The sequence below is a fragment of the Pseudopodoces humilis genome, chromosome 3 (assembly GCF_049639895.1).
Source record: "Pseudopodoces humilis isolate 2021_Gansu_Grassland_sample_001 chromosome 3, ASM4963989v1, whole genome shotgun sequence".
Taxonomy (NCBI): Eukaryota; Metazoa; Chordata; class Aves; order Passeriformes; family Paridae; genus Pseudopodoces; species Pseudopodoces humilis.
The window spans coordinates 52,201,783-52,345,961 of NC_142202.1; the positions used below are offsets into that span (position 1 = coordinate 52,201,783).

Genomic DNA, 144,179 nt, shown 5'->3' on the forward strand with positions numbered 1-144,179 from the left:
CATTTCATTTTATTTTATTTTATTTCATTTTATTTTATTTTATTTTATTTTATTTCTAATGGTTCCCAGATGAACTAATTTCCATCTTAAAACATTTTCCTCATGAGGGAAGGTGGAGGGGCAGGTACTGACTTCTTGTCTCTGGTGACAGTGACAGGACACAAGGGAATGGAATGGAGCTGTGTCAGGTTTAGGGTAGTTATAAGCGAAAGATTTGTCACCCAGAAGGCAGTTTGTCACTGGAACAAGATTCCTAGGGAAGTGGTCACAGAGCCAAGCTCGACAGAGCCCAAGAAGCAATTGAACAATGCTCTCAGGCACATGGTAATTCTTGGGTGACTCTCAGGGCTACCCTGTGCAGGGCCAGGAGTTGGACTTTAGTGATCCTTGCAAGTCCTTTCCAGCTCAGGAGATTCTACAGTTCTGTGATTTCGATGTGGTTGTTGCAGCTGTGCAGCACCCACTCCACAATGACAGAAGTGTATCCATCAAGCTGCAAGCTTGCTGACATCACACAACCAACCCAGTGCAGTTAGGAGAGGAGCACAGAAGACATGGACACATGGGCGTGAATCTAGGAAACCGTAAATCTGCATTGGTCTTGCACTGTGCCTTGAAAACTTCTGATACTGAAGAGGAGGAGCTCACACATTTTAGCTTTCTGCTATGTCTGAACAACTTAGAATTTTGGGTTGATATGGTCGTGAAGCTGGTGTCTGGGGTTCTGCATCTCAATGCACTGAGCAGTAGAGTAACAGCTTCAGTAATTCTGGCAATTCACTATGCAGTATTAATATTTCAGTGCGCACATTTTGTAATAGTACGTGTGGACTGTCTGTTTCTGCTAGAATTTTGTGAATAGCATTTGATTTCACCACCTCACTGAAAAACTGTCGTTAAATGGCTATACTATAAAATACAGCAGAGAAATCCAGCTGTAGTATTTTATGCATATTCCAAAGGGCACAGTTTAACTTTTCATATATCTTTATTTACACTTATGTTCCTTGCCTGTCTTGTGAACCACAGTGAAGGGAAAAATGTGAACTAGAAAATTTGGAAATACAGGGGGTTTTTTGGACATTCAGAGAGCAAAAGATTAGTATCACACAAATTGGTCTTTTAAAATTTTATTAACCAGCTCAAATAGCAAAGGATATTTATTTAGCCTTAGTTTTCATCATAAAAATCCTCTTTACTAAAATTATGTACTTGAGAGCTCTTACCTCAAAGCTTTTTGGTTTTTCTATATATACATGAACCACTCCCAAATGGTCTGATTCTTTTATGAAAGTAAAATAGATATTTTTATTTCAGTGTAGTTTAATTTTTTTCCTTTTGTTATTGAAATATTTTCATTGAATTATATTTTAAATGTGCAAAGATATATTTTCTGTACTACTTAATTGAAATTAACAATTTTTAAAGCTGAATTGGTATACAACATGAACAAAACTTTAGCAATTTCAGGTTCATAATATTTAAATTATTTAGCTATTCATTAATCAGCAATGTTGTTACTCAAGAAAAAAAATAAGGAACTTATTGTAATAAATGTACATAGAATGTACTGAAAGCTAATGGTGTCCTCACCAATGTCTAGTGGCATATTATTTATAATGTCATGTTTATAATGTCCTAGGTTTATTGGAGCAGTATTTTATGCAACCATTGCAATCTGAAAAGACTCCAAATATTGAATTTCTGCAATGAAATATCACCTTCCATTTTCTGCCCATGGTTTAGATAGATGTGTATTTATACCTGTGAAGCTCAGAGCTTGAAAGCTAATGTGGAAAAGTGCTGCAAGGTTTGCCTTACTGTGCCTTTTAAAGTTCCAAAGACATCATCTTGACATCAAAAATTCTGGTTGTGTTTGTTTTAGTCAAAACCTAAGCAGATGTTTCTTGCTGTACCAGGGCCAAGGATTATTCTTTCAGTATATTCCCAGGCAGACACTCATCAGAGACAGTTAACAGTTGTTAAGCAGAAGTGGAACTTCTTAATCAGATGTTGGCCAAATAAAAAAATCTGCTGGGAATGAGATGTTGGACGATGCGTTTATTTGCAGTTCATTTTTTAAGTAAATTGTTATATGAATGTAAAACTTGCTTAAAATTTATTTAAAATAAACTGAGATAGCTAGATGCAGAAATATCCAATCGGTTTAAAACTATAAAAGTTGGCTGTTGCATTAAATTTTCTGGGTCACTCTGGAAATCCTGAGCCTCACTTGCAATAAAATTAAAATAAATGCACCATCAGCAATTGTATTTGTGTTAATTAAAATATTCAAGAAAGACTGTGTAATTGTGATGACATTTGCAATGATAACATTCTATCCGCTTAAAATCTAGACAAGTCCTTTTTATGGAAGTAAATCAAAATAAAAATGAAAGGAGTTTAATTCTCATGGATTATTATGATGTGATTCTTTTAGAGAGCTAAATAAATGATGAAGAAAAACAACAAACAAATTGGCTCTGCTTGAAAACACGCACAACAGGTTTGACTTTTCATACACCCAGTAAATGGGGACGCTGGTGTAGATATCCACTTCAGTAACACCTAACCTATCCATGGTCAGAACACAGCATAAATACATTTGTGCAGTACACATTTTTTATACATTAGTAGTAGTAGTAGTAGTAGTAGTAGTAGTAGTAGTAGTAGTAGTAATAATAGTAATAATAATGATATTAATATTAATAATTATATTATTTATACATTATCACATTATACTGTGATTAGGAATCTGCAAGTACACAGCATATAGCCTAAAGCATATAAATTTGCATGTTCCATGCTACACAAGAAGAGAGAAGCAAACTTCTCTCCTGATCTGATTTCTACCTAACAGACATATATCTTCACCATGATGCCTTTCAATGCCACAGCCATGCTCATAACAACTGTTCTCTCTTCCAGAAAGACCTTTTTGCTTTTCCAGAAACCTGAGCTGGTCTTTGCAGCCCTGTGCTTTTACACATCTCATTTCTTTCTCCAGCATGAGGTATAGAACTGCTTTATGACCTGAGGATGCACCATGTGCTAGAAGAAGATTGTACAGGAAGCAAGAGAGGTGCAGGAGGTACACAGCCATTTAAAAATGAAGTTAGTCTCAGCCGTGAACCCAGAACCAAGAGTTCTCATTCTTAGAGTTACGTGGATCTAAATAATGGAATCATATGTTTGGAGAGACTGGATGGCTGCATTTCTACTGTTGTGGAACAACTTCAGCTCTCTCTAAAGTCACATTCCAAGGAATGTTTTCAAATTAACTTTTGCTAGAATTAGCACAGAAATTTAATCTTACCAAACAATATCTTGCAAAACTTCAAGATGAACTATACAATCTTAATTTTTTCCTTGTGTGTATTAGGGCACAATTTTCAATTATATCTTCCCACTTCATTTCTTTCCTTGGGTGTCTTGGCTCATTCAGTAAAAACTTTGGAATGAGTAAAAGCTTTTTTAGTATTATAAAATCTGGAAAGGAACTATGACAGAAGAAAATATGTTGGGTATGACCTTTTCCATCTACAGTAATAATTCTGAAAATTGTATGCACTCAGAACAGGGTCCTGTACTATAGGCATTATTGCCATTATCAGTTTATTTTATGTTGGATTTGGATTCTTTACAAAAGCAAGGCCAGACCAAGAATAAATATCTTATTACCTTAAACTTAATATTCATGAAAATAAATAAATCTTACTTTTATCTACTTTTAATGCATCTTACTTCCATTTAAAATGCAAGCATCATACATCCATATATGTAAAGGAGATCTTAGTAAAGCTCACAGGTCTGCTGCTCATTATACTAGGATCATTTTTCTAAATGGCATTTCTACCTGCAAAGACAGACTATATATTGTTGCAAGGTATGGAACTAACGCGGGCATACTGAATAGCCAAAGAACTTTTGAAAGATTAAAAAATAATGCCTCTGTCTCTAGAAAGGTGTCAGGATACAAACGGAACTGCCATCATAAGCAGCCATCTTTTAAAAGAAAATTAATCCTCAGTGGACTCCATTGTGGAAAAGAGGGACTGATATATTATTCTATATACTGAAAGGTAAAGAATGAGTTTTACAGTGGTGTCTCAGCTGCTTTTAAATTCTAAAGGGTGAGAAGGAGTAAACATTTTATTTTTGTCTGAATAGCAGGCAAAACATATGACATCAAAGGCCTCTGGAGCTGAAAATGGTCCCTCAGAGAAAAAAGCTCATAGGGGAGATTTGGTAATGTAATGATAAAAGACACTGGGGGAAAATATAGGCTTTTTTGTTGTTTCATAAAACCAGAATGCATCTCCTTCTCTCCCACAGTGCAAGTGAGCCTTTAACTCTGGAGAGGTGTGACAAATAATCTGCCACACCTTGGCACAGCTGGGATGCTCTGGCTCTACCCCTGGTTCTTTGACAGTGTCACAAAGCTGTCCTTCTTTCATCCAGAGAAGTCTGCAGCAGCCACCTGAATGTGCCAGTCTGGATCTGTGCAGAGAGAGAAAGCCAGAGCACAGTCTCTGCAGTCTCAGCGTGGTTCTCTGTTTGGAGATGGTAGGTGGTGCAACACTCCAGTGGTCAGCTACTTGGTACACCTCTGCAACAACTGGACCAAAATCCCAGCTCTGTGCCATTTATAACTGAACCATGAGGCACTGCATTTTCCTCCATGCATTTCGTGGCCAGTACCAAAACAGATCTGTCCAAACGAATTGGTTGATGTCACCAGTTAATAATCATTTTGCAAAAGGTTGCCATGGTTGGTTTGGTACAGGAGATGACCACTTGATTACAGAGATGAACTGCTGCAGATGTTAAATCTCTATTTTTTGACAAAGCAATTATGCTAAAAAATTGTGCAAGTGTAACCCAGAAGAAGAAATTCAGTCTTTGCTGTTTGTAATAGCAGTTAAGGTACCAGTAAAAATAAGTTAGTAGAAGCTGTCAGGCAGGAGTGCCATATGTGGCAGGAAAGCTAAGACACTTGGAATAGCTCCACTTTTCCCTAGGAGCTATTTGAACTAAAATGTGCTCTTTTAATCCATTTTGCCAATCTAAGTAAGCTTACACAAAGCACCAATGAATGTTTAAACATTCAAAAATGATTGTTTTAGTTTGGTTTGGGTTTTTTTGTCAAAATTATCAAGTGTTTGCCTCTTGGAGAGAAGTGGGAGAAAAAAGCTACAAATAGTACTATAATGAAAGCTGCTAGTGACTGAGATCCAAAATCATCTGTATCCGTGAGGATCAGAGAAGCAACACAATGAACACATCAGAACTTTGCTTTTCACTCAGGAGATGAAGCAGCTAGAGCTCCTTAAAATAATACAGAAGATAAATGGGCAGATCTCTGCAGTAAGTCTGCAAGCTATGTCAGGGGTTTGCCACGTGGGTTTATGCATCTGCCAAGCCACAAAAGTGGAAGGATAGGTAGAGTGAACAGGGAGGCAAATGTATGAATTAGAGACAGAAAGTCTGGAACAGCAGCTTCAAGTCAGAAAAACTCTAGAGGAAATGAGTCTCTCTAGAGCTGTCAGGTCACAATCTCCTTCCTCAAGTCTTGTGTTTCATGCTGATGACCTGTCTGTAGGTCAGGATTAAAATGTTCACACTGTGTTCATGAGGAGGTAGATGCCAAATAAACAGCTATTATACCTCCTCAGCTGTGGCAAGCCAAGCCAGGAAAAAATCTCTACTGAAGTTTGTTCCAGTCATATGTGCTAATGTGTGAATGACTGGAGAGTTTAGACTTGAGACCAAGATGAAATATGCGTTAAGTGATAAACCTGGAATTTCCTGGTGAAAAAGTGAAAAATCTGAAGGTTTCCAACTGCTAGCTTTAATGACTGTGGATTTGTTGTACATTTGTGGGAAACAACAAAAATAGAGCAAGTCCCACATCGTTCCTGGAAGCAGCTGTGGCAATAATCTTTCTGGTGAATGGACTGAGTTCCATCTAAAAACATTTGAAGATTTTACCTCTCTATCCAAAATGAAGGTGGACCTCTTTGGAAACTAAACACATCCTGGTGTTTTGCAATGTAAACTCATTGACTAATACACACAAATATTCTGTTGTATTCAGTGGCATGAAGATTGCTGGGTTTTCAAGTCTCACAATATTCAGTTACCATATTTTGCAGCATTATTTTGGATAACTAGAATTTGGTGTCTTGTTTTGTAAAGTAACTTTAGAAGCATTGCAGCTGTATTTTATTGATTAGTGTCCATTTTATAATCCCTATGGAAAAAGTCTTGTCATTATCTTTTTGTCATTTTCTATTATTCTCATGAAGATTTGCACTTTTTCTGGTGTGTTTTCCTGCTGTTTGTTAGTCTTTCATACATTTAAGTTTCTTGTATAACTGACTGTCCTTTTCTCAGACATCAGCACAACTTCCCAACCTCTTTCTTTAATAGAACTCCTCTATAATCATGTCAGATCTAAAAATCTATTCTTCCAATACTCACACAGTCTCCATTTCCCTGGGGTAGTTACTACTGTGAACAGATTTCACTTACAAAGACCAAAATCTCCTCATATTCCTGTAACTTAAACCATCTGACCATTCTTTAGCACTTTCACTGTTTAGTAACAAAAGAATATCACTGAATCTCACCTAAATCTCTGAGAACAGTTAGCCAGTATTTAATCAAATTGTAACCTTTATTGTAAGAATGTCAGGGGGAAAAAAAGTGATAGTAAGGTAAAAAAGAAAATACTAGTTAGCCCCCTGGCCTGCACACCACTCAAAAAAAAATAAAAAATAAAAAAGTCAGTGAAGCAGAGACCAGTTTTCAAGGATATCATTTGGCAAGTAGGAAATAAAAGAAAACATCTTGAAAAATGCATACAAGAGGAAGAACATAAAGAGCAGGACTGAAGGTTAATACCAGCGTCAGAATCAGGCAATTTATGTGAGGAACCATGGGCCTTTTACTGGAGGAAGGACAGGAAGGAAGTATTTCTGCCAGGGACAAGAACACCTGTTTCTGAAAAGCAATGAAGAATTCACTCTTTGTAATAAATTTCAAGACTCATTCTCTTCCAAGGATCCTATTTAATTAGAACAAGCCTGACAATTCCCAGACAGAACTCAGAGGATCTTCAGTGATACCATCAGATTAACCCTTCAAGGAAGTGCTGAGAGAAGTACAAATCAGGATTTTCATGCCTTCCTGACAATGATAACTGGATGTCACTTGCTATTCTCAAACTACTCTGTGCAGGAGACATCTAAACCATCATTCCCTTGTGTGTGATCTTTATACATTAGAATGTTGATGAAAATGAATCCAGCTTCTACTGGGTGCAAATTTGCACTGTGAAGTTTTAGCAGTTTTATTTTCTTCCTTTCCATCAATCTCCTAAACATAACGGAATATCCCCCTCTTCATCAGATAGCAGTCTCTCCAGAAAACATATTACATTCATTTTTTGCTAATTACATTTTAAAGTTTGACACCCTAATATGACCATTATGAGTGCTATTTTATTGGCTCTTAACTCTGTCAAAAGCAACAAGTATCAGTTCCTGCAAAGTGTGACAGGAGCTGTTAATCAGATTCAGAGGTTCAGCTTTAGTTTCCCATTTTGAAGCTATTAGGAACATGATAATTGTAACACAGCAGGTAAATAATAATCTGAAACTTTATTTCATATCAATTACAAAGGAGCCAAGATAAATGTGCAAGTTACAAACCGATTTAAAAAGCATAGTGTGCTTAATGACTGCTTACAAATATTACAAAACTTGACTGCTCCTAATAGTCAAACATTTACACAAGTTGTACAGCAGAAGAGTGCATTTTGATGAGAAGACAGGGACATCTGCAGTGTTACTGCATCTTCCAGCTCCATACATACAAGACAGGATAAGCAAGTGTCATCCTTGATACAGAAGCTGGAAGAATTTTGCTCCTGATAGTCGCTGTTCTCTGGTGCCATGAGAGCACAAGGGTGTCAAGAACTGACAGGGGTCAATCACACCCACAGGTCTGACCAATCTGATGACATGATAGTTCTAGAAATGTATTAGGAAATACAAGATTACTCAATATTTCCATCTATTGGAGTTCTGACAGCTTTGTGGCAAAGTGCTGTATTGAGTGTGACTTTGATGTAGAGTAGCACTGTTTGTCACTGGCTCCAGTAAACTCAGTAAGCAGAGCATTCAGAAATAGCTCTGTCCTTCTTAAGATTGAGCATTAAAGTTGTTTTTTTTTTAATTAGTTGTAAACTGAAACTTCAGGTTTTGGTTTTATTTGTTTGTTTGTTTTTCACCTTGCCACAACACTTCTACCCAAGCTCAGAGATTTTTTCCCAGGTGACTGTTTGAAGGGAAAGAGATGCAGCTGGGTCACCACAATAACTTAAACAATCTCTTATTACACAGCAGCCTTGAACATGAACTTACTCTTACAAGATATCACTGATGTGATACCACTGACATCACTACAGATGAGAATATTTGTATCTCACCATAACAGAACACTATGTCCTGCAGCAAAACAAAGGGCAGATGTGTAGCATGCAGACAGTATTCCCTCAGGAATTTTCATTTTTAAAAACAAAATAAATAAATAAATAAAGTAGAAATGTTAAAAAAAACACACACACAAGCTAAGAAATTTTCCATAAGAGGCATTACATGAACCAAATACCAGCTTTTTCTGAAGGACTACATTTTGGTTAGCTACCTTATGATTGCTTACAATACATTTACTGACTCTTTCCTGTATCTACCAAATTTTCATAATTCCCACTACATTTTATGATGCCTTTGGTGAATATAAATTTCAGAGATTCCAGGCATGATAAGAAAAAGACTGGAACTTCTTTCAATATAGGGAGGTCTGTCTGAGGCCTTGCAGGACCAAGAGGGAAATGTTCAGAAAGATGTGAACAAGGAGTATAAAGCTCTTTGGGAGGGGTCACCTCCATATACCCAAATTATGAGCAATACCTCTGACATCCCCCATGCCTATTACTCAATGCCACTAAGAAAACTTAGAGAAATTAAATTTCTTTTGTGATTTCTGAACTTTAAAAGTGGAATTGGAGCTGATTTTGAAGGGGTTTCCTCGAGTTTGTGAGTGTAACTTTTGATAATGTTACTCATTTGTTCCCTCTTTTCTATACAAAGTCAGTGTTAACATACTTTACCTAATTATCTATATTTACATGTGCTACTGAATTCCTCTGAAACAGATTCTCAGTTTTCCTTGGGACATGGATCTTCTATGGATGGCTCTTTTGAGCCCATATCCCTAAAATGCCTCCTGCCTTGCAATACCCAGCAAAGCAAAACTTCCCATGTGTACTCATTATTTTTTTCTCTGCTAACAGATACAAAGTGAAAGGTAATTTCATTCTGCTTCTTGAAAAGGTTTTGTGGTAAATAAAAAGTTATAATTCACATAACTGCAACATAAATCAATGTGACTCACAGTCACATAGGACTGTCAGCATTATCAAAGGCTATTAACATGATTGAACTGAAAACAGACAAGCTGACCTCATCTTCAACGGCTTGACACATTTCCCCATGTGTAGTCATTTAAAGTCCAACCAGAACCCTGGTAAAAGACCTTTCCATGTCTGCTCAGTGTCACCCAGTGCTCTGCACATTGGTGCACTTCATTTAGGATTCCTGACTAAATTTATCTCCCATTCCCATCACTTTTCTGAAAATCAGCTCCTCGGCACCTCTATAGCAGAAACTGGGAATGTGTAAGTGGAAATATATCTTGATAGATAGATAGATAGATAGATAGATAGATAGATAGATAGATAGATAGATAATTTTATTATCCCTCCCTTTTGCCTTTCGTTTGCAATAGTATTGGTAGTAAGATGCAAGTGTAAGTCAATGTTACAGTTTTTCCCCAGAGGGTGTAGGCTTCAGTCTAATCCTTTCATTACAAAATACGTTTGGTGATCAGATCCTATTGGTTAAATCTGTTTCTTCACTAGTGAAATTAGAAAAATGTAATAAAGCGATGTCAAGAAAAAAATATTTAAAATACTCTTAAAATTTGTATCAATGGAATTCAGAGAGAAAATAGCATGAGAAAGGTAAGACAGTATTTGAACAAATATAGCAGTGAAGGGAAAATGGAAGAGAAGTATAAAATAAAAATGGGCAGCTTTTTTCCTCTCTCCCCTGCAAATGGTAGAGCAGCTAAGAGGAAGCAACAGAGCCTGAAAATCACAGAGCAAGCATATGAAAAATGGAAGCAGACAGAGGAAATTAATAATTTCCTGTACAATAGAGCAATGTTTTCAAGATAAACATAGGCTTACATATGTTTACAAGATAATAGGCTTACAAATGAAAACAACAAAAGGAGAAAAAAGTTTCTAGAGAACACTCTTTCTTTTTGAAATGCTAAACAGCCCAGATTCTATGTATGTTCTGAAAGAAACCGTTTCAAGAAAAAGATTTGTGATTGGGCTAAATTTAGCTAATATATTTTTTTGGGTTTTTTTTTTATTCAGTCAAGTCAGTCTGAAATGCATAAAAATATTTAGCCCAGAAGATATATCAAAGTAACAGCTTTTCATGTGGATACCAGGAATAGACAGCTTGAATGCTCTTTGCATAAAATTATGTGTGCTTCTTTATGATAGTTGTGTTATTTGCATTAAATAGCAAGTTAAGGATACATTATATTAAATTATCTAGGGCATTATTAACACATGAATAAAACATGCTTTTGGTAATGTAAAGTAATACTTTTGGCCAGTGAGAGTCCCTAACATTTAACGGAGATAAAAGTACACTTCAAGGAGCAAAACACAGCATGGGCCAGCATACAGTGCTACGGCTCTGCCCACATGGGTGATACTGATTTGCATCAAGTGAGGGTTTGGAATGAAACACTCCCATTTCCCATTGACAGTCCCCAAATACAGCTGATGCAGACATGATTTAGGGACACCAAGAGATGGGGTGTAAGACAACTGGTCTGTGGCCCTTAAATCTGCTGCAGTTTTTGAGCAACTCCAGAACAGTCCCCACTCCCCAGCAAAGTCACACAAATAGCAATGTGGTTTTGATGTCTAAAGATTGCCAAGCAGTTCAAATTCCCAGCTTTGCAAGCAGCTGAGACAAGCAAGGCTAATGAGTCTGGTATCAGTGACTGTTGTGATGTCCAAGGGAATCTCCAAGCATACACTGCAGACATCATGAGAAATACATGTATTGCACATATGCATTTGATTTTAGGGTCACAGTAAACAGCCAGCACTGTGTAATGGACAGAGACTCAAGTCAGTGAGACAAGACTCAAGGCAGAAAATTTGTTCAGGCTTCAGATTTTAATTCTCTTGCATCACTAGAAAACTGAAAAAAGTAGCTTCAAGCTTGGTATTCAAGAACTAAGCACTCAATCAGTATCAGCTAAAATCTCTATTTTTCCTTCTACCTAGAACTGTATCAGAGATAAGACTGCAAATAGTGCATTAAAAGATAAGTGTAGGGTTTCTTTTTCTATGTTGTTGTACTTCAGTACTTCTGAATGTTAACTTATTTTGATGATCACTATAAGTTTTAAAAACAGTTGTAAATTAATTTCCTGGCCAGAGGAAAATGGCAGATAATTTATACAGCCTGTAGAGCCTCCCACTTGTCATGCTTGACAAGGAAGACATGATGAGGTTTTTTTGCTTCATCTCCCCAACTATTTTGACATGAAAATGAGGGGAGGATGTGATGTGATTGCAATGCACATGTGAGAAAAGGATAGGAGGCACTGAAATTTTCCTACTTAATTACAAATCGTAGGCTTATATAATACTGAATTTTTGTTTATTGTGGGTTTTATTTATTTTTAAAAAATGGAAATAATTTCTGTTTAAAAGGAATAAAAACCACAGACATAAAATATATATATGGGAAATTTTCTGTTTGCTTAAGATTGTAAGGGATGTGATCTATTGCTTACACTAATTACATTGAATTACACTGAGCTCTCATCTTCAAAGGATGTGCTGGTCCTAAACTCATCCTGTCAGGAGTCCTTTATTCTTAACAAAATGTAATATTAGAAGTTGATAGATAATAAGACCAAACAATCTGTCCCAAAGTATTTTGTGGATTTTTAGCAAAACCACCAGTCAGTCCCAGCAGCTGAGTTTATTTCATAAAGAAAGGAGTTTGAGCCTGTAGAATACTTTAGACACTAAAGGTTTTTACTGATGCAACTGCAAAAAAATCTAGATTTTTGCATTATTTATTTAATATTCAGCTCTGTGGGTGTTTGGATAGTGGTGCAAGTCATTGGAAGTCAGTGAGATACTTTGGGGATTCATTAAGGCAACAATTATGTAGTGGAAAGATGACACAAATACTTTGCACAAACAGAACAATGTGCAGGGATTACAATTATTTGTCTTACTAATTAAACCTCCCATTTGGCCTCTTTGGTAGAAGCTTGATTTTATAAACCCACCATGCATGTCATTCCATGAGTCATGGAGTAGTTAAACTGGTAGACTACATATAAATTTCATATTAGAGAATTTACTGGGATTCTCCTGTGTGTTTGGGTGTTTGTTTTCGTTTGGTGAAAATTCTCTAAAATGGTGGAAATCAATCAAAATTAAAAGCAAGTAAAACACTAGGGGTTTGATTCAAAGGTCAATAAAATCAGTGGAACATTTTAATGGGTGTCACAATTTAAGACATTCCAACAGTTCTGCAGGTGACACCAAGTTGTGTGGGAGTGTTGATCTGCTGGAGGGCAGGAAGGCTCTGCAGAGGGATCTGGACAGGCTGGATCAATATGGCAAGGCCAACTGTATGAGGTTCGACAAGACAGAGTGTTGGTCATTAGCCTTGAGTCACAACAACTCCATGCAGCACTTGAGGCAGAGAGGCTGAAAAGTTTCCTGGCAGAAAAGGATCCAAGGGTGGTAGTCAGCAGCTAAACACAATCCAGTGTGTGCCCAGGGGGCCAAGAAAGCCAGTGGCACCCTGACCTGTAACAAAAACACTGTAGCCAGCAGGGCCAGGGCAGGGATTTTCCCCCTGTACTCAGCCACAGCTAGAATCAGGCATCCAGTTCTGGGCCCTTCACCAAAAGAAAGACGTTGAGGTGATGGAGCAACTCCAGAGGAGAAGAACAGAACTGGTGACGGGTCTAGAGAGTCAGTCCTGTGAGAAGTGGCTGAGGGAGCTGGCATTGCTAAGCCTGAAGAAAAGGAGGCTCAGAGGAGGCCTCATCTCTCTCTCTACAGCTGCCTGAAAGGAGGCTGTAGCCAGGTGGGGGTTGGCCTCTTCTCCCAGGGAACCAGTGGCAGGACAAGAGAACATAGCCTCAAGCTGCACCAGGGGAGGTTCAGGTTGGGCATCAGGAAGGACTTTTTCACTGAAAGGGTGGTTAAGAATTGGAACAAGCTGCCCAGGAAGGATGTGGATTCACCATCCCCTGAAATGTCCAAGAAACAACTAGACATGGCACTCTGCTGTTTTCAGTTGGCATGTGGTGGGGTTTGTTCAAAGGCTGGACACAATGATCTTGGAGATCTTTTCCAGCCTTAGTGAGTAATTTCCTCTATGAATCTGTCATAAATATAGAAAGGTTTTATAACTTCATTTTAATTGCAAAAAAAAGTTTAATAGAAATGCATTTATAGTTCTGAATTATATTCCTGCCTAATATTCCATGAGTATGAAAAAGATTAAAACTCTTTTTTTCTCTTTGAATAACTTTAGTAAGATGAAGACTCTTCAAGAAAAATTAGAGTTTACATTGTCTTGCCTACAAAAAAGTAAATGTATACCACTCTGATAGAAACCTGATAAAAACAGAGGATGCCGTAAGAGGTGCCCATGATTAAGGTCTATATTATATACTTGTTATTACAATTGCCAAGGTGCACACACCAAATACAAAATTATTTTTGTTTTTACTTTCAGTCCTACTGTCTCTATATTTTTCGATTAGGCACTACTGAAAATGAGTGCTGCGAATCCACCAAGAAACCCAGTTCTCTGGAGAGAGGAAGTTTTAAGACATTTTATCTCACACCACAAGGAAAGATGTTAGTCTTCACTAGGGCTTACAGGAAAATGCTTACAGGAAAATTAGCACCATGAAAGTTATCCCTTAATTTACCAAACAAGTTGTGAAAGTAGAAAGAGGAAAAGACTATGGTAAAAAGGATACAACTTTTTTTTCCCAAGCATATTATATTTTTCACCCCTCAATAAACACATTTTTGATACACACAAGAATTTGGAAAGGTCATGTCATGGCTGCAACAATATAACAGATTTTATAAGTTTTGTAGAACAGCATTTTCATAGGTGATTCTGAGAAAAGTTAGGAAAGGAGAGAATTAAGAAGAAAGCAGTCAATAAACAGGCAGCATAAAAATATTCAGGGCCTCATGCTTTGTTCATAATATATTATTATAATATAATAATAGAGTTATATTTATGTATTTATATATATTATATATTATATATTTATATATATATTATATATATGTATTATATATTATGTGTATATTTTATACCTAATAACCTCATATAACATAAAACATGTATGCCTATACACACATATGAATATAATTTGATTTCATTGCTTGATAGATCACATATCAAAAAGAAATAATTTGCTACAATCTAATATACAGAGAGACACTCATATATATATATCTGCATTTATGACATTTGAAATCTTGACCTTTATTTTGCTTTGAGCATCTTTGAATGTTTGAACAAAGAGTCTTCTTCAGAAGGACTTGCCTCCGTAAAAAAACCTTACTTCTGTAGATTTTACAGTTTTGGGGAAATCTTTATAGTTTCACAATATGTGTGCATATTTTCTTTGCCAAATGAGGAACATTTTTGGCCTAGTTTTAGGTAATTTTTATTAACATTATCACTAGTAATTACTAACTTGGCACATAAGCAAGTACTAAACCAATGTGCAGTGAAATTTAAAACAGCCAAGACTGAAGTAAGAGACAGGAGGCAGATTATTGGCATCAAAATATTTCAAAATTAAGAACACCTAAAGTAATTTTAACTGTTTCCAAGAGGCTAAAACTCTAGTAGCGGAATCCAAAATAACAACTTTCCTCTGAACATTAATGATTTGGCTTCAGAGAGCTTTGATTAATTAAAACACACACAAAATAAAGGGGGTGGGGGTGAAGGAACTTTTAAAAATACTTCAGTATTCCAAATCTTTGCTCGGTGTTCAGATAAATGCCTGTATGCTTTTTTGCTCATGAGTATCTGGGCCAAATTTCTACCAGCAGCAGCTTGTTGCCATAAGAAGAACACCACAGACAAGAAGACAGTGAGCCAGGTGACAGAATGAACCATGTACATCTGTTTGTCTCTGGACACTGGGTCGCCTGTGTCAACTGGGGACAAATGAAGCCAAATATAGCTCTCCAATGTTAGTGTCTGTCAAAACCCAACACAATTTGGCTAATTCTTTCCTCCTGATACAATTATCTGTTTAGCTGAAGAGTTACCAAATTCATTATAATTCTGAACATCTCCTCAATCTATATTAATTATATGGATAATATTATTTAAAACACAGAGCTCATGGAGTCACATCACCAGTCAAGGAAGCACATTAGCCTCAGGCTAATTGCTCAAGTAAATTGTTGGGCTTCTGTATGTACAATTTAGATCATAATTCTGATCACAACATAAATAATCACTAACTTTGCCTAAGTTATCCTTTTAGTATAAGTTCCTATTCATGCTTAAAAAGAGGGGATTATCTCTCAAGTGAATTAAAAAAAAAAGAATTATCTTCAGGTTTCTGCAATTGGAAAGTCGTTCCCTGAGCACTGCCTGTGCTTGTTTATCATGAAATGGAGACATGATAAGAATTAAAGTAGAAACCAGTATGCACACAGATTTAATGGGATCTTGTTTTATAAACCATTTGTAAATCTAAGCAACAAATGTATTCTATTGCATATGACAGGACAAATGGCAAGTGATAAGCCAGTTGCAATGCAAAAATCGCAAAGCCAATTATATCAGTTATAATTGATAGAACAATAAGCAGAGAAAATTGCAGATACACTTAGTTGATTTTGTTGACAATCAACCAAAGCCACTAAGTTCATGAATTTTAGCTTTGCAGGGAGGATTAATCTAGATGTGTTTTGTAAAGCAGACTGAGAGCATTTTCCCTTGCACAAGAAAAAAACAGCTGTTATCTCTGGATACACTAGGAAATCATAAAGCACATGGATATAAGTGGACATCATTCTTGGTACAGTAATTAAAAAAAACAAAAAAAAAACCAAACCTGGTTTGGCAATAATTACTGCCATTCCAGACAAGACAATTAGAACCTCAGCTTATTAAAAATTTCATTTTGTTTCAGACATCACAACTAAGTCAAGCTGGCTTATGAAGTGGGCCAAGAGAAATGCATTATGTCTACCTTAAAATCAATCAGTCTCTGTGGGGGGAAGCATGGGACTATGGAATAGAAACATTAACTAGAAGCTTCACTGAGATCAGACAAAATCAGATTTAATTCAGTGCAAAGATGTGTTAGAAACAAGATGTATAGCTATTTCCACAGCAAACTTTTAAATTATATAACCTCATCTTGTCACCAGTCACAAATTAAAATGGTTTCTGCTTTCTTAGACTGCTCCATGCCACCCTAAACACACCTCCCCAAACATGACAGGTAATCTGCACAAATGATCTTCTCTGCTCAGAAGAATTATGCTTTTCTGTGGGAAATGACAGAGCCTGGTGCTGTCTCTGCTTCTACTTCACATTCCCTGGGTTAAATGATCCTCCAGCACAGGAGGCACGTTCTGATCTGTTCCTGAAAACACATTCAGGTTCCTTTGAAGTCTCTAGGAGTGTTTCTGCTGACTTCAAACAGCTTGGATATAGCTCTGTAATGGGTAAACAGGGAAGAAAAATAAGGTAAGCAAGGAAAATTAACTTGAAATAAAATACTGTTGGTACTGATCTAGAAGGAAAACATACGCATGACAAAACATGCAATAACAAGGCATTCTCATGTAAAAGCTGCATCATAAACAATCAGTTTTACATGCACAGGTGTTTAGGAGGGAATTTGCATCAAAATTATCAAGACTGCAAGTGGTACATTGCTGAAGTTAATACTTCAATATAGTTCACTGCTGATGTAATGTTTCCTAGACAAGTTTCATGCCAGAAGACCCCTCAGACTATTGCTACCATTACAGGGCCCACCAAGGCTGACAACCTGGAAGCTGTGTGCACTCAAGATTGCCTCTGACCTAACATGCCCTGCCTCGAGGCAGCACCTCCTGCTGTGGATGTGACCTCCCACACCTGCCAGGCCCTGCTGCTGCTGCACAGTGAGAGCTTGTGTCCAATGATAAATTAGGGACACCCTGCCTTGGTCTCCATTCCTACCACAAGTATGCTTTCAGGTATCCAGAGCATTAATAATCCATGGTATCTGCTGCTTCTGAAGATATTAAATTAATCATGAGGTTTCATCACAATTGCACAAACATCCCAGGTATCCCTGGCTGCTTCCAGATTTGCCCATTGCAAAATGAGTTCCCTTCTATTTGTACAAAGCCTTCAGTAACTAAAAAAAAAAAAAAAAAAGGTAACCTTCTGAATAAAGAAGTATTTGCTTGACTAAGACAGTTTTCTAATCCTAGGCTGTTGTTTTGAAAATCAGAACCTTAGAATGCTGCAACTGTACTTTTAAAAAAAAATTTTAAGACCCCCCCATGCCTCATTTAAAAGCATAAGGGAATGTAGGCTAACTCTGCATTGCAAATATTTTGCTTAGCAAGCTACAGTCACAATTACAATGATATAAGCAAAGTCCTGATGTCAGCTACAGTGCTGCTCTGACTGTCCATCTGCTCAGGTTTTGCATTTTGGAGCAGAAATTAGTGGGGTGTACTCTCCAGATTATATAGCTGGAGGATATTTACATACATATTTATACATGGAAGCAGCTCTTCTTCCCCATCTCCTTCAATATGCTTTATGAATTGATCAGTTGAACCAGCAAGTGCTATTGGTAATTCAGACATAAAACCATTTTGCTAAGTATTATCTCCACCAACCCTCCTTATCTTTCTAAGATAAATCCTGCTCAGTGTAAGCTGACTGTTAGGAAATGACCATGAGAGTTTTGGAAGAAGAGAGGAAAGGAGAGAGAAAAATATCGCAGGAGATATACAGAAACCTATTTCCCCTTTTCACCACTACTAATTTACACACACACACATCCCTTAGGTCTGTTCCATGTATTGCTACTGAATACACAGTATACTGACTTTAAAGGGTAGATTTGGAAATGCTGATGAAAAACCTGAAAGCTAAGAAGAACTAGTAGCCAGTTCTTTGACTTCTAGTGTATCTTGAATTTCTCTCAGTTATTTTCATATTAACCTCAGTAATTTGAATTTGGCCAATGTGTATTCCCAGAAGTAATTCAAACCTCATTTGAAGATCTCAAGAATAAGTGTTATAATAAAAATACTGTTCTTGTTAATATTTACAGCTTATCTTAGTGGTTTGGATAATTGAGTAATTATGGCTTTTGTAAAAATGTACTTAATTTTTCTCATCTAAATTATACATCTTTAAGTCCAGAACATTTACTTTCATTACATTTTTATTTTTTTTAAGTGAGCTGGAAAAATCCTAAAATGCTTACCATTTTTGCTTCCTGAAGATACTTTTACGACTGAATCACACTGCCTCTCTTACTTCCCTTAAATATACTAAAAAAAAGTGAACCCTTCAATTCTTTGGAAGAAAGCCATGTTTTACATGATCATTCATCATTTCTACTCTTAGACCCTCCCTATGTGCAAATTTTCACAATCCTACTAATGATGTGGATAGCCATGGGATTCAGTGTGTTCCTACCGTAGGAAAAAAGGCCATGTATTTGCTAATTCCCTCCCTCTATAAAGAAGGATAACACTAGACTCTTTGTCTAACCAGTGTGTATGCTGGTATTATTATTTTTTTAATCTGGTTCTTTGGTTACTGATGAGTATATTGAGTCATGCTGCTCTGAAAACTACTCTTAAAAATCTTAAATGTAAATTCCCACACTAGGTACTCCATTCACCTCTTATTTCTTATTAATGGCAAGGTTTGGGAGCTTCAGGTCAGCTCTCATCTAATTATCTTGAGCATAAATGCCAGATTTCAATCTGAAGGTCATAGAGTAAAAATCAAACTGCTTACTCAAAGGCTTTGTGTTTTACAGAGCCTTTATCAGCCAAAGTCATTATCTAAATTCAAACTGATGTTATATATTGTAGAACAGATATACTCTGGGGGGCTTTTTTAGCTTCTGGAGTTTTTTTTTTTTCTGTTGTTCTTTTCCCACACAGGAAGCTGCAGTGGCTGCCATTAATAATCTTCTCTCCCATCACTTCTTTATGTATTGAATCCAGTCTGAATTTTTCTGTTATTATTCCCAAGAAGACTATGACTCTCCAAGTAAAAGAATGTCCAGTCTGCAGGAGAAGTTAAACAGCATTTGATGCTGTCATGCTAATCATGACAGGCCATCTACAGAAAAAGATCCGGAGTGTTAATCAGTGTAATATATGCAGTAGCAACCAGCTACAGTTTCTAATTCATTGAACCTCCAGGAACTGGGGAATTTGCCACCAAACACCCTTTACACAGCACGAAGACTTGCATTCCAAAAGGCACTCTTCCTTTAAATAACATAAAATTTGTTATAACAGTAGAAATGCAACCCAGAGGTTTCAAATTTACTTATCTGTGACCTTTATACCTGATTTTGTATGAGCTCTGAATACAAATGCAAAATTTGAATGATGATCACGTTTGCTTGCAAACTTTGAACACTATTGATTTTGCCCTTTAATTTTTGTCTCAGTTGTATCAGTCAATGACAGCTTTTGAATGCATATGCTTGCCTATGTTGCTATGGTTCCCTTTGCTGTGCTGAGGAAAACCCAGTGAAATTAATTTGCATTTTGCTGAGAGAAATCTGTCTTTTGCTTCTTCTCACCAGGAGATCATTCTTTGTGATATTTCAGTCTCTTGCTGAGAACATTGTCTCAAAATTGCACAAAATTAGGCTTTTTATGAGGTGATAATAACAAAAACTATATATGGTTATTATTAAAGCAAATACTATTTTTTATAAAAATGCTGTGTTGAAATGTAACAAAGATTATTTCATCAAGATAAAAGAGAAATAAAACACACAGGACAGTGTACTTAATATTTTGTTATAATGCAATAAAAAGGACACCTTAAACTTTGTTGTCTTCCTTTCTTTTTCTTTGAAGATAGAAACAGGAAGAACTATGGTATTGAAATAGATGCAAGGAAGTAAAGAAAAATTGAAATTGCTATTTTTTTTATAACTCCCTACTAGAAAAAGGTCAGTCATATATCAGAGAAAACCTTATTATATTTCAAGTTTTGACCCCAAAATTGAGCAAAAAATATAAATAGGATATTGCTTCTATATAAATTTTGTAAGCCAACATTTTGTGTTACTATCTGATATACTTAATACTGATATAATCTAACTAAAATGCTGAAATCATGGATTAGGGAATAAAACAAAATATCTACATCTCCTGAACTGATTGAATTTTTGGAAAAATAAAAGATAATGTAACTACAAAATGATGTGGTTGTTTGCCAAGTTATTGAACATGCAGGGGTGTTATTTTGTTACTGCATCAGTCTAGAACGAAGAGGCTGCACTCCAGAAGTGTAAATGATGCTCACTGCCAGGAACCATGGGAGTATGCAAAGCCATCTGTATATCTTGAGGATATAAGTTGCTCCTCCTCTTAGCAGGCAAACTGCTGACAAAATCTGGAACTGGAGCCCTTAGGAAACTCTAGGTTTTCTGCTCCTATAGCCACACATACTGGAGTGATGTCACTAGTGTAACTTAGGGCAAATTAAATGGTTTTCAAAGCAGAAAGGAAGAGTTTAAATTTCCTGCCTTAATGAAACATGGACTTTGGAGTCACAGGAGCCCACATTCACGACACTCCTTTTCCCTCATCCTTCCTCTGGGGCTAGGGAAGCAAGAACTGGGTATTCACAAGGTAAAGTGGTAGCACTCTTTCTGGTGTTAGCAGGTGCTAATGCTAGCATGTGGAGCTGCAATTTTTGTCAGAAGGGGAGACAAAAGTTATTTGTTGCAGGCCTTCATGCAGAAGAAAGTAGACAGCATGCTACAAGGATCTCTGGAAAACAATAGGCTGTATTAATAAGTGACACTTTTTAGAGATAAGGAGAAATGAACCCAATCCAAACATAATTTGAGATGTAATATTACATTCCAAAATATTCAAAATATTTTAAGTTATTCTTTGTCGTATCTGTCTAGTAGCTTGAAGCTGCTTAATATTCCAGGTCTAACCATCAGAAGATGGGGACATCTTCAGCTCAAAATGAGAAAAGCTGATGACTAGAACAGCCATGAGTGGTATCAGATTTTCTAATACTAGGCCTAGACTCATAACACCTGCAAGACCTACAGTATCAGAAAACATTGCTAGTGCTTGTGTCTAACACAAATTTTCTTCTCAGAAAGAAATCTGAGAGCACATGTTCATGAGCTGAACTTCACCCAAGCATAAATAAGAGCAAACACCCTCTTTAGCGTCATGTTAAAGGTCATTTTTCTTCAAAAGCTGTCAGGTGCCTGATCACAGCCAGCAATTTTTCAAGCAGATAAATCAAGATTTTTTCATTAAGGGAGATGATAATAGAACGACACTGATTAATGTAATTAAGAGTAATCCAGAATAAGTTTAAATAGTAGAAGGAAAGCTCAATAATGCCAATGTATCAAACATCTGGTATGTTCAATCAAAGGTATTCACTGCCTGTTCATTCAATGGCAGATTATGGAGCCACAATTACTGAAATTATACATTATTTCAAGCAGGAACTTACATCTCTTTATCTAAGAAAAAAATATCAGTGGTTATATTTGCTGTTGTAGAGAACTGATTTCAAAAACTGAGACAGCTTTTAAAGTTCTTCTCAATTAATGGTATTTCAGGCTTCCCCGCTACATCTCTTTTTTCGCCCCAGTAGACAAAGAGCATTATTTAAGCTTTGGAAAAGTCTTCATTGGAGATTCCTTTACAATAAAAAAAAATTAAACCTTATGGCCCCTTCTACAGACGTGCTGCTGGCTATTTGCACAATTAATACAAGAACATGAAATGGGATTCAGGAGAAAAGAATAGCACAAAAAGTGCTTGGATGTAACAGCAAGAGCTGTACCACTGGGAAGAAAGTGTGACAGGCCAGGAGCTCTATCAATGGCACCTCTGCTGCCCCAGGGAGTCCCACAGAGGCCAAGCCAGCAGCTGCTGCTGCCCCAGCTGCACCTGCTGAGGAGGAGCCCCCTGAGCCTCTGGCTCCTGAGATGGAAAAGGCACCAGATTCTCCTGCCCTCAGTGAGGAGGTGCCATTGGCTGGGACAGAGAGCCCAGTCCCCTGCACCACACAGCCCCCCAGGCTGCAGCCAGGCTCTGCCGGATTATTAACATGGAACATTAACATGAGCAAGGCTGTGATGGAAATCCAGGCACCTGGCCACCAGCCAGCAGAACAGAGGGACCTGGAGCAGAGCACAGCTGCACAACTAGAAGCAGCAGTTCCAGCATGAAGGGAAGAGACACAAGTCTCTATCCTGCACAGCTCCTGATACCCCCACAGCCCCTCCCCAAGCCCCCTGGGAGCACACACCCTCAGTGAGCAGCAGGAGGAGGCAGAAAGGGGTCAGTACTGCCACAGGAAGACAGCGAGAAGGGGGCTTGGCTAGCGAGCTTCAGCTTCCCCAGTAGGATGAGGAGGAAGACTGAAAGCTATCTAAAGGAGTAAGGAACAAATACCAAGTGACACAAGAAGTACCAAGGGGAAGCTTGCACTGAGTCAGAGTTGACCCCAGGAGATACAGTCGTCACTTTCCAAGGGGGAAGCCTACACAGAGCAAAAGCTGACCCCGGGAGAAGCTGGCAGCTACCAGAATGTAGCCCAAGGGGAAACCTTCAGTGCACCTGAGCTGACACTAGGGAATGATGGTAGAACCAGGAAGTGTTTAAGGGGAAGTCTGCAGTGAGCCAGAGCTGAACTTGGAGATGCTGGTAGCTACCAAGAAGTTTCCCAAGGGGAAGACTGTAGTGAGCCAGAGCTGACCCCAGGGAATGACAGCAGGTACCCACAAGGGTCCCAATGGGAAGCCTGAAGTGAACCAGAGGTGACCACAGGAGATGCTGATAGCTACTGGGAAGTATCCTGGGGAAGCCTACACTGAGCAGGAGCTGATGCCTGGAGAAGCTGGTACCTACCAGCAGATATCCGAAGGGGAGGACTGCAGTGAGACAGAGCTGTCCTAAGGAGATGCCGGTAGCTTCCAAGAACAGCCCAACTGGGACAAATACATCGAGCAAGAGCTGTCCCAAGCAGATATCAATAGCTACCAGGAATTTTCTGACTGGGGAGAATCTATTTAGCAATGACACTCCCTAGAAGCTGGTAGCTACCATGAACTCTCTGGCTGGGATGAATGCAACAAGACAGAGGTGTCCCACAGAGGACAGGCAGGGAGCTACCAAGAACTGTCTGATTGGGAAGAATCCATTGGCCAAGAGCTTTTGGAAGAGGAAGGCTCCATTGGCCAGAATGTGCAGAAAGGGAATGGTAATTGACTGTCCGTGCTGTCCAGCTGGGAAGATGTCAGTGACAAAGAGCTCATGCTGGGACAAATGTGAACATGTGAGGCTCCAGAGTATTGGGGTCAAGCCCTTGCTGCGGGAGGAGGATGAGTGGGATGAAGTCAGTGTCCTCAAGCTGTGCAAGGAAGACGGAGAGCAAAGACTGGGAGGTTTTGCAGGAGATGGGCTCCCAAGTTTGCTGTGAGTACCTCAGTCCCTCTGTCAATATCACAAAGATGACAAAGATGTTAAACAGTGCCAGTCCCAACAGTGGCCCCTGAGGATGCCTCTTTATCACTGCTGTCCAATTGGACATCAAAACACTGACCACAAACCTTTCCGTGTGACCATCTAGCCAATTCCTTATCCACCAAGTGGTCCATCCATCAAATCCATCTCTCCAGTTTACAGAAAAGGATGTCATGCAGACACTGTCAAACGCTTTGCACATGTACAGGCAGATGACATCAATTACTCCTCCCTCATCCACTAACACTGTTATCCCTTTGTTCTCTCAGTCCCTGACTTTTCCTTTTGTCACTTGGGTGGTGTAGCTGTAGCACTCGCCAGTGAACAGAGACAAAATAGACATTGAGTATATCAGCCTTCTTCTTAGCCTAGGCAATCAGTTCTCCCATTTCCTTACAGAGCAGTCTGACATTTTCCCTAGTCTCCCTTTTATCTCCAACATACTCCTTCGTGATGCATTTTTACTTAGAGCCCGTTAAAAGGCAGAAGGTGGGAAACTGATCTAGAGGCACTAAACATATCAGAAGACCCAGCTCTCACACTGGGTCATCTTACCAAGCATACGATGATGCTCAGAGACTGCCACACCAGTACCATTACACCTCTAGAAGTTCTTCCAGGAATATCTAATTAAACCAGAGTTTTCTGGGGCAAGCCTGTGCATGTGGCACAGACCTTGCACTATCTCACTACTGCCCCCCAGCCCTCTGACTGCACAAGCCCCTCCTGAAGCAACAGCTATGTACCCAAAGGAGCAGCCACCCACCACAGTAACTTGTCCTGGAGTAAGAAAATCTAATGAGGCACTTGCTACCCACTCTCCTCAAGGAACAGGTAGCAAATGACAGCTTAGAAACTTTTTCAGAGGAAACAGCTTTTAAAAAAAGAGGGTTTAACTGCTTGGAGAAGTATCATAGTATTTCTAAAGAATGTGAAAGAAAAATAAAACTATTCCATGGGGATTTTTCTTCATTATCACCCCACCCAGAGAAGTGAGCACACAATGAGTAAAGGTCTGCACATATTGATTTTACAGCTGGGGATGTGTGCAGCTAACAGCTTTTAAAGAATCTCAATTTTCAGTTACTTCAACAAAATTACCAGCAAACAAAGTGAAAGTTACTGTAGGAAATTGCAGACTAAAAATGATCATTTAGGTTGTGAAACGTTTCCTTTCATTGAAAGTAGAGGGCTTTCAAAAGCAGGAGTTACTGTGGGCGTTTGGCAGCATTGTCTTCACCAGACATTTCCCAAGCCACAGCCTGTCCCTCTTTCAGAACCATGATTTTTACACAGTTTTGTGGAGACTTAGGGCCGAGGAGCGCCTGCTCGGGGCCTCCTGACTTGGATGGCCGGGCTTTGAGGAACCGAGCTGTGCCAAGCCGAAGCAGCCACGGCTCCCAGCCCGGGATGTTGCCGGGCGGGTCAGGGAGAGCAGAGCCCCGGGACGGTGAAGGCCGGGCAGAGCGCCCTGGGGTGCGGCTGCCTGGGAACCAGGGCAGGAAGGGCCGGGCTCTGCTGGCTCCGGTGCCCGGCAGCGGCCCCGCCATGGAGGCGGGCGAGTAGCGGGGGAGGAAGGAGACCGAGTACTACCGAGGGCACCGAGTGTCCGGACGGAGAAAGCGCTGAAGGCCGCGTTCCCCCTGCGCCACGGGGGTCTCTATTGGGAGTTGCCTGCGCGGGCGGCGGAAGCAGCCGGAGGGGCCGGAGCGGCATCTCCTGGCCCCGGCGAGGGCCGGCGGAGGCGCCGTGAGTGTGCCCGCCGTGCCCGAGCCCCCTCCCAGGCCTTGTCCTCGGGTCAAGGGGGTGCAGCGTCCTGTGCGGTGACAATTCAGTGACTCCCATCTGGCCCGGGCAAGGATGCGATTTTTCTGGCAAGTTCGTGTCCGCAGCAGCCGGGCTTCTTGTCTGGACCTGAAAAACCAAAGCGGCCCACAGTGGGCGTCCCTAACAAAAGTGCTCAGCAGTGATGACTCTGGGGCCAGCAGGGACAAGAGACTGCGTGCTGTTCGCACTGCAGCTGCTCATGCAAGGCCGTGGAAGTGCTCATGGACCTCACTGGAAGGGCCGAGAATCAGAACAATTTTATCTCTTCCCACTTGACAAAATATTGTTGACAGTAGTCCTAATGAAACCTCAGTTAGTGTCAGTACTGGAATTGCCAATACTACAATAGTAAGCTGCTTATGACAAAAAATATTTCTAGTGTGTTCTTTGATGGGAGAGTGGCTGTGGAATTGAAGTATTTAATTCCATCTTATACTGTTTCCCATCTCCAAGTGTTTTGCCATCACTAGTGGAAGGGACTAGAGCTGGTAACACCTTTCCTTGCTGGTTGGCATGTTCCTTTTCTTTGTAGCTCTTAGTGTTTCCTATTTTTCCCATTTGGTAAGTCGTGGTTTGGTGACTCTCTGATCCCAGACAAAATAATCACACTAGGAAGGAGGTATGTAGTAAACCTCAGGTAGCAACTTAATCCCTTTTCTAAACCAACATTGGTGTCTATTAACTACAAACACGAGACCCAAAGATCCTGGATTTTGATAGTTCATCAGGCCCATTGCAGACCACACTGAAAGAAGAAAGAGAACTCTGCCTACCCAGAAGGCTTGGTTTCCAACTTTCTCACAGGGCTCAAAGCTTGCTGGAACATATAAATCATAGAATACGCTGAGTTGGAAGGGACCCATAATGGATTTGTTCAGTGGTGAATTTGATTGAAGTGCATTTCATGGAATAAAAACCTCTTTGTCTGGAAATTGACTTTTAATGAAATTCTTTCTCGCTCATTTAAGGCTAACTACTTGTCTAAATGTTCAAAAGCTCCAGTAAATATGCAAATTAGTTGGAAGAAAAGTTCTTGATAGAGCTGGTCAGCCAATATTAGAAGTGGAAATATACTGTACAGTTAAAAAAATATGAGAAGGTATGAGCTGTTTTTTTCTGTTTTATTTATTTTACCAGGAAAATATCAGGGAGAGGTACTGTTCTTCTCTACATCCCAAGAAACGTTTTATTTTCCATGTTCATGATGAGAAATAAATCCCTGTGACTCAACATTTGAGTATTGTAAATTGGACAAAAAAAGGTGTCATGAAAAGTTAGTGGCAGCAACTATGAAAGCTTTATTTTCCATTAATTAGACAATATTTTATGAGTGGGATCTGATATAATACCTTTGTATGTATATTTTTTTTCTCTTTTAATGATCACATAGGTTTTTCTTACACCCCATAATTACACCTCATAATTTATCTTTTTCTTTAATTTTCAGGTCCTTATGTCTCTCTTTGTGTAACACTCTTGCAGGAAAATTCAGTACAGGTGAAAGTACAGGTGAAGGCACTTCTTTTACACTGAGCTGATAGGTTGTTGTGGGTGATACTAAAGTCAAACGTAATCCATGTAGCACCTGCAATGCAAAATTGATGGCTCATCTCTTCCCCAGCCTGAAATATTCAAGTTAGGCCTTTGCAGCTCTAGCTTTGGTGGAGTAATAATTTCTAATTTCCCTAAGTTAAACTCTGGTTCACTTCATTCTTGAATTACATGTAACTTCATAGATATTCACTGGATGTAAAGCTAATACTGTTAATACAGGCAGCTCTGTGAACTTTGTAAATTATGTCTTCCTAAAGGGAATTTTCTTAATATCATTTATTCTTCATCTGTACAGAAAAATAGTTTTAAATTATCTAAGACAAAAGTATCTGATCATGAGAGATGTCCTTAAGCATGAATGCTGATAGATCATGGTACAATGGGCTACCAAAAGCTACAATAAAAGGTGTCCTAATGACTGTATGGTCCTTAAAATAGCTCCATTCTATTCTAACAGCAGAGTATGTATCTATAAAGCAGATCTGTCAGAGAGTTTTTGCCTATATAGTATAATTTAGGTTAAAAAAATTGAATATCTGCAATTACCAAAGTATAAGAGGCTACAAAGAAGGTTCTGAATGAGAAAAGAGGACCAAATAGATGTGGAGATATGTACTTGTAGTGTTGGTAAGAACATAATTCTTAGTCTTTCAAATGACGTTTCCAAGTTAGAAATTAATATTTTAAAACTTTCTACATTGTTTTGCTATTTGCAGGTTTTTTCCAGAGGATTTGTTCTGCTGTAATGGCTACTCATTCTCAGAAAACTGAAAAAGCTTTACCTGAAAAAACTGAAACTGATGAGAAAGAAAGAAATTACTGTGTTCATACTGCTGTGGAATGGGTCAATGAATCAGTGAACACAATGTTAAGAGACTTGCAGCCTACTGACCAGTGTCAAGCTGATGAGATGCTTGGGTAGGTCTTGAATATTATGCAAATTATTACACTTGAAATATACACCAATTATTTATATTTTTAATGGAAAGCATATAGAATATTCAGTGTTTTCTATTATTAGCTTTTATATTTTTAGGATGTAATGTCTGTCTCAGATCCATTCTGCTACGTTGCCTGCTGTTTATAATTATGTTAAAAGCATGCTGTTTTGGGCTGCCACACTGACCACAGACTGTAGAAAACAGATCTAATTGCTTTCCACTTGGACTAGATTTGGGAGAACATTTGATTCCTTAAGTGTTAGCTTTCATATTTTTCAGATTCTGTGCTGCCTAGGTGTGTAGTTTTGAGTTTCATATTAAGTATTAGTGAGCTCTCTTCACACAGTAGGTAGATCAAACAATTCTTTTTCTAGCTTGATACCAAGGACAATCGCTAGAAGTTTCAGACCCAAAAGCATAAACAGAGGTGGACTGAAGAGAGAAAACAAGAAGGATGGGACTTCATAATCAGAAGCTGTAATTGGATAATGAATCCCAATATGCAGATGGACCAAAACTTATAAAAATGTGAGAGCTTGTGACCAGTCATTGATTTTGTGACCATATTTAGGTCCATCTTGGGTGAATCCCTTTCCAGGCCCTTGTACTGCCCAAGGTGTGTCCTTTAAGGCCTATCAATAAATACTACTTTATTCTTAATTCTAGGTCAGCCTTCTCAGGACATCACCTTGATAAAGGGAATAAGGACTCAATTGGAAAGTGAGTCTAAATAAGATTTTAACACGTTGTTTATATATTTTACATACTCAGTTTACCTGAATTGGCTGTCTATGACCCTTGAGTGAAGTTTCCACTTCAGGCATGTAACTGGAATTCAGACACTTCTGAGTCTGCAGTCACACAATAACCAGAACTGACCTACTGGCTTAGCAACCAAAGCCAGGCTGTGGGATGTCGTGGAGTTAAGACAAGATCTGTTACTACCCATGCAAAACAAATACATCCTTCGTGCTCAGATTGTCTGCTCAGAGCTGACTTTCAAACCAGAGTGGTTTGCAAAGCATGAGCTAAGATTTGTGATACTTGCTGGTGGTTCTTTTCGTTTAATCAATGCTGCAGATGACTACCAAAAAATAATTATATAAGCTTATGGACTTCTCCATCTTCACACAGTGAATCTATGTCAGAAGCTCAAATACATGCACTTAATCTACCTCCTAGCATGTTCTTTAGCCTGTATGACGTGTGTCTACTTGTCACACCAAAGATTATTTTGAACCAATAATTTCTATGCCTCTTCCCTCAGTGAATACGTTGCAAAAAAAGTAGAAGAAAAAAAGGAATTTCAAAAGCAAGAAGGAGGAGAAGAAGAAGAAGCAAAAGCCACTCTGGCCCCTACATCAAACACTCAACTCCCAACACCTAAGAAAGAAAGAGGAAAGCCAGGTTTTACTTTATTTGATTTTAATATTTTCTGCAATAAAGATACTTATAAAGGTCCTAAAAGACACCCTGTCTCATGTTCTAAGGGTTGGGTTACTCTCTCCTAACTTTTCTGACTAGAGCAGTTTCTGCAGCAAAATAAGGGAGGAGAAAACACAGTTTCCTCATTATTCACATGCACTGGTTGAACAGTTTCTGCCCTTGTTTTACAGTTGGTTTACACATGAGGTTATTACTCTACAGCAGGAGGAATAAGAATGGAGGATGATGCAAATGAAGAATAAAAATGGAAACAATGAGGAAAGAAAAAGGAAATCACAGAATGAGCAGAAAATGGAAATAGAATTAAGACGTAAGTTTAAAACAGTTGAAAGAGGGATGAAGGAAAGTTTCCTTCTAACACTGAGAAAAAGAGGAAATATAGTGACAAGCAAAAGAGAAAGAAAGAAGGGGATGAGATGGGAACAGTGGGTAGTATAGCGTAAAAGGGTGTATTCAAACATACAGCTAGAGGAAAAAATGGTGTGAGAATAGGAAAAAAGGTAAGAATACAAGGCCCAAAAAAAATCAACCCAAAAGAAAAGAACACAAAAGAACACAATATATTATTTTTATCTATTCATTAAACTCAGACAAAAAAGGGTTGCTATAATTTATTGGAAGGGCAGAAAGTTTTGGTAAATTATTATTATTTATCAGTTTAGTTACAACGGTCATATACTGTCAGTAGAAAATTCCAATTCATATGCTGGATGTGTGCAGAGTAAATTCACCTTTGACCTGAAATGTAACTTCTGCAGTTGTGAAGTTCATCCAGGTATCATCATGGTGTATATTACACTTTCAGTCAAGCTTCTGCTGATATATGTATTACTTCTTTTTCACTGAGACATTACATATAGTACTTGTTTTTATGAATTGTGACTTGACTGTAATATTATTGTTAGACTCAGTGCCTGACTTTTTGAAGACAGTATAAAACAGTTGTCAAATACAGTGGTTCTTGTGAATCAGACCACTTATTGCAGCTTCATCAGGTATTCCCTGTAAGTGTTCCTGTAAGCACTGTGGACAGCAAACGGGATAGTGGGAACTTCTTGCGTTTAAGCTGTTCAAAATGTATCTGAAAGGGAAATAAATTCCTATGAAATTATTATAAGACTGTGGATGTGTAATATTTAAAAGACCTGTTTTCTCATTGAAAGTGCCAACTGAAATAGGCCTAAATTTTTTTCACATTCATTATTATAGGAAATCAAGTATGTGTACTCCCATTCAATATAAATCAACTGACAAAATTAAGTTTTTGAAAAATAAATTGTTATTTTTTAATACATTGAGCACACACTGAAATGGCAATACTGTATTTACTCCCATAACTGTGATACACAAGCATATGTTCAGAACCAAGAAAATAGTCTCTGTCTCTTAGGAAAGATAGTGTCAATGGAAGAGAAGCCCACCTGCAGAACCTGTTGAATCAGTGCTGTGTGGCAGCTTGCCTATTGGGAGAACATCACTTACTATAGCAAAGGCTGGGGTCACCGTTAGCCATATCCCATTGTACATATATATTGCACTGCTGAAACATGAGCAGGGACATGTGACTTATGTAATTTGTTTTTTTTTATCCCAGTTATCATAATTATTGCAGAATTCTGAAGCCAGTTGTGACAGTGTTATTAAATACATCCCTCACCCCATTGCCTTTAGCAGTCTGAACCCTGTGCCATACTTAAAATATGTCAGAAATTATTCTGATTCTTTATTTTCACCTGGCATTCCCAATTACTGGAGTTGCCTAAAGAAACCTCTCCCAGTCGTTACTCTGTTGAGCTGTGAAAAAATGTCACCTGCAAAACTGAAATTAGTGAAAGAAGTTATGCTTATTCCACGAGTTATCACTATAACAGGTACTGTTTAATTTTTGCTTTTTATTAATTTATTCTATAGACATCATCCTAACTGTACATGTACATAAGCATATAGGTCTTTTCAATATAGTTCTTACAAACTATATTTTTCATGTTTTGTTATCTTGTAAAGCCAAACTTTTAACAAATGCTAGTGCAGAATTCTAGCATCCATAACATTAAATTAATTAAAAAGATGATTTAAAAGAAGAACCATGAAGATTTAAGTTAAAACATATGTTAATTTAGAGGAATTGTGTTGAGGATGGTGTTAAGCAATTGTGTTACACAAAAATAGATTTGCATTAGTAGATGATAAATATTAATTGTTGGTTGATATACCATACTAAACAACAAAACATTCAGCAAATTCCCAGGAAATCTTAAAATATTTGGAAATAGGTTGCTTTCAAATGAAATTGTGACACTAGAAGGGAATACAGAGAGCAAGATTGTGTGAGACAGATGGGATCAACCCTCTCTTTTTTTGTTTAGCCATGTGTTGCATTAAAGAATGCATCTGCACAATATGCCTACATTAGGGCTGTGATTTCAAGTTTTTGTGCGGTGACCTGAACAAATAGCTGATCCCAATTCTCTTTCTTTTTGTTTTTCCTTTAACTTTTCCAAATTATCCCCCAGAGCTGTTAATAAAGTCACCTATTAACAATATAAAAATTTTGAAAGTTAACAAAGTTCTTTAAATGTGTTTAAGCAAGACATTTATCCTTGTAATTTAATCATGTGCTTGCATTCCTATAAAATTATAAAAGTCTATTATCTGTGAAGGAGTTATGATGACTAGATAAAACAGATTTTTAAAACTCATTTTCTTTTCACTATGATGATTCTTTTTTTTTTTTTCTCTATAGTATTTCTACTATTCTTCCCCTTCCTTTCTTTTTTTTTTCTGTTCACTCTTGGATACAATAATTGTAATACAGTAGCTCATGCTCTCAAAACCTACATGGTGTCCTTGTAATGAATCAGGAGATTAGGAAAGTGGTTGCAGCAACTTTTTTTGAACCTAAAATAATCTATCTCCTGGAGGACTGTTCAGTCATATGTTGGCAATGCATAGAAATGAATAGAAATATCATTTTATTAATACCTGGAAAATAAATCAGAGACAGGGATTAGACCAGTATTTGCAGTGCCTGTGATTAGGATTGGCTTTTTTCCCAGTCAAAGAAATCAAATGCCTTCAATATTATCAAGAACTAATACTGTGTTGAAAAGGCAATAGATTTTGTTAACTTATCAAAGTGGATCTGCACATTCAGATCTAAATGAAAGATACTTCATTTATAATCATCTCCTCTTTTCTATAACTGCATTTCCATTAGTTTAGCTCTTTCTTATCACATAACTGAAAATGAGTTTGCTCATGTTTTTATCATTATTTGCAAGCAATTCAGTGAGAAAAGAATGCCTAAATTCTCTTTTCAATTTCAGGTTCCTTGGTCCTTGAAAAAGGCTTTTCCATGGTGTGGCAGCTGAAATAGATCAACTAATCCCAGTGATGGAAGAGCATTCGTGTAGCTCTCATATGAGTTAGTGAACTGTGGTAAAGAATGGTAGGAAACATACCCTGAGCTGGTATCCTGGTAAGAACTACTGACGTTTCATCTCTACAGTTCCATGCTATTCAGTGGCCATCATTAACAGAAGGTTTTGTTTTGGGGCACAACTGAGTGTCCACCATGGAAAATAAATAAATTAATAAAGTACTAGGGTGAAAGAGCAAGTGTGTATTTCTGTTACTAAAAGATTAAGTCTGTCTCCCATGAAGCCAGAGAGTTTTCCTTGCAAAATCATTAATATGTTTCTGGAATAAGTCTACACTGCCCTTCTGTGCCAGACCCCTTCCTGCACTGTAACTGGCAGTGACAGGGACATTACCTAGAGCAGCTTTAAACTAGTTTTTCGTTTGAAGAAGCTTCTCTTAGTTTGTACTGCCTCAAAAAATGAGCTGAAATGTAAGAGACCCTGCAACATACTGTCCAAAGATTACTGGCTAGCAATTAGCTAATTGTCTGGCAGACATATTTTTTAGGCAGACATATATAGAAGAACAACCAATTTGTTCTGCAAATAGTAAAAAACTTGTAGTGATAGGGAGCAGCTGCCAATGAACCAGCATCTGGAGCTTTCAGCAAAGGCACACAAGGCTTTTGTCCAATTCATTGTATGAGCCTGCTTCTGCAAAAGATAGTCTCAGAAGTACTTTCTCTGCCTATGTCATGGAAGCTGTTGCAGAAAATACCTGGATGTTCCCTGGAGCATAGATCTTGGAGGATTTGGGCTGACTGGTTTTCATTGACCATGTACTGAGAGATTACAGTATCCACCATGTTCTGCTAGAATCAACATATTTACTAATTTTTAGAAAATTAAGGTATCAGATGGTTTGTGCACAATGTGCAGGTTTCCTCCCTTCCCAGTTTCTTCCAGGGGATGAACACTCCAGAGAGTGCTGCATGTGTCAGGCAGCATCACCTAGAAATAAGCAACCTTCCTCCTTGCTGGGAAGCTAGATCTTTTTCACAGAAAACAATATAAAGTAAATTGAAAACAAATCAAGCTGATACAGCAGCTGCCAGAAGCCCCACAGGTTCTACCCGGTTTTATCACAGCGTCATTATCTCCTAGTGCATCTGTCTTCCTTGAAGCTATGAAAGCTTCTGCATGACCAAAAGGCATATGTGACAGCAGCCTACAGACACACTCACAGGTAGCTTCAGCTTCCCTTAACCCAGCCTCCTGCCTCCAAGATCACTGCTGCCTGTTCCATATCTTCAGGCTGACCAATCCCAAGTCACTGGTTGGTTTCATCTGCCTATCCCAGCCTTTCCTGTGTGTCCTCTCATGTCCCTGTGACTGTATGACAGCTTCTTGGCATCTCCCTATTCTTCACAGCTGGTCTGTCTTTTAACACCTACTTCACTCTAGGTAATGCTGACAAGCAAATTAATCATTCTTTCCTTCCTCTCCCATTCACTTTTGTCATTTACTCAAGCCAAGATAGTCACAAGCAGATTGCTGTCTGATTTTTTAGTGGGTAAGATTTAAGATCTACGATTCAGTACAATGTGTGGAAACTGCTCATGGTTCACACTGTGCTAGGATCATTGGCTTCCCTGACAGGTTTATTGGAACACATGCTTTATAAAAGCTAAACCAAAGGGTGGAAGGTAAGATGGGAGCATAACCTATGCATGTTAATCAGAAATCTAATTCGAGTATTACCAGTCTTAAACTCATTGTGAATCCCCAGAAAAGCTGGTAGATTGGAAGAGTACACTGCTGAAAAACATTTAGGTGTTGAAACTCACTGCACAGGTTTCAACTCCTTATCTACTTTCTACATTGGTGCTCGTTGTGATGCTTTTCTGATTTTTAAAATACCAAAAGGGGCATTCAGGGAATACTTCCACTCAGTGATGACCACTGGACTAAAGCACTGCTACTTTTGGTCCACCACATTGCTGTTGACACACAGAAAGAGCACCCCTTTGCCAAACAGACAATATTATTCTTTTTCCTGGGTTGACTCTTCATTTCTTCCTCCCAAGAAAAATCTTCTCATTGCTTATATTGACTAAAAAACATCAGTATAACAAAAGAGTTGGCTTTAGGCAAACAGCTAGAGGATTAATTACTTGAGAGAAACATATAATTGGACACCTTTTTGGTCAGTTCAGAGTACATGAATGCTTTGGAAATCCTGCAACAAAATAGATTCTTTTTCTGCAGAGCCAGAATATCTGCCAAAAACTAGTAAAAAGCAATGATTCTGCTTAAAAGTACTACATCAAAAACTTCTGGAAAAAAAAAAATTAGGTTTGAGGTTGATTATGAAATACTGTTCTGGGGAAATAAACTGGCAAAAAGTTTGAGAGGCCAGTTTTTAGGGATTAAGTAACTTCAAATCCCATTCAGCTGTGTCAACTAAAAGTTTAATCCTTCATGGATTGCTACCAAAATGTGAAATTCACACTCATGGAGAAAAAGCCTTAATTTGAAAAGCTACCACAGTATGTACTAATCAACCCTCTTCTTGAGAGTCATGACAGATATGCCAACAGCTGAATGAGCATGAAGTCTGGGAACAAGGAGACTGCTGACAGTTTTTGGAAATACAAGGTCCATCTGAGAAAAAATATTTATTATATATTCTAGATAACGAATATTGTATTTAGGGGAGAGGACTAAGGCCAATATATGCAAACTAGGGACTAGGCTTCTGACTTTCCCCCTTCTTTTTTACGTAATAACCACCTTTCTGCATATTATTCTTTTCCTTTTTAACAGCTGAATAGAATATTTTATAGATAGAGAATGACAAATGAAGCAACAAACTTTTTGTCATTTTATCAAGGATACTTTTCAAGTGAAAGCTGAGCTGTAGTTCATAGCAACATTTTTTTGTTCTAAGTAAGATTTCATTTATCATGCCAGTAAAGGGGGAGAAAAGGAAAATATTTTGTAAATTAATGTTTATATGATTTAATGTCACACTTGTCAGCTCAGTGCAGAAGATAGTAAGTCTAAGTTTATGAAATGTTCTTATGAAATAAACAGTAAGATGGGTAAAATTCAGGCTCTCAAAACTCACAGCATTACTTCCTGAATGGGAAATCACTGAGAGTCATAAAGTACACAAAAAGTAACCAATTTATTTATCAGCATTTACAGAAATGAATAACGGTTATGTAGCAGATATTTTTGAGTAGGATGTAATGAAAATATTTGCCTAATGTTACACTCAGACTTCAGAAATAGATAGCATGACATTATTGTTATTAGCACTAGTTTCATTCTGCTAATGCTTAAAACAAGAAGAGTGGGAACCTTCAAAAGTACTACAGGTACACATATTTACCGGACAAATTGATAAGCTGGTGAAAGAAAAGGAAATTAAATGGATGACACTTAAAATACATCATGCCCAGGTAAAGACTGCACCCTTCCAGTGCTGTTCAACATCTTTGTGAACAACATGGACAGTGGGATTGAGTGCACCCTTAGCAAGTTTGGCAATGTCAAGCTATGTGATGTAGTCAACATGCTGGAGGAAAAGGATGCAATCCAGAGGGACCTTGAGAGGATTGTGAGGTGGACCTTTGTAAACCTCATGAAGTTAAACAAGGGCAAGTGCAAGGTCCTGCACGTGGGTCATGGCAACCCCTGAAATCAATACAGACTTGGGGATGAACTGGTCAAGAACAGCCCTGCTGAAAAGGATCTGAGGGTGCTGGTGGACAAGATCCTGGACATGAGCTGGCAGGGTGCACTTGCAGCCCAGAAAGTCACCCAGATCCTGGGCTGCATCAAAAGCAGCATGGCCAGCAGGTCAAGGGAGGGGATCTTGCCCTCTACTCTGCTATTGTGGGATCCCACCAGTACTGTGTCCAGCTCTGAAGGCCCAACTTAAGAAAACTGTAAATCTCCTGTACTGAGTCCAGAGGAGAGCCACAAAGTTGACCAGCAGGCTGGAGCACCTATCCTACAAAGAAAGATTGAGAGTGTTAGAGTTACTCAATCTGGAGAAGATAAGACTGGAGAAAATTTTTAGCAGTTTTCCAGTATTGAGGGAGTTCTACAAGAGAGCAGAGGGCATGTAGTGACAGGACAAGGAGGGAATAGCCTTAAACTGAAGGAAGGTAGGTTTAGATTAGTTAATTAGGAGAAATTCTGCCTGATGAGGGAGGTGAGGCACTGGAACAGCCTGTTCAGAGAGGTTGTGTACTCCCCATACATTGAGGTGTTCAAGACCAGGTTGGACAGAGTTTTGAGCAACCTGGTCTACTGAGAGATTCCCTGCCTTTGGCAGGGGTTGGAACTAGATGTTCTTCAAGGTTCCTCTCAACCCATTCTACAATTCTGTGTAATTATTGTGTCTGTGTTCAACACAGTGGACTAATGTAATGTTTCAGCAGTGACCTTCATTGTAACACATCTAAAAATACCCAAGACTGGATGTGTGGCTAGAAGAGTGAAGGTATACAAGCACTTAATCTGGTTAGATTTACTGCTGATCATCATTTTTACCAGGGCAACCCACTTAGCATTGATTTTTACCAGTACTTCACGTCTTTGTGTGTGTGTGTGTGTGTGTGTGTGTGTGTATTGCTTGCATGTTGAGTGTTTGGATTCATCATGGGCCATAATCCTGTTCTGATGAACTCTGCCCAGAGATGGAGCTTGTGACTGTCAGGTGTACATATAAAGTCTTAAGTGGAGGTGTAGTGCATCCATCAGCAGTTTCCAATCTGTGCATAAGACAAGCTATAGATGATGTTTAGGGAGTGTAAGGTCTACTCAGCCTAACCACACAGCCCCAGGAGGGACCGGAGCACCAGCACATTGATGCCTTCATATCTTGCATGCCTGAGAGCCCTGAGTATAAGTTGTCCTCTTGTCAGACTGCTCAGCTGTATCCGTGATGGGACATGTACTATGGTTACCAATTCTCCCAAGGCTGTATTTTTGCAGCAAGGTCAGGCTGGCTCAGTCTGCACAAAAGGTACATTCATGCACTGGGAGCCTGATGCTTCTCAATCTTTTGCGGGGCCACAATGAGAATTTTTCCAGACATGATCTGCCCTTGAAATTCCCTTTATCAGGTCCCACTAAAGTAATAGTGTCCTATTTCAGTAAGGCTTTTAAAACAAATATAGGAGCTTTTAAATCAATACAGGATGCTGGGTTTTACTTTTGAAATTAAATAATAGTGTTTTAAGGTCCTTTTGCCTACTTTCTCAGATACATTCCTCTCTCCATGTCATACTTCTAACAAAGTACTCATCCAGATCGCAGTAAGGGTCCTACTACAAAGACCTACCATTCTTTTTTTAAAAAATCACTAAAAAGAGAAGTTTCCTTTTTACTAAAACTCCACCTGTGTGGTAAGTTTTTGAGACCAGACTCAACATTATTTTATTTTTTCTTCCTGGAAGGCATACCAGTGCTATAAGAATGTCTTGCATTTTTAGACATTTTCAAACTTTCAGGTCTCAGTGAATTTCCTACCTATATCCCACATTCATATCAGCACAAGACTCTGGTGCTTGCTACATCCTACAGCACATCACAGACAGTAAACTGTAGACAGCTTCAGAAATTTTCCTTCCTAAACACCATAAACATCTTGGAGATAAAGTTTGTTCTGCATAGCCTGTGAAGTCTCATGTATTACCTCTTAAGACTTAAAGGCTGGTCTCAGATTCTTTCCCCATTCATAAAATTATAATCCTAATGAGGACCATTATTTTTTCAAATTAATGTTCTGTCTTGAATTCACACTGTGGTGAAAGTAAGTTTGTCCTGCTATTTGCACCATAGAGTTTCTCCAGAAAGAGCACTAACTTTGCCACTGGAATAGGGAAGGAGAGGAAAAGCCAAGTGTTAGTTATTGTCATAGCCGGGGGGTGGTAAAAAAGGACTGTGAATATCGTATTCCTCCTTTTTTCTTTTAAGGCATTTCTACCATAATATTACTGTTTAAAGATTAATTTCTAGCTTTGGGGGTTTTATTTCTCTTGTGGAGTTGAAAAGCTTATTGAATTTAAATAGGAAGAGAAAAAATAGCTCTCTTAAGTGCTACAGCACAAACTGCAGCATATGAAATTGTCCAGATGTTTCTCATGGTGTGAACGATCAGACTGCCTGACAGAATGGAAAGCCTCTGTGTGTGCATTACATTGCAGTACACAGTTAGAAATGCCTGCTGATGGGAAGCAAAAGAAGCTCCATCTCTGTCCAAAATCCCTGATGATGTATTGCTAGATTCTTCCTCTTTGTTCATGTCACCCTTCCTATAGAAAAGACTCACCTTCCAGGAAGATGTGCATATATATAGCACCAACTTGTTCTAGTTCCCCATAACCTAAGAAAATACAATGAGGTCCCTGAAGTTCCACTTGGACTCTAAGTCCAGAATGAAACCAAGTCAGGTTTTCAGGGTAATGTCTCCTATTTTGAGGAAACTTAGAGGCTTCTCCTCTGGTTTCTTTCTATTGTCTTCTTTCATTATTTCCTCATCCCATGACAGTGGAATTCCTTCTTCTGGGTAAGCACGCCACTGTGGCACCCTTATAAGAGCATGTGTAATGCCCAACTTGTCGGGCATGCTGAGCAGCTAATGAATTGCACAGCAAAGGCTGCAAGACTGACTGATTAAATTCTTATCCAGACATGAAAGGGAGCATTTTTCCAGGTTATCAGTGTATCATGGACTATGGTAGTCCTACAGCATTCTCTGAGATACTCAACCACTTCTGCTTTCAGCACTGGTCTTACAGAGGTTATGCCTTTCTGTCCTGGCAGAACACCATAATTTGCAGATTATGGGATTCTTCTGTTAATGAGTCTCCAAAAGCAAGAAGGATTTTCCACCTTCTTTTCTGCAGGAGTTCTGATGATTGAGTCCTTTCTGATGAGAAAGGACTGTGTAGAGAAAACAAAGTGGGCTCATTTGTGACTGTCCAGCAAACATTTTTCTTTTAAAGGATTGTATGAATATCCAGGCATTCAGGCTGTGCATAACTCTGGATGAGGGCATAGACATATACAGAGCAACACACTCTGAAGAAGGTGAATTACACATCTATGCTAGGTGGAGTGAGTTGCAAATAAAATGAACACCAGTCCTGGAAGACATGTCTAGACTACATTGGTATGAATAATTATAGCCAGATGAAACACACTTAATTTTTACATTAACTTTGTTACATTAACATGATTAATATTTAATATCTTAATTGATTCATCAGAAGACTGATAGTGATCAAGTTTTGTGGGATTTTGTCAAGTTCATTTTCCTGGTGAGTCAAATGCCATTATCCATTTCCACTTCCGACCGATCCCATAAGGCAACACATTCTCTGAAGGGTACAGAAGCCCACAGCAGTCCTATGGGAGTATCAGCACTCAGCACTATCAGGTATGTGATTTATTCTGGTTCTCTGTATTTATGGATTGTGACAATTTTGTATCTTTTCAAATCTATTTGTCACATAGCAAAAAAGTGTGAAACAGATGCATTGCAAAATGAGTATTTTCCCATTGATTACATCCCCTACAGTATTTTCTGCTAATTATTTGCTGCATTTTTGAAAACACAAGAGAATGTTGAAGTCACAGACGATATTTTTTCTTATTCTTTATGAGTACTGCATGCAGCCACTAATCCAACAGGATTACAGGAAAGACAGGTACAAAAAAGAAAAGTTTTAATCTATCTGACATGTCTGAAGGGTGTACTCAAGGACTATACCTCCTGTATATATTCTTAATTCAGTGAGAAGGGAAGCTGCTTTTCCATTGAAATGTTCTCTTGTTTCTGCCATTGTGCAAACTCTGGGAAAACACTGAAATGTTCTGATGTGCCACAGCTTCATTCTTTCAGTATCTGATATTAGATTGTGTCAGAAAATATCTCTATTTTCATCTGACAGACTGATGGAATAAGCACTTTTGTTTTCTGCCTTTCAGTCAAATTACTGTGTTGTGCTTCTTAATATCAATATCTTTGATATTAAATAAAACCCATACATAAAGTTGCTAAATATAAAAGCTATTCTCTAGTAAAAATTCTCAGTATACATGACAGATCCTTTAAAACTTGACTTTTTACATGTAACACTTCTGCATGAGGACTGTCAAACAGTTCCCTAGATCTAAGATTTATTCCAGAGAGTTTGAACTGGGCAGTTTGGTTACACAGAATCATAGAATCACAGAATAGTCTGAATTGGAAGGGACTCACAAAGATTGTAAGTCCAGCTCTTAAGTGAATGGCCCATATAGGGATCAAATCCACAACCACCACATTATTAGCACCATGCTCTGAGCAACTGAGCTAAATGTAAATGTTTTACTCCTCAAAACCAAAAAATCTCTTTAAGATTATCTCATTAAATAAAAAATCTGATTTTTCTCTGCTTTTTTGCTTAGATTCAAGTAGTGTCATTTTTCTTAAAAGGTTTATAATTTGTTTTTCACATAAAATGTGATAATTTCTAGAAAAATTGTTGATTTTTTTTTTCATAATTTCTTTTCTTGGGAGAAATTTCCATTTTTAAGACAATCCTAGTGGAAAATATCACACAGGACACCTTGGCTTTTAGTTGTTCTTTGTTGGTTTTGTGCTTCTGTGGGAATTATAGAAGCTAAATGAGATGAATAAATTGATTTTTAACAGGCTTATTACAATGAACACTTGCCAACATGTTCTCAGCTTGAAATATAAAGCTCTTAAGATTTCATTTTTAGCTGCCTTTCTCAAAAAGTAGAATTTAATTAGAACCCAATTATACTGAAATTGAGGTAACTGCTGAGGTAGTGCAATGGATACTCAGTCCCATATGGTCTGATTTATAGTCCAAAAGCACTCTTAAGAACTACCTTATTGTTTTCTCTATATTTATACACATTTCCTATTAATATAAATTAGAATTTCATGGCTGCTCTGAATGTATTTGAGAAAAAATTAAAAATAAAGTTATATAAGAATGTCTATTTTACTATATATTTACTTTGGCTTTACATTGCTAAGAATAAATATGCATAAATTGATGTTACATCAGTTCAGCAGAAACTGAGAGTTTCTGCTGAAAAGATAAAAAGGAGAGTAAGAAAATCTTTTAGAAACACCAGTATCACCTTAATTCTTTTGTACAATAAAACCTTCCTAGAAAATACAAAATATGGTTTCCTATTTTGTACTCACACCAATGTGAGCCCAAAAAATGTTTCTAAACTCATGATTTCTAGTTATTCTGGACTTAAAATGAGGTTTTAACAAGTATCTTTAAGCTATATGTGAATCCATTAAAAGAAAATTCATTAAAAAGCCCCCAGCAACAACAAAATAACAGAGACACAGACTATTTTCTTACCTCCACCATTTTTCTTTGAGGGAATTCCTGATGCTTTTAAGGGATTTTGTCTGAGATTTCTAATTAATTACATGACTAGAACTTAGAGCAGAAAGCATCTTCATGCTCTCTCTACATAAGGCACAACATAAGGTAGAAGACAATGGAGGATCAGAAGGGTCGAAAACAGTAAAGAAACAGAGGCCTGAACAAATGTCCCTTCTTGACTCATGCTCTAATAATTTTTGGTCAAATTTGGAGTTACAAAATGCTGCCATTCCTTATTTTTTAATGTTTAATAGGAAATGTTAACAATTAAATAGTAAATATTTACCTACCCAATTAGTATTTCCTACAAAGTAATTTGATGTGGACTTATGTTAGTTTGTTAAGCTCAAGCTATTTTCTCCAAAAATAATTTTGTGTTCTGAAAATGTTTTCTGTAGGATAATAATCTATATTTTAAGAACAATTTTCTGGGTGATCAACATTATGACATGATTTGGCAGATTAGCTAAGTGGCAGTAAGGTAACAAGTACTAAGTGTTGTGTTGTGTTATGACCGAAAAAACTTCTTTTTTTTATTTTGCAATGGAAAGCTCCTCTGCCTTCCACTCATTCTTTTACATACAAGAAGCTTAAAAACATATTTATTGTATCTGTTTTCTCCAGTTACACATCTGATTGCAGATCTAATATGTCATGGGAATTGCCAACACCTCTGCTTGTTGGCAGCTGAATGTCACTGAATGATAGTACTGTACCTCACCACATAATTTCTCAAGTCACCCTTGCATCTACAATCCAAGCTACAGGAAGCTGATGAGTATTCCTAAAGAGGAGGAAAGACTCTACAACCCACCATGTAAACAATAATTGATTTGCAGCATTCATACAACCATAGAATTGTTAAGGTGGGAGAAGACCTCTAAGATCATCAAGTCCAACTGCCAACCCAGCAGCACCACCACATTCACCACCAAACCATGTCATGAAGCCATATGTTTTCTGAACACTTCCAGGTATGGTGACTCCACCACTTCCATGGAAAGTCTGTTTCAATTCTTTACAACCCCTTCTGTGACTTTTTCCCCCTAATATCCAATGTAAACCCTCCCTGGCACAACTTGAGGCCATTTCTTCTCATCCTGCCACATGTTAACCAGGGAGAAGCGACCAACACCCACCTGGTTACAACATCCTTTCAGGTAACTTTCAGATACCTCCAGATATTACCTGGAGAGTGATAAGGTCCTCCTTGAGCATCCTTTTCTCCAGGCTAAACAGCCCCAGCTCCCTCAGTGACTTCTCATAAGATTTGTGCTCCAGACCCTTCACTAGCTCTGTTGACCTTCTCTGGCCCTTGTTCCATCATCTTAATGTCTTCAGTTCAGTGCTTGTTTACATACTGTTAAAAACTACAAAAAAATCCATAGCAATGTGCTCCACTTTTTTAGCCCAATTCAGGCTGCTACTGTCATTAAAAAATAATCATAAAACATCTTTACATCTGTGAAGAGCAGTTTGGAAGTTGGTTAAATTCCTAGCATGTGCTTGTCCATTTGGGAGGCTCGCAGGATGTGATCATCAGCATGCTGGTCCTCCCATGCATACTGTGTAAAAGGATCATTTCCTCCTCCCTGCACGTAGTCTCTGTTCTCTATTGCACTTGTGGGCAAAAGAATCAAACTGGGAGTTTGCATCTGCTCAGGTTTTAATAATATTATTCAGAAATATATCTTGATTAGCTGATTTTCTGGTCAGCTGCTGCTAAATCCTTTCCAGGTATAAGCTGATTTGAAGCTTTGATGTTTAATTGAAATGTGTTTTTGAGCCTGTTGTTAGTACTGGTCAGTATGCTGGAAAATGCAGCCTGACTTTTTGTGATATGAGCTGTCAGGGTGATGCAGACACTTTTTTTCAATATAGGCTAAACACAAAAAACTGCTCTTCTTTGTAAACAACACACATAGCATTCAAGGAAACCATAGTAAAAGGTCATTTTTAAAGTGGTAAAGCAAAGATCTCCAAAATAAGTGAATACTGGATTTACACTGAACCTTACTGTGTTTATCTCCTTCCCTGTGCAGTGCAGGAAGAGAAGTCCTGTGGGAGAGGAAGAGCTTGTGGTTCTAGATGTAATGATATAGTATTGTAATGATATCAATAACGTCTCACTCAAAAGTTAAAAGAGACACACCACTGATTTTAGCCTTTTCGTCTTTTTCTGTTCTGTGGTCTGCAGCTGAGCCAGAATGCTAGACCAGCCATATATCATAAAATCATGGAAGGGACCTTAAAGATCATCTAGTTCCAACTACCCTGCCATGGACAGGGACACCTTTCACTAAACCAGGTTGCTCAGAGCTCCATCCAACCTGGTGTTGAACAATTCCAGGGATGGGCCATCCACAATCTCTCTGGGAAACCTTTTCTGGTGTGTCACCACTTTCTTTCAGTTTGATCCCATTCTCCTTTGTCCTGATCTTGCAAAAAGGCTCTCTCCATCTTTCTTGCAGGCTGTCTTTTTCCCTTTTACTCCTGGGACTTTACCCAAGTACCAGGAAACAACTTTTCAAACAAACTTAGGAAAGTGACTTGGTGACTACATCAGTCAATTCCCTCAGGACTCTGGGATGTGTGGGATCTCATTGACTTACCTTCCAGTTCCTCAGGTGGTCATGAACCTGATCTTTACTTAGTGGGAGGGACTTCACTCCCCCAGTCCTCATCCTGTTGTCCATCCCCTTGAGATGTGTGGGAAGACAAGTTGCCATTGAAGACTGAGGCAGAGAAGTTGTTGAATACCTCAGCCTTCTCATCTGTTGCTACCAGTTTTCCATCGTTTATTGGGGGAGGTACTATGGATGCCAAATGCAAAAAGTAAGCAGGGAACAGAGCCTGTGTGAAATTAAGTGACACAGCCTTCTCAGTCTAGCCTGAGAAAGCATAAGAAGGAAACCAAAATAATCCGAACAGTCCTTGGTAAAGGACAACAATCTTAGCAGGTGGTGCTTAAGAAACGGTCAAGGGGTAGTGTTCCACTTAACCAATGATGGTGATGTGTTGCTTTAATGACCAATGAGAGTTTTACCTCTCAGACCTTCTCAAAAATGCATATAAAAGAATATTAGGAGTAATAAACTTTGCTCTCTTGGACAATGCAGCTAAGGGAGTCGGTGTTGTACTGCTTCGCCGTTCCTAATATAGTGTGACAGAGTACACCTTCTTTGACTTCTTTTTTTTTTATTAATATACCTGTAGAAGCTCTACCTGTTATTTTTGTGTCCCTTGCCAGGTTCAGTTACAGCTTCACCTTGGCCTTCCTTGTTGGGTTGCACTGCAACCAAGTCATGTCCAGGAAAGGTGCAGCTACTGGTGACTGACGTGGGAAATCAATGAGGTGGATCTCTGTTTGGTTAAATTCAGGAATCCATTTATTAGGGCATCACTAACATGGGATTTAACGGAGCATAACCCAGAGACAAAGAACCCAGAACAAAGGCAGGGTGGTGGGTTTTATGGGGTAGAGCAAGGGTGGAGTTTATGGTCTTGATCCAACTGGGACACACCAAAGAAGTCTCAGGGGCACAAACCAATAGGGGCACAACAGGAGGGCCAACCAAAATAAATGCAGCATACACCAGCAACACAAGAAGGGTAGAACATTCCCGGCTGACGCTTTACAAGGGACCTGGGGGCGGAGCAATTGCCCCCAGGGCACATCCCTCAAGGGAGAGGGACAGAGTCCACTCCTCCCACATTTAAAGCCATGCCCCTCACCTTAACACTGCCCATCTGAAATCAAATCCCTGCCTCTTTGGCTGGGGATACTCCACACTTCCTCATCCCCTCCCTACACAGCCATGCTTCATCTCTACACTCTTCACAAGTTACCTGTCATTATTTATACTGTGTATATTCTTCTTTCACTGTAGTTTGACAAGCAGTTCCCAACTCAGCCATGCTGATCCCTTGCCTTCCTTGCCCTATTTCTTACTCCTGGGGATTGCTAACTATTGCACTCTTTAAAAATCTGTAAAAATATACCAGCTCTGTTCCACTCAGTCCATTGTCCCTGAGGGCAGTATCCCAGGGATCCCACTGACTATCTCCTTGGAAATCTGAAATTCTGCTTTTCTAAAGTTCAGGGGTCTAACCTTACTCCTTACTTCACCCATATTCCTAAAGACAACAAACTCCACCACTATGGCCCAGACTGCCTCCAATCTTGATATCCCCAGCTAGCTCACTTGCATTGGTTACCAGCAGATTCAGTGACACCTCCTCTCTGGTAGGACTATTACCTGCCTCAAGAGGTTGTAATGATGCCCATATCATTCCTGAGGGCATAAAGATAGTTTAGAACACTGTCATTCCTTCATTGTGTGGAAATCTACTACAGTCCATATGTTTTATTAGATATATCAGTATGAAAGTGATAATAATGAAATGTGTTGGACGCATCAGCTTTTGCCCTCAGAAGAAAAGAAAGCAAACAGTGTGTAGACATAGGAGAAGCATTTAACAGAGGCTAGTGCACAGTGAAAGCTGTAATATTTGCCACTGCTGGTATTCTCTTCTACAGATAGATACCTTCTCTGCTGCTGACAGCTCCATTCTCTGCAGCCACAGAATCTGATTGGAGAGCTGCTGTAGAATCATGAGCCCCCCTAAAGCTATGTTGTGCTTTTCTGAAATGTGTGCACAGTTACAAAGGTTAAGTAAATCTGCTCTCAGACAGGCAAAGCTGATGGGGACTCAGCAACATTTAGTTGCAGACATTGGGATGTTCAAAAATAAGAGTACTTTGTAATTTTAGAATTGCAATGGTTTTCGATCATATTGATTATATTGATTATATTGCACTGTCTTGGGATTATCTACCCTTAGTTTTAACTCCAGACTTTCACATCTCAAAATATATTCAAATTCTAGTTTGGCTTTTCCAATCTTCTCCCTACATGACCTTGCAATATACTTATAGTCCTTGCAAGTTACCTGACCCTCCTTTCAGAGACGATAGATTCTCTTTTTTTCCCTAAATTCCAGCTTAAATTCTCCGTTTAATCAGGCTGGTATATTTTCCTGAAAACTTGTCTTTCTACAGTTGGGGGCAACCTGGTCCTGAATATTTAACAATTCCTTTCTAAAGCACACCCAGCCTTTCTAAACTGCTTTACATTTCAGAACTGACTACCAAGGGACTCTGTCAATCAGTGTCCTAAACAGTCCAAAAATCTGCTCATTGGAAGTCCAAGGTGGAAGTTCAGCTGGTACCCCTCCTTATTTCACCCAGTACTGAAACTCTAACATTTCCTGGCCACAATGCCCAAGATAACCATTGACTACCAAATCATCAGCCAGTCCTGTGTTCACAAACAACAGGTCTAGCAGGACACCTTCTCTGATAGGCTCATTTACCAGTTGTGTTAGGAAGTTGTCTTCCACACTCTCCAGGAACTTCCTAGATTGTTTCCTCTTTGCTGCACTGTATTTCCAGAAGAATCTGGCAAGTTGAAGTCACCCATGAATACAAGGGTCGGCAACCATGAGACTTCAGACAGCTGCTTGTAGAATGCCTCCTCTGTCCGGCTGTCCTGGTTGGGTGGACTATAACAGACTCCCACCACCATGATACCCAGCCTGCTGACCTTCCCCCTGATCTTTGCCCACAGGCAGATGCAGTTCCACCCCTCCGCCTCTCCTGCTTGGCCTGGGTCTTCTAAAGGGCTTATAGGTACCCATATAACCCATATACCCTGTAATAGCACTCCCATCGTGAGAGTCATCCCACTGTCTTTCCATTATAGCAGATACATAACTTTCCTGTTGTACAAGGGCTTCCAACTCCTTGTGCTTGCTGCCCACTCTGTGTGCAGATGTAGATCTAGCTGTAGATCTACTCTTGGTGTAGATGCACTTCATCCAGGCTAAGGGTCCTGCCCTCATCACAAGCCTGCTAACACCTAGGCTGATCTCTGGTAGCCTGGTCTTATCCCTTTCCCCTTTGAGCATGATTTAAGACCTCTCAATCAGCCCTGCTAATTCCTGGGCCATAGTTTCTGTGAATCTGCCTTGACTGAGTTAAGAAAAATATCTATGGGGCAGGTGTGTGGTAAAGATTTGTCCTGTATTGTAAGTGCAGTGGCTTTGTTGAAGATAATTATCACATCAGAGTGTAATGCTAAATGAGGTATCTCAGGTCTGTTGAGAATTTAACCATACAGACATTTCAGGATTCAGCAGTGTGTGTAGTATTTCTAGTACTGACAAGGTGGAGTGAGAAGATGTTATCAGACTTATGTTGTACTAGCTCTAGTCTACAAAAAAACCCAATTGTGTTGCACTGAGTAAACAGTAATTACCTCTATTCTTTCATTTTTCAAAGGTTAAAAAGGGATGGTAGTTTTCTCAATTGTTGCAAAAATATTTTTGAAAGAAACCATCTCAAAACTCAGGAGAGGAAGATAGAAAAGAACTGATGTTTCTGAAATAAGAAAATTTTCATAACAGAGAAAACAACCCATGGCATTTTAAAACTATTTTGGCATAGATCTCAATGTAGCATATGAAAAGCTAACATGATCTTATTTATAGATTTCTTTCGTTTCTTTGACTACAGTTAGAAGAAAATACCTCATAAAATGCATTCTACAATCATTTTAATTGTTAGCAAGCAGAGTTGTCTGAAAATAGCTTTATACATACAGCTTATATACAATGTGTACAGAAGCACAGTAACAGACACTTCCAAAATGTGCACTTTGGGTTTAGCAACACCTAGTAGAGCTCCAGACAGATTAAATAATTCGCTCACACCATGCTACAGAAATTCGAAAGGAGCTATATACAGTTTAGCTTACTTACTTGAAACAGACTTTGAATATTAGGTCTGGGAAATAATGAAGCAACACTGTGCTGATTTCCTGACAAGAAGGAGTTGTAGTCTGCCTTGGAACACCTTCCCTTCACAACAAAAAGGAACAGACTGTAGCTTTCTGTTCTGCCAGAAAGCTGGCTCATTCTGTCTATACCACACACAACAATTTAAGACATTGAGTGGAGAGCATGAATCAAGCAGAAGCATCAAATCTGCTACAAATTAGATTATTATTTTTCCAGTAGGCCACCTGTATCATCTGGTAATGTCCACATCAGAAAAATTCATTTTGGAAATAAAAACCACCATGGATTTAGAAGGTCTGTGAAAGGCTATCCAGTGAAGAAAGATTGTCAAACAAAAATGAGGAGCAGGGAACCACAAAAACCCAGCAGGAATAAACCGAAAACTTGGTCACAGTCAATGATAAGCATCAAGAATTGACAAAGGAATACTTTAAGCTTTAGTGCTTTGCAGGTGTACAATATTTGTGAGTGAAAAGGACTTGAGGCTGATCAGAAGAGCAGAATCCAAAACTTTATCTGGCATCCAGGAAGAATTAGTGATATAAAATTAAAAAGTAGTTCTGAGAACATGTGGGCTCACACAAAACTAGGGCATGAAGAAAGAGAAGAGGCAAAATGAAGAAAAAAGAGGATGAGGCAGTGTTAGGCAGTTGGATGTGTCCTGGTTCCAGCCAGAAAAGGGTTCATTTCTGCAGTAGCTAGGAGGGACATGACCAGGACCCCGAGGTTACTCTATACCACCTCATGCCAAAGCAGGGGGCAGGGGAAGGATGGGTCCGTCCAGTCAGGCTGATGGTGAAGTTTGTGATCCAGGTAGCAAGATCCCTGTGGTGAGTGCTTGCATGTGAACCCTTCACCTGTTATGAATTTTAATAACACTATGTTATTAATATTGTTACTTCTACTGTTTGTTGCTTATTTCATTGCTGTTTCTAGTAAATTGTTATCATCTTAACCCTTGATATGCATCTTTTGTGCCTCCGATTTCTCCTCTCCATCTTGCTGTGGGGGCAGGGAGAGAGGGCAGTGTGGAGTGAGACAGCGGCACATGGAGTGGTTCAGTGGGAACACTAAATTGGGGAATTCCATTCCTAAACTGTGACAAAATGACAATTTGCTAAACCATTCCACATAGATTTACAGGTTCATGTTAATCAGCTCCTTTGTATAAAGACTTCTAAGGAGCCACTGAAGCCACAGGGCAACAGCAACCAGCTAGGTAGGGTAGGCCATATGGAGCCGCTGTAAACTGAACTTACAAAGTTCTCTCATTTGAAAGATGCACACATATTTAACTACATCCTCCTACAGATCTCACCAGCTGGACCATGCTGGTTGACATCAAGAACTTCAATCTACTTTCCCTGTTGAGTGGTCACAACTGGGGATTTTTTTTTTCTTTTTTCAGATAAATAGCTAGACAACTTACAGGTTACATTAATGTAACTTCTCACTGCTTTAAAAATTGGGGTAGGGTTATAACTAGTCTTGAAGAGAGAGGAATTGAGAAAGAAATTTTGAACTTCAGGTGGTTCACAGAGTTACAAACAGAACCAAGTGCATTATTAAGGACAAAGAGAAAAATGAACTGATACACTGCATTAGCACTCCAGCTTTTGAAATTGTAAGACTAGAAACTAATTGCAAAATCCAGTCTAAATTTCTAGTGTACTCTCTAGTATTCACCTTAGAAAAGTCACTGCAGAAGTACAGAATACAGTGTTGTGACAGAGACAGATCTGTGCTGGAGCAGTTCCATCCAACTGTAAAGAAAAACATACCTAAAATTACATTTGGCTCATGAACTGGCCATAAAAAACTACTTCCACTGTGGGAAACAGTAAAAGTAAGAAGACTTTCATAAGCTGTGAAAACAGGCCTCAGAAAAGAAAAAGCAGAGAACTTAGAGCTAGCTGCAGCTGCAAAGCCTGAAAGTAAAGAAGACAAAATAATACAATATGCAAGGACATGAAACAATAGTTGAGTTTTTAAGCTTGGCTAAGATAGACCTTAAGGCTGCAGAAAAATATGCTTACCAAGATAGTAGAAGGTTTTAAGCTTAATAACAGAGTATTGTGTATTCTTATTGTGTATTCTATTGTTAATAGAAAATAAACAAGCAAGCATTGTTTGAAGAAGGTGTACGTGTGCTTTTAGTGATTGGATAGAACAATTGTCTGTAAGCTTTAGCAATATGCTATTGGCTGAAAAACTTTTAAAATGTTCTGTAACAGAGATCTCTGGATGCTCGTGCAGAAGTGAGCTTGTGCCATCTCCTGTGACTGTACCTGAGACTGGTGTCCAAAATAAAAGCTCGTGACACGTCACCCAGGGGTCCTGTCCCCTTTGTGAAAAAACTAACCTCCAATATTGCACAAGGTGCCTTTGTCTGCTATTACTGCTCCTTCTAAGAAAGACACTGTGAGCATCTTCTCTCTGGAGCTCAGACACGAAAGCTAACCTCTCACCTGGCTTGGGAATGATTATTTGTCAGATTCTATGCCATTGTGTAAGGGGGGATAGAGCTCTGACACCCCGCCCTTCAAACTTTTATATGAGCAGCCTTGTATAAGTAGCAGCAATAAGCTTCAGTCAGACTACCTGTGCTGACATGAGAGCTGATTAAAGAAAAAATAAATTAAAAATAAAAGTTAAATTGAATCCAAAATGCCTAACAGTCTTAATCAGCAAAGCTAGCACACACCACAGAGCTAAAATCATGCACAATCTATTAAAGCAAAACATAAGCCTGGATCAATATTCAGTTAAAAATACATATTTTCAGATCAGAAAATCTGTATTTTTTTAAAGCAATGTTTTATCAGATACACTGCTTTCCTTTATGTTAAACATGTATCAGCATCTCCTTTAAAGTACAATATGATGCCAGTCAGTTTTGTTTTCTCAGTAAAACACACTCTTCACTTCTATCTAAGAGTCAGACAGTGTGAAGTAACCTCAGATTGACCAGAATTTAACAGATCCTCTCTTCTGAGGACTGACTAAGAATGAGAGCCAAAAGTGAGTTACAAGCTGCAAAGGAAAAGTTCAGATTTGTTTCACAGTCAAAAATCACACTCATTATATCATAATGACATTTCTTGTTTCAAGTTGTGCCCATTCAGTTGTGTCATGGTAGTTACTGTGTTCCTGGTATTGCTTTTCAGGGAAGTCATTTGAATGGCAGAAGTGTTGCACAAGTAGCTGGCAGATCTCTCTTTCTGAGCTTTCTTCCTGCAGCGAAGCTGGTTGTTGAAATGTCTTCTAAAACTCTCACTGAGAAAATACAGTGCAAATGGGTTGACACAAGAGTTGCAGAAGCTTAGCACTCGGGCCACTAAGGTAACAACCATATGTCCCATCGATGGATCAATCTTATTGTAATGAAAAGATCTGTACATGTATAGCACGTGGTTAGGAAACCAGCAGATAGCAAAGAAGCCAACAAAAACTAAAACAATTTTTGCCAGACGTTTCCGAGTTTCCATCTAAAAAGATGAAGAGAACTCAAATGAGCAACAACAAATAGAACAACCCCACATAACAGATTTAATTAAAATATGTAGCATTTTGCTTTATATTAGCTTCAACAATTGTCATGAGTAAGGCCAGCAAAAATGCTTCCTTTAAGGCCTGAATTACTTTTGCCATCTCATTTACTTTCCTTTTCCTCTTGCATTTTACTTTCAGTGAACTTTCTTAGCTGTTTGCAGTTTACAGAAGGTTGCTCTTTCTATATGATACACACAGCAAGAGTGATTCACGGCCCAAGGAAACACTGGCTTGTAGCCTGTAAGCACGCACCAAAGGATGTCATGAAATGTAACCTTTTCTGACAAGATCTCAGTGCTTGGCTCAAAACTTAAGTTTTAACCCCTTAGTCAAAAAGCTATTTGGAAACTGTTGGCTTCAAAATCTAGAGATATCACGAGATAGACATTACTAGGGTTAGCTATACAGTGGTACTTCTATCCCGTTGTTTTTCACTGAGGGTCTCAGCTTGCACCTTTCTCCTAGGGAAACCACCGAAATTGCATTACACCATCTGAAGCATCTTAATTTCAGGCTAAGGTAAAAGGTTCCATTAATTGCAGTAACATCACAAAATGTGCCTTAATTGCAGTGCTAATGTATAACAGATTACATTGTAGATACTGAGAGTGGCTGAAAAGATGGCAGGATATGAGCCTACACAGTGGTTCCAAACTGGCAGAGGGAGATAAACTGGCCAGGCAGAAGGCACCAAAGAGAGGCAAAAAAAGTGTCCCCATATTCCTACTAAAAGATTTATTATGTGTATCAGGCATGAAAGTTTTGCACAGGAAGGAAAGTTTTCTACTCTGCTCAATTTTCTGGGGAAAAAAAAAAAAATCAAGTGAATTTATTCTAACAGTTTTTCAAAATCTGTGAAATTAATCTTTAAATAGTTTTCTTGGGTCTAGCTAAACAAAAAACAGTGGAGAAATCAAAAAAAGATGGGAAAACTCTAACATTCAAATTTGGTAGCATTTGCACTCAGACAGATTGCAAGAGCAGACTAAAAGGTACAGAAGTATAATGTGAATATTATGCTTGGCCTAAAGAAACATGAGCTGATAGCAATAGTCTGAATTTATTTCCCCTTGCTGGGAGATATGTAAGTACACCAGAATTTTCTATCCTTCTGAGCCTCATAGATTAACAAAGAGGAAAAAAAAACTAAGTAGAATGAAAAAATGTGTTCTTACTTTAAAAATACGTGTGAGTTCAGAAATGTGGTATAAATTAAATATTATTTCCATCCAGAGGGTTCAGCCAAAAGGCCCTCTATATTTCACAGGAAAATAAAATAATACATGAAGTGCTAATAGGTATGCACTTTTGACAAGAAACAGACTAGAGTAGAAATGAAATGCTGCTCAAAAAGGATGTAAAGGAATGTAGTCTTTCTAAAGGAATGTGTACATGGGAAGAGATTTCTGTGAGTAGGAAAGTAGTTTTCTAAATTACTGGCAGAGAAAATCATTCAAAACTGTTTAAATGGGCGTATTTTTCTCTGTCAATACTAATGCTTTTTTGTAAACTAGCTGAGGCACTTTCACTGCAAAAGCTGTTGTTTGTACATATGTGTGTTCATGCTGATGTTACAATCTTATTGCTTCCTCTGACTTAAAAGGAAGATTGGCTTTGTCCAGCATTTTAAAATGTTTTGTCTCAAAGATATACAGAATCTATACCAAGAATTTTATAGCATCTCTTTACAGAAAGGATATTAGAAAAGTGCCTGTTCAGTATTGTAATCTTAGAAAGTAACAAAAAAATCAGTTACTGCTCTGTGTTCACATTTTCAGCACTCCTTCATCTGAGAAGAACCTTAAATCCCCTAAGTAAAGTTTTCCTTGCCTGTGTCAGTTTTCTCATTTCCAAACACAAATAAAAAGGGACAATTCTCAAAGCATTAATGTAAGATTTCTTTCCTGAAATGACTGCCTATAGAGACAGGTGAAGCCACCATCATTAACTACAAAAACATCATTCCTCAATAAGAATATAAGTAATGGGTACAGTAACAGCACATACAAACTTATATACCTATCTCATTTGCTGTTATGAATGTGCATTCATGGCAGTGAATTTATAATTTTCCTTGTTCATATTCATTTTCACACTGGGCTTAATATTGAGAAATTGTGAAAATAAGTAAAATTTTGAGATAATCCTTGGTTTATTTCATGTGGAAACGGAACCTCGACTTTCATTTATAAGTGTATACAGCACACAAATTTTTTACCAGGTTGTAAAAAGCAATTTGCTTACCTGTCTTTTGGAATGCTCACTGTGTTCCCCAGGGATGTTGTGAGCACTTTTTATTAAGCTCTTTGCAATATGATAGTAGTAGATACTGATAATTACAAGAGGGAAAAGGAAATACACGAGGAAAAGCAGCACAGAATGGATCTTTGGGTGCATGTCATCTGTCATGGGGTATGGTATGCAGGCTGTGAAAGTGGCATTATCTGTGTCATTGATGTGAGCCAGTTCGGAGAACACTGCTTCAGGAACTGCTAGGAGCATGGAGATTACCCAGATGGCAGTGGCTTTAAGACAAGTCCACAGCACTGCACTGGAGGTCTGGATGTCCATGGGATTCACAATTGCTTTGTACCTGAAATTGAGCAAAATGCTGATGCAAATTAAAAGGTATTTAAATTCAACATGCAATACACAAGCTTACTTTATATCTTTGATTAAAATAACATCATGGGTTTGGTTTTTTTCTTATTTGAAATGCCAAGGGGATTGTAATCCTTCTTGAACTTGCCTTCTCTAAAACTCTACCTTTTTTTGTATACACTCATCAGAGGAGGCAGAAGGAGCCCTGGATACAACCCGTGACCATAGGTGCCCATTCTGTGCCATTGTGGTGCAAGTGAAGAATCAGCCATGGCCCTACCCTCTGCTTTTCCAAATATCCCCAGAAAATCCCCCAATGTCCATACTCCATATCCAAAATCCATACTCCGTGTGTACCAGAACACGCATGCTTAGTGTTTCCTTCCTTCTTTCCTCAGCTCCTGAAGCCCAGGGCTCTCTCTTGCTGCCACCACAACTTCCCCACTCTAGGAAATCCCAGTCCCCCTCAGAGGAATATATGCATCTTCATGAAGTCAGGCATATATGACTCCCAACGGCCTGTGCAGAAAGTATTAAACTCTTACATAAAGTAAATATTTCCACATCAATAGCTGGAAGCTGCTGCTCTACACTGCATTTTGGAAAACTGTCTCATAATGTATGATTGCATATAAACCTTTGTGGAACTGATAATTTCATAGCCCATGCAATGGAAACAGGAAGATTTGCAGAGAAGGGAAATATCACTCTAGACCAAAGTAAAATAAATGAACTGAAGTAGACTTTGGTCAGGAATTCTTTTATTAAATAAAATCATTGCAGGAGGTGATAAAATTTCCACAAGAAAATTTATATGTTATAAGGACAAATATAATTTGAGAAAAATATTTCGAGGATACCTTAAAGTTCCAGTTAGATTTTTAATTTATTTTAATTTTTTTAAAATGTAAGTAAATTATGCTTTATTGTTTTTATTAAAAACTAAACCTTAAACAAAGGTTAAGCAAAACATTTCGTCTAAGCTGTGGAAGTATGGAAACTCATGGGATTACTTTTAACTACATTAAATTTTTTGTTTCTACTTTCAATTTGATTTGGGATGGCTGTGATTTTTTCTGAAAGAGCAGAAGTTTTGACAATTGGAAAAAAATATTCTTCTTTAATATTTAAAGAAAAGTTTAACAGGATAAGGGGAATCAGGAGAGATTCAGGCTCCAGGTACATAACTTTGTTCATCCTCACATGTTTGTAATCAGTGGAGAAGCACTTTCAAAGAGTGATTCAGATTTTAGGTATATTAAATCACCCTCTAGAGTGCTTGTGTTTTTCTCTTTTAGCTACACAATGAGTTTAGATTAAGGAGAACAGTAAGTTAGATGCCTCTACTTTGTGATAAAATTCCATATCCATGCATGTAGATAGATAAACACACGTAAAGATGTATAAATATGAACAGCTATGAGCAAGTGTCTAAATACTTACCAAGGATTAGTTTATACCCAAATATAATGTGGTTGCTGAAGGGAATGCTGATAAATGGAGCTGTGGTCCCAAATGCCCCTTAGGGCTAATTTGCAGGTCCTGACAGGTAGTTCATAGTCCCTCAACACCTTAAGCAGATCTATGCCATGAAAAAGTCTGGAGCAGGGCACTGTCATGGTACCCAAGGAAACCTTTACTTCAGAGAATATGTGAGTCAAAATGTGCCTTAGGGTCCTCTTTCTCAGGTTTGTGATAAATTGTTTGATCATTAAATAATTAAAAATAATGGCTGTTAATGTTCATGTCCTCTCTAAATTCAGAGAGAGAATTTTTACTGTATTTTCACCCCTACCATGGAGTAGAAAACAAAACTCAGCAAACTGTCTTTGTTATTTTCCATTTTTGCTATCACACAGTGAGAAACTCCCTGGACACCAAGGTGTAAAGAAAGCCTTTATACTGCCATAGGAAGGACAGAGGTTTCTGCACAAAGCATGGATAGTCCCCAGCACAAACTGTGACCTTAATATTCAATAATTGTTTCCTATTGCTGTCTGCATTTATTTCATTACATAAAGACATATTTTTGAGGTGATGTCAAGTCCTTACCTCTTCTCATTTTTAAAAAAGTCTGCATTCTTAGGAAAAAGCTGGTTTGGGGATTTTGGGATAGGGGGAGGGCACTGGATAAAAATAATGTTTTGTAGTACAGATTTTTTCATCTCCTTTTCCATTTCTTTGCTTCAAAATATTTTGACCACAGTCCTATCATCCAAGTAAATGACCATGTCATAAATAATTGTTTTAGAAGCAAATTTGCCTAAGTAATCTCTAAATGGAAGACTTTTTCAGAAGTCTTTACCTTAGCAGAAGATGCCACATATATTTGTCCTTTGACATACCTTGCTGTTTCAGTAAATAGTATGCTTTTCCCTGAGCTATAACTTTCTCCAAGTGGAAAGGCATTGGAGCAGAGTGCACTTTTTCACAAAACAGCTGAGTTTAGTGCAAAAAAAACCCCTCCTTTTATTCTACTCGCTGCTTTACTGACTATAGGGTGGCACACTTCCTGGGACTCAGCCCTTCACAGTACTCAGTGTCAACGGGAAGAAAAATGCAGTGTGTTTTACAAAAACAGTCATCTTGATATATCTTTAAAAAGCTATAAAGTGAAAAGAAACAGGTTACAGATAAAATTAAATGTAGACTGAGTGTAATGAGAAGTGTTCCCAAAGTGGAAACCCAACCTCTTTATTTGTATAAAGCCAGTGTAAGGGCGAAACATACCATCAACCATTCAAATTACAAAAACCATATTTTCCATCAATAAAAACAATGTCAGTAAAGTAGATTAGAGGTGTAAATTAGTCAAAATTATAAGTAAATTCATCATTTCTTTTACTCCACAGATGAGAAAAGAGCAAATTAATATGCATTTGGTTTTAATTAAAAGCCTTCATGTAAATTCCATCTTCCTATATCCTCTATCATTATCACTGCTGACAAAGGGACCCCAACTTGGGAAACCCTTCCTATCTTTGAAGCTGTAGTTTCTGGCAACAGACACAAGCACAAACTTGCTCACTCTCCTTCAGCAGATTTTTTTTTTTTTTGTATAGTGTTTATTTCCATTTTAAAGCAATCTCCTCCCTTCTACACAATCCCAAAATAAATTCATGAAAAGAATATCCTTTTTCTCCAGAGGTATAACATTTTACTACCTTCTCAACTCCAATCTATTTTATCTGCTTCTCCTAACCTTTGTTTTCAAAGACTTTCTAAAAGTATTTCTCAGCTCCAAATTAGAATGGAAAGCTCTACTCCTGTTTCTGCTGCATCCACAATGCTGTTTCCCTCCCAGAGAATTGATTTCGAAACAAGGTGCTCCTTTACTACACCTACGTTGTCCTTCCTTTGCTTTCCTAGCTCTTTTTTTAGAGTACTTTTTTGTGATGATCTTAAAAAAAAACTGAAAAGAAAACCCCAAACCTTAGGCAGCCACTGGAAAGTAGCCTACCATTCTAACAAGATCAGCCTCAACATCTTCTTGCCCTTTTGATTCTGCGTGGTCTCTTGTCCTTTCTTAAAAGCCCTTCTGGTCAAGGACTTTCTTCTTGTTGCTGTTTATATAGTACCTACCACAAATAGGACCCTAATTTATCACCTAATTTACTACATGACATCACAATGAAAATAAATGTAATAATGAAGTGTCAGAAGCCAAGCAGAGATACAATTCAGGCAGGGAAGTTTCACATTGCTTTTCTTTTTCATTTTAATCCTGGAGCTGGAGGGGTTGGTATTTGTCTCATTATAAATAAGCTTTTTGAAGTGATGTTGCTGTGCCATTGTACTGCATTTCCTGCAAACTAGAGTAATTTATCAAAACCATTCATATGTTACTCTTTTATTGTGTCCCTGCATGGTGCTTTCAAACACAAAAAGTTTAACAACATAAAAGCTTACAAATATATCTGAAAAGGAAACCTGCTTGTATAATCAGTATCTGTTAAAAATACTCAAATTATGTCCAGTTGCAGTCCACTCAACTGCAGTAAAATGAAATTTTGGATGGGACCAAAGCTCTTTTCCTTGTATGGGCAGTTCAACTGGAGCAAATCCAGTTGAATCATTAAGAGGAGAAAAATTTATCTAGCTGAAAACATTATGGGATCATTTTATCATTTGATTTGGGATTTGCATTGTTCTATTTTATTCTTATAAATTCTTGCAATGTAAAATACATTTCTATCTTTTTTTTTTCTTTTTTTTTTTTTCAGGTAATACCAGTATTTTTATTCTGTGCTTATCTCTTGAGAGCAGAGAATTGCATTCACTCAGGAACGAGCATCTCTGATGTCTGGTAGAAAATATAATGAACAGTGTTTGAAATGCAGACTAGAACACCATGTGTAAACACACTTAAAGTCAATGTCAATGACATGTGTTCTGTATTTCTCAGGGGGAAAATATTAAGATTTTCCTAAGTGGAAAAAGTTTTCCACTCTGTAAAAATACACTCTGTTCATCCAAAACCTATCAATAATGCTTCAACACTTGAGGATGATCTCTCCACCCTGAAAAGAATCAAACCAGAAGTTTCCCAGGATGCTGGAGTGGTTTTTTTCCTGCATGAAATGTATAACCTGTCCTGCCCCACCAGTGTTTCAGAGGAGACATTTTCTCTTTCTTTTTCGTTTTTTCTTCTCTTCCTATGTCTTGTTTGCCTCACATTAGCTAACTATGCTTATTGCAAGCTCATGAAAATCTTGCAATGCCAACTCATTGCCCGCAATCTGGACTTTAAGTTCCACTTCTGTAAAGCCATTCATTTATGGGTGGAGAGGAGAGCCAAATCTAATAAAGATGCTAAATCTACATGAGCAAATTAAACAGTACCGTAGTCTATTTTTAGGCTACGTGGAGGCCAAGTGGCATTGGCTGGACATCCATGACTGTTTGATTAATCTCTTTAATAACCCAGTACGAAACCACCACATCCAAACAAATTAGCCAGTTTACTATTGGCTATTGGTAATGGCCCCTGGGCTTGTGTTTAATCCTGAATCATGCCTTGAAATTGTTAAGAGAATCCTGATTGACCCAGGTCAAAACCACATCATGGACCTCTACAAAACCAGTGTGACAAGTGTCTGAATGCCAGTCCTCAGTCCCATGCTCTGGTACTGTTGAATATTGGTCTGTGCAAATAAATATAGGTAGATAGATAAACACAGGCAGATGTATATGCATAGAACAAAACCACACGCTTTCAGGTGCCTGAAGGCATCATCCAGAAGCCTCACAGAATGGCTGGCCCATCATCCTAACCCACTGTGCCCATTCTTTCTTGACTTTTAAGATAAGCAAGCAGTTGTATTTCCCCTGCTGTGTGTGCCAGGAGCTGCCCGGATTGCACCTACTCTGCACCTAAGCTTCATTTACAGTCCTGAAACTAAGCACAGCCAAGTAGAGGAGTCAGACCTCAAAGTTATGTTTAAATAATTGCTGGGGCACACCAAAGTCATCAGCCTTCACAAAACTGCCACAGCAAAGGCAACTCTGGCATGTGCATCTCCAGGAACAAAAAGGGGCCATTCATGCAGCCAGGGTGTCTGGGAGCCATTGCCCAGGCCTGCTACACAGTGGCTCAAAATTAACATTTCACCTCTGAGGAGACAACTTTATTCTTAGCCTGCTGCATCACACAAGCAATTGGATATACAATTTCCCTGGGGGAAATATAAGGAAGCTTAGCATGTGTATTCTCTTGGCTTCTATCACCTTTCTGGACTATTTATCTCATTCCAACATTAATTTGGAATTCTGGATTTTGGATTATGCTCAGGAGGGGTGGATAGGATGAAGGGAAAGCCAGTACCTAGGCTAGATATTAGGCCTGGCAATGTGCAGCCTGGACAAGCTTAGGTACTGTTTGGCTTTGTCCCCTAGTTCTCTGTTTTCCTTTTAAAAAAACTTAGAAAACCACAACTAATCTCATTTAATTCTTTCAGGGTTTATAGGCTCAATCCTGAAGGGTCAAAGGACTTTAAGAAAAGAGAAATCCATTTCTCCAATTGAGTTTGATCCAAATCACATCAATACCCCAACCTTTAGACTGATGAGACAGAATTGCATGCTTGTCTACATATTTACTATGTGCTTATTGCATGGCTCTAAGCAAAAATATCTATATAGACTTGAATGGAAAAGGTCTCATAAAATCATCACTGCTGGATCAGAAGGTCAATAAAAAGATCAATTACAGAAACTAGAGTGTCTGAAAGAGGAAATCCGAAGTGTAAAATATGCTTAGTGCCCGTTTGCCTTTATAAAATTTTTGCTGTCACAAAACAATTCCTCCCATTTCTTTGCTGAATTCAGTTATAATCTGGGCTGTGGCAGATAACATACTGTTGTAGAGAACATCACATGGTCAGATGATTTCTATAAATGTTACAAGCCAGGAAGAATTAAATAACCAAACTTGTGTTACGAAGCTGCAGGATCATGTCCAGAGAAGCCACAGTTACCAGTGACGGGCACGGGACACCAACGAGGAGGGCTTTTGCTCATGAAACCATTTATTCAACATGGGAAAAAAGTCAGATCCAGAACAGAGAGCCTCGAACAAAGGCAGGGTAAGGGGTTTTGAGGGGCAGAACCAGGGTGGAGTTCAGGGTCAGGGACCACTAGGAACACAGCAAGGGAGAAACCCCAGGGGCTCAAACCCAAGCAGAACTCCGGGGCTGCCACCCCACGAGGGGTCTAGTGTGGGGTGATTCTTCCAGGGCTCACAGGGCCCAGCCCCTGAGACAGAGGATGGAATCCACTCTTCCCAGGCTAAAAAAGCCACACCTCTCACTTTAACAATGCTTATCTGAAACTAAATCTTTGCTTCCCTGGGTGGGGGACACCTCACACCAAATCTGTAGTAGTATTTCTAGACTTAGATTTTCCCATTTGAGAATCTAGACCCCAAATCTCTAATTTCGAAATTCAAAAATCAGCAAATTCATTTCTTTGCTTCAGTATTATCATCTAAAAACTCTGCTCTGTCACTTTTAAACACATTTCCAGTTCAATTCTATTTGCAACTTCTAATCTTGGTCTGCCCTGAAATCAGCATAGATATAAAATAAATAAATACACATCATGGTAAAAAAAAAAAAGGACTATAAAAACAATATAGAGTGAAAAGTAATATAACAATCTTTAGAATACATTTAATCAAACAAACTTGGAGCCAAAACACAAGCATGAAACCATTTTTTTAAAAATACTATGAAAAACAGTTGGAAAAAATGAAACAATATTTGGGATAATCATGTGAAGGAAAAAACAAAATTATATGAGATATAATGACAGCATATCAGAATAACCCATTTCTCTCATGTTTGTACACACACCACAATTTTATTTTGATATATGCTCATACAAACCTGGAAATACACAAATCTACATGCAGCAGATGCAACTATGAAAGGCTTATGTGGACTGTTTGTCTCATGGTTATTTTCTCTGATATCTGAAAAGTTGTATCAGCTCCAAAATTAATGGACAAATCAATGGACACCAAAGTAAGTTTCCTCTTATTTCTGCAAATTTAATGAACTTATAAGAACTTATTTGCTATTTGTAATTACACTGTCAAATTACACTCAGCATGGATTTAGAACTTGTTTGTGGAACATGTTTAGACCTAGGGACCAAGACTGCATATACTTTGTTTCATTAATACATATAAAAAACCCATAAAATAATTTAGCACCAGAAACACATAGTCTGGTTCTACAGCAGAACTCATATCATAAATACACAAGTTCTTCTGTAATTAAACAATTTAAAATCAAGATTCAATTAAATTATCCCTCTTCAGGAAGATATTCCATCACACTGCACACATATACAGAGATGTATTATTTCTTTTCTAACAAATTTATCATGTGAAATCTTTCCCCACACAAAACATTGGTAGAGCATTTTCGGTCTTTGACAGCATTTCTGAGGGTCTGCTAAATGCAGACTTGAGAATTCCAACATTCCAGTTCTTATTAATCCATTGCAGTGTAATAGATAAGGGCATCATGTACCACATTATGCTGATGGGCAAACAAATTAAATGAATGAATGGTGATATACATGCTTGTTAAGAATTGGGCTGGATCTGCTGTTTAGCAGCTATTTTGCCTGTTACAGACTTTTACTGAATAGCTCAAAGAAGCAGGAAAGGAGAGGGATAGTTTTAAAGCCATTTCTCTGTGTTTAGGTTGCAGCCTACAAAAGGCAATCAGACACCAGCATTTGCAATAGTTAAAGTGGTTTCTGCCAGCACAACACAGGCACTGCATTGATCACTGACTGGGATAAACACCACAGCCATTTCTTACTTTTCCATCCTCAATCTCAGCTGTTTCTGTATGAGTTGGAAAGCCTACAGAGGACACACACAAAGGCAGGAGCTTAACAGATGTGTATGTTTGTATGAAGTTTGAGAAACAGTTGCCTAACTTGGCAGGAAAATGGTTTTTGCTGAGAAATCATTTTCAGCTGTGCAGACAGTCACAAGGGGAACTTCTCCAACAGCTGATTTGAATTGCCTGGCTTGGACAATATTACCCTAGAAGAGTTAACTCCTGAATCTACTCCAGACAGAAAATTATTTCTGCATTGTTGGGGAAGGGGTGGTTCTGCCATCCCTTTTTTTCTTTATATTTTACATCCTATTCCTTTTATCTACATAAGATGGATATAAATTAATTGGAAAATTATTGAGTGGGGACAGGTGAGGAGGCTTCATTGTTTAATTTGAAAAAAAGGTTTTCTAGTAAGCTTTATTTTGTGAATCAAGTTTGCATATATGAACTAAAAGGCAAGTTGAAAAAGTGGCAAAGCTTGCCAAACCTCTCTTAAATTTCTTTTGAATTGCATGTTATTGCATAATTATAACCATACTGCTACAGCCTACAATGAAAGAAACATCTGGACCATCATTTATTTTAATGTACTTCAGTAATTCACTCATTCAATACATTTACCTCAAGTGTTAAGGTTCCTAAAATATATACTTACAGAATCTCATAGTTCTACTTGGTCCATATATTTATGTTTTCCCATCTCCTGTCTACAACGAAGGCATTGTTCTTCACTTACACAGATAATCTTCCATTTTACCTTTGATTATTTTTTCTTTATTCATTGGTTAATTATAAGTAACTTTCAAAATGTCATTTAATACTGCTTTCCTCATAAGGACTTCTTAGTCCGTGACTATCAGCTATTAGAGCTGAAAAGGAAATCACGTCCACTGTCCTGCTTCACCTGCTCCACTACATGTAATAAGAAATGAGGATTTTATATTTTTTCAATCACTGCATTTCAGCCTAAATCAGCATCTGCCATAATAAAGAAGAACCTAAAAATAAATTCTGTGAAAGTTAAAAGGAAATTTTCATTAAGGTGATATTACTATTGAAAAATCCAAAGAAGTTACTAGGGCAGCTTTTCACACTTCAGAACATTTCCAAAGTTCCCCAAAAATAAAAAAAAGGAGGTAATAGACCAGCAGACTGAGCCAAAACAGATTTTGCTATCAGATGTCATTAGAAGTCAGCAGAGTACAAACTTGCAAAAAATATTTTTTACTTTTTTAAATATAGATTGCAGTCTTCCAAATCTAACACAAATAAATAAAGAAATAAAATAGAAGGAACAAATAGTTCAGCTAAGAAAATCTATAGAATACATTTTAAGCATCTCAGGCACTATATTTAGCTATTTAAGTATGAATTTAAATTTTCAAACTGTTACCTGTTAATCAAGTATTTGTCTCATCAAAGGTGTCTTTATGTCACATTATTTAGGAAGATAACAAATACAGTGCTGTTCCATTTGTAGTAGGGTGAGTTCAGCTTTGCTGTCTCCATCAGAGTGCAGCAGAACTGCATTACAGCTAACACATTTAAATCTTTCATTAGCAACAAAATTCAGTGTAGGAAAAGAAACAGAATTAAATTTAATCCTATTTTTACAGATCACTTAAAAATGAGGGATAAATGACAGCTAAAGAGAAAAGGAAAGACTGTGTTGGACAAATCTAAAGCTGTTTGAAGTGGCTGCTATTTATTCCTATATGCTATTCCAAAGGATATTCACTGCAGACTGTGGGTACCACACAATACTGCAGTAAGGCCAGAGGCACCAAGTCTTAATTGACTGTCTCCTGAGCTGTCCACACCAAGGTTAAAATGCTATCCAGACCTCTAACTCTGAAAAGCATTTTGGATACACCTTTCTATACATTCCTGCTTATGTTCTTACTCTACCTAGATTCCTTCCTGTGCACAAAACAGCAAGATCCCTCACCCTGAAAAAAAGAGGGGGAGTCCTATGGGCCCAGTTTGCCTACTGAGATAAATGTATGGTCCATCATGGACACAAATTGGAAAAACACTTTGTGCAGCAGTGAGCAAGTTCATTGGATGATTCAAGTCAGGTTCATCCCTGGCTTCTGCCCTTTTTGCAGTGAGGAGATGCCAGCACATAGCATTTTCTTCATGTGTGCCATACTGCAGTCCCTCTGGCAAACAGATCTCACTTCTTTATTCTTATCCTCCTTGTCAAAGACCACACCAAGTCCTGCGACTTTCTCATCAACATCCATTAGCCCTTGCCAAAACTGCAGCCCATGGACCCTGAAGAAACAAGCTCATCCAGGCCCCATTTTTCAGTTCTTGTCCCACCACATCTTTAGGAAGTGCATTCCTAGCCACTGTGCACCAGCTCTGAGCACTTTCAGGGTACGCTGAGTGCTATTGGGAGTGTTCTGTCTAACACTCCCCTTAGTTCCCCTCTTTTCTTTTTTCTACATTTTTGTCTTTCAGCCCTCTTCCTTTTCCTTATTTGTCATCCACTCTATTAAGTTTTCTCTATTAAGCACCCTCTCTTTTTGCTTTGGTTTTATAAACAAGAGATATATAATAATAAGGTTTGTAGAGGTGGTCTGGTTTCTCCACAATAGAGAAAACTCAGTGGCCATGAGGGGCAGGGTTGCAGTCCCTACATATCTCCTGCATGGCAATGAGAAGGGACAGTTGGCTCAGCAGCACAGCTCCTGTGCTGCCTTCTCCATCCCACAGGAAGGGGAGATTTCATCCTGCTCTGACACCAAAACCCTGCACCACCACTGCATCATCTCTGCTGCCACCATCCCCACCTTCACCACTGACCTCCCTCTCCTCTCTGCCCCAACACGCGTGGGGCTGCAGCAGGGCACCACTCCCCACTCCAGGCAGCCAGACCTCCAGGAGCTCAGGGGTGGGAAGAGCCAGCTGCTGCTCCTGTGATGGGGATGGGCAGCCTCAGGCAGATATGATGCTAAATTCCATCTGCATGGAAGGGAAATCTGAAAAGTATTGTTAAAAATGACATATTACATTTGTATACACACACAAAAACCCCTAAATTAAAACTCAATCTCAATACAAGATAATGAAGTTTGCAAATAAAAGGTGCATGTTTGTCACACAAAGCATTACTGATGCTGAGAAGGACTTCTGTGACAAAAAAAAAAATCTATATGAAATAAAGCAACTTTAGAAAAAAAATATATATGTAATTATATACCACTACTTTTACTAAAGTAGTAGTACTTTTAATTGTACTAAAAGTACTATTTCTTCTTTCACTTTGTTGGCAACAATCAGAGTTTGTAACTTCTGCAGCTACTTCTGTTAAATGTATCACATACACGGAAATTGTCATGCAGAATTTCCACATAAACAATAAGTGTTAATTAGACTGTGGAACCCAAGACAACTTCCCTTATCCTAATTTTCACAAGCATGCTCTAAAGAATCCTAGGTATTCCTAAATCTGTTATTTAGTGTAATCAGTGTCTGCCATTCTATACTGTCTCATGGCTGCAAGGAGCAAACAGCAGGAAGGGTTTTGTTATCCTATATTAAGCTGTACTTTGAACATTTTCTGTGAGAGAAGGGGCCACTATGAAGACAGACCAAATAGGCACTGGATTGTAATGGAGCCCTCTTGGTGACATCACTGCTTACAAACTGCCACCATCCTACCCTAAATTCACTCACCTGGAGAAAACACTGCCCCCCAGCCAGGCCTCACCTCCTCAGCACGTCTTGGGTGCAGGACGCTGCCAGCGCCTCTGATCTGCAGCATAACCATCCACAACTGATCTAGTGGTGACACACATTAAAATCCAGCTACAGATCAGTGTCACAGAAACCCCTCCACACCAGTGCCTCCTCTCTAGCTCAACACTGGTGTTGTACAAATCCATAGATTTGACTCCAACCCAGACACCACTGAAAGTTCAGTCGGCTTCACTCAGCAGTCTCCTGGGTCCTAAAAGACTGGTCTCTGAAGTCAGTGGAAGATCTTCTGACTGGAAAATAAAAGTTGTTTTGTTCTCAGTAACCTAAAATAAAACTACAAAGGTTGAAGAAACATTATAAATTCCTAGTATAACAATTTCTGACACTGGCATATACTGTGGAGTCCAAAATGCTGAAGAAATATGTTCATTATGAGCTTGTTTGGTCTCAGCACACAAACTGTAACCAATTTTTAGCATATGCAATTCTACATGCATTAAGCATAAACAGAGTCAGTATTATAAATTCTTGACTCTTTACTGATATAAAAAGGTTATAAAATTATCTGGAAAATGAAACAATGAATGCTCCAAAGCTATATAAAAACCAAATTAATGAATCCTTAAACATTAAATCACCAGCATTCCCTCACATTACATTTCTCTAGAGAGGTGATCTCCACTAACTTCTTCCCTTTTCAAATAAGATATATACCACAAGATATTAAGGAGTGGAAATAAAGCACAAAGAGAACTGTAGGGTTTCCTTGGATCTGTAAGGACAGATTTTGAAATACTATTTAACTGAGGTAATCAGCGCTACAGGTGCTCACTTTAAGGTATGTTTTGCAAACTCTTCTTCAAAACCATAATCCATTTTCATCAGTTGCAGTCTTTATAGACAAATACGTTATGTCCTGATTCAACCAGAATTGAAATTAATGTTCACTGAAGGCTACCCTCAAGTGAAATCAAACAATTGACTCAATTAGTTAAAAAAAAAAAAGAAAAAAAATAGTTATGGTCTATTAAAGAAAATAAAGGATTAAAAGAAACATTAAGTAGGAAAATGTATTTCTAAACTCAGCTCTTCACATCATGCACCAGTATAATGCAGTGGCTCAGTTCAAAATCCAACAAGAGAAAATGGGAGAATTCCTACGGAGAAAGAATTAAACATTTTCATTTCTGGCCAAAAAAAATTGATTAGATACAAAAATAAAGATCATTTCATATAATTTAAGTTTTCAATTACACTGCAAGATTTTTTCTTTTGAGCCTGAAGCACAGTCTTATAGCCACTCAGTTGTTATAAATTCCTTAAGTACCCATTCACAGTAATTGGAAGAAAAAGCTGGGGATCCAGCTCCTTCCTTCTTCCTAATTTGACAAGTACTGGAGATAAAAGTGTTACTTTCTAGTTTGTTTGGAGGTATTTTCTTTTTTTTTTCCTTTCTTTTCTAAAAGTTCAGAAGACAATAAGAATAGTGTGAACCAGAGTTTAAGACTGACAATTAAAACAGAGCAATTTGGTGTCCCTGAATTCCCAGAAGCTAAACTAGTTCTGGCAGTCACCTCTAGTAACCTGCTCTTCTCCTAAGGCACAGACACACATACATGCACACATGCCTACACCTTCTGAGCAGAAAGAAATAAATTGATTAAAAATACATCTGTGCCTAACTTGGTTTAAGTCACTCATTGCCTGTTGACACAACACTGTGACTTGGCAAGGGTCGTATCTAAAACTCTACTCTAATGAATAAAATTCCAATATATGGACTTGGATCTGTTACACCATCCCAGGGGTGCAGAAGACAGGGCTGCTGACATCCTGGAAGCTGGGGGCCAGGCACAGCTGTTTCCAGATACCCTTTAACTTCAATAAGTACTACTTGCCATCAGCCATTGAGGGAAGAAGCATGGGCACCTCACAGGTTGGAATGAGGGGATTACAAAGCAGGGACACATTATCTAGAGAGATGCTTTACCTTTCATCCAGCCTTAGCCCAAGTTGCAGAGAGCTGAAGTGGCAGCCCAGCTTTCCTACCTGTCAGCACTGAGGGCAGTGAGGGTGAAGACAGAGACACCAACGGAGGTCAGCTGGATGACAGGGATGAGCTTGCAGCCAACTTCCCCGAAGAGCCACTCTTCAGAGAAATACCGGGAGGCATCCACAGGCACACAGGTCACTAGCAGGAGCAGATCACCAGCGGCGAGGCTGGAGATGAAGATGTTTGGCACACTTCTCATGGCACTGTTGGAAATGAAGATCTTCATAAGGGTGACATTGCCCAGCAAGCCGACAGTGATGATCAGCAGGTAAAGTGAAGGGATCACACAGCGGATGATGAACACGGCCGTACCTCTCCCCGCGGACAGCAGGGCTGTGTCGGGCACCGGCTGGACACTCCCATTCTCCCCGAGGGGAATTGCTGTCAGCTCGGGCGGGGGCTCTGGCTCCATTCTCCAGCTTCGCGTGGACTGACGGTCTCAAGTACAAAGTGCAGTGGGAGCCACAGCAAAGCTTCACCTCTCTGCAAGTCAATCAACTTTCCCCCGCTTCTCTACTGCCCTTCTTCGCTGAGTTTTCCCCCTTAAGAAATGCAGAGGAATGTCAGCCGGCGCAGCTGCCGGGGAGGGAAATAGAAGCTCCCGTGCTCTGCCGCTCGGCTCTTCGGACAAGCGTCTCCCTGCGGGCGGGAGATCCCGGGCCCGGGGGCAGAGAACGCCGTCGGGACAGCGGCCACCTGCCCGGGCCCCCGGGAGCTCCCTGGGCGCGCCGCTCCTGCCGTGCCCGAGGCCCGGTCCGGTCCGGTCCGGCCGCTCTCCGCGCCCGCGGAGCCGCCTGCGCTGTCCAGCGGCGCCGCTGCTGCCCGAGCTGCCCGGTACTGCTGGTGCTGCCCGGTACTGCTGGTGCTGCCCGGGCCGCGGGGGCGGGGGGGAGGCGCAGAACGAGCCCGCTCCTCACTCGGCAGCACCGGCTTATACCTGGTACCGGGAGGGGCCGCCCCGCCCCGCCACTCCTCCTGCGAGCCCCTGTGCCCTCGCCCCAGCCCCGCGCTGCCGAGGACGATCTTGCGGTGAAGGGAGAGGCGGATCCCGGAGCCGTCCCGCGGGGTGCCAGCCCCTGAGCGCCATGGGGACGACGTGGGGAGGGGGAGCGGACAGGGAAGGCTCCAGCCCCGCCGCTGCCCACTGCAAAGCAGCCCCTGCCAGGCTCTGCCCGGCAAACCGGAGAGCTGTCCGACACGTCGGACAGAACGGGGATCGCCTCCGGAAACTCGTCTTTCAGCATCTCACTCAGGTGAAACCACAGTGCTTTGAAACGCAGGGTGGCAGGGAGCGAGGGGCGTGAGAATGAAGGGATTTTATTCCTGACATCCTCCTGTAGGTTCTGCATAGATTCTACTGAAAGACATCAACTGTGTTTAAAGTTTTAAGGGTTGATTTGTGAAGCTGCATTTCACGGTGGTCTTGACTATGGAAAGGGGTACAGGTGATGTGCTTTATCCGTGACTTACTCTGCAAATGGAATAACACAGTGGAGAATGAATTTTGTTTGCCTCTTTGAAGAGTAGAATTTGTCCCTAATGTTTCTTGTTTTTCAGTGAGGTAATGTCTTTTACTTCTCAGTGTCTGCACACGTATAGGCTTTCCAAACACCTCCATCTGTTTCCAGCAGAAGCCATGAATGTAGGTAACCATGTAAATACGCTGGAAGACAGGCAGACCCATTGGACTGAAGTTTCCAAGATAAAATGTTAAGGTAGAAGAATAACAGCATTTGCCAGTAACATGCTCTGCAGACTGATTCCTTTATTTCTTTTTCTCAAAAGAGAGCTTGTAGAGAACTAGCTTGTTCATATTACTACAGCAGTTCTCTTGCAGCTCTATGAGTTTATGATAGGTCTATGGAGAGTCTGACCACTGAAATACCAGAATCAAAGCATGTCACGTGTGCATAGCCTGTCCATGACATGCTGTCTAGTGTAGGAATTAAATCAGTGATTTCTTCTTAAATAAGCTTTTGCTAAGATTATAAAAAAAATAATTAATGTTACTTAAAAGTTACACTTGTCTATATCTATTTGTTGATCTTTGTAACTCCTCTCACATCCCTGAATATATAAATGTGTTAAAGCTGTGTAAATTACTGATTCATATAATGCTGAGTAATTAGTTTGAACCCAACCAGTGCTAGGCCTCAGTGAAGATCAGGCTAGACATTTCACCTTTACCACTAAGCAGCTCATCACAGTCATCACAGAGCTCCTCTGGAGGTGACTCTTGTTACTGATCAAGTTTTCTCCACACGGTTTTAAATCAACTGTGCTCCCTCTGAGGCAGCCTTACTGATGGCTTACATACTTATATAAATTGATGTGACCCTCTACTTTGTTGAGCATACATGACATTTTCTAAGATCAACAACAGTCATGTTTCTGTTATTCAAATCACTCTTTTTTGTCCCCATTGGCTGGATCCAATATAAGTCTTTAACACTGTGAGTTTAACATTGGGAGTATGGTCCTTTTGCTAATTTGTTTGAAAATGGGTTTATATATTAACAGACAGTATGATTCCCATCGGGAGAATAGTTTAAATTCAACATATCTTTAATATTGCTTTTTTGGACAAGAGGAAGTTGAGTCTTTTTGCATGAATATCAACAAAAGAACACTTTTAAAACTTCTATTCATATAAACATACTGCAGTTTGCTTGGAGAGAGGTCAGACTCCTTGCTTTTTGTTGCACATCACCTCCACTCCTACTGCTGGCTTCCAGGAGAATTTCTTCTATCCTAGTGAGTTTTATCTGTCCTTTAGTTCACTGGATGGAATTCCTAAGGTTGAAGAATTAGAAACATTTTCAGTGGAAATTTACATTCTTGATTTTTATCAGTACTTGATTTTATCTACTCCATTTTTTTTAGAACTCTAACAGCAAGGAAATAAGCTTTGAAGAAAGTGAATGTCTCCAGCTCAGGGAAAACAGAAAGTTGGATTATGCTTCTAATGTTGTTCAGCAGATGCCTGTGTAAAATCAATGGAATACACTCAACGAGTGTGAATATAATTTCCTGCAGAGGTAAAAAGGCGTATGTCTTTTTACCAAGATCCACAGACCCTGAGATAAACCAGTCGGAGTTCAGACCTCCACATACAAACTGTTCATCATTCTCTTTTCAAACAAGAGTTCACCATATCTTTGGATGTTATTTCAGACTACAGCCTAGAGACAATTCCATTGTGCAGCTCTGACACAGTTCTTGGCATAAGAGTGAGGGAGAGAGTGCCACAGGTGAACCTCCCCAGTGGGAAAGAAACTGCACAGGCACAATCAGCCACCACAGATGGAGAGCATCTGGGAGTGCAACACTGTAGGGCAGAAACCACAACAACTTAGAAATGTGAGAGGCAAATTCACTTCATCAGCAATTCCCAAATGTAGGGTTTCATAATCAGTTCATGTAGGAATGAGGAACTCCACACATCTCACAAACGCCCTCTACCGAGAAGTGGGTCTGACAGGAAAAAACACTCTTTTCACACATTTATGCAGCTCAAGGCACTTGATAATTCCAGGGCTAATTCCAGATTTGCACATCACAACATCTGTAGTCCCATGAAGAGCCAAGTATATTTGCCACCAAAACTACCTGCAGAAAGTACCCTAAGTATGTGTATACCTAATGTATGCACATTAAATGAAAACTGGGTTCAAATGGAGCCCCGGATGTGATCATGTTTGAAGGCCTGATCATCAGTCAAATTTAAAAAAGAAACAAAACAACAACCAAGGAACAAATACAACCTGATTTTAAACACTGAGCATTAGGAACCAAACCTTTGATAAATTTTGTAATAACACACATTACAGCGTAGATACAGCTGGAAAAAGTGGGCACACATTGTAGCAGAGAGTGATTTCTTCCAGACAGTCAAATGTACAATAACCTAGAACAACTCATGCTTTTTTTCTTGTTACTTCAATAGAGGCTTTCTTATTTTGATGGAGGGAACTCTGCAAACCAAAATGGAAATTCAGGTGCTTCCAGCACTAGACAAAGCTGGAAAGCTGGCAGAAGTGGCTTTCTCCAACATTCGTTCAGGTTCCCTTTAGGGAAACAAAACCTTATCTTACTGATACCAATTCAATTTTTTGTACCATTTTCATGGTGCTGTTTTTTTTCATGGCACGAGGATAACAGGTGCCATTACATTTAACCACGCTAATAAAGCAATGAATTGGGTGCTTAATGTTAAAGACACAGGTCATCCCTCTAAGCGCAACTGTAGCTTTATGCATGCATTTAGATTCCATTTGTTTTAAACCATATTCATTCAGTAGGACTTTAACTCATTAAAAGGTTGAGGAGCACACTGCTGAGCTGCAAACTGGAGTCACAATCCAAGCTTCAGACTCACTTAGAAACAAATGTGATACAAATATCTTCCATCCCACTTGTCAATGATAGACAACTAACAGACAGCTGCTCTTACAGATTCAAAACAAATAATGATTTTCTGTCAAGGAAGTCCCAAGGAATGGCTTGACTTCCTTCAGCAGACTGCACTCAAAAGGACTGCACAATGCCAGCTTACTCTACTTCCATCTCAAATTATCCTCCTAATGTGGTGTTACAAAGCACATTATTGAACACACATGACAAAAGAAAAACATTGCTATTAGCTCCTCCTAGTGCGAAGATAATGGGATTCCTGTGCTTGAGCTCACATGACACTGGAGCCATTTCAAAGAAAGTGACAGTTTTATTGTGGGCCTATTTGTCACACTCGGGGGTTTTACTGCAGACACCCAAGGGGTTTGTGTTGGGTTTATCTGAAAACCTCTCTAGAATTAATTTTTTTTTTTTTTAATTTCAATGCAGCTGTATTCCTTATGTATTCCTAGAAAAAAATCAGAGCATTGCCAGCTAAGTCTTCTTTTAGCACCTTTATCACAGGACAGAGATTCAAGTTTCCATATTGTTACTGAGGTTGACTGTTGATTGTCTTGTATTAGACCATCCAGTCAGGTAAGTAATCATGTGATTCTCACCTAAAAATAAAAAGTTACAAAGTAGCATTTGTATAATGCAGATCTTTACCTAAAATGTGTTCTGAAATACTGTTTCTATCTATGCTGGAATCAAATACTGACCAAACTTCATGGGTTCATATTCATCAATTAATGTGCAAATAATCACTACTATACCAAGCATAATAAAAAGCTTTGAAAGATTTATCTCTGTTTAAAAGCTAGGAGTTGTTGAGTTTTTCTACTGTGTTTTTAAACATTTCTATTTAAAGAGATCCTAATAAATTCAAATATAACTATTTTTGAGGTACATTCAACAGCAGATTTTTAATAGGCAATTCACATTTTAAAATAATTAAATTATTGAAATATTACTGATATTAAACGTGCTGAACTAACTTAGTCATTTTGTAGTATAGTGGGAACACTAGACTTGCATTTGGATGATAATTAGGCTCCATATGTATTGAAAAACAATTCACTGTAACCAAAATCAGTGCATTTTGGTGAAGGTTAGTCACCACACTGAGAACCATGGTACTTTTTTGCAGGTCGCACACACTGCGAGACATTGTTGCTTTTAGTTCATCTGGCATACACAAACATCAGCATTCTCTCTATGCAGCAGAGGAGCAGATGCAGATTGCATTAAAAACCGATACAGCACCTTTTACAGTACTCCAGGAGACAGACATTTAATTAACTGCCTGAACTAGGAGTTGTAGTAAATAACATGCACTTATTGGAGCACTTTTCACTTTCTTTGTAATTTACCCACTTGAGTAGATGCAGGGCAGGTTCCCTTTACAAAGGGTGTTCTGATGTCTTACAGCAGTTATTTCAACCGTGTCATTAATGCAGCCTTTTAGGGACACAACAGATAAATCCATAGATAAATGAACGCTGGTTCCCATCATTGCCTTTCTTCTGCCCATGTTTCCATGCCTATGGAAATGTAGGAGCATACCTGACAGAGGGAACAATGCTTTTTGATACATCAGCTTGAAGTCATGCTGCAATTACAAGGGCGACTCTCTTTTGAGTTTAGAGGCAAAAGAGTAACAGCCCCACTCTGGATTTGGTAACCCGATTTCGCTTTCCTACGCATGCCAAATAAACTACTGCATACCAGTGGGTGAATGACAAACCAGCATTTCCCCTTTGCCGGTTTCTCATCTCCATCCTTCCGCTCTCCATCTTCTCATGAAATTCCCACTGGGTTCAAACTACTGAGTTGAAGTACTTCCTTGCGGCAGTTTACCAGCAGGAGTGTCTGGCACATGCATGGACTTGCATGCACAGCTCTCCTGGAGCTGCTTCAGCTCCACACACTGAGTATGCTGGCAAATTATTAGTAGCAATTACTGCCATTAAGTTATTTGTAGCAATTTTGAGGTGGGTAATATTATTTGTTTTAATTCAATTTCTATTTCTTTGAATTCAGAAGCGTGGATCTACAGCTTCCAAGTCCTGCTGCATCCTTTTTTATTTGACTTAGTTAAAAGGTTGATAAGCTCTAGATGCTCCGGCTAGCCGGGTCCTGGCTCTTTCCGCCGGCGGCAGCCCCGAGAGCGCTGTGCAGGGGCCTCAGCCGGGACGGGGCTGGGGGCCCGGGCGGGGAGCGGCTCCGGGGGCAGGAGGGGGTGATGGTGGATACAGCGGTACCTCGGGGCGGCGGTGAAAGGCCGGCGTGGGCCAGCGGGGCAGGGGCAGGGGCAGAGGCAGAGGTAGGGGCAGAGGTAGGGGCAGAGGTAGGGGCAGGAGCAGAGGCAGGAGCAAGAGCGGGGCAGGGGCAGGGGCAGGAGCAGGGGCAGGAGCAGAGGCAGGAGCAGGGACAGGGGCAGGAGCAGGAGCAGAGGCAGGAGCAGGGACAGGGGTTAGGAGTGGGGGCAGAGGCAGAGGCAGAGGCAGGGGCAGGAGCAGGAGCAGAGCAGCGCAGGGCAGAGGCAGGGGCAGGGGCAGGAGCAGGAGCAGGAGCAGGGCAGGGCAGAGGCAGGGGCAGGTGCGCGGCCGGCGGCGGGGCGGCGCTGGCGGCAGGCGCTGCTGACGGTGCTGCCCGGGGATTATCGGCGGGCGCCGGCCGGCCCCGCTTTTGCTGCTCCCGCTGCCGGCCCGAGCGCGGGGGCCCGCCCGGGGGCAAAGGGCGGAGCGAGCCGGGGCCGGGGTCGGGGTCGGGGTCGGGCCCAGGGCGGGCTCCGGCCCCGGCCGCCGCCACCCACACAGGGCACCTTCCCCAGCCATGTCCCCCAACTACATCCGGAGCTTCTCGGAGGGATGTGTGAGTACGCGGGGCGCGCCCCCCGGCCCCGACGGCAGCGGGTCCGGCCCCAAAAATCGCGGGGGCCGCGCAGCACCCCCGGCCCCGCACACGGGACAGCGGTGCCGCCCGGCCAGCCCCAGCACGGCGGGGCAGGCGGCCGGAGCGGGGCCACTGCCGCCCCTTCCGGGAAAACTGAACTGTAATTTGCGGGAATAAGTATAGTTCGAAGCATGGTTAGCTTTGATGGTGGCGCGGCGGTCCGTGCTTCGCCATCACCTGACATCATGTGAATGAATCAGTACAACAGCAAAACGAATAGACTTTGGGTCGAAGCGCTCAGCTCCGTCTGGCGCCTTCTGCAGCAGCGGAATACAGATAAAGGCAGTGAAACAAATGAACTGGCAAGTGCTAGACAAATTAACGTTTTTATAAAGTTAGTAGGAACAATAAAATGTTGTGAAACATTATCTTTTTAGAGAGCTACTGCACCCTTCATAGTCAAACTGTCTCCTTTAAAACAAGTAGAATAAAATAAATATTTTGGATAATGAAAAAGAGCAAGTAGACCTCCAACAATAACACTGTTCATTTTTGTTTTTTTATGTTGAATGAACCCTCTGATTTGCAGCTCAGGCCGCCAACAGTAATTGGACAATTCCACACGCTTTTTTTTGGCTCAATTCGAATGTTTTTTCTCGGTGTTTTGGGCTTTGCTGTTTATGGAAATGAGGCCTTGCATTTCAGCTGTGACCCAGACAAGAGAGAGGTTAATCTTTTTTGTTACAACCAGTTCAGACCTATAACTCCTCAGGTAATTATCTTTTTCTGTCATTTATTTCATGGTTAAAATCCAATGTAAAGAAAGTAAACTGCAAAAATTAAGACATGATTGTTCCATGTAAGTACTAACTAACTAAGCTAATTATCACTAGCTTTCATTAATATGTTCCTTTTAATATCCCTTTATCTGTGACTAAATATGGAGCTGTGCTTCCTGTCCTTCAAAATAATCCTCATTTTTCAGAACCCAACTAACTTTTCAAATCAAAACATAACGGCTTTTTACCTTTATTGTCATCTAAGTTTTTATGCATTTGGTATATATTTAAAAAAGACCGGCAAAATGTTCCAATATGCATGTGTTTTAGCTGTTCCAAAGCAATTGTAGATGATCTGACAACTACATTTCTGCTACATTTTAGGTATTCTGGGCATTACAGCTGGTGATTGTACTGGTACCTGGAGCCTTTTTTCACCTTTACGCTGCTTGTAAGAGCATCAAACAGGAAGATATTCTCCAAAAGTCATCCTACACTGGTTTTTATATCTTTTCTGTTTTCTTAAGGATTGTCCTTGAAGTTGTGGCTTTTTGGCTTCAGATTCAGCTCTTTGGTTTCAAAGTGAACGCAATCTACATGTGTGATGTGGGAGCACTTGAAAAAAAGTTTAACATTACCCGGTGCATGGTGCCAGAGCACTTTGAAAAGACAATCTTTCTTATTGCGATGTACACATTTACCGTGATTACAGTGATCTTGTGCGTTGCTGAAATTTTTGAGATCTCATGTAGAAGGCTAGGTTTCTTAAAAACTCAGTGATGTCAACCACTCACACTCATTTACTGCTCTGTCCACCTGCAGTTTTGTAACAATTATTTCAAACCACAGCAAAAAACATCTCCTGTCCTCTATGCAGTGCTGCAGAAGAGAACTATGCTCATGATTACTGAGGCAGAATAGTCACTTGACATAAACTGAGGAGGCTAAACACTTGCACACTATGAAAATAATCTTTGTTTCCATGTCAAGGTCAAAGGCACCCAGATCTCCAAGAGTGATATCTTTTCATGACCTGCCACCTATGATAATTCTGCCTCTAGAGGAGTGTCTGTGTGTGAGGAGAAGGTTATTTATAAACATACTTCTATTCACAGCTTTTCTGAACACATGCCATAGGAGTTAATAAGGTCATTGCCCTTCCAGGAAAAAATATTGCAAATTTCTTACATGTTCTTATGGCTTGAGAATTGAACAGTAATAGTGGATACTCTCTGGGTACCAGAAAGCATTCCAGCATCTTCCCAAGAAGTGCCACTGAGATGCAACCTGCCCCCAGGGGCAGAGACTCCTGGTTAGGCTGGGGTGACAACATATCCGTGGATACCAGCTTTGCAGAGGCTCAGCTACTGTCACCTGCTGGCTCAGAATCTCCTTTTGAAAGTGAAAGAATAGCATTTTAAAATAGGTATTTTTGTGCTGACCACAACGCCTCATTATGTTTTGGCTTAGCATGTAGGAGATTTTTACCAATTCAATATGATCTGATTTTGAAGGAAGAAAAGGGCTTTTTAACAATTTTTCATAAGCAGCTTAAAAGTGTCAAAATAAAATCTTGGCGAAAAGCCTTTCCTAGGCCCAATCATGATTTGATTTCAATGCACTTTGCTTGTGTGTGACTGCAGAATTGGGCCCACAAAATTTTCTGCTGCTTGTGTCACATCTAAATTTTCCTTGCTCTGACTAAAGCTGCTAGAATAACAGTGAAAAGAGAATTCTGCATATTAAAATTATTCTATGCAGTAAGTGTTTTTGGTTAGATTAGGTCTCAGACTTTATATAGGCATCAGATGTTTTTGTGTGCAACAGCTTCTTCTTAAGGGCTAATAAACATTAAATTTAGAAGTGATTTCCTTGTGCTGAAGTAAGATAAAGGAAGTAAAACCAATTTCAGAATCAGAAAGGAGGAGGTAGTTTCCTGTATAATATATATATATAAATAGAAATAATAACAATCAGATATTTTCCATTTGTTTTTCAAACATGAAAAGTTGAGATCCTGATGACAGAATTCAAAAATATTTAGAAAATTCTGGAAAAAATTCTTACCAAATGTTTTACCACCAAGTGTTAGTGAATAAGTCCCAAACACAGATAAATTATCAGCCTTGTAGTTCTCACCCACAAAAGTAAACCTCCTAAATAAATGGAATAACAAGTTTTAAGTGTCTTGGATTTGACTGAAACTGGGTCTTTTAAAACAAAGTGGGCTACAATTAGATGTGTCATTTTTTTTAATATGCTGATCAAGATCAAGACAATAGATTTCAATATATTTGCTATATTAAAGCATTATTTTTTTCCCTACAGAAATAAGTTATATGTTGTCTTAAATAAATGTCCAGTCAAAGCTTTCAAATTCATGCAATATTAAATTAATAATTTGATATTTGCAAGCATTGCAAGTGAAATAAAAATCACTGTGCTAACTTCTTATTTATATAATATGCCATGTTCTTTGTTTGATACATGTTTAATTTTTCACTGTATATGTCAGTATACATCTGGAATTATTCTTTCCAATTGAAATTTGTAATCTCAGGTTAAAAAAAATATTTATAAAACATACAGTATATAGAACTACTGAGAAAAATAAATTACTGTCATGTGCTCGGTACATGCTAGATACCATGTTACCAATGGTACACAAATCCCACTTCATCAGTTATTTGTATAATAATAAAATAACTTAATCACAACCTTGTCAGTATCTTCCCTGGTGCTTAATATGTCATTGCTTGCTGTTCTTCTGCAAATTTCCAAACACTTCAGAAGGGTCAGAAGAGTGCCAAAACCCCCAAGTCCTCAGGACTTAAAGAAGTCCTTGTTACCATCAACAGTCTTGAAGAACAAGTACTGGCATGGGACTGCCTGAGCATCCCTGGAGTGCTTTGGGAGCTGGGTTACCCACCACCACGGCCTTTCTCTTTGTGGTCAAATTCTGGAACATATTAAATATTTTCCTTCTTCCAAATCAGAGGCACCACTTTTTTTTTTTTTTTTTCCTTTTTCTGCAATTTCTGTGGAATTAAAATTGACAAACTCCTTAATCTTTCATTTAAAAAAAAAAAAAGTGCATTATTGCCTTTTAATGCAAATGTTTTTCTGTTTCTGATTCTGCCATTAGTTTCTGGAACATGTTGATGGAGATATTATGTCCATGTAAAGAAATCATTTCCCCATGGATGTCAACATTTCTCTTTCCTATATTTGCCGTTTGTCTTCCTGGCGCTCGTTGTAAGTGTCTCTAAACTTTTCTCTTGCTTAGTCTTCCAAACTCCCACCACTTTCATCCTCATTTACATTGTTTTCTATCAGTTTCCTTCCACCCTTACTCCCTCTGAGATTGATATGCCTTCATGCATTTCTCAGCATTGAGCTCATTTTTGCTCAAATATTTTGCAAGTATTTGAGATGATCATGATGGCTTTTTTTTTCCTTTTTGCCATTAAGAAAGGAATTATATAACACACTTGTGGATTCTTTGATTTAATTCTATTTCTTTACACAGCAAACATGAAGTCCTGTCTCCCAGAACACTGAGGAAGCATTTTTGTTGCTTACATCAGGTTCACACTGTAAGTGCTTCTTTGACTTTTTCATTGTTTTCCACCATACTCTAGCCACCAAATTTTCACAGATAGCACTCAAAGCAATCCCCAGCTCATGTGTTTGCAGTCAGTTTTGTCTCTAGTCAGACATGACCATTTTAGTTCTCACTTAACAAAGAGCTGTAATTGCGATGTGATTGCATTTACATCAAAGGTATAGCTGCTCTGGGCCACCCAGCTTCTAGTACAGCACCACAGCATCCCACACAGTCCTGTAACCACTCCTTGTTCTGTTCCTTTCATGGATTCCTCTCTTCTGTACAGACATCATTTCCCTTCTGCTCCCTTTCTGGCACACTCCCATGTTAGCAATGAGACAAAGCAGCCACCTCTCCTACCCTGTGCCTCTGTCCAATATGTACCTTTCTTTATGCCCTGGAGCACTGACATTCTCCTCCTCTGCAAACAGATACTTTGAGATCAAGAAGAGGCTTGGCAAAAGGGCTGCCTAAAAGAAATTCAAAAACAGTTTTAACTACGCCATTAGAATGAGGTAATAAACACTAAATTTGTATTGCAATAACTTGTGAGATCCATTTAAAACCATTTTGCTTTAACAGTTCACATTTCGTTTGCTGTTCTTATCCCCTCTCTGCAAAACCAAAAATACCTGGTGGTTCCTCTGAGGAAAAATCTGGGAAGTGGTGATCCTAGGAGATGCATGTTCCAGGGCTGAAAGACTTTCTGACAGCCACCAGGAAGCAGCCCAGTTCTATTAGCCAGGCCATTCTAGTATTGCAAAATGCAGAGTATGCGACATATTCTTAAAAAAGGATTCTCTTTGATGTTTAATCTTTGAATACTTCCAAGCTTAATCAACAACAAGGGAGATTTAATCCATTAAAACAGACAGCAGGTAACAAGCAAGCTCTAACTGAAGTCCAAGCGTTAGAAAGACAAATCACTTGGTAGGAGAATTGCCTTGTTTACCAGGTTTACATTGCTTGCCAAGTTTAGAGCTTGACATTCTTCATTGATCTCAGACCCTGGGAGAGATTAAAAAAAGCTTGAGAAGAAGGATGCCCACTTACAGTTGACACAAAGAATGAAGAACTTACAGGCCACAGGGCCATTTGGCAGAACTCACAAAGTCAGGCAGCTCAGCAGCTGTGCTGCAATCAGCTCCGACTGTGTAAAGGGTAGTTCTGGCAGGGGGAGATCCTGACCACCAACTCATGGACCAGTGACCCAAGAAACGCAGTGGATCAAATGAGAAAGATTAAACACACTCACTAATTAGCATTAGAAGCAAGAGAATCATTAACGATCAGAAGACAGAAAACTAATTAATAAGAATGTAACCTGTGGCATAAAATTTATATAAAATACATAAATAGTGAAGTGTTGATAGTTGGGGTGTGATTTATGGAATACCCCCAAAAATTGAGGCCCACACAACTCTGAAATAAATAATATCTCTCTCGAGTGTGTATTTATTGGCTAATTGCATGCCAGGTAACTAATCTGGCAGTTTTGGGGGATAAGGGGCAGAGGCCCAGAAGTAAAGGCACGGTTCAGGCCCCACGGGCCTCACGGACTTTGGTAAACCCTGGTGGAGCCCAAGGAGCAGTTTCAATCTGAGAAGGGACTTGACTTGCAGGTGTATGTCCAGGCCGGCTCTGCACAGCTCTTTGGGCTGGCCTGCCAAAGGCAAGGAAGCAGGAGGGTTGGGGAGGGCATCACTGCTCAGCCCCAGACGGCCGGGGCCAGCACTCCGTTCCACGCTGGGCCAGGGAGCAGCCCCGACCGCCCCGACGTCTGCAGCCCTTCCTCACAGCGGCTGTGGGACGCGTTTCAAGCACTAAGGGGCCACGTAGGTTGCGTTTCAGCCTGTAGGTCACCACAGACAGACGGACAGATAGACGGACACACGGCCCGGCCGGTCCCCTCCTGGCCAGCAGGGGGCGCTCCCCGCGCCCCTCCGCCCGCCCGCCCACGGGCGCCCGAGCCGGAAGCGGAAGCGGCGCGCGCCAGACCCGGGAGCGAGAGCCGCGCGCCGCCGCCTGCCGCCGCCGCCCGCGTCATGGCGGCCCCGGCGCTGCCCCCGCTGCCGCCGCAGCTCAAGAGCATCCAGCACCATCTGCGGACCGCGCAGGAGCTGGACAAGCGCGAGCCCGTGGTGGCGTACTACTGTGAGTGAGGAGGCGGCCGCGGCCCCGTCCCGCCGGGCCCGGCCCGGCCCGGCCGCCGCTGCACCGGGCGGAGCGCTCCTCCCCTGCCCGCCCGGGCTGCCCGTGGGGTGTGCGGAGACGCGGGGGCGAGCCCCACCTCTGGGCGGTGCGGGGTGGTCGCGGTGTGCCTCGGCTGCTGCTACAGCCCCACCCGCCCGTGCTCTGCTCCGCGCTTGCCGAGTTCAAGGCTCTCGGCAGGCGCAGCGCCCATTCCCGCAGCCCCAGCGCCTGCTGCTGCTCCACAGGGTCCTGATGGGACAGTCCTAAAAAGTATGGCAAAAAATAACATTCAAGAGCCTTTTCAGCGTTTCTGTTTTCCTGGAAAGATATCCCTTCTGTCCTGTGTAACCCTGAATAAGTACTTTGAGTTTGAGGATCTTTAGTGCTGATAGAAGCTTTCATTTTCTTTTTTGGGGGGCTTTGTCACTTTCTCGAGGCTCTCAAAGGGAGTGAGTGGTTTTCTCGTTTTCTGCTTCTTTCACTGAAGTGAACACAGCAAAACCTTACTGTAAAACTTGGAAATTAATATGTAGGTTTTTCAAGCTTATGTGACTTCTAAGCTAATGTTTGTTAGTGTGGACTGTGAGCCTTTCTAAATGACTTTGCATAGTGAATTAAGAAATGCCAGCTTGCTGTTAATTCTTGTTACAGTTAAGACACATTTGTAAAGAGCCTAAGACTAGCAGATCACCAGGAATGTTTGTTTATGTTGTTGACAACCCACTCTTAAGGGAAAGGAAGATGACTTATCACAGCGTTGGTATTTTTATTGAGATACGAGGTCTTTCGGTGGGTTTACTTGGCTTGTCTTCAAGAAGAATGAAATAAAAAATAGATGTAGAACTGGTAGTTTTTCTTCATAAGGTGATCCTAATTTAGAAGAATGAATTAGTGAAATCTAGGTTTCAGATAGCTCTGAAAAAATTGTCGTCTGAGTGACAGAACGATAATTTTACCTTTTCTGTGTTACACAGGAATAGTGTGCTAACATGGAACAGTGTGACCAGGATGGGGAGGTAGCCACATACTAGAACGCTGGATGTTCTCAGTAGTACTCGTTTTTTATGTACTGGAAGAACACTGGACAAAGTGACACTGTGTGGCAGGAAGCACCAGCTAGGTCAAGTTGCACTGGGAGGTTTTTTTGTTTGTTTTTCTTTATTTTTTTTTTATTTTTCTGTCAGATGTAGCACCCTGTCTGGCTATACAAGAAAAAGACATGCATTAGTGTAGGTGATAAAATACAGGTCTGTTTTAAACCAGAAATATTTTGGTGTGTGATCTTTATTTTTCTTTGGTTTTTGCATTCTGAAACTTAAGTCTTAGTGTGGAGGAAAAGAAAAGCCTGTGTTGGATAATTACCATATTCTGTAAGGTTGTTTGCCTTGTCTGTCCTAAGTAGTACGAAATTTTTATTTTTTTATTTGAGTACTTCAAGACATCTGGTTCGTTACTGAATATAGCAAAGACTGTATTCTAGAGGTATCTGTTTCATTACAGTATTACGTAAAGTAAAAAGCACTGACACCTCTTTTTCAAGTTAGGTCTTGCTCAGATCCTTTGTTTTTTTAAATACACAGAGGAGAAGACTTTGTTTTCACCAGTGTTGCACTGATGACACTTGTTTCCTCCTGTGGTGGATGCATTTGGATTGATGAAAATGCAATACTCCTGCTCCATAGTTGTTTTTTTTTCTTCATTTAGTTCTGGCTTTGAAGCAAAAGTAAGGTTTATGAACCATTAATTTTTAACACCATGGGTTTGGAATAATTACATGGAATCCCAAAGTATTAATTATTAATATTGCTACTGTCAAAAAAAATGTACTATATATACTCCTAGCATGCTATAAATAATAAAAGCCTTACTAAAAAGATTGATTTTTAGAAGTGTAGAGCAGGGAATACAAAAAAATTTTAGGATTCCTTTTGCATAACGTTTTGAAAACCGTGCGGATATATGTAGGGTTAAAGCAATGCTCCTCATTAGATGCTTCACTGAAAAAAGTGAGTGGAGCCTTTGAAAATGGGTTGCAGAGAATCTCTATACATTTTATACAATGTATTGCGTGGAAGGAATAGAGTGAGGAAAGCTCTGGGTGCACTGGTGGATTGTGTGGTGTTCTCTGCACTGGCACTTCTCCACCAGCCTCACCTGCAGGCACATGCCTGGCACCCTGCGTGTCCCAGGACCAGGGGGCTGCTGTGTCTGGGATCCTGCATGTGCCAGGACCAGGAGGCTGCTGAGGCACAGCAGAGTGCTCCCTGTGCTGAAAGGCCGTGTTCCATCACAAAGCTGCTTACACAGCCACTCTGTGAGTGGGATCATTGGTTAGCTAGTGGATGTAGCCATCAGTCTGAACAGTGATGTGCTTAGAGCTTTGGAATGTTGATTCATACCCAGAAAAAAAGCTTTGGACACAACATTATTAATGTTGCCATGGCACAGTAGTTTGCAGTATGGGCATATGTATGCTAGATTTTGATTTATGTTAATTTTAGTTAAATTGCACTATTATATGTCTAATAATAAGAGTTGTGACACAATTTAATTTGAGGATCAGAGGCAAGTGAACTCTGGCAAGATGTGTTTGTAACATAAAATTTTGCTTTCTAAAGCTTAGCAATAAAATTTTCAGAGAAACTACTTACTACTTTTGTTAATGTTTTTGTCTCTCATCATAGGTGCTGTAGGTGTACTCTTAAAGCTGGGAATTTATATGGCAGTTACATGATTTATTTACATGCACCATTTTTTTTTCTCTTGTGTTGTAGTGCATTTTGAGCATTAAGCTAGCATAAACCAGTAATGCCACCTAAAGAAAATGCTGTAGTCCTTCTCTGGCCTCTCATTCCCAACCCTAGAGTGCTTTAGAAGCAAATGTGGATGTAATTGTATGATGAAAGACAATAATAAGCTATTTTTCAGCCAGGCCAATTCACTGCTGCTTAAACAGCTGTGTTCCCACACAGACAAAGAAAAGGAGCAAGACACAGTGGCTTGGGGCAAAGGCAGGACTCCTGCTTTTTTGGTATTGCAGGCATATGTTGATTTACAGAAACTGTAATTTAATTAACGTTAATCTGTTTTACACAATATAAATAGCTACAGAGGGGATTATTTGTCTTTTTCAGTTGCCACATAATTTTCCACATGAAGAATAAAATACTGGGCATTGATGTTCTTGTACACTGTAGCACAATACTTTTTGTTGTGGTACTTCCACATTGCAAAAATTAAGAAACTGGTTTATTGATGGTAATCCTGTGTAATCTATAAAAAACCTTCGTTCTTAATCTTTTTTTAAGTATTCAGATTCAAAGAATATGATCAATAGCTTAATATGTTGTGTATAATCTGTTACCTTTTTTAGCCCTATCTATTGTTAGAAGATGGATGTAATTGATTGAAATAATTAATTTTTTCCCTGATAGTGGCAGCACCATAAATTCACATGGTTGTAACATTTCTTCTACCCAGAAAACAGACTCTAGAGAAATAAAGAAACCAAGTTTATTTTTTACAAATTTTAGTAGGACATGATTTTACAAAATAATTATTTTAAAGAGGTTTGACACTTAATGGTTAATGTAAGTATCCAGCACTCTGGTAATCTACCACCTTATTTTAAAATGCTTTACTCCCCATAGGATACTTTTTTTACTTTTGTATTATTTGTTAATCATTGTCATTAAGTATGTAGCTATTTCAGGTGCAGTAAATGTCAGTTTATTCAGCAGATATAATGGAATAACTGAAAAGTATGCTATTTTGGTTGCCTAGCAAAGGGCAAATATGTAATTGGTAGTCAATGAAATAACTTTTTATGTTAAAAACTTACTTGAATCTAACTGTTTGACTACTTTGAGGTATTATTTGCAGACACAAGGAGGCAGGCTCCGATAAAAAAAATCTCTGGTCTGTAATAACTGAAGAAATCATATCTCCAACTGTAGCATAGGCACAGTTTTTTTAAAAAAAAAGTTATTTTTTAAAAGAAATATTAACTTTTTTTACTTACTGGAAAATTACTAAAATTTACTTTTTTTAAAAGTTATTTAAAAAAAAAAATTGCAAGGTTTGAGACATAACTGTATTTTCCAAAAAATTAGAGTTAAAAGCAAGATTTTCCTTAATGGCTGTTGTTTCAGCCTTCCAGTCACATTATTAATCTCTTCGAAAAGATGAGTGGTAGTCTGTACTTACTGGACATTGATGTTCTAATTCAAAAGTATTGAGAGAATTCCAGTGCGTTGCCAGAAAAGGACTGATGTTTCATGTTTGGATAATCAATGAATTCATGTGAGAAATTACGATTCTGGGAACTTTCAAAAAGCAAAGTGTGGTGATTTTTACTTTACAGTCTACTAAACATCAGGAAACAATTATGTAAGATCAGTAGATATGATCTGTATAAAAGAGGCATGAAAAAATTTTTATTTTTAATTCTTGAGATGGAAAAACGTCAGAGAAATGCTTCCAACGGATCACACTCTTGTATTAGCATTTGTGGTTTTCTAAGACAAAGCAGGAGAGAAAAGCAAAAGAGACAACTTTTATTCCACAACTAGTTGACAACTTCTTGAACCAAAAATCATTCAGCTTTTAACAGAAATATCCATCTGTTAAATGTGACTGGCTTGTCACTTTCAAGTGTAGTCAGATACCTGTGAAACAAACTTCTCTCTGCATACAAATTCTAAGATTTTTTTTAGTACTATTATTATTACTAAGAAAAAATTGACTGTGAAGTTCATGGCTTGACTAAAAATTTGGGAAATATAGTTATAGCAATTTTACTACTGAAATACTGTTATTTTTTACCAATTCTTATCCTTTACCAATCCAATTAGTCCTTCTTAATAGGAAGGACTAATGATGGTCAAATATTTTACTTGAGCTTTTAAATGATTCAATCTTTTATTGTATCTTGATGCATTCTGAATGATTAATTTAGGAGATGCATGCAATTAAGAAGTATAAATACAATTAAAAGTAACTGGTATTTGCTGTATTTGGAGAGATTCAGCACATACTTAGTGACTTAATTTATACTGGGACATTGTTGAAATGAAATGCATAAAAAAGTGTTGTAGAATTCCATCTATAATATGATCAAGTCCCTGAGCTTTCCTGTTTAAATAATCATCTTTTGTAATTTATATAGTCCATTTGTAAAAGTATGTTTTTCATATTTTCTTATTGCTGGTGGCAGAAAACTATTTTGTGGGCTACTAATAAAACAAATGTTTTAAAGGTTTTTATTAGAGCTTGCATACAGAAGAATAGATTTAATCTGTTGTTTACTTGGGGTTAGTGAATATGTTTAAATCAGATATTTAAGTAAATACCAATTTCATAGTGTACTGTGAGAGTTTTGATTCTGCTTTGAGTATAAGCTAAAATTTCTTAATTTATACTTTTCCCTTTGCTTTCCATTTTTTTTTTTTCTGTTTTCAGTCTGTGGAGACAGAAAAAATTTAAAAGTGGTAGGAATAACAAAGATAATTGTATAAACCCCACAATCGTCAAAACAGACTGTGGGTAGTGGCAAAAATCATGATTATATTAATTTTGGGCACTTGCTATGATTACATAGGTGATATTTTAAAATAATCTGTTCTGGTAGAGATAGGACTGAGAACATATAGAACAAGTGCACTTTACAAATTGAAATCTTTCCTGGGTTGCATGTATTTGTATAAAACTCCTAAATTTCACTGATACGGTGTAAGTATACTAAGGTGCATTTTTTCCACCATATAATTCATCACTTTTTGGTTTATATTTATTCAACTTGAACCTCTGGAAGAAGAATTAACAACTGTCTTTTCCTGCCCGAGGTTTGCTGCTGCCTTTGAAGAAGGGATGCATCCACATTCTGATTTGCAGAATCACAGAACTATTGGTTGGAGGGCTTTGTACATCGCCCTGTGCAATGCCTTGCTCAGAGCATAATCGCTAGGGCAGGTTGGTCAGGACTGTGTGCAGGTGGTTTTTGGACATCCCCAAGGATGGCAACTCCAAGACTTCTGGGAGCAACCTTTTCCAGTGTGTGATTACCGAGATAGTAGAAGATTTTTCTGGTGCTTAAATGGGATTTCTTTTATTTAATTTTGAACCAACTGGCTCTTGCCCTGTCACTGGACACCCCTGAGAAGGGTCTGGCTTTGTCTTCTCATCAAGTATTTACACACAGTGATAAGACTCTCTGATCCTTTGCTTTTCAAGATTTAAACACTGAGCTCTCTGCCTCTCCTGGTGTGACAGATGTCCCTAGCCTTTTGTCAGCTTTGTGGCCATTCCATGTCTCATACTGGGAGCACAGGGCTACAGGTGTGGCACGATAGTGCTGAATAGAATGCAAAGATCACTTCCCTCAACCTGCTGGCAACACTTCTAATTCTGCTGTGGATGCTGGTAGCCAGTAAAGTCAGGAGTACATTTTGGAAGCTTGTGGTCATCTAGAGTGCTTTGGTTCGCCTCACAGAATGGTTTAAAGATGCGAAATAGGATTCTTCCAGTTTAAACTAAGCAAGAGGGTGTTTCAGGTTTGTGCTCTAATCACTAAAAGGTGTTTTGTCCTCATGACTTGACCACAACTAATCCAGAGTAGCTGCCTTCTCCTCTTTTCTCATTCTAGAGGTCTTAATTGCTGTAAATTCTATGTTTAATGTAGTTTTTCTGTTTTAGTTGGAAATATTTTGTTTTCTTTATTTAAGTGTAGAGACAAGCTTTTAAAAATATGGGTAGTTTAAATATTGTAGAAAAGCTTAGAAGCTTATGAATTATACATATAACTCTTACTCAAATTTTATAAGACCAAAATAAGTACTTAAACCAGACTGAAGTGTGGTAGTGTTAAATACAATCATTTCCTGAGATTCATAGTAGATATTACTGTGTTATTTGTTTTGTCATCTAACCTTAATAGTTACCAGTTGAGTTTTTCATTGGAAATTTTGTTTCACCTATTTACCTTGTCTATAAGTTGCTATTGTTATTAGTGAATTGTAAGGGGGCTTACTGTAACTTCCAGGTGTTTTAAGAGGCAATTGAGATAATTTTGACTTAATAAAATTTGTCTAGCCTGTAACATACTGTACTGTTAGCTACTCATTTTCTTCAGTAAGATTTAGAATAGTATAAGAGAATCTGAGAGGACAAAAGGGTCATGATGCTATCCTCTTTTGAGTTTCTTAATTGTAGTCTTGATTTCCCCAACTTTTGCATTGTATTTTTTTTCTTAAATATTTCCCTAAGTTAATTTTACTTGAAAATAAGTATTTGAAAGCAATTTGATATCTCTGGAATGTTTTAGAGTTTCAGTTGATGCTGCCAGCCTAATGAATTTTGCCAATTTCCTTCGGCATCGTGTAATGAAGAGACCGTGTAAGGCCTTCCAAGTTTGTTTGTCAGTATGTTAAATCTATTTTTAAAAGTCTTTGAATTCAGACAGGTTGGACTAAGCCACGTAGAAATATATTTATGACTGTGTGCAGAAATTCCATGATTGAAATATGACACATTAATGTTTATGAGAGCAAGAATTCATTTTTATGTGAAAATGTTTCCATTAGTTTTGGATTTGAGTAGAATCCAATTTAATGTCTTTGTGCCCTTTGCTTCCCACATTTGTATTCCAGCTGTTGGCTTCCTGTACCAAGCATTTAACAAATGTTTTTCTGTCAGTGGTTTGACAAAGAGATGTAGAATATGAATGAATAATAAATAAGACCTGGTAAAGCTTTCATCCTTAATCAGAATCAAAATATCCCTAAAATTTATTGCAATGTTATTTGTTACTATTTTATGTCACTTTGTTACTATCAAATGTAAAAAATATTTCAGCTGCTAATCATTTATTTTCTATGCTAGAGAATTAAATACACACAGGGAAAAAGAAGTATAATCTTTTGATCCTGTTAGACCAGGAAAGAGAAGGGTGGATAGTAGGACAGAATTTAGAAGATAGAGAATCAGCCTATTGTGCATGCTTGCTGGCTGGAACTTTTGTTCTCTGGTATTTTTTACTTGGCACAAAGTTAAAATGGGAGTGAGGGGAGTTTCAGTTGTTATCCAAACATAAATCTGGAGTAACTTACTGTGTATGAGGAATGAATGTCTGGCACACACTAGAGACAAAATACTTGCTCTGAAATTGTGCTGTGTATTAGCAAAGGAAAAATAACATGGTATTACGTGACATAAATAAAGGCAGAGAAGTTTCTGTAAAGCTCACTGTATAATTCCAGCCAGCACACCCACACTTAGTATTTACTGAACAAAGATTAAGGGCAGCAAATCAAGATGTATATTTTGTAGTTGTCTTGGCAAAATATTTTTGTGAGAATGATTACTTGCCAAGTCTTTATGAATTTGAAGATAAATGTCCTGTCTACAAACTGAGAGCAAACTCTTTTAGTTAATAATTGGCAAAACAGTTGTGTCTTTGTGTGTAAAATTACAAGGGACTTTAGCTCTACTTCTGATGTTATTTAATATTTAAGCATCAGCTCTCTGTAGCCTCCTTTACCTCCTTAGTACTTTAATTTCTGCACATACTATACTACTTTGTTGGCCACATAAAAGTATTTTTTGCTACTTGGTTTGAATAGAGGGGAGCAGAAAATAGTTGTATCTGTTATAAAACTGAATGCATAAAACAAAAAGGAGGAATAATTTCATTCACCTGTTTGTTTCCAGATATTCCAGATCTTAATCGTAAATAGTGAAGAGAGGTAAGAAGTCCAGGTCACTTAATTCAAAGATTGTATCCATTCTTCATATACATTTAGGTTTTAAAACTTAAAAATTTTTGTAGCTACAATGTATGGGTTTACTTGTCTTTTACATCAACATTTTCAGAAGCTTGGCTGCTCACAGAGGATTTCTTTTTTATCAGAAGTTTCTAAACAAATACCTCTACGAGCTCTTTAGGTTTAACAGTGTGTCACTGGTCATTAGGGACATGGACTTAAAACATTTTGTTCAATGTGTAGAGAAGTTCTGAAGAGAAAACCAAATTATTTTTTGTGTAAAATGGCCTTTCAAGTGTGGTATTCTATAAGGTAAAACAAGGCATTTATAACACGTAACACTATGAGGATTTCTTTTTTGGCATCTATACTGTCTAGGAGATTACTTTCCACTTATTAGAAATTGAACCCCTTCCATTAAAGCATAACTTTTGTGACTTAGCAAGCATAGTAATAATACTGTCTGTTGCTTTTGCAATATTACAGAAACCAGAACAGCTGTATTTAATGGAACGTAAATAATTTGTTTTCTTTTAAATGTGGGAGAAGGGGGCAACTGAACTCATGTCACTGTTGACGGTCTTAACAGGGATGTTGGAGGCGATAAACTTTTGTCTTCTTGCTTATGAGTTATTTGCTACTGAAATTACCAACATAAACAACAACCTCCATGTCAACATAAACATGGAGGACAGTTCTTTGACCATTAATTGCCAGTTTAAAATTTGACTGGTATTAACACAAGACAGGTATGTTTTGCTCTTGCTGCTGAAAATTTAGTCTTGAAGTGCATTTGCCTGTTTGCTTCAAGTTAGGCAGGAAAAGGACATTAATAGATTTCCTTCATTAGGTGAAAACATATTTTTCAGTCGCAATCATGGATCTTTACGATAAGTAATACTTGCGTGATCAAGCACACACAAAAGATATACAAGAGAACACCTTAAATGGCAGAGGTAGTAGTATCAAAACCAGCACAGTCTTACAGATAGCCTTCTTGTAGAATACTTGGAACATTTAAAAATTAGAGCACAGAGGATAACAGAAGACACAGATGTGGAAGAACTTGAATTTGGAAATAATTTTTTTTTTTTTCCCTTACAGTAATACTCAAAAATGGAAAAAGTAGAACTATTATATACTTTTTCTTGTTGGCAGCAGTAAGGCAAAGGACTGCTTGCAGCTTTAAGATCCCATATTGCACTCCCATATTGCTTAATCCAGATTATTTCAAAAGCAAAATTTTAAAACATGAAAAGGTTATTACATTTATTTCAGTATTGTATATAAAGATAAATACCAAATTGTTTCCTCCTCTTCCTATATTGTTTCTTTCCCTAGAAATCTCTAGTTCTTTCAGTTTTTCAACTATTTCACCTTCTGTTTGCTTGGTAAGTTTAATGATAGAAGTTTTCAATTCCAAAGCCCTACTTTTGACTAGAGCAGCACTGATTAAAGCAGTAAGTATACCTAAATATACTAAACAACATTCTGTGTGTTACTGGTGAGATTCAGACTGATAGAGTGTACCTTTCTTCTGTTTCTTCAGTTCATCAACTGAAACTGATGTTTGTGGAGATTTTGACTGGTAGTGTCTGGTTTGCACTTCCTGACCTGAAGGTTGCCTCATTTTTCATTACAGTTGGGTTTTATCAGTGTTTTATCAACAGTATCTGAGCCAAGACTACCTTTTGGCACTGAATGCTACTAGGTAGTGATGCTCTGTAAATAGTTGTTTTCACAGACATCATGCTCTCTCTTGATCACCTCTTACCTGAGAAAAAACGAATAGCTTTTGCCTTTATCTGAACTGCCTCGTCAGAGGCCTGTCTCCTTTCAAACACCTAAATGTATGTGAAGAAGAGAGCATGCAAAAATTGCAGGCTTCAAAAGCTTTTAAAAATCACAGTAGACTCTCTTGCTAGGGTAACTTAAGTGTGCTTTGACCTTTTTCTAGTTAATAAGATCTTTTAGGAAACCTTAATGATTTCTATGGGCAGTGATGCAAATTGGGACTTGGTGGCTGCATGTAGTAACTGGTCAGTTTTGTGGTACAGAGATATAATTGCTGCAACAGGTGGAACACATTTATTCTTATCTCAGGTGACATTAATAGTTTGTCTCTAGGATGTCCCAGTTCCTAGTATTTTAGAGCTGCTGCTGCTGCAAGAGCACCTTCACGCTTTCTAGACACTCTGTGCTTTGAATAATAATACTTTGATTTTTAACAACCTAGGAACCTTGGCTACTTTGGTCCTATGAACCTTTTGTTAGAAGGAAGGTGTTCATGTGGAAGATTGCTCGATGTCACCCACAGTGTAAAGTTATATATAGACAAGAAAAACATTTTGTTTCTGTAACTGTTGTTCTCTGATGTGATTTCTGTATGTTCAAGAGTTAATCTGCATTTGTCCACTGGAATGCCTGAAGGAGTCTTAAAGTCTTCCTAAGGCTCTGAAATCCTAAGAGGGGAAAGGGCTGGTTTTTTAGGGCTTTATACAAAGCATACAAATGTCTCAGTCCTGTGAATACATCCCTTTGAATATTAGTGAAGAAAAAAATTATCTGGCTGTCATGATGTAAATGGATGTATTTGCAATGAGAATGAAAAAATCCTCTTAACAGGTAACACAAGAGTAACAGTTACAACAATTTTAATTGATGGTTGCTTTTCATATTAATTTTAATGCCTTAGATACAATTCTTTGTACGTTTCTGTGTTTGAATTTCTTTGAAATCTAATTTCAACTTTACATGTACTAGTTTTGTAATGTTTAACATTAACGTGTCAGCATCCTGAAGTTAAATTAGGTGGGCATAAGAGTACCTATCCGTAATCAGCTTAATAGTAATGTCATTTGATGAAACCTACGTAGCAATTCTTTCATTTGTATTGGTCAAGTATTGTAGTTGTTCTTTGTCTTTATTAATTCCTGTAGTTTTGTTAAGGACTTTCACTTGGTTGTTCTTTACTTAAAACTTGAATACGAAGATTCTAGATCCTTTTATACATTGTAAAAACAGAGGCATTGGAGAGCAGAAGTATTTTAATTTTCAGGGAGAGTGTTTTTAAATGGTTGGTCAACCCAACATCTTTAACATTCAAAAGTAAGTGAGCTTTGCAGTCCCAAATAAGGAATGTATGCTTAGTCTGGTACACTCAGTTGTATATGAAATAGGAAATACTGCTTTAAAAATCCAGAAAAAATTGGTTAAATTGTGGTACTCACCAGCAGAATCAAAGTTTTGTAGAAAGATATTTAATTTTATTAGATAAATTGCTAATAGATGGAAAATGCAGAGAAGCTTTTGAGCATATATAGTGTTTTCTTCTACATCAAGCATTAGGATAAGTGTGTGATAACAGTTGTGTTATATTCATGTTTAATGAGGTAATTTGAAGGGAAAAGTCTCTAGTGTGTGAAGAGATGCTTGGGAGGAACAAGCTAAAGCTGTGAAGAACATTGGGACTGCTTGTAGAACTCTGTCCTGCAAGAAGAAGGAGATGATTTATTCCATAGTAACTACCCCATGATAATATTTGGTGGAGTTAGACCTTTTGATTCTTAAACTCTGCATTTGAAAGTGTTTTGTAGGACTCCCTTGAGAAGGAGTCAGAAGTGAGAGTTAGAGGAATGTTTTTTTTGTGGAAAATGTTCTACCTTTGATTACTGAATGTTTCTGTCTATTTTCCCTTCTTGGTGTGTGTTAATCCTAGTAAATAATACTTGCTTGGGTTTGTCCACAGTTTCATGAAGCCTATAAAGTTCTGCCATATGCAAATCTAAAACTCACAGATTTTTGGTAGTAAAAGGTTAATCTTTAATAAGAAGATGCTAATCATTAATTTTCAAGATCTTGTTAAAAACTGGCAACTCTGCTCGCAGGGCAAATTTGATAAAGTCTGGCTTGTCTGATTTAAAGATAAAAGTTTTTGTCTTGAGTATTTTGATGCTGTGTATGCCTGTACATGGAGATAGTAGGTGCTTAATCCCATTTGTTCAAGTGTTTTAACTGCCACATGCAGTTCCATTTATATCCATGCACTCTTCCAAATGGATTTGAAGTTCCTGTTTGGGTGAGTTGCAAGTGTGGGTGGTGGTAGTTTATAAAAGCACTTGATATTGCCTAATAGTGATACAAACATCAGTTTAAAATTAAAAGGAATAGTCATGGGGGAAAAATAAAACATAAATCTCCCAAAAATAACTCCTAGTATCTCTGCAAGACCAAATCTTACATTTTGTTGTCACTGCTCAGTAGTACTGGAGTCAGTCTGTGGTTAAATCATGAGTTGTCTTTCAGGTGTGTTGGGGGGCTTTGCTTTGCTTATGGGTTTTGCCTTAGGTTATCACTTAGTGGTTTTTGTATGTTTTGTATCATTTCAAGGTCGTTTGTATGCAATGCAGACAGGGATGAAGATTGATAGTAAAACCCCAGAATGCCGTAAATTTTTATCCAAACTTATGGATCAGCTGGAAGCTGTAAGTAGAAATTATTGCTTTCCTCAAAAATGATGATGATATTAATTTAATTTTTATTTAAATTTCTGGAAATACTGTCTTTTCTCTGCAGCTGTTCTGCATGCAAGCATACTGTATGAACTTCAGTTGTATGTAATAAATTGCAGAAGGATTGGAAGGAGATAAAGCTGTATGTATGTATGCATGCACAAACATAATTGAAATTTAGAAATAAGATTGTATGTAGACAGCATAAATTACAAGGTTTTATTTATGCATGTTCTCATGACAAATCATAACTCATTATGAAGTTAACATGGGTGTTCCAGAAGACTTTTAATGGATTTGCCTTTGATTCCTTGAAGTCTGTACAGTTATTTTTACTGCTGTAGGACTTAGTAGCCTAGTCCTTGGATGCTTTTGAAATCTCTAACCTAAATTGTTGTATCCAGGGAGTTATTTAAAATGTTCTGTAAAAAATAAAGATACTTTTGATTGTATCCTGTCTTTAAGATTGGAGATTTTATTTTATAAACTCTTGGAAGCACAGCCTAATCTCTGTGGATAAGGGATAGCTATGCCACGCTGGTCTGAAAGGACCTGATACTGTTAAAAAGCTTTAAATAGAAGAGAGTTAAACTAAGAAAGGTAAAGTTGTGGTACAGATGGTGAGTTTAAGTTCCAGGAGCTGTTCAAAATTCTCAAAGGAAGAAGTTTATTGATTCTAAGGTCTAAGTGCTCATTTGGAAGCAGAAAGCGATGTTGAAAGATGAATCAGCAATTCTTTTCTTGTTCAGTATTGGTAATTCCATCCAAAGTCTAGCAATGCCTGAAGAGTTTGTGTGAAACTAGTACAGCAGCTTTCAGTTTTGAAAGATGGATGGCTCACCCACAGAAGTATTCAAGGCCAGATTGCATAGGTCCTGAACCTCTTCTAGTGAACATCATCCCTGCTCACAGCAGGGGAGTTGGAACTAGATGACAATTAAGGTCATTTCCAATGCAAACCATTCTGTGATTCTTCAGAAAATAAATGAAACATGAACCATTTGTCTTTTTTTTTTTCATAACTTGTGCTTCTTGCTTTTTTTATCACTGATTTTTTGCAATGGAAAATTCAGTGTACAGTGGTTTCTTGGTGTGTTATTTCATTGGAGTTTGACCTTTAATAGGACTGGGTTTGTGTTAAAAGGGACAAAGAGATGTCAGGAGAGGTGAGATTAAAACATGAAAGGATTTTGCTCTTCATTTCCTAAGAATTGTTGGATTTTGCTGAATTACTTGTGGTACTGCAGCAGTTCATCTGCAGTGTTCAGCTACCCCTTCTGTTTCAAAATTGAAAAGACTAAAAAAGCAGCAAAAATCCATAGTTTTCACCTATTGGTTAGTGGTAAGACTGTCTGTGTGACAACTGATGCACAATACTGAAGATTCTTCTATGTATCCGGGTGGTGGAAGGATGAAGAGAGCGCTCCTAGTCAAGTCTAATAGAGCAGTTTTGGGACTTAGAAGTTTGGGTTTATGGAAAAGTTGGACCCCTGCTGTAATTTAGGAGTTGCTGTTTCCAGTCTGCCCGTAACCACCAGGGGGCGCAGAGGGGTGCGGTTTAATTTTTTTAAGATTAAACCTAAATGCCTTGAGGTTTAGGTTGAGATTTTGTATTAACGTTTGAAACACCAGTACTGCTGTAATGAATCACAGATAGTGTAAAATGGTGTAAAGGATAATTTCAGCAGTAAACTACCTGGTTACCTTTAATACTTTTAGAAGTGTATGTAACAGTGTTAGCTGTGTGTTTGAAATAATTGAGAATCAAATCAAGTACAGTAATCACTTCTCTGAGTGTGAGGTGTGCAGATTGGTTAAGGAAATATATGTATACAAACAGTTTTCTGAGTTAGCTTCAGTGTTTGACTGTTTCGTTTGAACACGCTAATTTTGGTATTTTCACAAGAAAATTACACTCCATAAAACAATTACTTTTTGAAAACCACATATAGAAAAAACTTAGGTTTAAACTTCGAATTTAAAATTCTATTTGGAAAGCTTATATTTAACTACTGAAATCCAGTAACTTTTCTGGCAGCATTCTATGTCTTAGAAAGTTGGCAGCAATATAAAAAATATGGAAATGCTGCCTGCATGATTAAATTTTCTTCGCACGCACAGTGAAAAATAACTGCCATTCAGAGATTGTTTTTAAATCTTTTGGCAAAATAAAGGCTGCAGGTTAGTATCATGCAGTGTTCCTGTTTTTGTTCTCCAAGGATAACCTGAGATTTCTTTATGTGCAAACAGTAAGCCTATTCAGAAGCTGTAAATCCACCTGTTGTAACTGTTACGGGGTTGTTTGCTTTACTGATTTTTATTAGGAAACCTGAGGATTCTTGCACTCTAACATCTTTGAAAAGAGTTCTTTGAATTGAAATACGCTGCTTACACTGAAAATTCCAGTAAATCCATAGGTCACTAGACCGGTCAAGGTAGGGCTCAAATACTTGGAAAGATATAATGAACTGTAGTGAAATAACCTTACAAGAGGGAAGATACATGATCGATCCCTCTAATCTACAGCACCTTTATAAAGCATGCATTATTTCACCAGCTGATCTGTGTTGAATCCTGACACAGGCTTCAAGGTGCCAGGTCTTTCAGATTCTAAGGGGAAAAATATCTGTTGCTGTTCTTTCACAGCACTGTAGTTGTGTTTAACTTTGGGGGAGAGGATGTTGCTGTGTTGGTAGTTTTTATAAGCATTTTGTGACCAAAGATTCAGAGCTACTTATTCATAGTGTTTCTCTCCAGATGAATGTGCTTTCTTTCACCTGCTGCTTTTAGCATTTGTTATGTTAGAAGCTGCAGATTTGTAAAATGTAGCTTAAGTTGTTTCTTTTTAAATTGTACTTGACTTTGTTTTAATCAGCAGGTTCTTTTTGTGTTTGCAGAATTGCTAAGGTCTAATAAAGTAATTAATGTATTTTTCCTATATTTTTCAGATGAAAAAGCAATTTGGTGATAATGAAGCAATTACTCAGGAAATTGTTGGTTCTGCTCATGTGGAGAATTACGCCTTGAAAATGTTTTTGTATGCAGATAATGAAGACAGAGCTGGGCAATTTCATAAGTAGGTGCAAATCTTTGTTTTTCTTATCTGAATTAAGATACTGGTCAGGGAATGTGAATATCTAAATGCTCTTTAATTTCACTGGAAACAAGAATTGGGCTTTAATACATTCTTTTCTCTTCTGAAAAACTCAATTTGCTACTACTTTTAGGTTTCACTTCACACATTAACTGGTATCCTCCTCCTTGTGTTCCTTAGGGAGTTGCTTAACCTACTGGCAAGCCTTCTAAAACCACAGGCTAAATAAAGCACTACTGTGCTTTATTTTATCAAGCATGTTATAGTTTCTATTGACCAGTGATAGTAAAATAGTTGTGATGATCCATTATGTGGTTTGGTTTACAGCAATTACTATGGCATCTTCATGTGTTTTTCTAAGTTAACTCAGGATTTCTGATGTCCTACACAAAACAGTCCAAATTAGAAACTAAGTGTAAAACACATAACTAGTTCTAAAAAATACTGAACATTTTCTGAATAGTAGGTAGGAGACTAATAAATATTGCTGGATTTAAATGTTGTGAAGCAGCTTCTGTAACATCAGATTAAAAGAAAAAAAAACTCCAATGTTTGGCTTGAAAAAAGCCAGTATGGTGTAAGATTACAAGTCCTAAAATGTGATTCTGAGAGACTGACGTTACCAGGTTAGCAAAATGCTTTCTTTTTTGCAGAAACATGATAAAGTCCTTTTATACTGCAAGTCTCCTGATAGATGTTCTAACGGTATTTGGGGAGCTCTCTGAAGAGGTAAGTGTTAGGCATATGAGTGTATTTTCTGATTGCTTTTCCAAGCACAGACGTTGCTATTGTAAGTCGTGAATATGAATTTCAAAGAACATAGGTTCTAGTAGTGTAGCCAAATACTTGTTAGTAAACCATAAAGAATCATGCTAAGTATTTTAGATAAATTGTAGATGAAATACTAGACATCTGTTAGAAGATGCTTCATGACAAGTACCATTTAGAAATTCAAATTTTGATTGGTACTGTGGGATACATAGCGTTATATTGAGCAAGTGGGAGTGCTTATAGGGGAAAAATTATGCAAGGTTCCTAGCTTGGGACACCTTCATTTTTTTCCATGTCCTGCTTGAAATTCACAGGCTTGACAACCTGTTTGTAAATCCCCTAATCTGTTAAGTGTGCCTAAAGTGCAGTCATACTTGATCAGTTTCAAATGTAGTTGTTGTGGCTACTTTCATTTGTAAACATTAGAAAGAAGGTAAAAGCATGGTTTTGATAGTGGTGCACTTCTTGAATACTATAGGATGTAAGTGTAGATACTAAAGATAGGTCTTACCCAAGAAAAATGCTTGGTGAAGAGTTCTTTCAAGATTCTCTGTCTTCTGTAGCCTGAGACTACCAATCCAAAATTTCCATCTTATAGAGAGGCACAAGTAAGTTTGCTCTTTGATGTGTCCTCCTAAAACTGTCTGCTCTGCACCCTGACATCCTTTCCTAGATCCAGTAGTAATATTTCCTAGAGCCAGAGAGTGAATGCACATTTGCACATTGGACTGAAAAAAACAATCTTAATCTGTAGGAATCCTGTGCACAGGACAGTGCACTGACAATTGAGTCCTTAGAATACCTGAAGCAATCCTGCTTTGAAGATGGAAGAAGTTGTTACAAATGTCAGTGCAGAATGCTAGCAGTGGTACATTTTCTACTTTGTGCTGGGGGTTTTTATTGTTGATGCTGCAAGGACAGAAATGCTTTGTAATTGGAAAAAAGCAGAATTCTCTCATTTTGTTTGATTGATGAACACCGACAGTAAAAGAGGGTGTACAAGAAATACAGAAAATATTTGCTCTTCTGTATAGCATCATTATATTTCAACAGTTTCCTTATTCATTCTCATGTAAAGGGATGATGGGAGAAGTATGACTTGACTGTCTTAGACTTTTGCAGAAGTTTATGTCAGCCACTCAGACTCAGAAATACACTCAGAGGATGACATCTGCCTGTTTTCTCAGTAGATAATTGAAATTCATATATATGGACTATCAACTATTGAAAGGCTTTTAAATCAACAGCAGAAGGCATAGAATGCAGATATTTGACACTGAGAATCAGAAAATGGGTGTTTAGCATATGTATGTTTTTAAATGGTGAGTGATTGATTATTGGTTGGTATGAATGGATTGTGTCACAGATGAAGAGTGGTTGTTCTATATCTCCATGCAAGAACTAGGCAGAAGGATTTTCTGGAAGATGTGTTTTACAAGACACAGCTTAGATCAGAGCAGTAGGAAGCTCTGTGACAGCAGCATTCTTTTAATTTACTTTTCATGTAGTAGCATTCATTCAACAGGGCAGCCTTCTGAAAAGGGGCAGCACTGCAAACAAACCAAAACAAACAGCATTTCACTTCTGAGTTCTGGAATGATAAGCTTTGCAGTCAGGATGCAGGACAGACATCAAACACTTTGTTGCCTTCTCCTCTCTCCCTCCAGCATCTTGGGTGTGGGGGTTGGAGGTGCTTGGCCCTCCCTCAAATAAGCTCTCCCAAGGGCACCACCAGCTGTCCGAGGGCCTCAACTGTGTCCCAAGGTGGGAGCACTGGAGCTGGTTTTATCCAGTGTGGGGCAGCCCTGGCCTCTCCTCACCACTCCTGCCATGCTGAGTTGCCAGTTCCTGGCAATACCTGCTACAACAACATCTCCACACTTTTCCAGTAAATAATCGCCATGTTAGAATGGAGGGGAGATGTACAGGCTCTTAAATATTGCATAATAATCTTTCCTAAAAGTAGAATACTCTGGGTATGTGTTTTCTGTATTTTGTGGCTTCTAGAGTGTTTGTTAAAAATGAAAGAATTTAATTTGTAACACTGACTGACCAGAAGTGATTATTAGAACGAAGTTTAACAGAAAGCCATATTTTCCAACTGCACTTTTCCTTTTTCAGGTAGAGTGAATGTGTTTTAATAAATATGTCATCAGAATAGGCTTTTTTTCTGGAGAATATCTTGTTTTCAAAAATGAAGACTAGATCTTTCTCCTGGATTTCCTGAGCATCCTGGGTGATACAATGTATTAAATATGAGCAAGGGATCTTGCTAGAGATACCTTTTGTGTTGTGTTGTGCAATAGGCTTTGTGAAGTACAGTATTGAATTTCAGTTTATTAATTCCTTAGAAACTTTGGATTTAATTTCCAAATAATTTTTTTAATTAATTTTTAAAATGTTGGTGTTGGTGTGAAGCATGCTATCCCAATTTGCATTGTTCATTTGGGCAAATTATTCCACTCATCCTTCCACATTTCTCATCTGTTTATATTCAGCCTTGTTCCTTGATTTATATTACCTCATAACTGTCAGAACTGGTTGTTGTCCATACAACCTTTGACAAGTAGTTGATTTGCATAATCAGTTTAATATTTCTTGCATCAATTGACAGTTCTTTCTGGATTAAACACTATTGTAATAGTCCCAGGAGATACAAAGTGGCCAATCTTCCTTTCCATGTTTTGACATGTTTAAAGTTGTACCTAGGAACAGTAAAGTATATTTTGAAAAACAAAATGGAAAATCTTAATGTCATAGAATATTACAAACAAGTCACATTAATCTGCAGTTACATCAGCCTTTCCGTATTCATGCTTTTAAATACAATTTAAAATTATAAAATAATATAATGAGAAAAGATTTCATATTTCTGATCAGCAGCATAGTAGCATTTTAAGTTTCAAATATTTAAATCTAAAGTAAATAATCATCTAAATTTATAGGAAGCTTTCTTCTTTATTTCATGTCAATAATTACTAGACAGTGCTGTGCCTTTCATACTAGATGTTCTTGGTATAATTTATTTCCTTTTCCTGATACGCTGTGCTAATTGAAGAGCTCCACATTTTCCTTTCATGCTGAGATCTTGTTAGAGCTGTTATTTTAATTTTTTTTTTTAATTCACCTGTTAATTTTATACATGTTGTTTATCTTTAAAAGGGTGTCAAATGACAGCAGAGAAGGTGGAAAAGATGTTTATATTTCTGTTTTGAATGCATTAATTTGCAGAAGTGAGTGGTTAAAATGGCTGGCCTTTTCCCTCCCCCAGAACGCCCAGCACAGGAAGTACGCCAGGTGGAAGGCAGCATACATTCATAACTGCTTAAAGAATGGAGAGACTCCTCAGCCTGGCCCCATTGGAATGGAAGGAGAGAGTTTTGGTACGTGTTTCCCCTTTTCTTTTTAAGAGAGCAGAAGGATGTGCCAAGGTGAATTGGTGGTATGCACCATTCTTCAGGGAGCACCCCTCAGGAAGTACAGCTTACCCACTTGATGTTCCATTCACAGTGGGCTGCCTTCTACTTCATTTTAGCTTCTCCTGCTGTTATTTTTATTGGACCTTACTGTGTGATTGACTTATTTAATAAAATATTCTTTTCTTCGTAGTGGAGATTATTATTTTGAATACAGCTACTCTCTAAGAAGGCATTTTCAGCTTTGGGCCAGAGCCATACATTTCTTTAACCCTAACCATATCCTTATTTTAAATCTATTTTGTAAATTTATGATCCCTTTGCCAGTTTATCCACTCTCAGAAGTTAAGCAGGAGTTAAAAATGGACTGATTGCAAGTGAATTCGGCTTCAAAGCAGAGACCTGCTTGTGAGACAACCCCTTTTTCCTGTGTAATAACATCAGTTTCAAAACAGGTTGATGGCCTACTCCTACTGAATTGGATTTTCTGCCTCTTTCTCACTCATCCTCCTTTTCCTTGTGTTTTCAGTTGCTCCCTCTGGCTACCTGAGCTCCTTGTACAGGATTCCTTGAGGTTCCCACTTTATGTAACAGTTAAGGAGGTGATTTCCAAGGACATGCACTTAACCAAACTGAATGTGTATCAGAACAAGTTGTTCTGCTTTAGATAGTGATCAGTTTCATTGGTCTTGATAGTGAGCAGTTTCTTTGCTTTTCTCCTCAATGCAGATTGAATTCAAATTTCAGAGGTTGATCTCTTGTGAAATAGGATGTCATTGGAATGTGTATTTTCACTATGCTGATTAAAACAGACTAATTCTGCACAGTGGCAGCCTCTGTGTATCATTCTTCACATACCTAGTGGAATGACTGAGACCATCAAATAATTTGTAACTTTCTTCTGAGCTTTCATGTGAGACTTCATGGCTTGTTAGGGTTAGTTATCTCAAGCTTGGATTTAGTAATACAAATTTCTCCAAATAAAAAGGGTCAATAAGCAAATCTACAGTGCAAAAGGAAAAGATCAACTTGTTGAGTATTGTATTTAACCTGCAGAGCCACCTTCTTGGGCTACATAAAGTTTTGTGAACGTATATATTAATATAGATGACCAGTGTATTTATAGTGCATGCATATGGAATACAAATGTATATACACATAAAAGTAATTATTTGTTTGCATTCATTTGTGTTTGGGGTCTATACCTGAGTGGACTTTGAAGTCTGAGCTTGTAATTTACTTCCAGTAAGTTACAAACAGGTTTGTAATTTTCTACTCATTACTTTTGTTTTAAACATGTCAAAACATTAGAAAACTAGTTTCTCTTCTGGCTCTCAATCTTTTCATCATGCAGTCTCACATTTTGATGCATCTCCACATTGTAATTTATAAGTCCTAGACAGTGTTATATTAAAAAAAAGAAAGGATACTATCATGATTTTTTTTTTTTTAAGTATGTGTACCGAACCTCTATTTCAGTTTATTATCTTTATCGTGTCTAAGAGCTTTGGTGCCAAATATAATTTATTTGCAGTTTCCTGAATAAAACACTGTTTATATATTAGTAGTCTATATTAGTACAGAAACACTGCAACATAAGTAAATTTAAATATTTGTGAACAAACACAGAGTATGATAGTTCTGTTTCCAAGCTACATATTTATTCTTGTTATTATGCCTTCGTATCCTAAAGGCACCCTACAGACTTCAACACTGGAATGGGTATCTTAACTGTTGAAATGTGCTCCAGTCTAGGCACAGCTCTATTTGAAGCGAAGCATTAGCATACCAATTTCTTCTTCAACATACAGTCTTTTCCAAGGCAGTTTTCTTAACTGTCCATGTAACTGTAGCAAGAGATTCTTACGATGCAACTCCAACTGCAGACATCACCTCATCTTTGTCAAATTACAACAGAATGGGGATTTAATAGAGAATGTAACATGATAGAAAAATCTCCTGTTACATTGAATGCAATGAATAGCTCAGTTAAATATTTTCAGCTTTAAATGAGTGCTCTTTTAGTGGTCTGGCTCGTAGTGTGGTAAAGCTGACCTGAGTATGTGAAGCGAACTATGAATTTTAAACAACTGCAAAAATAGAATTTCTAAATAAACATTACAAAGCTTTTGCTAAAAATCCATGTGTGCAACTTTGAGAAGCTAATTATTTCTCAAAAGCAACAAATAGGCTCTTTCTTCATTTTATTAATGCACAGAGGTAACTAACTTGCTCAAGACTACAAAAGAAACTTGTAGGAAGGAAAGCAGAATTGAGGCTTTCCTCAAATCCGTGGTATTCGTTGCAGTTCATTACAGGTGGTAATGGGAATTGGTGAAGACTTTTGCTTTCATTACCAGGTTATGTCTACATACAGCTTAAAAGGGACACAATGCTGAGTGAATCAAAATTTTAATATCCCTTTTAATAGGGAGCCTGCAAGAGCTATAGCTTGGCAGTGTTTCTTGTTTGTTTATTCTGTTGTTGAATTGTATTTCATGTAGAGAGATTATTTCTCGCACTCCTAATTTTCTGAGAAATTAAAATGAAAAATACATGTTGATGTTTTTTTATGCTGACGGTATTTTTTACAGTTAACTCCATAATGTAGGTGTCCATAATGTTTCACATAATCAAGACAAAAATTTTATGCAAATTAATTTTTATGAGAAGAATCAGTACAAAAGAGTTTCAGTTCCTCTTTGTGCATCATAAGAAGAAAAGCAGTATTGTTTGAATGTACGACTGGACCTTCCCCATTCCTTTCTGCTTGCTCATTTTCTTCCTTCCCTAGCATGTGGAAAAAGTCTGTTTAAACAGAGTGAAACTAGGTCTCTGTAGCTTGACAAATTACCATTTTTTTCCAAAGTGCTATTTTTTTTGTGATTCTTGAAAACCATACTGTAACTCTTGGAGATGTTTTTACAGTAACATAGGCATGCTTTATGCAGTTCTACTGTTGGATTTATGGATGCTTTTGTCAGGATGCCACCATGGAAACCTTAAAATTACATGCTTAATTTATTAATGCAGTTGGAATACAAGTCCTAGAGTACACATAAAGGTTACTTAGCATTAGCCCTAGATCATCCAAGAAGATTTTACACTAATGGAAAAAAAATGAAAATAAGAAAGAAGTTCCTGAATAGCCATAGTAAATACATTAAATGTAATCATGTTCATTGCAATATATAATATGTAGGCTACATTTCTATTACAGAATTTCAGAAAACCTTAATAGTTCCAACTAGTAAAAAGAACAGTGTGGGAAAAGTTGATGGATTTTTGAATTAATTTCTCAATGGAGTGGAAAAAAATAAATGATCATTTGTTTTTTAAAAGTAGTGTTCGAATAGAACCTTACATTGTGGATCTTTTAGCAACATCTCAAGCAAAAGAGAAACAGCACAGCAGAATGAGACAAAGGACAAAAAATTAAATTGATAAATTATAATTCTCTGAACTCGTTAAAAATAGGATTCCAGAGAACTGGAGGATTCTGAACTCCGTAAAAAACATTGCTAATTTCATATTTGGTGGACTGAGCTGCTGAAATTAAGTCATGATCGATGCTTGCTTGCATTAGGAAAGGGAATACCATTAAGCCTTGAGAATCCTCTGTTTATATAAAAGTGTCTTTGGATGGTTGGTTATGGGGCTGGGGTGATTATTTCACAAAGGCTTGCCTTCAGTAAATAAATAATTTTTAAAAAACACAAGCAGGTTGTCTGGGTATACTGTAGCTCTGCATAAAATTTAAAGATCTTGTGAATTCATTATGCTGGGATTCAAGCACAAAAGCTGGTGTGGTTCCAAGACAAGAGCTGAAATGAAATGTAAAACAATTTCAGCTGGAGCTGAAATTAAGTGTAAAACAATTGTGTCATTGTTTCACAGCCTAGCTTCAGCATCTTTTAGCAAATTGTAAGGAACTTTGAATTCTAGGTTATTGCTGCAGAATGAGAAAATAATTTTCTAGAATTCTTTCCTATTCCCTGGGAAAGATTTTTTTTTTTTTACTTACGGACATTCTAACCATAGAATTTAAAACCTCTGTTGACTTAAATGTTCTTTTATAGCAACCTGAAATCCTTTTATCTGGCACTACTGTTAAAAACTATTCACAAATATTGAGAGTGGGTATCTTAAAATTTTTCTAATACTTTAGTCTTGGATAAAGAATATTTTAAATATTTGCTTTGCAGGAAGAATAGTTACAATGCTTTTATATTTGGGCACTTTAAAAACCTAAGAGTTAACTTAAACAAAATTACTTTCATGTTTAATACAATTTTAACATTGGCCAATTGCACAATGAGCAAATCAAAGCAAGCTCAGAAAAGAGCTTAATCTTTTGATACGTACACCTGATTAAAAAGCAGATTGCCTATTTGTGAATTTGCCTCTTGCAGGCACTGTTACTATGGGTGGTGAGCACTTCTAACACTTTTTTTGGTTGTTTTTAATCATTGCCAGACTTTAACCCTTTGAGTTCATGTCTTCTGTGGCCAGTGTTGCCCACAGCATTGCATTGTTACAGGAGTAGAGACCCTGAGCTATGCAGTGAGGAAGTTGGAAGCTGAAACTGGGAATGGCTTGGGGAGAAAATGGGAGCAGTGCCAGAGAGATACAAGTATGTGAGGTTGTAATCCTAGTGCAGAGAAGGAAATCAGAATGTGCCTTGAGATCCAGTTTAGGGCAACAGGAAGGTGCAAGGGGCAGAATAAAGGAATAAATGCATTAACAGATTAAATATGGGCATGAGTATACAGGTAATTTCTCATAACTGAGATACTAAGCACAGTGGAAGCATGTTTTCAGTGCTTCATTCTCAAAAGTTGCTTAGTAATTTTTACAACAACTTTCCCAAAATCCTAATTTCAAGCAGACCCCAGTTTGGATAATCCAACTTTATGGCTACAATTTGACCAAGCTGTAAATTATTGGTAACGGTGCTCCAAGTAATATTCAGTAGCCTCACCTTCAGACTGCATGATGAGTGTTGCGTGTAACTATTTTGTTCATTTTATGTATAGTAAGCCTCTATTTTTGTTCATTTTATTTTGTGAAACTTTTATAATATTTTTTTTTTTAGTTAACAACAAAATCAGTGGAATAGACAGCATTCAAACAATGGTTTCCTATCATTACCATGTTACTTAAAAGTTATGCCACATTTATTCTTGCATCTCACCTTCTTTTTGCCAGTTTTCAGACATTAATTTTATTACCATCCATTTTAGCCATGCAATATTGCAGTATGAGTTACTAACAAAAAATACAGCAAAAGAAAAATCTGGCACCTTAAAATATTCTTTGTCTTCCAGAAACCTGTCAGGTTTTCATCTACATGTGTCAGAAATTGTGCCATGAAACCGGAGTGTATTTATTACAGTCCACTAAAAATGCCCTAATAACTATACTTGATATTACTCTGCTTTATAGCTTTTTTTTAAGTAAATTGTATTGCAAATTAGAAATTTAGGCATTTTTCATAAAGGTAGGATGTGAATTTTTTTCTGGGAGGAAGAGGGACTTACATGGGAAACAATTCTGATATTTATAATAGTAATATTTTTAATAGTCGACCATTTAATTATGGAAGCAGTGGAAGTGTTTGCAGAACACATAGTCTTATGATGTTGAAGGTGAATGTGGATTTCTTAAAAAATATCTCTTTTGCCAGCTCTACACACATACAAGTTTTATCCACCCGTATTTTACTGTTTGCTTTCAAGCACTGGCTGTTAAATAAGTAATTCCCAAAACTGCTTGTTCGATCTGACACCATGGATACAGGTGAACACATACACAGTAAATGAAAATTAGTTGTTTTAAACTGAACTGAATTCAAATGAAAGAGCAGGAATCAACCATACATTCTGAATTGACTGGATCCTTAGCCTTTAGAGTAATATTAAATAAAGTAGACCAGAAACTTAAGAATATGACTAGATTAAAAAATGTGTATGTTCTTTGTACATGCTGTGGGATATATTGTACCTCATTGTTCTTATAGCTCATTATGTATTCTAGCTGTTCTAGATGCAAATATGACTTGGCTAAGCTGCATTAATTTCTTGTTTGGTATTACTTTCTCAAAGCTCCTCTTCATTCTTATTTATCTGTGGTTTGATTTGGGATAAAATAATTGGCACTGTCTAGCCTTTTATGAAGAGTTTGTAAGGCAAATATAATTTTCCATATTCTAGTTCATGTATACGTTAAAATGTAGATTTGTAATGCCTATTTGTAGTAACTTGTTCAACTTCTATGGATGCAGAATATGAAGGTATAACAAATTGTTCTAATGAGACAGCTTATATTCAGACAAGTAAGGAAATGATTCTTCAAGTTGAACAGAAGAGATCTTTGGAAATATGTGAGTTTCTAGATCTTTATTGTATGGTATATTGCATTTTACCTTTTTAAATCAACCCTATGTGGTTTGGGTTGATTTTTTTATGTCACACACTGTGGTCACAATTTTTTTGGCAATAAAAATTTGAAAGGAGGTTTTAAGAAAAGCCAAAGTATTCAAGTGTTTATACATAATAGTTGCAGTAATTCCTATTTTGTGTCATTTTAGCAGATGCTGAAAGGGAAGAAGCGGGGTCATCTTCTGCCCATAGTGGAGCAACTCCATCATCATCATCTACATATGAAGCTAACAACATACCGACTAGTAATTACACTGGCATACATATACCACCAGGTGCCCATGCACCAGCCAACACTCCAGCTGAAGTACCTCATAACACAGGTATGTCCAAATCACATCTGAGAAATCATGCCTTTACTGGGGAAAGAATTTTTGCCCAAATTCTAGTCCATCACATATGAAGTAGAATAACACAGGATTGTGTGGTAAAAGCATCTTCATAAGCTAAAATTGTAAAAATGCCACTGGAAATATTTTTTACTATTTTTTTAAAATATGGAAATGATAGTTGGGAGCACTTTTAGAGAGGACATGTATGGACTAAGAAAGTGACTGTTCCTGCAGACAGAATTTATGTCTTCTCTTAAATCAGTAAAATGATGTTGAATTGCAACATCTGTACTGTAAAGCACAATTTGAATATTTTACTTTATAGATGGAATGATATTACTTCAGTTCATATGTAGCCTGTGCAGATAGGCTGCTGTTCTTCATGTGGAAGCTTATCCAGCACATTGTTGAAATTGTTATGGCCTTGTAGCAGTCATGCCTGATGTACCGTTCATACTGGTTTGGTTTGGCTTGTGCCCCTTTTCCATGCAAGTGCTTTAGTGTCATTGACTTCGGACAATATTATTAATGAAAATATTGTCCCTATGGCTAAATATATTGGCTCCTACATCCTTCTTATTACATGTAATTTTTGGACCAACATCAAAATTCCAAGTTCATTCCCAGATGCTGTATTTATTTTAAAAATAAATAAATAAATAAAAGTATTAAGTGATTGGTGAATGCAACTTTTTTACCTTATGAGGCCTTTTTATAACAATCATAGAGTAGAATTATTAATTAATGATAAATAAGACTAAAAAAATTAAAATCTCTATTTCAATCCTGGTGATCATTTATTGTTCAGATACATTTTTATATTATCGAACATACAAGATATTTTTGTCACACAATCCTTCCTTTTCTTTTACTTTCTCATTTAAAAAATGCTTCACCCTATGAAGAGTTCAGGATGCTCTTTTTTTCAACTTTAACAAAGGGAAATCCTTCAGATAGGTGGGGTTTTTTTGGGTCTGGGAGGGAGCATATGTTGTTTTTTTTTTACCAGATCTGAAAATCACAGAGTACATACCTTGTTGGAATACATTAATTCTGTGCATTACATAGTTTTAACCCCACCAATCTTTCAATGGGGTGATGTAACTTAGAAAAGTGGTTATACCCTCTTCCTAGACAGCAGATGTTATAGAAACAACTTCATGCTATGTTCAGGACATACTGCAAAAATACAGTTTTGGATCAAAGCAAATGAGTGTACCTAAAATGGGAATGCAGGTACAGCATATGGTGCTGTTTCTTCTTCTGGCACCATTATTTCCCTTTTAAACTTAGCTAGTTTTTTTTATTCTCACTAATTGTTTTCAAAGGAATTGGGAAGGAGATAGTTTGCAAGTGTGAAGAGACTGACACTGGGCTTCAAAAGTACAATAATATAGACTGCCTCTGGTATTAGAATGTAGAATTTAAGTTTCAAATATAAAAGTTTACTCACACTTTTCTTTAGCAGGTTTTCCTTAATGCTTCAGGGTAACCAGTATCTCTTACACTAGTATTTTCTTATTTTTTTAATGCCTGCAATTAAATTTCTGTGAAATCCTGTACTGGTAAAATGTATGACAGTCTGTACATTCTTCTGTTTTATTTTCTAAAACATCCATATTTGAAGTGAAAGCATTAAAATTGCTTGTTAAACAGTTTCAGAAATAGTACGCTATCAGCTGCTTAATTTGGAAATCGTAAGGTGTATCTGTTCTGGGTTTTTGCGTACTTTTAAAGCTATTAAGTAAAAATAATCCAAGTCCATTTTTCTGCATTGATTTGAAGGAGTGACAAGTAACACCATTCAGCCTGCTGCTCAGAGTATTCCTCTAGTTGATCCTTCCCTTTACAGTGCTCAGTCTGCAGGTAAGCTTGGGGCATTTGTATTGTTGTACATGGACATGCTGTGTCCTCTGTGTCTCCCCTGGACCGAAGGAAGAAGTTCTAGAAATCTTTGTCACTATTATCTGAATGCTCTTCCAGAATTTTAAAAATAATGGACAACATCTAAGCATTGTGTTGTAAGGTTTTAGTAGTTTCTGAAAGCTGTTACAATGTAGTGTTGTCTGTCAGACTACTTTGAACCAATGGCCTACCACTGTGTATGGCTTTTTATTATTTATATTATTGCTTCTCAGGTAAATTCTGATATAGTTTGCAAAGCCTATATTCAAAGCTTTAATTTATATTTTCTGTAATTAATACACATTCCCTTTACTTAAAATTAATTCTACAGGATCAGCATGTAAGTTACTTACTAATTTCATAAAATAATTCATAAAACATTCAAGTTGTGTTTTTGTGCAGAATAATAGGGTGTGCTTCCTGGCTATGAATAGTAACTGTGTTAAATGAAACAATTTGTAAGGCACTGCTGATGATATTTTTTTGATGCAACATTTAATCAAGGCTTTTATCTTCTAAGATATCTTTGATGTTGAAATCACTGATAACCTGTATCTTACATATTTAATGTCTGCTTGCAAATTCCATGCTTTGAAGTGTACACATAGGGGCTAAACTTAGGGAAACCATGGCCTGTGGAAGAGTAGTAACTGACAATAAAGCTGGAATCATCCTAGATTCTAATTTGAACACTCATGTATGTTTGGACAAAGAGTTAAGTGTTTTCTAAGATTTATTTTTTTTTCCATGGAGTAGAGAAAATAGTGTAAAAAAACCCCATAAATTACATCTGTTTGTAATAATCAGATTTTTGTTGGCAATATAACGTGGATGTTGAGTGAGGAGGAGGTCTAGAAGTCCTGGTACGAAATCTGTTCATATTCTCTCCTACAGTTTCTCCTCATCAGGGATCAGCTAGTAGTATATATTAGTATACAATATTATACATAATTGCTATTTTAAGTTCTAGTACTAACCACAGTAAAACATTGCCTGTTATGACTACGAAGTTTAGTTAGGTATGTTCTTGTATTTTATAACTTACGAATATTTAGTTACTTTATTATGTTGTTGAAGAGTGTGTCTGTGCTAAACTAGCTTTGCTGAAAAAGCAGTTTTGCTTCAATTGAATGCTATAGTAGGAATTCACTGTATAACTTGGTTTTAGCATGCTGGCATAAAGAACGCGTAAGGATATTTCCATTTTATTATATTAGAGAGCCATTTTTATAAAAGATGCCATAAAACCAGCAAAATTTGCCATTGGTAGAGACATACTAACCTTTAGTATTCTCCTGAAGAGCAAAAGGTACAACGGGTGCTATAGTTTTTCTGGCATATTATTGTAATCACAGGATAAACTGAGGTGAAGGATTGAGCCCAGCTCTGAAGTGAATGGCCCATACAGAGATCGAACCCACTACCTTGGTACCATGCTCTGGCCAGCTGAGCTGGCACTAATATCTCATTTTTTGATAAAATTTCATTTTATCAAAAACAGCACCTCAGACCTGTAGCTGTAACATTTAAACTTCATGACAGTTTTTGAGTTTTGGGGACTGCTGCGGGGGCTTTGGTAGCTCCTCAGCTGAAATGGCTCAAGGCTTTACTTAAGCTTTGCCATAGTAACTGCTAGTTGGAAGGCAAATTTTGTGGTGTTTGGAAGCAAAGCTTTCATGTTTAACTAGCTTATCATGATCTTCTAGACAGTCACTGTACCAGGTTTTTTGTAACTACTCTGAAAATTTCAGTAATCACTGTTTCTCAGTTTGAATGTTTATTTCAAAATGTTGTCAAAAATATTATAATTTTGAAACTTATTATAAATTGAAACTTAAATTTCTTATAAAGTGTAAGACATTCCATTGTTCAGTATCTGAATAGTATCAGTTCATTGCTCCCTCTTACCACCTACCTGAGATAACCTGGTTTAGTAAGTACATAAATAAGTAGGAATTAAGTAGGTTTATGAGAATGCCTAATAGGTAATACTGTGTAATTAAGAGATTAAGACCCTTGCTAAGCACCATGATAAATTTCTTAACTTGATCTAACCTGTGTATTTGCATGCCTGCATTCCTCCTCTCCACATCTGTTGTGTCACTACAAGTTTGGGTCTGTTACAGCTCAAAGTGTTACATTCTTATGAGGGAGTGCTGCAAAGCACCCAGAGAGATGATAAAGGTCATATAGATTGTTGGTTTGAAAGCTTAGAAAACACACTGTAGTTATGCAGGAGTCTCAGAGGGCACAGGGGATGTGTCAGCAGAGGTGCAGTGACAGTTTTGTTTGCATGTGTGGATTTAAGAAGCGCAAAGTGTTTGTCCTTGCCTGTCGCTGTCCTGTTGTGCATTCTTTCCTCATGCTGCTGAGGAATCCTTTCTGTGCCAACAATGGCCTTGTTCTCTAACCCAAAAGTAGATTGAGAAATGCCTGTGTCTGTTAATGGATGTACAAAACTGGGGGAACCAGGAGCCCTCCCCAGTGCCTGAGCTGCAGTATCCTTATCTGGGCTAGATACTTGCTGCGTATTGAGGTATGTACTGTTCCTGTGGAACTGATGTTTCCTGTGGACACGAAGGAGGGATCAGAACTGCCCTCCATCCAGTAGATCCACAGAGCTATCCTGTGCAAGGTACATTTGCTCCATGATTTAGACACGATGTCTGTGTCTATGCTAACAAATTATACAGGCTTACGAATATTTGGCACAGAGAGCAGCTGGCACAGAACCTCTCACATCCATATTTTTAAACTTTTAAACCTAAACGAGGTAGCTTGTTACAACTGCTCATATTGAATGGTCTGTAGCTTGCTCTGACCACAAGTCATGCCCAGGAATTGTTTGGGAAAGTGCTACTTTGCGTGGGCCAAAACCATACTGGAATCTGTTCCAGCAGTTTGACGTTGCAGACAGTCAAGTTTGAGTGCTGAGACGCCTTCCTTGGCAGTGTTGAATGTGGTAGTATAGGCATAGCCAAACAGGATATTCCACATATTCCTGCAAGACTATTTCTTGTAGTAAGATCAAATGTGTATTTTAAAGATAAATTATGTATTTTCTTTGCTTCCCATAACATGGGAGAAGCCATTTGATTAATGTTGTTATGGGAGAAAAACTTCTGGTGAGAGGAGTAGAATATTTTATGAAAGGAAGACTAAGTTAAAGGAATGGTGTTCTTTGATTTTTAGTTAGCATAAATCTTTCAATAGTTGTCCTGTCCTGTGGAAAGAGGTTTCAGAGTTTAACACTGACTTTTGAAAGTGTCAAAGCTTTTACATTTAAGCATCAGTTAATGTGTCTAACTGAATGTAGAGTTATGCAACTTCTTGTATGTGTGTGTGCAGTCCTCTGTTGTAGTTTTCTTAAGAAAATTATTACCCTTAGATTTTGCTAACACTAAAGGCATTCATAGTTGTGCTACACAGTTTTTATAAGATCTTCTTACATTGCCATATGGTCCCTTCTACAGGTGGCATAGTATAAAGAAAGCATTTGTCCATTGTAATTGTATGTACAATGTTTGATATTCTACACACAAAGTAGAATTAATAATTTGACATTAAATGTGTTTTCATGATCTTAAAAATAAATCCTTGAGTGCTTATATTTCAAATCTTTTAAGTGATTTAATGGGAAAAATGGTATCTTGTTTCAAAAACCATTTATTACCTTTTCCATCACTGTTTTTACATGCCAATTTGTATAAATCATCTGCCTTATATTTGGGTAAAAAGGAGAAACGTGATAGGTAGAGGAGGATTCCAAGGAGAAGCAGATTTATTTATGTAAAATGCACAATACTTTCTAAAACTGTTTTTTTCCCAGAATGATTTCCAGGAGCTCTAGTCAAATCGTTTTCACTTTGTGTTCCTCTTAATTTTAATAATGCTTGTTACAGTTTCCTGTCATGTTTCAGTAATATAACTACAGTCCTAATAATTTCAGATTAACAGAGGGAGCAGGTCTGTTTCAGAATAAATACAGTATACCTTTTGTATCTCAGTGTTGTTGGGCTTTTTTAGAGCTGAAAATCACTGGATACTTGAGTTTGGAAAGGACTTCAGCAGATGATCTGGTCCAACCCCTCTGCTCAAGGAAGGTCTTGTAAAACCAGTCACTCAGGACTATGTCCTTTGTGTCTCCCCCTTTTCCTCTGCAGTCTTCTTATGGTTTCATTTCCTGCACTGAAGAAGTTTGAGATAAAGTGTCACTGCTAATTCAAAAAATAGGTTTTGAATCTCTCCAGGGACAGACACCACAACCTCTCTGGGCAATCTGTCCCAGAGCTTGGTCACCCTCAATGTAAAAACTGTTTCCTGATGTTCAGACAGGACCCTCCTGTGTTTCAGCCTTTGTTCTTGTCACTGGGCATCACAGAAAAAACCTATCTCTGTCCTTTTAATACTCTCCCTTCCTTCATATGTTTATATACTTGATATAAGATCTCCCCGAGCTCTCTTCTCTAGGCTGAACAGTTCCAGCTTTCTTGGCTGCTTCTCGTATGAGAGGTGCTCCATTCTCTTTAGTCATCTTTGTGACCCTTTGCTGGACTGTCTCCAGGATGTCAGTCCGTCTCTCTTGTGCTGAGAAGCCCAGAACTGGACATGGCACTCCAGATGTGACTGGAAGGGAGAGGATCACTTCCATCCACGTGCTGGCAGTGCTTTTCCCAATGCAGCACAGGGTGCCATTGTCACTCTCTGCCACAAGGGTGGATTGTTGGCACATGGGCAAATCGGTGTCCACCAGGACCCCCAGGGCCTTTCCTCCAAAACTGCTTAACCCTTCGAATATGTAAATCAAAGTCGGTTACTAATTTTTGTGGTTATACCTTTGATGTAAGTACAGTCATTACAGTTAAGTTGTACATTATTTGTAAAACTTCAGAACACAGAACTGGTTTGTTTCTATTTTGCTATTCCATTGTGAGGTGTTGACTTCAATAGGCGCTCAGGCTACTGAGCACATCAAAAGATCAACCCTCTTACTGTATAAACTTTGGTTTATAAATTTAAAATTATTAATTTTTTTTCCCTCAAGTTTCGTCATAATAGCATCTGAGGTAGATTTTATAATAAATAAGGCTTTATGCCAGCAAAACATTAATAGAGCTCATACTGTAAAAATAAGATTAGACGGGTGAATTTAGGCTTGCTTCCAATAAATTAGTTGAATACTGGACTGATGCCTTGGCCAGTTTTTAAAGAATGATTTTGTAGTTTCTTTTGGCATCATAGCATAAAGCTACTTTGAGGGGAACTTAGTCTTTTTAATTTCTTAAAGATGTTCGGTAATGTGGTTTCAGATTGACCCCAGCTGCTTTTAGTCAGTGACTTTATTGAGATTACAAAATACTCAAGGTGTGTGCCTGTATTTATGCACTCCCTTGTGTGTTTACTCACATGTGTATGTATTTTAAGGTATTTAATAAGGCTTCACTTATTAAGTGTGAAATTAATATACATTGCAATGATAACAAGCCCATCAAGTTTTTATGTCCCTCAATGGTTATATTTTGTTATTAAAAGGAAAACTAGTAGAGTTCTAGAGCATATTTTAAAAATTGATAAAATTAATCTTCAGAGTGTTTACCTTTCTGCTTTTTATTTGGGTAGGATTGTTTTGAAAACCAGCAGACCAGTCTAGCTTTTAATATTCCCAGGTTTTCTTTCTTATTTGTTCAAAAGCTGTTCTTAAATAGTAAGACTGGGGGAAGGAAAAGCAAATATAATAGACATTTTATTATAAGAATAGAGATTCTTTAGTAAACATTCTCACAGTATTGCTAACAACAGTTCTATTTTGAAAGGATCCAGCTGATTGAAATTGTGCCATAAAAAATGGCTATAAGTATGTTCATGTTGTTGCTTAAAAGTAAAATGTACTTAGAAAGCTAAATCTTCGTTTAACTAAATCTTATGTAAAATGTGCAGTGCATTTAAAAGCGCATTTTCTCTTAATATGAAATCTATTGCTTATACCATACTGTATGGAAAATTATCAAATATATATACATAATCTTTAGTGTTTTATATAATTATTTATCTGTGCCCATAAATATCTATAATTTACAAGTTGTTTTGAAAGAATCTGAGTAAAGGTTTTACAATTTGTCCATTTTTTGATTATTGGGTTAGCATGGGATTGGCCTTAAAACTTGAAGTGAATTTGTGGGTGGAAGGAGGTACAGTAACACAGCTGTGCTTTATTTTACACCCACATCAGTGATACTATTCACATATAAAATCTTCTGCCAGTTAGGGCATAAGTCTCTACTATGCCTTCTCTAATGACTGAATGCATGTGTTTGATTGCTACAGAATTCCTAAAGTTTTAACTTACATCAAGAAAATACTCTGATTAATAAGTAACAGTAGGCTTATACTATATTATGGGAATATTTTTTGTTCTACAGTGTTACAAAAACAGGCACATTTTATGACATCAGTCTTGTTTTCTTACATTTTACATAAAATTGGAAACATAAAAATTATTTTGAAAAACAGAAACAAAATGTGTGAAAACATACCAGTGAGAAATGCTTCTACATTCAGAAAAGTTATTCCAGTTGAGAACGAACATTTTCTAACAATGTATTATTCCTGAAGAAAGCAGAGTAATTATGCTGTAAACACAAAAAGCACTGACATTGTCTCTTGTAGGTTGTAACATGATTACAGCTAACTTAATGTCATGTAACAGCTCTCTTTTGCTTTCTTAGATGAAGAGCAGGTCTTTCTCAAAGGTATTGGCTTACTTTTGAAAGGCACTGGGTCATGCAAATACCAGTGTTTAGAAAGGTCCTCACATTTTTCAATAGCAAAGAAGTTAAGCTTCATATGATTGGAAAGACAAAGAGAACAGAACAGAAGTATTGTAGCTTGGTCTTTGCAATACTACCACAAATATTAGCCTGGTTTTCATAATATTACCACAAACATAAGTAAAACATAAAAATTGTAAGAAAGGATGCTTAAATCAGATTTCCTTTGTATTAACTTTGTAATACTTATGTTTTTGCAGGAGAAGTCCGCTTGACTCCAGAGGACTTTGCCAGAGCTCAAAAATATTGCAAATATGCTGGCAGTGCATTGCAGTATGAAGATGTGAGCACTGCTGTGCAGAATCTACAGAAGGCCCTCAAGTTATTGATTACAGGGAGAGAATGAAGCTTTAATCCAACAGATTCACGTCTTTTGCCTAAAGAACTAACACTTTGTTACTGTACCTGTTAAGGAAGTGGAGTTACACAGAAATTCTCAATCCCATTACTCATGACAATGAAACCACTGTTTCAGTGTCAGATTAGCAATTTCTGGTACAGTTGGAATCTCTGTTTTCATTTTACAGACAGTGGAGCTTGAAACATGAATGCAGTAGCTCAATGTATGCAAAGTATTGAAGAAAGTACTGTGAGCACCACTCAGGAGTTAGAATTCGTCTTGCAATATTTGGTTTATCGGAATTGGAAAACGCTGACTGTAGAAAACTTGAGAATTAGGATGTTATGTTAAAATTCTTGCTCGTTTATTATTGCAAACAATTATTTTATAGGTATAATAGCTTTAAAATGGTAACTAAGATTAGTGCTTTCCTCCTGAAATGAGAGCATGTGAAAAGGCTGACAGGTCCACACTTGGAAGGGCTTTTCTATACATATTTTTTTTTTGTATTTGTATTATCTGAGACTTTAGTCTAAGCTGAGGGAGCCTTGAGGACCTTCATATTTAATTTGAAAATGTGCTGGAAAAGACATTTCTTGATACTTCAGAGGGAGTAATTTTGATGGTGTCACAATCTAGTCCCCCACCGGTATATGGACTACTATATGTATTCTCGATTATTGGTTCTTGCTCCTTCTGTGTGAACACTTAAAATTTTGTATATGTATGGTTAATTAAGAGAAAATACTAATATTTATCAACAATGATCCCAAAACTGGAAGCAGAGATTCTAAATAATTTGAACTTTCAAGAAGGCTTACTGAAAGAACAAAACTGTTCCATCTCTTTAAGAAGCTGGAAAAAAGCTTATTCTTCAGCCATTAAAACTCTATAGGTTTGTCTCTGGTATTACTGTCCTAGAGCTTTGTATTTCCAACTAATATTTTTCCTGCCTGCTTTGTTGTGAAGACTTTTTGGACTTGGGATTTAATTAAAATCTCTTCAAAACTGGATTTTGAGTCTTTATGAGGTCTACAACTGCAATTATAGAGCTCTTGATTGTTAAAAACCCCCCCATGCTGTTTAAAAGAACAAATACACAGTCTTTTAACTGGTGTGACATAATAATTGAGTACACCATAAAGCATGTTTGATATATGTAATAAGGATATTTTATCTAATCTCTGTCTTTCCAAGCTGCCAGATCAAATCCATGTTACTTATAGCTGCATTGCTTTGGAGTGACTAAAATAAGTGTTAAATTCAAAGCAAAAAGATGAGTAAAAGAAAACCAAACATAAGCATGCATTCAAGTTTAGCTGGTTGTATCCTTTAAAGTGTGTAGTGTCTTTGACAGCAGATTTGAAACGGGTAATATGAAACTTAAAAATGTATGCTTAAGCACTTCTGTTGTCTAGATAAAATTCAGTTGACTGAGATAAAATATGATACTTTTTATGTTGCTTTCTGATATGCATGCTAATCTGGACAGTGACTTGAGGAGTCGTTTCTTTAACGTCAGTCATTACTTTAATTGTTTGGGAAAATTTAGAATAAAACTATCTGAAACTTTTTGGACAGTAATGCTGTAGAGGCCTGAGCAGTACGTCTGTATTTCGTACAGTGTTGCACACAAGATAGACCTCTCACTTCAGTATCAAACTGAATTACTGCAAAGTCTTCCACATACATAATTGTTGGTTTACACTGTAGCAGTGCTATAAAATAGTCAGAGGTTTCTTTCATTTCAAGATCATACTACTGTTTTTTAAAACCAGCTTCAGTCCCCTGAACTTGTAGGAAGAAATTCAGTTTTCCTATTTCTATTTATAAAAAAATAAAAAGAACTTTGGGGCTTTTGTATTACATGCAAAAATAAGTAAGCTATGATATAACATATTGATTTGTGGCTTTTAAGTTAAAGTTGTTGGGTTTTTTTGTGATTGAATGATCTGAAATGGAATGCGTAACTACGCCTGAAAGTGAAAATGTAAGTATTTCTTTAAGCATATAAAATATTTTCTGTTGGCCACGATTATATTGTACCTCTTGATTCCTCTAGGAAACCAGGGAATCATCAGTAAAAAAGCGATAAGCAATGCAAAATTCATAAGCAATTTGCTTGAATGATCATTTGCACATCTGTTAACTTTATTCTGCCTAGAAAGAAGTTAGTGTTCCTGAGGGGGATGGAGATGAAAATGCTAATACAAAAGTTTAAGAATTTCTTAGAGAAGCTAGCGAGACATTCTTTCTGAAAATAAATTAGTGTTTAGAAGATTTATTATATAAAATTTAATGTGAAGTGGAACATATCCTAATACTAACCTTCAGACCACAATACCTGATAAAGCCTATTAAATTTATTTTGCATAAAATTATTTTGCTGTAATCATTTACTTCTTAATTGAGAAGTTTTGTAACAGCTCATAAAACCATGTTTTAAACCTCATCTTTAAGCTGATGGTTTTTTGATGGAACAGATGGAATATTTATCATCTAAACTGATGCCTAAGGTAAATTTTATAGCAAAGCATTTCCATTCCATTAAGTGTAGCCTCTGGGACAGCTTTAAATACAGCAGATAGCACAAAAGTACAAACCACTGTTGCAGAACAGTTGAAAAAGTGTACATATTTGAAATTGTCAGGAGAATGTAGGTACATTGGCTATAACTATGCCAAATTGGAATTTGTGACAAGCACTGAAATTTATGGCCACATTGTTAAGTGTTGTGTGAGCTTTTAAGTGTTGACTGATTCATTTTACAGCTGTTCTGAGTGATAAAGTATCAACACACAGCTTCTTCTCAACTGCTTCCCCACGCAAACAAGTACAGTATTAGGGGAGAGTGCTGATTTTGTTCCATGATGCAGTTAACCACTCTTTTTCAGTCTGACTGCCACCTACATACTTGGCCATTCTCCTTTGGATTGTGAATTCTCAATCTCCTACATCTTTCTTAAGAAAAGAGAAGGAGAGATCTGTCAGATTTTTATCAGGTTTTCCGTGTTCAGTTTTGCTACTTAACTAAGCTAGAATTTTAGGCAGTCTGTTCAGTGTTTGTTACTTAAAAGGCTTTATGCTTTGGCAGTTCTTTGTATTTTCATTTCTTTCCAGGGAAAGTCCCATATTATACTTCAGGATTCCTTCAGGAGTCTTTAAAAAGTGTATTGCAGAGGAGGTCATCCTTTATGAAATGGTGAAGATTTTTTCAAATTAATTTGATTTACTAATACTGGAGGCAATGTTCTTGAATTTTTGAAGTAATTTTGGGTGGAATAATAGTGTCCTTTGTAAGTGAAATTTTTTTTTCACTTGACTTTGTAAGTGTAAGTGAAGTTTCAGAAGCACTTAAGTATGATCACATTCCAGAATGTGATTGTGACAGTAATATTTGAGACTATATAGTACTGACCTACAAGAAACTAACAGCAGAGAAACTTCCTGCCTGAAGCAGAATTGGGGGGTGGAGGTGGTTTGTGTGCAGAAACATCAGTGCATGTATAATACAATATATATAAATTCAATGGTGAGCTGTAGGAATGCCTTTTTAAAAAAATATTATTACCTTGTTTACAAGTATCGGAAAAATGTCAGTTACAAATATATAGATACTGCTGACAAATGTTGTTCTTAACATGAGGTTTTAAATGTACTAGCACAGGGCCAAAAGTTAGCATTTAATTGTGTGGTATTCCAGATGAATGATCTTTGGTTTTCTTCTTTTTCATGTCAACTGTAAAACAGGAGCCCAGTACAAACTGAATGAGAACACAAATTCAGAGGACGTCAAATTTATAAAAGATCAAATGTAGTTTCTGTTATTGTAAAGTCTTTGTGCTAATGTTTTGATTCAGATTGGAAAGTGCCCATGCTAAAAAAGTGTAATTCTTGCGTACTTTTACAATATCCTTTGTCATGTGGTGTATGGAATTAAGAGCCTGAGCCAGGATATCTCGACTAGGAAAACCTGGACTTTGATGCCAAGTTTCTAAACCACCAATGCATCCTGGTACTGACAGCAGCTGTTTTTCACAATCACCTCAGTATTTATTTTTAAACGCTGGAATTTTAACCAAGTTTGTTGGGAAAAGGAGCAATACTTTTTTCTTACTGCATCATCACCTTTCAGTGTACAGCTGTAGTAACAAGAGAACTGAACAAAACATAATTTTCCATTAGATATTTCACTATCAATCAAGAAAAGAGTATTAGGACTGCCAGCAGAGCTGTCCTTGGCTTACAAGAGTATTGGAAAAGTCTGATTATAGACACTGTTGTAATGCCCTAAATGATCTCAGAATAGGAAATTTATTTATAAGAGCCAGGGGAGAAAATGAAATTGCATTCTCCACAGAATGAGAGGGGGACAGAAGTGATTGCAGAAGAAATACTTAAAATCCCTCATGGAATGGGAGCAGGACAGTGACTGGAATGAGGTTAGAGCTGTCTGATTTCTTTAGAACCTTGGAAGTGCTGAGAAAAAATGCTGGATCTTAAAGCAGAAGATTACAGGGGGATGGGAGAGACGGAAAGGATGGGACTGACAGGGAAAAAAAACATGATTTTTTTTTTTAATGCAGACCAGAACAAATGTGAGTTGCAGCACAGGGGAAAGGTAAAGCACAGGAGAAAGTTAACCTACTTGACAAAATGATAGCAGAATCTGAAGTCTAGCTATAAAAGGGAAGCAAAAAAATACAATTGATAGCACTTTGAAAGCAGAGAGTAGAACCGTCCATACTAAGAATCTATGCTGATTAAATATGTCATATTAATTAAATAAATAAAATTGACTTGATGTGCAGAACTTGGGAGACTGCATAAGTTACTGCCTGAGAACTACTACTATAAGTTATCTGCAGAGAACTACGGAGATCTGTTTGCCTTAAAATGCTATCTACTGATCTTGTGCTTTCCTTCCTGTTTTGATTTGCCTCTCTATTTTCAGTGTCTGTATTCAATCTGTGGTGTTCCCACAGCTGGGAGGAGGTTGCTGTAGTTTATAACAAAGCTAAGTCTGAGTGATAGCCCGCATGTTCAGGCATTCTCAGGTAATTTGTGAAGATTATCTGGTCTGGGTTTTAGCTGGTATGTGCTGTAAAGAAAGAGGTAGTGATTGTACTTCCCTTCTTTGAAGAGCTTCAGAGTCTCTTTGGCAACAGTATGACTATAAGGACTAAAGAAGGGTATAGAAATTTACATTAACTCTACAGCTGTTGCACAACTAAGAGCCCAACAAACTAATCTGTAGAAGTTTGGAGACCTCCAGCTAAGCAGTTGATGCAATGGTAAACTTTCCTTTGCCTCAGAGTCATCTGTAAAATAGGATGATTTAGATTTAACACCTATTAATATAGTCAGGATTTTTGTAATTCTATAATTAAGTAAAACAAGTAATGAGGGTAGAAGGACTGATCATTGTAATAAGTTCCCATAATAGAATTTTTAGGAGAGATGAGAAAGTTTGGGTTTGTATGGGTTTTTTTGCCTTATCTCAACCACCTAGTTGTTTTCCATCTTGTTTTCTCTCCCCTGTCCTGCTAGGAAGGGGTGTTGTAGAGTGGCTTGGTGGGCACCTGGTGTCCCACCAAGCTCAACCTACTACCAGAATAAATGGAAAAAAAAAAAAAACAACTTGGTAGGGTAATTTAGGGGACAATGGGCAGAAATGAGAAGATTTGAGATGCAAAAACATTTGTCGTTGTAAATGACAGGCAGGAATATATAAAGTAGTAGCATTTAATGCAAATCATAAAATGTTCAATTTATCAGAGGTCAAAAATAACTTCCATTCCACAATACTGAAATAAGTATAAATGCAGCAATAAGAATCCTTAATGGAGTTAAACAACTGTATTTTAAAATAAAAGCTGTGATCAACTTTAGACCTGCTATTTTAACCACAAGACTAAGCAAGAATTTACTTCAGATGGTGAACAAAAGCCTTGGAAGTTCAAACCATGGGTATGATAGCATATAGTATGTTTTCTCCTTGCCCTTTCATTCTTCCGCTAACCCTGACTGGTTTGGGACACTGAGTTTTTAGAAAATGAATGCAGTTAACTTAATTTACTTAAAATGAAGTAATGCTTGATATAAGGCTCTAAAAATACTTGGATGGAAATAGATTAACATGAGAATTGAAAAACAGATTAAAGCTGGTGGAAAAAGAGATTGCAATAAATTCTAAATTATTTTCAGAATGGAAATGGAGAGTTCAGCCTAGAGACACATCCCGTTTCATGTATCAGTGACTTAGGTTGAGGTCACCATCTAAGTCAGATGTAATTTGTGGATGAGATGAAGTTGGGAAATATTGCAAGAGAACTGGGGAAAATTCTGTGATTTTAACTGAAGGATTAGAATGGAGTGAAACTGAAAACACAAAGCACAATATAATTCACTTCTGTTTTAACAAGACTGGGTTTTTTTTAAATACAAATTAGGATACTGGAAGCAGAAGCAATACTGATCATAATGTGAATTTAGTATGCATTGGATGAGATTGTATCAGTACAAAAAATACGTTGTCACTTACAGCACTGGGTTTGATTCTGATCATTGTTGATGAAAATTATTTTCCAGTACAAGATGCAAAGAAGGGCTACTGAGATTATGAAAATCTTATTTATTGAAAAAATATTAACCATGGGTACAGAATGGCTTTCTTAAGGTATTAATGATGAAGCATTTAAGACATTTTGATAAATTTGTGGATTGAATTGCAAGACTGAAGTGATTCTAGAGTTAAAATTTCAATTTGTCAAGGGCTTTTGGGGACATTTTTGCTGGTTTCTGCTAAACCCTGAGTAATGGTCCATCTTCCAAAATACTTGTAGATGTTACTTTTGAAAAAGGTATTGCAGAGCTTGAGACATTGTGATGACCTGACTTCTCCCAGTGTTTTCCAGTGGGAAAATGTTTTCCACGTAAATTTATCTTTATTAGGCCTAATGTTTGCTACAATGCAATGTAAGCATTTTAGTGAATAACAGTGAGTGTGGGGTAGAATGAAGAGATACTTAAAAATTCTAGTAATACAGTCCTCATACTTCTCAATGCAAACACCTTTTCAATTTGCAGTACGAGAAGCTTTTCAAAGACTGAGATGTATACATATTGTTAAAGATACGGCATTGCTCGAGATAGAGTCCATATCTTTTGGTGTGAATTCAGCTTTGTAGAACAAGCCCATACTGAAATCTCTGTAAGCTGTTGTAAAAATCAGCAATATTTATTTTGTGCTGAAGTTAATCAAGTGTATCTGCACAGTCTTGGGAAAAATACTTCATTCAGTGTCAGTACTAAAGCTGTGTTTGTAAAACAGGCACGCAGGTACTCATAACTGCTGCACTTCAGCTCAACAGCTTTTGGTCATAGAAACCACACACATCTGGCCTTCATCCTACACTTACTTGCCTGATTAACTCCATCCATTTAAATGGTCTTAGTGAGGCAATAAGAGTACTCATGTACATAAGTGTTTGTTGTATTCAGAAAGCTTTACTTGCTGTTGAGTAAAATACAGCAAGAACAATGGCAATGGCATTAATGGATCCAGGTGTGGTATGCTGATAGCTCTCCAGAGTGGAGGTTCTAATCTCATAATCTTTATACTGATATTTTTTTTTTCAGCTATTTTTCTGAAATTCTCTATTAAGACTTGGATTTAAAGTAGTTCCTTGAAATTTTGGCATCAAGTGGCAGAAGTACTTTGCAAAGATAGTATGTTTTATCAATCTGTATCTCAGTCTCTGTATCTCTCTTGGTAGGTTCCTTCATCATCATTCCAAACATGAGGTTCTGCCTCACTGGGTGGCTACGTTCAAAATACTCAGAAAACCAGGAACTTTGACAAAAAGTACAAACAAGTGCAGAAGAGGCTTGTTTTGTTCATGTGACCAAACACAGTAGCCACCATGTCTACTGCTGAACTGAGTGGCTTTTTTTATAGTAGGACCTGTCAGCCACTTTGTAACATTTGAAGACTCACTACATAATTTCTTCTGGGGTTTGGCACAAAGCAATTATCATGCAATTCCTTGGGCTATCCAGGAGAATACCAAAACACATGTATTAATGCCTACTCTGTGTGCATCCTGATTCCTGAAGAAAATTTATCATGCAGTGAGAAATCTTTAGCATCTGTATAGTGTAATGGTCATTTTGATGAAGATAGCTGTTTGATACTTTTTGTCACTAGGGGACCTCCCTCCACTCTAAAAGATACTAAATCTGATCTTTTTGTTGAGTGCGGTTCAAACTGTTTATTTTCTGTGTGTTGTGACTTTGATCTAATGTCATTTTGGATGCCATTTATCTCCAGTGTTTGACACCTGGTAACCTCAGACGTGTTTGAAATTATGAAACAGTTTTTCCTTTGTCTGCTAGAATTCCTCCCACAAGAATCCCATTTCCTTGTTAGACTTGCTAACAGAATCAGAGGCTCATCATATGTCATTACTAAAACGACCACAGTAGATCTTGTTCATGAAGGTGCAATGTAAATTACAAACTTAATGTACATGCAAAATGTAAAATTTTAGAAAATGTAGGGCGACGATTCATAGTCATCCTTTTTTCCAGCTGTGCTCTGGCAGTGCCCAGTAAAAGGTCTTAGTATGGAAAGCACATCTCAAACAAGAATTTCCACACAGAAGTGAATGGAAGAAAGGAAAAAACTAACCCAGATTCTAAAATAAAATAAATGTTGAAAATGTAACTGCCTACATCTTTATTGCTGTAAGTGTTTGGGGAGACATGTATGTGTATTTCAATACTGTGAGCTTCTGGTTTTATTCTGTGGGGGAATATGTGCTTCATTCTTGTAAGTGTAAAAGAAATTGGAGTTCTTAATGTAATTAATACTTCTCTCTGGCAAGATATAACTGAAACCTAATTTTTTGTATTTGAAGTTTCACAGTAGTAGAATATAAGAGGGGCTGGAAGTGGGAGGGGAAACTATACCAATGCAATTCACTCATTCTTCAAATAATTTTCTTAGTTGATTATACTAATGATTCATTTGATTGTCCAGAATGAGAGATTTGCACTTTTTTATTCAGTTTTTACTAAGTTAATGTGCTCAACTAATTACTGTTGTACTTAAAATTGTGTTTCAAGATAGAGGCAAAGTAAAAAATTTAGGCAGTGTTGATGCAAATTTGTTACTTGCCTTATAAACATTCAAACGTAGTACATCCATTTCTTTTTGGCATTTCTTTAAATGCTACACTTGCCACCAAATGCGGGTTCATAACCTGTGTTACGACATTCACAAGCCAGTGATCACACTGGAATATGTTGCAAGCGTTCAGCTATTAAATGCAAATAAGTATTTCTTCCCTTGAAGTGATTCCCTTCCCTGGCACAACAGATTTTGATTAGTGTCATCAAAATAGGCATGGAGAGAAGAAAATTATTTGGTCCAATTCTACATGAAAAGAAAACTGATAAAGTTCAATGTATGGACATTGGTCTCAGTAAGTCTGATTCTATCCTAAGTTAGTGTCTAGGTGTCAGATTTTGTGCATAGGGGAGGAGAAATCTAGAGTCATAGCGATCTTTGACTTAAATGATTAAATTAGCACTTCCATGGGGACAAAATCAGGACTTTCAGTAAGTATGTGGAATTCTCTGCACAGATTACGCAATACGAGTATTTATGTAGAATAAAAATTGTTTTTCCTATTCCGTTTACCACTGTCTGACTGCTTTCAGTTACTGCTCCATGCACGCAGCCAGCGTGTTGGTTTTCCTGTGTCACGAACAAGTCACATAAACAATTTGATAGCCACCAAATCCCACCCCTACAACGTGGCAACAGGAATGGCAGGGACTTCAGACGTGTCAGTAGTGGGTTTTTTACTAACATTGTGTTGTAACAATTGTGTGAGTTGGGAGCTGAATAACTTGATTTATTTTCTTGAAGTAGAGCACACTCATAGAAATGTGTGCTGCAAGCATGATTTCCTTGAACACCTGTAACTGCTACAGGAATAGTGGGTTCATGGAGAAGGGACAGATATTCTTTGGTGACGTGATTGCAAGTAAAAGAGAAGAGAGGAAAAGGATGGGGGGGATATGATTTGAGGATGCTGGAGACCTTATATCCAGATTGGCTTAAGTGGAAGCAAAGATGATTAAAACAGAAACATATTGTTAAATATCAGTTCAGAGTTTCAGTACTTAATTTGTTGTGAAGACTTCAGCTATAAAACTCTGCTCCCAAATCTTTTAAGACAGGTTCAAAGTCTAGAAAGACCAAATGTCAGCAATGATTGTCATGATTTTGTCCATTTCCTTTACAGTACCAGGGTCTGGTATCTTTGGAGCACATGGTATAAAAAGAACTATGTATATATTAAAAGGTTTTTTTCTCAGTCAGATTTGTACCTGTACCTGTATTTGCCATTTCTGAGATTTGCTTGGGAATGGAAGTTGTAATTGATAGGGGCTGGCATAACCCTATTTGGGCACTTGTGGAGAGTGCAGTGCTCTGCTTGTGCCACGACATTGGCACGCTTCAGAATTTCCTTTTTACTTCATTGGATACAAGTTTCCGCAACTTCACACTTTTTGTTTCAGGTTGGCATTCTAATTCAAAGAAGCCTAGCTCTTGCTGGAGTGATTAAAATCAGATTAACCAAAGGTGATTTTTCTTTTTCTTTTCTTTTTTTTTCTCTTCACTGTATTTTTCTTGAGCATATTACACAAAACAGGTGATTCATAAGCTGCAAGGAGAAAATTGCATCACTGCATATGTTGGTTTTTTATAGACTTATTCTACATTGGCCAATACTATTTTTTCAGTAGTTTATTCCACTATAATTTTGAGAATATTATTTCTCGACAGGACACATCATTGTTTATTTTCTCTAATTACAGTTTGGGATGTGAAACTTGACTAGATTTGCCAAAATGACAATCCAGTGAACTAAGACTCATTTAGGGGGAAAGGGCAAGGACTGGTATTTTGCAGTGCAGATTCCATTTTGATTGGGTTTTGCTTTCTTTTAGAAGATTCTTGGATAGAAAAGCCTGAGGTTACAAAACCCATTTACCAAGGAGGGGGTTCAAAGCAGGCCATTGTGTCGAGCAGCATCCCTGAGCTTTGCATAGCTCTGGCTGTTATTTCCCTACATAACTGCAGCCTGCTTTCTAAATAGAGGATTTATCTATTCAACAGGGGTGCTGCTTTTATGTTTTGGGATTTTTGGTTTGTTGGTTTGTTTTTATCTTTAGTTTGACCTAATTTCTTTCAAACTGGAGTGCAATTTTGAAAACAAAATAAGATTCAAGTATGTTTTAATTTAATCTTGGAAGCTGTTCTGATGGATATACAATATCAGCACTTCTGACCACAGTATGATGCATTGCAAAAGAAACAGGATGTATGCGTGCCAGAGTTTTACAAAGCCCACTTTTTTAAAAATGGGAGTGTTCAAATGTGTTGAAGTATATCCAGTGTCAGACTACAAAGGAATGGCCATCCCTTTGCAGACTAATTAGACTTCCTACCCTTGCCGATTTGGAGTCAACAGTTATTCTGTACTGCTTCCTTGGCAAAACTAGGAGGCATGCAGAGAAGAGGATCAGACAGAGCTTTGACTTTCCTGCCTTCATAAAGGATCTGAACTTCTAAAGGGAGAGCTGTGCGTTTTTATGTGATTATGAATTATCACTAACATGGAACTAGCACCAAAGGGGGAAAAAGAAAAAAAATCTACCCTTTACTTTGCTTCTATAGTGGATCTATGTTATAATATTTAAAGTTTTTATTTTATTTTACTGGTAAATTCTCATTCAAGTATTGACCCTTCATCTATTAAGCATGTTTTCTATTTTCTCTAGCACAAGCTTAATGAAATTGGTAAATTTCAAGAAGAGTTTCTGTTGAAGGGAACCAAATTCATAAAAGGTTCAACAATCAAGTGCTTCTTACTTCACCTGATACAATTTATTAATCATAAAATTTATTAATGGGGAAGTTCTAGTATATTTTACTGTATTTCCAGAGGAAAATGTAATTGGTGTACAAAAGATTATGTTAATTTGTCTACAGAAAAGAGGGATCACCAAGCGTGAAGAAATATTTATGTTCTGATACGTGTTTTACATAAATGCAGGACCTCTGATTCTGCAGTATACTAATGCAATAATTTAGACACAAATTACATCAGTGGTGAAGAAGGGGAAACAAACTGGAAATATATTCCCTCCAAGTAATTTGAAGGCAGGATATCTGGGTAAGTTCTACTTACCGTAACCTGTCATGGCTTGTAAACCTTACAGAAACACTCATGATTTCTAAGGAACTATATAGGAGACACACGGCTTGTTCCACATGGCATTTGAATTACCAAATGTTAGGAAGACAATCATAGATCATAGAAACATTAACCCAGCACTGACAAGTCCATCATTAAACCATGTCCCTACCATCTGAGCAACAACCATAGCATGAGATTCGTGTCCAGTTAAAAGATTGCTTTGTAAATCTCTCTTATTTTTTAATAAACCTGGCACAACACCATTAGAGACCAAGTAATCCATGCCTGGAATTAAATTAATATGGTTATTTCTCAAAGCCTAAACCAACTCTTCATTAGTGTTTATTCTTCTAATTTCATACTGCAGCTATGCTCATGTTTTGAGTTTTAGCTGCTTTAGGCCTGGCTGAGCACAGCACAAATAAAGGCTGTGTACTATTGTACACGATGGAAATTATCACGATGAAAAAAAAAAACAAAAACTATGTCAACGAGTAAATGAGTGTAATAGAAACAATTGTATTGTCCAAATTAAATAAGGAACTTCAGATAATATTTCTTTAACTCTCTAGAATGACAGTATTTAAATTGCATCTTTTCAACACACCAATTCTCAACAGATACACAGAAACATAATGAGAATGACAACAGGCAGGGTAACAGTTACTTTTGAGCACGCCAAATTAGTGGGAGTTTTAATTGTCCTGCAGTTTCTCCCTTCTAGGACTAGAGAATTTCATGACTATTTTCACTGGGGAGAATAGCTTTAGTGATATGTCATAAGGTCAAACTGTATTAAACTTACTACCTGTGTAAGAAAAGGTTCAGTTGTAAGACCATAGTGCAAATTCTGCTGATGCAACATAGTATGGGGCTGTGTGGGATTTATGGCACATTTTCACCAAGAATTAAAGACTCATTTTTGTCACTGTTCTTATTTCCACCTCTTCTTATATCCAGGTTGTAGGAGTTAATTATTGTATATATGACAGTATGAGACCATGTAGAATAAAACTTTAGAATCATCATAATCCATTCTTAAATGCCCACAGAAAAGCAAAACATTCGCATTTCCCTGGTATGTACTATTAAATCTTTGCAAAATACTGGGCGGATTCCAGTTCCGTTTAAATTACCTGTCTGTCCAGGTTGTTCTGGGGACCAGCTCTCATGTACCCCTGCAGTTCTTAGGACAAACTGAGGAAGCCTCAGCTCTATGTGGTCTATGAGTGTGGGTTGCCCCTGCCCAGGGAGGTAGGGATTTGATTTTAGAGGCATGGCTTTAAAGCCCGGGAAAAGTAGATTCCACTCCTCTGCCTTGGGGGACGTGCTCTATAAACCCGGGAAAAGTTGCTCCACCCCAAAAATCCCTCGTGGGGTGTCAGCCCGAGGTGTTCTGCCTTTATTGTGTTGCAATTTGTTGTATCCTGCATTAACCCCTCCTATTGGTTTGTGCCCCTGGGGCTTCTGCCTTGCTGTAACATAAAACCCACCACCTTGCCTGTGTTTGGGGTTTTCAGTCTCTGGGTTAAACTGAGTTGGTTCCTGTGTTGGTGACGCCCCAATGAATGGGTTCCTGAGCTTAACCAAACCGAGACCCATCTCACTGATTTCTGTGTCAGTCACCGGTGGCTGTAACCTCCCTGGACAAGACCCTGCAGCTGCAGCAGAATGCAGCATATGAGAACTGGAGTTGTAAACATGTAGAATTTAGGGAAAGAAATGTATTTGTAAACTCTGGTGTCTTCGTAATTACTGATCAAACACTGTCCATTCCAAAGGTAGCCTCCTGGTTTGATACGAACATTCCTTATCTCAGTTATAATTTTGGTGGCACTGATAGCTTTCTGTAGATAAATTCCTTGTGTAGTGGTATTCTCTGATACTCCTCTTCAGTTGTTTCACCAGACCTGTTGGTGTTACCATCTTACACCATAATCTTGCACAAGCACGTGGAGAATAAAAATCAGTTAAGTAAATGAGAACCTGATCCTTAAAGTATTTCTCTACAGATGACTTGAAGTAGATTAATGGCTCTGTTTGTACACATATTTCCCTGTTTAGTATCAAATATAATGGCACTATCATTTATGAAAAATTATTAAGTACTTGTCATGTGAATTTACATCCTGTTTCCTTGCCACTTATCGCAAAGCTGGAGGCGATACGCTGTTTCTGGTGTTCTGTTCCCAGAGGACACAGAGGTGCTATAGCTGCGGCAAATGTAAACCTGGCAGACACTAGAGACGAGGAGGGGGAAGGAAGTACGTTAAGTGCTTAAAGGTGGGTAGTGTAAATATCATTTTCCCACTCCCCATGCTCTTGAAATCCCAAATATTTAGACCAACTGATAAAGCCAAAAGAGAGCTCTTTGTTTCCATGCGCAAAGCAAGAGCATATTTTTGAAGGCTGTTTAGCTTCAAGTGAGGGGCGTTACTGCAGCAAAAGTAACCATGGTCTAAGTTACCTTAATACTGCTGACACAAAACTGTGGCAGCTTGGGTTTCAGCACGGCTGGTTATCGCTCCTGGCCAGGGTTATGCACGCTAGTATAGCAGCAGCAGCCTGTGTTGGGGTGCCTCACTGCCAGCAGTACTGCAGGTGGTTGCCACAAGTCCTTTATGGTGCATCCTGGACCGGGGTTTATTAAAATATTGGTGTCTCTGTGTTACTGTTGAAGTAGTCAGATTATGCTTAGATCATTAAATTAGGTTTCCCTGAACAGTGAAGTAACAGCATCCTCAATTACTCCTCTGTCTGTCAAATGAGGCATTTTGGTGATGCCCTTCATGGAAGAAAAGCTTATTTTAGGAATATTATTACTATTACACTAAATTTGCATTTTCTACTAGCAAAAGAACTCTAGTTGCTGATCATGCCCTGTTTTTTACTCCTATACAATAATTGCTCAATTTTGAAACTAATGTGCACTGAAGCACCTTTGGAGCCATACCAAATTCAGTTTAGCTGTCCAAATGTTTCCTGTTTTTCAAAGAGTGTGTGCAAAAACATTTCTAATAAATCATATGTAGAGAAGTATTCAGTATCAGCTATGCTTCTGTAGTAGATCTCTCCAAAAGAAATGTAACATTTTTTTTTATATATTTAGGTATTTTAAAAGTAAAATTTTCCTGTGAATTTCCTGCACTTCAGGTAAGGTTCTTTTAAAATACCTGTGTCTTGAAGGAAGAAGAGAATTCGTATTTATTCTTTTGTATTTCAATACCGATGTGGAACTTGTGCTTAACCAATAATTACAATAAATGCAATTTCCTTATCATATAGATAGATACACTGTGGCTAAATGCAAACACAATGCAGCCAAAATTCCACACTGATTCACTGAAGCCAAGTGAGCCAATGTAGCAAATTTCACACAATGTAGTCCCACAACAAGCTGCACTATATTTTCCTCACTGCCTTCTAGTTTGCATCTCTATATAGAGGAAGAAACATTTATTTGTCACAGCTAGCTTTATCCCAGAAAGATGAAATTTCTGAAATTTCTAATCTTCAGTTCCAGATAATATGTGTGCCATCAGCAATGACATTTTAATCTGGAAATTTTGCTGAAGCTGAATCCAGTCTGCAAGAGGTGAACACCTGTTAGGCATAGAACATAATTAATTCTAATGCAAAATAATTTTATTTTATTTTTTTAAGTGAAAAAATATGGATTTTAATTAATAATAATTTGGATAATAATTTGACTGTTACCTGAGGAAATGGGGTAATATTTCCGCAAGACAGGAGAGGTAAAATAGGAAATTTTACCAAAATAAACCCCCCAACAAAACAAACCAAACAAACAAATCAGTCTGCCCATATTTCTGTGAGGTGTTACTCTTCTCAGCTGTACTTGTTAAGGCTGTTTAAAGACGTGCTTTGCTTTTCAGAGTAGCCTGATTCTTTTAGTTGCACTGTTAGCCTTTATTTGCTGTCCTTGGAAGGAAAGTTGAGTTTAAACTGGCTTTGTTTAAAGAGACTGCAGCCATCTCTTTATAACCAGCATATTAGTACTATAGTTATTAGTTCTAGAGAAGGTAAATAATATGTTCATTTCCAAGGAAACTGTAAAAGCAGTAAACACAAATACTTTCATTAACAGCAGTGCTCTGGCATGAAAGATTTGTAAACAATAACTGGAAATAGTAAATTAGGCAAAATAAAAAAAAGTCCTTCCTTATAACTGCCTCTATGCTGCTACTTAAGTCTCTTCCTATTGTGGGACTGCCTGTTTGTATTCATTTAATTAAATCTTGGTGCTGAGGGCTCTAACAATCCTTGTTAATGACAGACAGTAGCACAACTTTCTCTTTCAAGTATACTCACTTTACATACAGTTTAATATTGGGAGGAACAGTGTATCTGTTGTCCTGGCTCTGGATTTTATTGACTACTTGCTACATCAAATCCAGTAATTCAGTAGCTGATTTGTGTAGTTGAGATAGTATTTGATAATAGCATTCAGTGACACCTTAGTGTCATATCTGTGTGATTTCTGGTTTTGGCAAAACTATGTAAGCACTTATATCAATATAATACCTTTTAGGAGCATCAATAGGCTTTTTTTACTGGAGGAAGCTTTCCCTCCAGGTGGATGTACATTATTTCAGCACTAGCAGGTGAGTGCTAGGGTATGATTCACCTGTTGTCTCAGTTGATGACATGCAACAATCTTTTTTTTTTTTTTTTTCTCCTTTTGAGTATTCTTTACCTCTGGAATTATCCTTATATTTAATTTCCCTATTTTTTTTTATTTTAATCAAATCTTAATGAATAATACTTTGTAGTATTTTTAATTTGCAGCTGCTAGATAAACAAACTGGTATAGATTGATAGTTGTATCTAGCCAAAATAAATGTCTTTTACAATAAAACAAAGAACTAAATTAAAACCAAGATGTGCACATGAATCCTATCTGTCCAGCAGAGTGCAATGAAATCAACAACATAATTAAATATTGCTCTGTCTTCTGTAAATTATATTTCTAATGGAAGCCAAGTAGTACATGCATCTATGAAACAAAGTCCACCAGACATTCCCAATAGTGGAAAAATTCTCAAGTACAGCAGGGAAAGGAACACAAATGCCAGAAGGATTGACTTGGAGCAATGAGGAGGAAGAAAGTCAAGGAAGGTTCCAAACATGGACAGAAAATGATAGCTACTTACTTGCAAAAGTTATATTTGACAAAGATATTTGAATCTATTGCAAAGTGAAATACTGTCACCTTTAAGAGCTTGGTGCTTGAGCACTTTATAAATTGTTTCACATAGCTCTATAATGTCAGTATAAAAAAAGGCCCATCAGATAGGGCAACTTAAATTCTAATTCTGAACAGTGATGTATTGGCAAAGATTTTTTCTTTTTAATTTTATGAACAGAGGGGTAGTTGAGGACTTCTAATTACCAGAAGTGTGCTGGAAATACAGCACTGCAGAGAGGAAACAGTCTGGAAGTATCTGTCATAAAACAATTAGGTTTATTCTGGCATATTCTCACCCTTTCAATTTCAGTGATATTTACATTTATTACAGAGAAAACGATTTTTCTTTTGATTTCAAAAAGGCCTCAAAGACAAATCTTCCTATCTCATCCTTGCTATATTTCACACATTTTATTAGATGTATGTCTGCTCAGTGGGAAAATGTGGCCTGTCAGTTTTTGCATATTGGTTCCACCATCCTTCAGCTGGAAACCTGACTGTTAACAGGCTACCACTTTGTATAATGGAAACCTGAGATATTTCTCCGCTATATCACTAATTTATTTCCAATTAAATTTGGAGGGAGAGTTCTTGCTGCTTTGGCTGGTAAAAGACAAGATAGACATGCTCATCCATACCACATTCAGATGCATTCTGTCACTCATACTAAGGGGAGAGTTGTGTTGTAAACTTTAGGTCCTGCTGACAAATACATCCAAATAGAAGACAGAATCTTGGCATACAACAGAGAAAACAGAAACATAATTTCTTACAGTGACAGGATAAAGTCAAGTAAATTTTCTGTTCCCATGTGCTAATTTGTCATCTGACAAAGTAAAAAAAAGACTTTGGAAGGAAACCCAAGAGTTTTAGAAGCTCTTCTGCAAGTCACCTAAACTGCAGCAACAGTCAAGAAAATTAAACTCAAGAGAAAGACAATACCAATAGTTTAGCCTAGAAGGAAGGGTAAAACAGAATTTCATTCAAAAAAGATAATTCTAATTTCTTAAACCACAGTGTGGAAGATTGTGTGCATATGCCTGCCATCAAATTAGCTCTGGAAAGACCTCTGGAGAGTAAAGACAGTGTCCCATTAATGCTTTCAGGTACTGAAAAAAAAAAATCTGAATTTTTGATCATACAGATGCATATGTAAAAGAAATATGCTCTGATTTCTCAAGAGTGCTTTGTGCTGTGGGGTTTTTTGACAGGGCTGTGGTTGGAAGGCAGATATGGGAGCATCTTAACTCTTGTCTTGTCTAGGCTGTCTCAGGCCTGAAAACCTGGAGGAAGAAACTGAAGATTACACCATTGCTCAAAACAAGCAACCTTAGCAAGGGTAAAGAATTTTCAAATGCTTTATTATTTTTCTAGTTTATCTACAAGATCCAAAAACCTGTCTTTAGTTGTAGATTGTGTTTGTGAATGCCACTGTGGGTAGAAGGTCTTATTGGCACATTCAGTACACTCACTCCCAGATCTACCACGAAGTTTGGGCTGTCTTGAGATCCCATCATGGAATCCAATAGCAGCTATGTCCTATGCAGCTTTTAGTAAATGTGGCAGGACTGCTGCATGCAATGAAAAACCTACAACCAGCATGTTTCAAAGGCACTTGGTAGAGAAAAGGATTAAGCAATATGCATTCCAACTCAAAGAGGAAGCGAGATTCAGTATCAGAGAGGTAAGGAGAAGAGTTAAGCCTTGTTACAACCCTTGCCTCATGTCATTGCAGCAGCAGACTCTAGTCAGGAGGGTGGATATAATTCCATGAAGGATAGGATGAAAACTCACTTGGCATCAAAGTGAGCTGGTGCTGTGCTGACGTGAAAACAATTGGGTTTGATCGTGACAGAGGAGCTCAGAGAACCATTCAGATTGCTAGGAGCAGTGAGGGGAAAGAAGCCAGAAGAGCCCAGTCTGAACGATGCATAGCTTCTTTTAGGGAATAATGTTCCTGAAGGCTGAGTCTTCATTCACTGTTTAGGAGGGGAGAGGAGAAGGGAGATTAAATGAGGTGGAGAAAGCATTTGTACCTTAAATTTTGAAGCTGTGTAATAGGAAATTGAGACCAAAGGATGGCTGCCAAAGCTATTGTGGAGATGGATATGTTATTGTCTCCATAGATGTATTGTTGGCTTACTGTTATTCTTTCCAAAAATGAAAGCCAGATTCCTTCTCCTCCTCAAATTTTCTTTGTTTAGATGCCAGTATCATTCTTAAGAGAGAAAGGAAATACAGCAGTTGTGTGGGGTCTGTTTCCATCCTTTGCTTGCTGTGATTGACTTAAGTTGTGATCTATTCTCTTTTTTGGTAATTCTTTAAAGGAAAGAGTAGAGGTGGATAACAAACTAACGAATATTCAATAAATGGTCATGACAACCATTACAATAAGATTTTCCTTCAGTCATTAGGTGGCCATTTGAGGGAAATCTAGTCACTTTATTTCTGTGCAGACAATATAAACTGCCCTTGGCTGCTGAAAGGATCTTCTGAAGAAATACTGGCAAACCACAGACTATCCATCATTTTGGAATAGTTTCTCCTGTAATAAAAGGAACTATGTGACTCTAAGAACAATAAATTCTGTGACTAAGAACAATATCATAATAAGGGTGTACACACAGAACTTGTGAATCATTGGTTTACAATCATTCTAATTAGATTAAGCCTAAAATAAGTGTTTGCACCAGGAAATTGTGTTTTCCTATCTTAAAGCTCATAACAGGGTATGCAAAGAGTTATATGCAAGTTCTTTAGTACTGAATTTAATTATTCACTTCACCATTTTATATTTGAAGTGCCATACTGGATAAAAATGCTTCTCATTCTTTTGAAAAATGGCCAATAAACATGATAATGCCAGTTGCATAATAGGAATTTGGGTTTAGGTGCTTATATATATATAGATATAAATGCAACTGGCTTTTCATGAAAATAAGCCTCAGTTAGCATGGAAGAAGATTTTACCTGTGTTTTCTCAGTATGTGAAATTCAGCATGTTTTTCGGTGGCATGCACACAGTTAACAAAATCAGCAATGATTTAGTCATTGCTGGAATTTCTATTTAGCACATTTAGTTAAAGTCACAATTGTACCTGAAACTTTTTGAAAAATGTTTGGGCTTATTTCGAAATAGGGAGGAGCATTCTTGCATATGAGAACTAGAAGAGCAAGATGGAAGAAAATGTTTACACTGGCTTTTAAACAAAACAAGGGGACTCCAAAGCTGTGACAGACAAAACAGGGCTAAATTGAGAGCCGATCTGAGAAGGGCTTTGTTGGTGGAACAGAAGCTCAGTGTGACCTGTCAGTGTGCACTTGCAGCCCAGAAAACCAAATGTGTCCTGGGCTGCATCCGAAGCAGTGTGGCCAGCAGGGTGAGGGAGGGGATTCTGCCCCTCTGTTCTTCTCTTCTCTTCTCTTCTCTTCTCTTCTCTTCTCTTCTCTTCTCTTCTCTTCTCTTCTCTTCTCTTCTCTTCTCTTCTCTTCTCTTCTCTTCTCTTCTCTTCTCTTCTCTTCTCTTCTCTTCTCTTCTCTTCTCTTCTCTTCTCTTCTCTTCTCTTCTCTTCTCTTCTCTTCTCTTCTCTTCTCTTCTCTTCTCTTCTCTTCTCTTCTCTTCTCTTCTCCTTTGGTGAGACCCCACCTGCAGTGCTGCATCCAGCTCTGGGCCTCAGCACGAGGAGGAGATGGACCTCTTGGCACAAGTCCAGAGGAGGATAATGAAGATAGTCAAGGATCTGGAGCATCTCTCCTATGAAGACATGCTGAGAGATTTGAGATCGTTCTGCCTGGAAAAGGCTCTGGGGAGACCTTACAGCAACCTTCAAATACCTAAAGGGAGCTACAAGACAGCTGGAGAGTTTTCCAAGAGCATAGGACAAGGGGTGATGGCTTTAAACTGAAAGTAGGCAGATTTAGGTTAGATATTTGGAAGAAGTTTTTTACTGTGAGAATGGTGAGGCACCAGACCAGGTTGCCCAGTGTTCAAGGTCAGGCTAGATGGGGTTTTGAGCAACTTGATCTAGTGAAAGATGTTCCTGCCCATGGCAACAGGGCTGGAACTACACGCTCTTTAAGGTCTCTTCCAACCCAAACCATTCAATGATTCAATTAAATTTACGGGTTTTATTCCATGTTAACATAAGCTTCTAACAATTGATGTAACAGTTGAGTTTTCTTCCCCTTTCCTAGGTTCATTTTCAGTTAAATATAATTTCTCTACTTTTCCTGGTTTCCTCATTTTCACCACCTGATACTGTCCCAGACTCCACAGCAAGGCACTGGATGAAATTATCATTGGTTAATAATGGTTACTTTCTGACACTCTTTCTCCTCTACGCCACTTGCTGTCCTCTGCCCCAGTGTGAGTCCCTCTGGGATGTTCCTGCTCTGACATAGGTTGTCCATAGCTAAAATCCTTCAAAGCCATAACTCCTTCATTGTTGGAGCACCTCCTCCCAAGAGTGTATCTCCAGCCACATCCCAGGCAATGTCCCCTTCTATTTCTTCCTGTGTTCCACCTTCCCCTAGCAGCTACTGCTCTTAAATGTCTGAGCACGGGTGCCAAGTGCTCCCTTGCATTGGTGTGAAACAGGTTACCCCACAGGTTTCACAGCCAGAATGAAGGGTTGTCTATGTGGGTTTAATAAACCAGATTAGTACAGCCTTCTCTAAGAACACAGATTGGTTAAGTTCTGCCAGCTAGCTTTCTTTCATCTGGCTTGTGCCAGCTTGCCTCCCACATTTAACAGATCTACCTGCAGTGTCTGAGGAGGCAGTGAGGCAGTCTGGGACAAAAAGTGTGTGAAAGAAAAGAGATGCTGTGGTCTGAAGAAAAAAAGACAGTATGGGAAATCACTTGCTCCAACAAAGATGAAAGCAGAATGGGAAAAAAAAGAGGATTTAAGGTTGCATTGCCATAGGCACCGCAGGGAGGAGTGCTGTTAATTGGGATGTGAAGGAGGCTGCAGGACTGGGGTCTCCACAGTGCAGTGAGGGTCACAGGAAGAAGAGGTTTTGTGAAGAGGGGTCTTGGAGGATATCTTGGAGATAAGACCATATTGTAGGTATCAAAAATTTTCCAGACCATTTCTTTCATTGTTGGGTATCAACACCATGGGGAGCAAGTCTCAGATCTGTCAAACAGGAGACAATTTTGAAATTTTAGTGCTTCATGGTTGTGAGAAGAATGAAGAATGACTAAAAGGCTACATTTTCTGTAGTTCAGGAGAGATACATAGATACAGCATTAACTGAGGGAACATAGATTATTGGTTAGACAATGTTACTTGCACTTGGATTCTGTATCTTAATTGTTGTCTTGGTGATTTTACTCACTGGGCTGTGCAAGACTAGTTTTTATTACATCTGTAATTTAAATGAGTAATTCTATCATAAACTAGAGCAAACAAACTAGAGTATATTTACATCTGTATAGACACAAGTGGATTCTTAGCTCCTTTATTAAGTTAATATTTTACTTGAGCAACACACGTCTTAGCAAGATGATTGTCTTTCCATGTTATTTCCAGAATACAGCACTTCTTTTATAGTGTGCATCAATGAGTTTTCTTTCAGTCCCTATGCAGACAAAGGATTAATTTGCTATTATTACATTAGTCAGACAGTTAATACACACATACAAATATATATTCATAAATAGTTAGTACAAAAGAGTTCCTTTTCAGAGAAGGTATGTGTTATGACCAAAATATATTCACATGTATCCTGTACACACACACATATAATATTCACATTGTCTTGTTGTTTCTTATGCAAAGCAAGTAGAAAAGGCTTGGTGAGTTGCCAAGGAACTCAAGGGAAAGTAAACCCAAAAGCTCAGGCATTCAAATCTACTATGCATTCAAAGTAAAGAAACCTATTCCATGCTAAAAGAAGTCCAAATCAGAGGACCTGCAGTGTCATCAAGTTTCATTTAATCAAGTAGAATACAAAAAAAACCCTTTTATCCAACTTACCTGCAACAACTTTTGCATTATTAACTAAAATTAACCTGAATTTTGCCCTATGCGTTAATAATCTAATTGTAGAGACTTTTTAGGCATGCCATGATAAGGCAACCCTACTGTATCACCAAATTATTTTCCTGCTAAGTTGGGCTTGGGGTGTGGCAAATGGGTTACAGTCAAGGGATTTTTTTTTTAATTGCACTTCTTATCCGCTTTTAAGTTATTCCCACCAAATTAAAAAAAAAACAAAAAAACAAAAAAAGTTGGTGGGAACCTTAACTTTGTATTTTCTGAAGAAGAAAGCCTTGAGGGACATATTTTTTTCAGAAGCTTAGACAGTAATGTGTAAATTGCACGTATTTGCTGACACTGGGAAAGATGAATGTGCTTTCTGGCTCAGTAAAAGACAAGTGCTTTTCCCTGTGCTGAAAATCCACAGTCTGTATGAACTTGCTTCCCTGTACCAATTTTTTTTGAAACCTGATTTTCTGGCAAAAATTACCTATTTTATATTTCTTAAAAACACCAGTATGTCACATTAATATAATAAATTTAAATTTATACAGTGCCCACATTTGCTGGCTTTTTCTGCAAATTGGCTTGAGCAGAAAATGGTTGAAGACAAAAATTCATTTATGGTCTAAAGAATACAATATTTAAGAGTTTGGAGTGCCTAATACAATGATTTCAATACATAGCCAGCCTATAGAATCATAAAATCATTTTGGTTTAAAAAGACCTCTAAGATCAAATCCAGCTGTTAAACCA

The 144,179-nt window shown here is 38.0% G+C and overlaps 3 protein-coding genes and 1 pseudogene across 4 annotated transcripts; 3 read left to right on the plus strand and 1 right to left on the minus strand.

Moving 5' to 3' along the window:
- The first annotated feature begins 22,443 nt into the window (after positions 1-22,443).
- LOC148184647 (uncharacterized) lies at positions 22,444-23,939 on the plus strand (annotated as a pseudogene).
- A 28,561-nt stretch (positions 23,940-52,500) lies between these two features.
- Positions 52,501-70,410, minus strand: NMBR (neuromedin B receptor). Its single transcript, XM_005518649.2, has 3 exons — positions 69,685-70,410; positions 55,211-55,559; positions 52,501-52,902 (listed from the first exon to the last, which is right to left on the minus strand). Exons 1-3 carry the CDS (start codon positions 70,098-70,100, stop codon positions 52,501-52,503), a joined length of 1,167 nt encoding a protein of 388 aa, XP_005518706.2. The 5' UTR covers positions 70,101-70,410.
- A 6,508-nt stretch (positions 70,411-76,918) lies between these two features.
- Positions 76,919-78,537, plus strand: GJE1 (gap junction protein epsilon 1). Its single transcript, XM_014263294.1, has 3 exons — positions 76,919-76,957; positions 77,568-77,750; positions 78,142-78,537. Exons 1-3 carry the CDS (start codon positions 76,919-76,921, stop codon positions 78,535-78,537), a joined length of 618 nt encoding a protein of 205 aa, XP_014118769.1.
- Positions 78,538-83,370: 4,833 nt separating this feature from the next.
- On the plus strand, positions 83,371-120,965 carry VTA1 (vesicle trafficking 1). Of its 2 annotated transcripts, none has more exons than XM_014263567.2 (8): positions 83,371-83,518; positions 96,706-96,800; positions 99,776-99,903; positions 100,575-100,650; positions 103,964-104,075; positions 110,698-110,871; positions 112,666-112,746; positions 119,813-120,965. In XM_014263567.2, exons 1-8 carry the CDS (start codon positions 83,410-83,412, stop codon positions 119,956-119,958), a joined length of 921 nt encoding a protein of 306 aa, XP_014119042.2. In that variant the 5' UTR covers positions 83,371-83,409; the 3' UTR covers positions 119,959-120,965. The 2 variants fall into 2 exon arrangements, with proteins under 2 accessions (XP_014119042.2, XP_005518503.2); XM_005518446.3 differs by having other exon boundaries at positions 110,701-110,871.
- Positions 120,966-144,179: the final 23,214 nt, after the last annotated feature.

Excerpts from the sequence above, each read along its gene's own strand:
- NMBR (XM_005518649.2), bottom strand. The coding sequence starts at position 70,100 with ATGGAGCCAGAGCCCCCGCCCGAGCTGACAGCAATTCCCCTCGGGGAG. Across the intron at positions 55,560-69,684 it reads ACTGCCCTCAGTGCTGACAG|GTACAAAGCAATTGTGAATC; the intron begins GTAGGAAAGCTG and ends GCTCAATTTCAG. Across the intron at positions 52,903-55,210 it reads GTGAGCATTCCAAAAGACAG|ATGGAAACTCGGAAACGTCT; the intron begins GTAAGCAAATTG and ends TCATCTTTTTAG.
- GJE1 (XM_014263294.1), top strand. The coding sequence starts at position 76,919 with ATGTCCCCCAACTACATCCGGAGCTTCTCGGAGGGATGT. Across the intron at positions 76,958-77,567 it reads GGAGCTTCTCGGAGGGATGT|CTCAGGCCGCCAACAGTAAT; the intron begins GTGAGTACGCGG and ends TCTGATTTGCAG. Across the intron at positions 77,751-78,141 it reads TCAGACCTATAACTCCTCAG|GTATTCTGGGCATTACAGCT; the intron begins GTAATTATCTTT and ends GCTACATTTTAG.
- VTA1 (XM_014263567.2), top strand. The coding sequence starts at position 83,410 with ATGGCGGCCCCGGCGCTGCCCCCGCTGCCGCCGCAGCTCAAGAGCATC. Across the intron at positions 104,076-110,697 it reads AATGGAAGGAGAGAGTTTTG|CAGATGCTGAAAGGGAAGAA; the intron begins GTACGTGTTTCC and ends GTGTCATTTTAG. Across the intron at positions 112,747-119,812 it reads TTACAGTGCTCAGTCTGCAG|GAGAAGTCCGCTTGACTCCA; the intron begins GTAAGCTTGGGG and ends ATGTTTTTGCAG.